We start from the raw sequence: 144,179 nt of genomic DNA, 5'->3' as shown, positions 1-144,179 counted from the left end.
TAAAGTACTAATACTGCATATATATATATATATATATAAACTACAAAAATGAATAAATATGTATTTTTTTTTTAATCTGCCATTAATCGTTAGAGTTTGTTTAATATTACTTTTGTTTTTGTAATAAAAGGACATTTAATTTACACTTATTTTCCATTTCACTATATTGTATACGAATGACTTATTGACTACCAATGCGTGAAATCACAATCACTATATTGAATTACTGAATGCAAAACTTAATTTTTGTTCATACCATAATGAAAATATTATTTGTGTATTCGAGATAACGAAAAACGATTAATTCTATTTCGAGTTATGGGGAGCAAGACGCTATTAAGTGTAATGGTAGTTTCAAGAAGATCTCGATATGATTCGAGATAGCTACGTTCGACATAATAAGAATCTACTATATTCGCCAATAAACGAATAGAGTATTTCGGGGAAACGGGAAAATTTAAATATTGCGTGTCCAACACTGTAAAACCAATAACATAGCGGTGAGTGGAATTATTTTTAACACAACTAACTGCTTCTCAATAATAATGGAGAGGTTTGGTTTACATCGCGAATTTTCTGTGACGAAGTTCTTTCACGATTCTCGTAAAGAACGACTATTACGACGAATACTTAAAATGATTTTTACTCCATCGACTTCAAAACATTATTATGTCTACGCTACTAGGTATATATGATATATTTAAAATATGATTTATGAAAAATAAATACAACAATAATGATTTATGGACGTCAAGAAAAATGAATACGCGCCGGTGAGCGCATTGTTGTAATATCAAACACATCGTTATCGTTTATAAAATAATTTTCAGAGATCAAATATTGTAAAGGATCATGTTATACTTGCGTTGCACAAACATATTTAGTGTGCATTTAGATATGACAGTGACGTATAGTATTGTATGGTATGCGACAAATATTTTGTACACGATTTACAGAAGAACAATGCTTAAGTATCATTTTTCAACAGTTTTGCACGCGGCTGATTTAAATTGGTATTGAATAATAATAATATGAAATGGTAAAACGATCACGCCCACACACACTCCAATATTTTATCTATACGACTGGTACTTATTTCAAAAATAATGTCCGTTTTGAAATCAATCATCATCAGTTTAAATTCGAAAAGTATTATGCAACAGTACTATTGTCGAGTAATAGTAATCACTAGAAATCAATTTAATGTGTTTTTTAGTTAAAACAGCAGACAACAAAGTGCACACAGTAAGTATCATTAAAAATTAAAAGGTTCCACGATTAGATATACGTTTTTACTTTATCTAATTTCTATAATAATGGATATAATCATTATAAGAGTTACCAATAAAGTAGACCCACAGCATTTTTTTTTTTATTTTGCGTGAACTACTGCCGACGTTTTCGCAGATTCTCGATCCTCTGCATCTTAAATTCTCGCTCCGTCTCTTAATCTCCTCTTTAAGTCAACTTTTACTCGGTCCATCCAACGTTGACGTGGATAACTGGTCGTTTTTTATTAAACAAACTTAACCTGTCTAATTAATCCGCACTCTGCACTACTAGCATGGTCAGCTCACTCTTATCTTTTTGATCTCAGAAAATCGCGAATTTGGCGTATTATACAATCTGCAATTTTTTTCTGCTCTTTAACACTATTTTTCTAAGGATTCTTCGTTTGGAGGTCAACAGTTTATACCCATCATATTGTGTCGTCGTGGACCGTGTTTCACACAGCCGTACATGGCAATAGGACGTGAGTAGGCGGTGTATAGTGTTTTCTTAATGTCTCTTGAAAGGAGTTTCGATGTGGAAATAATTTCGCTCATTGCGTGGTATCCTCAGTATGCTGTACGTATTCTGAGATTTATCTCGTTGTGCATATTATTTGTATGGTTTTTATATTAGCACCTATGTATTTAAAAATATTCTCTACTTATTCAAAAGATAAAATAATTTTAAAATAACGTAAAAGTACTATGCATCACTCATTAGCATACTTAGTCATATTTTAATTTATTTTTTTTTAATTTCTATTTTGATTCTACAAGTATTAAAATATCTCCATATACTAATATAGTTTTAACAGTTCTTCTACTTCCTAGTTACCTGTATGTATCTTATGAATCATAAGTTATGACCTTTCAAAAATTAAATTAATCTACAGAATTTATGTACCTAAATAGCTAACTATACAACGTTTTGTGTCCATAAACTAATTATTGAAATGTATTAAAACAAAATATATTTATAAACATTTATTTTTTTGTTAACAATGTCAAATTTTAATATTATAATATAATGTATTTTATAATATATTGCGTTAGTGCAAATTTTTGGCTGCCACTTATTATTATTTTATACTTAAATCGTGTAGATGTATTTAGATGTATGTATAAACATTCCATAATAGATATAGGACGTGCATTCATTCGCTGGTAATTTGCTCAACTCAAATTCATCAACATAACACCCTGCATTGTTGTCATCATGATCACCTGAGTATCTACAAGACGATTGACCAAGTTCTAAAATACAAAAAACTATGTACTATTATTGAAGGTAATCATACTAAATACAAAACTTGCAACAATTTAAGTTTTATTATTTTATAAAAATAAACATTTTGCACATTAGCCATTTCGAAAACGTAGAATATTTTTGTTATTGTCGAATATCATCAAAAAGATCAAAATAAAACAGAAACTACAAAAATGTTTACAAAATATGCAATATATACACTAATATTCCAAATATGTAAAAATATATATTTATACACAAATATGCATAAGTTGATGGAATAAGATGAGCGCATTTCAATTAAATAGATTAAAAGTAGGCCACCTTTTTGTTTTTAAATATTTCGCTACATATTATAATAGGTAACAATAATAATAATTAGATGTATAAATAGGTATAAACTATAAATACATATAAATATCATACATAGTTTTAATGAAATTAAAAATACATCATAAAAATAAAAGTCTAAATTTTCAATGAAATCCGTTCTTTATTCATTATAAACGCAATAATGTATATTGTTGTTTGTATTTTTACTTACAAATAACATCCTATGTAATGGCATTTTCCAATAGGTATAAATGTATTATAAAAATAAATATGTTAACCACTAAACTATTCATTTTATTATTTAAAATTTAAAAAACAATATTATGGAGTATTTAAGCATAATAAACTCGCTCGTTTTATATATTATATTGTTATTTTAATTATTAATTATAAAGGTACTTATTGGTAGGTATTTGAATTATAATTTTGACAATTATTCGCAATTATATACATAAATATATAATAATCATAGGAACATTTATCTAAATAAAATTGTTTGTTAATATTATGTACTATACTTATTAATTCAATAATATTGTTTTTTATTTTTACTGGATTTATGATTTATATTATTTATTTATTCATATTAATTTATATGAGTAGTATACACCAATCAAAAGCTACTTTTTATAATTTTGAAGAGACGATCTTACAAAATATATATTGTACTCCTATTCATCCGTATAATCAAACAACATACATATAACATAATAATATGTTATATTATAAATCAATAAACTGAAATAAAAGATATAAGTAGTACTAAATAGGTAAGTAAATGTATGTATTAATGACTTTATTCGGAATGTAGCAAGTAAGAAAAGTTTGAAAAAAAAAATATATAACGATATCTTTATTATTTCAGACGATATTACAATGAGTAAATCCTCACGGATCAGTCTGTACAGTGTACATAATGCAGCAATAAAAAAAATTTCAATTAATTTTTTTTTTATAATCGTATATTTACATGTATAATGTTTGATTTCATAAATCATTTAAATAGGTTATTTAATTTTATACGGAATAATAGAAACACAATTATTTTTATAATTAAATAATAAATACTACCAGTTAAATAACAATTGAAAATTCTGCATTTTTTAAAAGTATATTAGGCTGCTATAATATAATATATCATGGTATTATTTTAAAAATCCTGTTGTCAATGAATATAATATTATGAAAATAATTATTAATGATTATAATTCATTAATAATAAATACGATTATTATGTTTATTTATAAATATGTGTTTAATATAACTGCAATCAATTATTGTCAAATGTTTTATCCAAATAACAAATGTGTATCTATATCATTAATAACGACGTAAAATAAACATGTACATCTCATTTTTGTTTAATTTATTGCTATTCACCATAATAGTGTATTTTACTTACATATACATTTTTGATTTAGAGTATGGTTTTAATATTGTTTTTGGTTTTTAACTGTTTTAATCGGTATTTAAAATCGGTATTCAATATCGGTTTCAACCCCTGCTTATATTGTTAAAATTATAATTGTATGGCTTATAATATTTTAATTTTATTTTTTTTAAATATAAGTCTTATCAAATGCGAGCAGGAAACCATATATAACTTTAATTCATTTAAAAATGTTTAATATTTTTTGTGAACAAATTAAAAACTACCGGAACAAACCTACAGCCAGCTCACTTCGTATATTTTAATAGTATAAAAGCTATATACTATAAATTATTATTACAATCCAATATCAAATATGTCTACTTCGTATTTATTTATATTAGATGAAACTGATTGTACAAGGATACTATAATTTTATTATAAAATAAAATATATGCATATTTATTAAATTACTAAAATATGTTTAAATGTTAATTTAATGTAACACATATAATCACATATAAACATGATTAACTTGAATATAATTTATTTATTAAACGTTAGTACTAAGCACCACTAACATTTAACCTTAAAAAACATTTAACGTCATTGGTAGGTACTTATATATTATGTTATTCGATTTATATGATGTATAAGAATTAAATTAGTTTTACTAATCATATTGTGACGTTAGACAATTTAATTGAGAAACTAACCTAACATTTTACATATACTTGAACAATATTGTACCTATATATATGCAATTTTTAATTTTCAAGACAATCGTTGCATATTCGAAAAACATTTTTACTCGGACGCAACATACCGCAAGATTCTACAAAATGAAATGTGCCTGTAAACTGCATAACGGTCAGTGTCGTATACATTATACATACATTGTAGTAACATATCTATCATCCGATGGAATAGTTCAAAATTTGCGTATTCGTCGTAGACACATTTTATAAGCAATTATATTATATACGTTTGACATTGTCGATTTCAATTCGGTGAGTTCCTACAAAAACGTGTCTGCGAACGTGTCAGCGATCTCTGTGAGTTCGAGCGAACTCCGATGCGATAGACGCTCGCCAATAACAATGTTTCCGAAACGCGCGACGGCGACGTATGTTTTGGGGTCTTGACAGTCCGTCATGGATGTATGAAATAGAAAAAATAAAATATGATGTATATGTATATAAACCGTCATAAACACCATGAATCGACACACTTCGGAGATATTATTATAAAGACACACACACGCGAGTCATATGTTTATATATATATATATAGAAAGCCGTTTTTAAAGATTGAGACGCGGATAATAGCGTTACGAGGGCACTCCGATGAATCGAAATTGATAAGCTGAGGACCTGCGGGCTGCCTCTCACCCACAACACGGTATGTTTTTTTATTATCATTATTATTATTATTATTAACAATGCGCCAAATTAATACGTTGCTCGTTTGGCCTCCTTACAAATAACACACACACACACACACACACACATACTTAAAACCGGTGCTCGCCGGTTCGGATTAAAAAGGATAAAAAAAAAAAAAAAAAAAATGAGAAATAAAAACGAACTCGGTCACGAAAACATCGCGAGAGACACGCGTGATCGAAAAGCGCTCATAGTTTTTATTTCGTTCTATCCGCAATGGAGAAAACACAACGCGCATAAATAAATAAATATATATATATATTCAAATTATTATATATATATTATTCGAGAATAAAAATCATATGCTTACTTCTGCTTATTTCTAAACTTGAATATTGTTTATAATAACAATATTAAAATATAATTTGATTGAAAAAAATTTAACGTTTTTCGATTTTGTATACCTAGATGTTTTAAGTTTTGAGTAATTCCGAGTAATTTTTTTAATTATTTTTTTCGTAAAATTTTCAACCGTGTTTTCCTGATAATATAATGTATTTATATATACATTAAATGTTATGTAATTAGTAAATTATGATATAACGTATTTGGTACATTATATATTTTAAGTACTTTTAATGTAATATTAAATTATATTCGAAATACGACAATGAAATACAATTCGATGAAAAAAACAACGGTAGTTGTAATTTAGTATTTAATAATTAAACCGGCTGATTATAATACTATGTTGGCTAAAATTAAGTAAACAAATTAAAAAACTGTGCTGGCTATAACGCATATTTCTTATTACTTATTATAACGAAAATATTGCAGTAATAATATGTTTATTTCATTAAGTTTTTTGACTGAGTTATTTTAATTGTGTTAAAGTTTTATAAATTCCATTTTAATTTAATTTTATATAATTTAATCATAATTTTTTTTTAATTTATAATGTTTTTAGAGTTGATTTCTTGTTATTTGCTAGTATTTTATTTTAATTAATAATTTTTGTGTTTGCTTATTCGAGTATTAATGAACCATATTTTAGGGTATAAGAACCTATATCATAGTTGATTAGACAAGATTATTCAGATGCCTTTTCTTTACATCAAGCTATAAGTATATTAAAAAAATACAGATTTACAACGAAACAAAAGTGATATGCATAAAAATGAATTAAATCGTTTAACTAATGTTGTTGATTTATGGTGAAAAAAACATTCGACGGTGATATCGGTGATATTAATATGCTCTATAATTTTAATTAGGTAAATTTATTCTTATAAAAATAATATTAACCGTAATTTGCAACTATTGACTAGAATTAGTGTAGTAATAGTATAATAGTAGCTTCTATAATAATTTATTATGTATACATAATATATATTTATATATGTATATATAGGTAGACATAGAATAATGCCGTGTTAGACTTAATAGACGGATATATGACGGTATTATATTCAAATACATAACGAATTAACGGATTCAATTTTTATTGAATTGAGTTTATCTTATTTTCTTTGGTCTGACGCTATTCCTATATCAAAAACTACCGATCGATATACACGTTTTGAATTCAACACTGGCACAGGGGATAATGGGCGAATTTTGGTCAACGAATAAATCAATATGTATATATTATTAAATATAATTATTCATGATAACTTGAGTTATATTACGTATATTAACTAAAATAAATAATATATGCTCAATACGATAATTCTCCGATGGTCTCCTCACTATATTACCGTTGGCTACCAATTCACTGCCATTATCCTCTATATGTGGATTAGGCCTTCACGGGGACACCACAATAAAAAAAACGCGCCACTTGCAATACCTCATGCGACATTAAACACGACGTAGATTTGGCACGCGATTGTCGTTTAACGAGCTAAGGTGGTGAGGAAACTTGCAATGCTTTATATACTACGCGACGAATTCCAAAAATTACCATAGCTATACGTGAGTATGATAAAACGAATCGTTTTACATGTTTGACTGTTTTTACCCGCCGAAAGTTACGTGACGGGACGCCACTGCGGCGAGTGGTGATTATTGTGGTAATAAAAAACGTAAAAATTCTTCGTAGGTTTTTAATTGCGAGACACAAATCATCATAATCTTCGTACGACTACCGTGCCGTGTATGATAATGATTCGTAATGGATATGACAGTTTAAAGTCGATGACTCAAACTCTACACAACCGTCGCTGGCGGTTTTTACATTGACTTCGACGAGGGGATTAATCGTTAATGCATCGACCGATAAAGATAATTATTCTTCAAACTCGAATTAATTAAAAACTCGCTATCGTACTAAATTTTTAACACTTTATTCTCTGTCTGCCCGCAACCGTTAAACCGCGTCAAGCTTTTAGGGGCCCGTTCGAAATATCATAATATACAAAACGAATGTCGTACGGCCGCGATGGATATTTGGATAAACCGCGAGGCAGCGCGCGACAATGTAACATAATATAATGTATTGTATACCACTCCTCGGATCACGACGAGTCAGAATAAAATAGAGAAAACGTGCCAAGTCCCGAATCCCCGAATCCGGGCCGCCCGTCAGACCGACCACGTGATTATTATTATTATTGTTATTGCAGGACGGCGACGACGTGCCGCGGAAAGTCGCCCGCTGAGAGCCTGTCCGTGGCGCTGGGCCGTCGCCGCGTTATCTGATCGGCCGCGGCGCGTGCGTTTGGGCACGAATTTAATAATTGAACCATCAAACAATAATAATAATAATAATAATAATAACAGTAATGGTAATGGTAATAATATTACGAACGCGTTCAAACTGTCAATACACACACACACACACACACACACACGACAACATTATCCATCAGCCGACGGACACGCGCGCGTCCGCGACGACGATCGATCGGACGAACGATCGAAGGCTGTTATATTATATGAGCGAGCTTTGCCCATTAAAATATTGCGAGTGTCTGCGGCGTGACGAATTGAAGAATCTGCGGAGATCAACGCAAAGTGTGTGGACGTTTAAGTCTCTTGCCGAGTAAACTTTGAGAATTTGAATGTCCATCGAGTACCGAGTCCGAGTGCAGGCCGAGTTTTCTAAATAGTGTAACGTCCCGACTCGGGTCGATTCATACATCACCGTAGGAATGAAGACTTGATGTATAAGTGTTAGTAAAATCTTTATTATATTACTACTATATAACGTATATAACCGACCCGTTCTCGGAGTCAACACCCACTACGTCTTTGTCGTACTCGACAAACGCGATAAAACACTGTAGACGTCACTCCGGTGTAAATAATATACCCACTGAAACGTCTCCCGGAGAAGTGTCGGCTACGGCTGCTGCGGCGGCGTCGGGACGCCGTTTCGTTTCCGGCCCCGGGGCCGCCGACGACCGACAATACAATACGGTACATCGTCGTCGTCGGTGTTAATAATAGGTACACTTGTTATCTCGACCAGGAAAAGATTCTCATTATAGGAAATAATGCGCGTAATTGAAATCGCAGGTACACACAATATTCTATTCTACGTTATGCTGCAACGGCAGCAGACGAGTGTTATGTGCACCGTCACCATCACACCGCAGTGTGTTAGATTGGAAGAGCGACGTGTGTTGTTCACACGTTATCGAAAGCTTCGCGCGTGTATATATATATATATATATACAATAAATAATAATACGCGTATATCCGCAACCTACACACACGCAGCGGATAACAATGTATAGTATAATGTTTGTTCACATTTCAAACAGTATTCGACAACAAAGTAGTGTAACCTATTTGTTCGGGATTTATACACCGTCTTGGACACGAGCTTATAGCAATAATAATAATAATAATAATAATAATAATAATGTAGTGAAGGGCCCCGCAGCCCGCCGCGAGTATATCAATCTACACGTGTATGCATGTATATCGTGCGGGATGGTTTCGTTCGATAAATCAATGTCCCATAATATAAATCGCATTTATCCATAACTCCGGAATTTCTCTGCAACACTGCTCGCTGCTGTATACACTATCAGTCCCCGTAATGGACCGGTTTCAATAATTTTGCCGCCTGCACTATCGCCGCGCAATGACTCTTCGTCACAATATCATTTGTAGAGGTAGTCGGACGTTACATTATTACATACAACTGTTGTAGTTACAAATATCAAATAAATAACGAACACCGTTCCGCAGAAGTATAACAATCCATTCAGCCCGTCGAGATTTTCTTTGGTCGCATCAGCCATAACGCGCGTATATTATGAGGTATACCTCTATACAATATAATGATAATAATGACGACGTCGTGTTGTTGCCTTATTGCGAATAAAGTAAATCCTATGGAGTTGAATAGATTGTTCATTATTACTGAGAAATTGTCAATTATTATAACTTATTATCATTGAGGTTAGTGATAAGATTATATATTTTTTTTTTTTAGTAATACAATTTTGTCGCACATTATTTTCTTTTGTATAACCGTCTGTGCACACTTAACTCGAAATATAGAGAGTATTTCGTGGGCAATCCAATAACGACTAGAATTTTTATGCGAGATATTACACTATGAATGTTTGTCCATACTCCGGTTTGGAAGGTCTGAAAGTTATGTGGACGTACAATAAACCATAATGTAGTATTCGTGATTAAAAGTATAATAACAAATTAATAGTTAGTAAATATACCTAAAGGTATCTCATATTATCATATTATATATTTTATAATTCATTTCCGTAAAATATATTTGTGCAGAAAACTCGGCTAGCCGTACAAAATTGTTATTTAATACAAATGAAAATAAAAAAAGCCCGCAATGAGAAGAAACTCAATTGGTATAATATTATTATAATTGCATTTCGTATTGCTCGATATCCCACATTGCCCGTAACATAGTAATACGATATATACCTATACGATTATTGTTAAACGGTATACAATATATTATCACTCGCGTTTTCTTTTGTACGATATAGGTATACACAAACAGACAATGATGTGTAGTTGTAAGAACAGTTTTTTTACGAATATATGCGTTTTAATTACATTTGGCGAATTAAAAAAAAAAAAAAACAAACTCGCGCTGCATTTTAGAAAGTCACCATGTCATATTACTATAAAGTGCATTGAATTATATTTATATTCGTGACGTACGGCTTACAATATCGCCGTCGTCAAGGACGACGATTTAATATAATACACGTTGACCAAATACAAATCGCAGTCAACGATGCTTAACAAAAGCATTTTGCTACCTACCGCGGTAATAATGGTATGAAATTATCGAAACGTATATAAAAACGTGATCCCTTAATTATTTGCACCATACCTATAATATAAAGTTACCCTTCGCCGTATAACGCTCGAGAGAACTTGATTATATTTTGTGTGCATGTATATACGTTTTAATCCCGTACGTACTTATTATTACTGCTTCTTATACGGACTCGTTAAGTCCATATAATACGATATTATTTATTATACGTATAAAGCACACGGCCGTTCTTCCGCTGCGTGTAAAACGTATCGACCTCTACGGGTCTTAAACAGAAATGCAATACGGTTGAATCATAACACAATATATCTAAGGCTTCGTACAAATATGAAGTGTATAATAATAAACTATTAAACTATATACATATATTTATTATATAATGTGTGACACGAAGTGAAATGTTATAATAATTGACGTGACGTGTCAATACATATTATATTATAATGAACATTATTCGTTCGTACCAATTATGTATTTCTATGCGATATCGTTACAATAAAATGAAAAGAAAAGAAACGTCTCAGGTGTATTCAGATATTCTACAGTTATGTAAGAAAAATGTAAAAAACATTATAACGAACACATCACGAATCGCCAACTGCGGTATACATACGATTAATGAGACGAAGAAAATCAGCAAACGGTCAACACCATACCTTGTGCCAAGTGATAACGCGCTCCACACATCAACAATGGAATCTAATAACACGTTACACCAGCTACCCACCATCGTATTGACGCAGTGCGTAACATTATAGTCACTTGTTAAGCAACGATTCTCTGAGGCTGATACGTCTTTTGTGGAACGAACATCTATTATATTACTTTTTTCGTTTGCGGCAATTTCTCACACTAAGAATATTCTAAAACACCATAACATCAGGTTGTTTTAACGCGTGTTGGCCGTACCTATAATACATGAAATATGCGATAGATTTAAATTAAGATTCTGTGCCAATATATATACATTTAGAAGGATTCATCAAGGAAAGTGTTCATCTCGTTGTTCCACATTGAAATAATTAAAAACGTTGAAAGAGAGTCTCACAGAGTTACTATCGGTCGAGCAGTTTTTTATTTACACAATAATTGGCCCTCAATTTTTTTACGGGCTACCTAGCTATTCAGATTTTAGTACTAAGAACAAGGCGATATTCCTTGCCGCGGATATACAACTCGAGACTGTTTTTGCCTTAGCAGTGTGACAGTAGTATATGTAACAATGAAGCTGCAGGATCGCAGACGACGATGTCTGCAACGTCTGCGACACATCGGTCGCCGTCCACCTCGAGAAACTAATAATATTATAGACTCGTGGCGAGCAATACACCTCGTCATAACAATATAATATAATATCATATATTACCTATTATAACACAATCGTCCGAAACCATTGTTATGATACATAATAATATTTGTGTCGTCCATCATCGTATACGCGTTACGGCTTACGACACCGGGCCTATCCCGTGTACTACAGGTTTGAATGGTTAGTAGGCCTGTAGGTACGTGTGCCGGCCTACTATACTTACAGGGTTTTTTTTTTTTTTTTGGCATGATGAAATTCGCGTGTACGCTTGAATTGTGCACGGTATTTCGAAACACGCGGTCGGCGCTGTTGTTATGTGTTGTAAATTATATTATCTATATGCGTCTCATCGTGTGAAAGCGGACGACTCCCGATGGTCGGTGCAGGAGGAAGTCGCGGTTTTGTTATGGCGGCGGCGGCGGCGGTCACGTCACCGTAGGTAGTTATATTATTATTATTATTATTATATTACATGTCAATTGTGCGGCTAGGCGCGCGCCGCCGACACAATGACCGAAGAGATTCTCTGTGCGGGTCCTAATTCGCGGGCACGCGAGACGGTCACGACGAGGGCGATGGAGATGGCGATGGCGATGACGACGACGGCAGCGGATATATAATGCACGCGCGGTCACGACGACAGATATACCCACGAAGTGAGCAGTGCTCGTGGAACCGCCGTCGACATCCAAAACGTACGGGGCCGACAGAGTTCAAAAATAAATAAGCGAGTGAAAAAATCAAGAGACCATTCATCACGGACAGTCAGCGTGGGCATAATTCGAAAAATCCGGTTTTATAATTTTCCGCACAAACACGACGATGTAAAATATTCACCTACATATTCAGCACGTATACTCAGAGCCATCTCTAGACAAATTTTCTGAGTCTTAAATCGTGTGCGTTTGTGTCCCGCACTTGTAAAAATAATATTCTTGAATGGAAAAATATTGCGCCCCGATGTTAGGTAAATTATAAGGCCGGCGACGCGCGACGGTAACATAATATATATATCGATGATAACGTGTTAAGTTTGTGACACAAACGACATAAATTTTTTGTACTTGGTCAGGTACGCCGCCAAGTCTCACACAAAATTCATATTTTCAATGTTTAACAATAAGTCGTTTGATTTCATATTTTTAAGATAATATTACACTATTCACACTGTTATATTGCTATATACAAAAGTAAAATACTGTTTTGCGTCCGTCATGTTCCTCCGGTAAAATGGAAAGTGTTTTTTTTGCTTATGTTATACATACGACGTAAAATTGTAAAAACGATGTAATAACGACAGTAATGCAAATCATATAAGAAAAAATCCACTCATTGGATTCGCTGGTTTATGTGAAAGAATTAATTGTACAGCAATTATAACAACTAATAAGAATTAATAATGAAATCAGTTTTTAATCTAATATTTGCTCTAATTCTGTCAAAAAATAAGACATATCATTGCACAAAATATATGCAATTGTATGAATAATCGTTTGTTAGAACGGGTGGGTACAACCATGGAAATTTACTATTAATCATGTTTCTAATCGCATTCGTTTGGAAAACTCATATAGTCGTTTCCGTTAAAAAATGTCTAATCTCCCAGCGATGGAATAAGCCTTATCGCGTACGTGATGGCTATGATTGAGATGTCGTATAGCATCGTAGCAGCAGTGTCAGCTAAGCCCGCGGTAAAACACACACTCACACATATAAGGAAGATAATATAATACACGAAATGTGTGTGGTAACAACGCCGACGACGCGCGACGGTGGGGCGACAATCCGCAGGTGTGTAATGGCCAAAGGGTTTATTTTTTATTTATATTATTATGGTATAACGCCGTTGCCCGTTGTAGTTTGTGTCGTGACCGGTGCCGCGGATAATTGCGACCGCTTCGTGATAATAATATTTTTCCCCTCCCTAATGTCTCCCCCGCCACCACATTCGTCGCCCAAGCTGACCTAAACCAGCGCTTCTGCTCTCGGTTTTTCATACTATTCGCGTGTATCCCATGCCTCACGAATTGTCTCCGTCTGTTGGGCCGTAGCTAGATACGTTATACAGTATGATTCAACATGCATGTTTCGCCCCTTTTTCTCTTCAATAATATAGTTATTCAGAATTAAATTTTTGAAATTTTCATATAATATACTTATTTCGTATGCTAAACATAATAGGTAACAATAGTTGTGTCAAATAGTTTGAAAGATACGGAGACTATGGCGATTTAACAATTTCAGTAATTCATATTAATCTATCAACATTTATAATTTGTAAGAATAGTCCAAGTACGAGTATATTAAATATTAAATCTTAGTATTATAATATTACATTTGTTTTATATTTTTGTTTCAGTGACTATTTTTATTTCTCATAGCAAATAACATTTTAATAACTGAAAAACTACTCATTCACATTTTTAATTAGGTACATAAAAATTAAAAAATAAATAAATAAATTGGTACACTGAATAGTTCACATTAAAATATTGAGTTTTTATTTTAAAAAAATCTTATCTATTTAAAAATTCCAAAAATGAAAATTTGAATAAATACTGTATATATATATACGTCGGCCCATATGTGTATGTTTCTCTCTCTTTATATATACACATATTTTTGTACTTATCTATTCATCCTATTCGCTACGTTCGACCTAACCGAAATGTCATAGTACGACGTTGATCACCCGCGGAGACCACCTAACTCTGTTTTCTGTTTCTCCTCAATATTATAGTTTTTTTTTTTAATTTTTTTTTTTTTTTTTTGCACCACTGCCGCGGAAACGTCACGATCGCCCGTGGTCCTCTCTCGGGGGGCCAATTTACTCTTCGCCCGTACACTATTATAATATTGTTATATAAGCATAATTATAACTCACACCGGCCGGAATAGTGTTCGTAGATATAATATATTACACGCGTCTATTATAATACAATATTCTGCCGCATAGCTATTAAAATATATACGGTATGTAGTCGCAATAATATTATTAGGTATTACTGTGGCAGAGCTCTCGCTTATAGCACGCGTCGCCGGTTGGCCGTTACAATATTATCGTGCGTTTTACGTTACATATTATAGAGGGTATCTGCTGCAGAGTTTGCGGTGCCCACGCCAACAACTCTTTTTCTATTCAAATATTATTAAATATTACTTTGGAATATCGTAGAAATACTACTCGCTTTATCAGAGTTCCACGGTTTTAATACAATGTGTAAACATTTTAGATATTTTAATTACCAATCTGTTGTCGAGACAGATTAACTAAAATCTGTATTCAAGGAGTTATATGAATATATTATCACGAACTGTAAGAACTGTAAACAGCAAAGCTCAAATCATAGTCATTTTGTTTTTTGCCTTTCTTCTTCTAATGACCGTTCCGAGACTCTATCAACCTGCAGATGTTCCTTAAAAAAAAAAAAAAAAACTAACCATTTACACACCAAAATTCCAGCTATTATTATTTTAATATGTAAGTGAAGCATGACAACACTTTTAATATTAGTAAAATTATATATTATATACAGACAAAAGTATGAAACATTTTTATTATTTGAATTATTAAATTTTACATCACGCATAATTTAACAGATGTATAAGTACGCTTTAATCGAATTAATATTTTCATCTATAAGATAAGTGCTTTACCTCGGCATAATAAACCAATACATAATTTCAAGGTACATCGAACATTGAACGGGATTTTTAGTAATCAACAATAATAATATAAGAATTTAAACTATACAAAGCTTATAGACGAGACACGGGCCTACAACTTTTGCGAGATGTCTCTTTTACTATTTAATTCCACTCCTGTTCAAAATTTAAAATGTTTAAAAACTATTTGTTCGATTTGTCATGTCTGAACGGAATGTCTAAAATTGATAGTTTCAATGATAAAATTATAATTATATAGTCTGTAATTTAAAAATCATAATTTTATATTATCACGACAATATTTTTTTTCAAAATCACAAACAACAACCGAGAAAATTAGAACTGTCGGTCAAACAGATCATACCTACAATGTACACACATAGGTATATATTTCATAGGTATATTATGCGTGTTTTACCATACGTGCGCTGACTCGAGGTCGCATTAAAATATTATTTACCGCTGCAGTTTGCCTTTCGCGCACGTGTCTCGTTTTTCGCGTAAATCGCCATTCGCCGGTCCGCATTTCGGTGCGTATTATTGTTACTCAAAATAAATGATTTTTTTTTTATTTTTCGCGGTGCGTGTCAAAAATGATTTTATTTCAAAACGCGTTCCGGCTGCCATACACGTTTACGCCTATAGTGCATTGACGATTTCACGGGGGACAAAGCGACGAAGCGATTATAAAAAGCGCGTTTCAGAGGTGTTGTGAGTTTATGTGGTATGCACGCGCGGACAGCGGGTTGCGCAACGGTCGCGGTCTTCGTCGAGTTGTGTCGGACGAAACGAATTTCCCCCGTGACGCGTTGCCCAAGACGCGAAAAGGGCATTATACGCCTGTATTTTAGGTACCTGCCTATAGACGCACGCGATCTTCCGCCTGCTCAGTTTTCACTTTCGTAATGCGATTCTAATGAGACTGCGGCCGCGGTCGGGATTGCGTTGTGGTGCGAGTATGATTCTGCGCAGAGTAGGAGAAGGTCGGGAAAGGAAAATAAAAATAATACGACTAAATAAAATAATCACAATAAACATATAATAATAATATACAGATAGACTCTCGTGGGTTCCCATCGTTCGATCGATATAACAACGGACGATAACGGATTCTTCGTCGTCGTCGTCGTCGCCATCACCGTCGTCATTATATACACGTTCAAAAACTAATTTACCGGCGTGATTCAGCGCGTTTCCAGTCCCGAAATATCATACGAAACGGCATTTGAATCAACCTTGGCACGGTTACGTCGCAGATAGTGCATCGTCCTCACTCTTCATCTACTCTATCCGCGACTATCCTTCGTGTCAGTCTAAATAAATAAATAATATAATATAATGACATAATTATGTTTTCGCGTATTCGATTTTTCCTACACGCCGCCGCGGACTTGTCGGAAACATATCACGGTCGTCGACGATTTTCCGGCTCACGGACAGCCGCACGACCGTCGCCGGTCGTGAAATGACTGGCGATCGAATTCGCCCTACAATATGCATCACGCTATTAGGGCTGCAAATTTATATTAGAATGATGTTTGATTTTTTTCTCGCTCTATAAAACACTTTTGAATAATTATAGTACCTAGGTAATAGGTATGACGCCCGTACATTTGGCCGAATGGCGAATACTAACAAATCAAGTTACTTTACTTTTTTTGACACTATTTTAAAGATCTCCGTCAAGTAAAACGTTTTACAAACATTATATGAGTAATTGTTTAATTTTCATTTAAAAAATATTTTACGTGTTCTGTACGCACATCGCACAATAAATGAAAAATAAATAAAGTTTTGGTGATACATAATTTAATTAACATTGTTTTATTTGTAACAATTAGTTGGTTATTATTAAAACTGCTTGTTTTAATTATTTGCTGGTAAAATTAAAGACGCATATTATATAAGTAGTAATTATTTCGAGGGCCCTGAAATTGTAACTGCCTAAAGGTCCACATTTTGTATAGACTTTTTCTGAAATTTTTGCGTATTTTTATTTTAGTATATTTTCAGGATTTATAGTGCACTTTTAGAGATTTTAAAGTATTTTTAAACGTCCAATCCACAGCCTTACACATTATTATTACGACATTTTTATTAAAAAAACACATAATATCATTAGATACGTCGTTTCATAACATCCCGCCGACAACTTCGTGTGCTATCCGACTGCAAAATTCCTATATAATACGTTACAACAATATCATGTTTACCGGTGGCGGTAGTATGCCGTGGAAATTCCTGGCGCCATAGCAGCGTACGGTGTACACTTGTATAGGTATATAATCGTATCGTCAAATAATTGTTCTCGTGGATCGTGCAACGATATAATAACGCCAATAAAAATTATCGCGTTTTACTTTGCGTTCGCGCACATACCTTCGTTCGCCGCTAGTATAATTATCAAAGTATGAGCATATTATATATTCGTAACCTACACGTCGAAGCCTTGTCGAATCAACGCGAAATTTCGACTTTTCGCATTTAAAACGTCAATAATAAAATCGGTCCCCGTAAAATATATTAATTTCTTTTCAAAGTCACTCTGGCCAACGGTGGTGACTTCGGTTTAGAATTATTCTCACAGTATATAAATGTATTGCCTTGTGGAATGTATCGTTGACTTTCAGCAGTTACACTCTCTGTACCTCGTTTACTATATTGAATATTGATTCGGATATCGTAAAATGTAAGTGCTCGCGGGTACCGCAGCAGAATAAACTGGCTTTTTTGATTTTTTTTCACGTATTACTATAACAAAGCACACCTGTAATTGTATATATATATGCGGTGACTTACATAGGTGATATTCGCGTGGCTTTTATACTTGTCATTTACCACGCCGCCCCTCCGCAGTTAATTCGACACATATGTCGTTTGGACGGCTGTAGATCTCGTTATTTCGTGTGATGTTTTTATCATTCTATCCGTTCTACATATATAGTGCAAATGTCTTGTTACTGTTGTAATAAACGAACGTGGGTTTACTGAAGTTTTTAATTTTACGCTTTACATTACGCTGACTCCGTAAACCAACCTACTTCATTAAGAACCGATTTCGAAAGTCACGGCAACACTTTCAAATTTAACGCCGATGATAACCTTTTCTTATTGGTTCTTATTGGTATTATTATATATATATATATAGGTATAGGTAGGCGCGCACAGCGATATCTCATTGTACTTTTCAGTTTTACGGAGTAAATTTCATTTGCACGTATTGTTGTTGACAAGTCACTCGACTCGGACAGATGTCCATTGTTCGGTATATAATGGATATGTAATTGACAAAATATCGTTAATGAGTTATACGTACCGAATTGAAACGATGTGTGAACGTGAAGGATCTCAAAGACGACAACGTTTAAAATGCAATATGCATATACACAATAGCCAATAGTTACATATAAACACAGTGCATTGTATACATAAACGAATCAGCTACCAGATTATGACTTGCACGCTCAATGTATTACGATTGTTATTGACGATAATATTACAATATCGTAAACCGTTGACCAAAGTTGATTCTAGGTATATATATATATATATATGTATATTATTTTTTTAATCGATCGCAGTAATCGATAAAAATATTTCATACTTTAACTCGCTCACGATCGTTCAAATCGCGCGCACTCCACAAGTAGATATTCACAATAACACAATGGGGTACACTGCGTTATTGGATTGCGCAACACACTGTTAATAATTATATTTTTCATGCCGTAAAACAGTCGTGCGTAATTTGGATTTATCGCGATTGATTTATATATATATATATGTGTGTGTGTATATTATATTATGTGTATGTGTGTGTGTGTGTAAGTTTGTATATTCATTATTTCCCTTCAATCATTTTTTTATTTTATTTTTTTCATTTCGTTTATCCGCCGTCCGTTCCGACCTAGTTTCTCCAGCGGTCCACTGCAGCAGTGCTCAACGGCCACGCGCGGGGTGAAGGATAAGGATAATAAATAACGTTGCATTTTGCCGCGACCATGAACTTTTTTGCACGTGTTCCGTGTTTATTTTAATAACAATATGATATAATTATTGCGAGGAGATAAAATGCAATTTAATTGCTATATACTGTAACTGTTTGTGCGCATTATTATATATTATGGTGGCCCGGGGGTTCCGTTTCATTGACAGAAAAAGGGCGATCGGTTATCTATACGTGCATTACGCATAACATACACATAATAAATAAACACATTATCATACATATTTAAAAACAATTTTCAACTCCGACCCACTCGCCGGATAGGCTAGGTGCTGCAGCTGCCGTCTAAATGTCAAATTGATCTGTGCGCCGCCGAGGCCCGTAAACTCATTAACGCACACACGCTTGCACTTTTATTATAGATGTTGTAGCGTCTGAAGTTTGTTTAATTTTTTCAATGGACCTTCTAAAACGTCAAGATCGAAAGTATAGTTAACTATTGTTCATCGGTAATTCACCGCGATGATGGATGGTTTATGTTTTTACTGTTTTTGTCGGTTTCACTCTCTGTAAGCAATTACAAAATATATAACATGGTCTACAAGAAACTATGATCATATTTAAACCTTATAAAATAGTCCACGAATGAATCAATAGTTATAATCTCGTATTAGCGATATTATTGTGTATGTATACACATTCGTATGATATGGCTGTGGTTTCGACTATATCTCATGTATTGTACATGTTATCGATTTGCTTATTAAAACCGTTTGATAATTGAGAATCTCAAACTGAAAATTGTTATCATCGATTGGATACAAATGAAATGTGACAAAAGATACATAATATAGTGTAAATATTATGTTCAAAAATTAAGAGTTCGAAAGAATAATTCATTATTATAAATTCTTATATAAAATGTAAGTCCAAGAACAACGAGCGTACCTATATTCTATACGTACGACAAATGAACTTTATTTCACTACATATTCGAATTTATTATTTATTATTACATAATATACCAATAAAAATATAATTTTGGATTGTAATAATGAAACTCAAAAATATTATTAAAACAAACAAAAAAATGTTTAGTGAAGCCAGACACGTTGAATTAGAAAATACCCTCTAAACAACAAACAACAATTTATCAGTGCTTGGTATAGTCACCGGTTAATGGCCAATCATTTTTCTACGAGGTAAAATAATATGAGCGAATAAAATCAATATTTTAACTATACGACTCGAGATTAGGTTAGGTTTTGATAGCACCTTATTTTAAGTTTGCAGATATCTATATTTAGGGCTTTAGAATCTTGTCCCGCGTATTTTAAGAAAACAGATTTAAATAATTTGTGTTTCAAAAGATAAAATTATTAACTTTTTGAAAAATGTTTAATTCAAATCATAAAACTTAATCATGTTGAAAATGATTTTTCATTCAACTAAAAATCCATTTTAACGTTATTAGTTATTACTTATTAAAATGTACGATTTATTTTAATTGAATTGTCATTCATTGACTCGTTGTACCATTTGAAATATTTAATTTAATAGAATAGCCGTTTGAACACAATAATGACTGTCAAAGTTGTCATTATTTACTGTTGTCTAACATTTATATTTCGAACAGTTAAGCTTTCAAAAATATTCAGTAATTTTGGAGAAAATACGAATTTACACAATAATGATTAGACTGAAGTGCGCCACAACACAACCGACAAAACATATTAAATATGGAAAAATAATAATAATAATAAGACTTCATTGGTATTTTAGTATTTACCACGCGCTTTGCGTTCTTCTACGTCGTCATCAGTCATCGTCCGAAATAATAATAATAATAATAATAATATTAATAACAAGGATAAGAACAAAACCATACCGGTCGATGATATTACATGCTGACGTGATTTTCGAGTGGTTTCGAAAACGCCAACAACTGACAGTCCGCGACCGCGATATCTTATTCGGACGATCGGTGCCATTTCTGTCTGGTGGCCCATACGGCACCGTGTGCTATAGTATAACATTATTATTGCCTAACAAATCGTGTGTGCAACGCGCGTGTGCCTCGATCAGACCGGATGCCAGACGTCCCGGTGTCTCAATTTGCGTTGTGTTTGACCCGCTGTTGTACCGGCTGTCGATACGATAAATTAGATTATTTCGTTTTCGACGATGACGGTTGGCATTGCGAACGATATTTAAGTATACGCACACAAACACACACACACACACGCATAATATGCGTATCGATGTACCGTACACGCACGCGCATAACATCTGACTCGACGTATCGGTATGGACCATATTATTATGGAGCGTATATATTATGTTTACAGAGCATGTGTCGTAAGACCGAACACAAGTGAAAACAATCGTTCAAGTCTCGTTAATAATAATTCCGTTCGACAAACGATGTTAATAATATATCATGCTATTGCCCGCGATAGAATTGATTCGGCTGTCTGGCATTCGACGGCCATATGACACGAGTATGTATATTTACCATATACATATATGTACTCACGCGCGCCACCCATCCCGTTCGATCTGCACGCGGCCGCGGACTCATGATGGTTGGCATAGGGTGCACGTACGACCGAATTATTATTATATAATATTTTACGTGCGGTACTTAAATCATAAATTATTACACTGTCAATCGACGCGACGATGATGCTTAAAGTTTGATTTCGACAAACTCGTCCAAAGGCTTTTAAAACATTCTGGAAACGATACGACGAATTCTCTATAAGTCCTATAAAATAGATAAAATATAATTGGCCAGAAAAAAATTGTAAACAGCGAATAATAAAAACTGTGGTTAATAGATGATAATAACACACATGAGCTTATATTATTATTTATTACGAAGCATTAGTGTATAATTTCTCAGACTTAAAAAAATACCCAAGCACACACACACACACACACACACATGCAATTGACACCGTAATTTTGCTCAGAATCTAAATAATTGCCGTGAAATATTATTTATAACACAACGTTGATTTAAATGACTCAAATATAAATTAACAGCATACGAGTTAAAACCAATAATTTCAGTAATAGCGCTATAAAATCTATTCAAAACCATTAACCAGTTGGAAACGAGTTTTAAATTTAAGCAATAACTTACAAACGATATACTTATTATGTATTGAACTTATTCGAAATAGCCTTTATATAATTGTATACGATATAATATGTGTATGCGTGCGTGTACGATAATTCGAATTGTCAGCTTGAATGTCAACAGTCCACCGCATTTATATGAAACCAAACCAATAATATAATATATTTTACTGCATACAGCAATTGCTGTACTTTATATTTCAAAACATAATTAAATATTCTAATAACTGTGTACGTCTTAATGTTTTATAAGTATTATTAATCTTCATGTTGACATGGTCTTTTGGCTGAAGGCCTATCTGAAAGGCTTAATCTATAAAAGGTTTTTTTTTTTTATTACATTTGATGATGTCATCAGTTTCTATGGAGACGTTATTCGTCTCAACGACGGACACGTAAATAATAACATATAATTATAAATGTAATCATTTCCTTGTATTTCAAAAGTCTGCGTGTTCGTGTTCCAGACATATTCGTAACTAGAGAGATGTTTTGAGTTTTAACATATTATTATGTTAGAACAATAAGCATTTAAATATAGTGTCAGCCGTTTTTAATACTGACTAAAAAATTTTTTCTGATTTGGATTTTATACACGTGACTTTAAGCTTTTATGATTATTACACTCTGATACAATTTTCTGGTACAAATGTACAATATAATTTACACAATTTGGCTATAAGAAGGTATACTCACATTTATGAGTTGCACATTTCACGAATTAATAAACCACAGTGTACGTAAATAATTATCAAGTGCGTAGACTTACATATTATTTTGTTTTTTTTTTAACATTAACAAACATCTTTTTTTCAACGTAAGTGCTAGTCTCGTAAACTTGTAGGTGTGACACGACGTTTAAGATCAACTAGTGATTATGGTTACACTATTATTGACATCAATATTATCTGCACCATATGCCTTTTTTCCTGATAAAATTTTACACATTTATATAAAAATAAAAATGAGGGGTAAATTTGTTGAATATATGAAAACGTGCCTACTGCCTTAAAATAATTGACATAGCAAAAAAACCTGATTTCAAATACCTATTGCAGGAAAATCGTACAAAATGTTCTAAATACACGAATAGCATAGCTGTAACGCTGCAATTGGTTGTTATAGTTATTTCTAGCAAAACACACCATGAGAAAAACGTTACCTAATAATAATATTATTACCGGTTACCAGCGATCCATTTGGCAATTATAGCATTAAAATTAATAAAGTATAATCAAACGTGTTTGAGTACTTGATTGAGATTACGCGTTTTATGGCTCACGTTGAACTCTGTTCGAGACATCCAATCGCACGTATCGTTCTTCGTTCTATTACAAAAGCTTGAGTTGGATTACATAATACAAATTATTTAGTGTCCAGTTTGGAATTTATGTGTTTGATATAATATATACCTAATATTATACATATTGTATAATCCTAATAAAGGTAGAGTCTGATATATATATATATACGAGCTAACTCGTATTTAATCAAAAATACAACTTTTAATGTTTCTGAAATTTTACAAAAACTCAAAAAATATCGATATTTTCAAATTCAAATAAATTTGTACGATAAACATCGTGAATAATTTTAATGAAAAATCATACTCATTATCTCTTCGACTGTTATTTAACTGTTACAATTAATCACTGAACAAATAATTTTATATAATCAATACATTATCTGGACACTGATAGACCAGTTATATATTTAACAAAAGATTATTATTATATATATATCAAATCAAACATAATATTAATCTAAATAAAATTAAGAAAAGTATTAATGTAGAACAGGTAATATAAAGTATTCAAATATCACATTATTATAAAATACAACAAAAATCATTTATATCAAATACCTATGTTTTTGTTCATCTTCAGTAATTAATTTAGAGAAAATTTCGAGAATGTGGTTGCGCAACAAAGCAACAAAGGAGATGTACATATACGGCTGTATAATTACAATGTTTAATTAAATCTAATAGTTAAGAAAATAGCTATTTTAGCCTTTATTCTTATAAATTGTAAAAAATAAGTATAGGAAGTTTTGAAAAATAAGTCTTCCGAAGAAAAAATTCACAAAACTCACTTATAGATCCTATAAAACTCGCATTCAATGTAATCTGCGTAATAATAATCAATAACTGTTATATCAAAAATAATTATTGTGACCGCAGTATATCAGTATATGCAATAGTCTTTTAGTAGAACTCTTTTTATAGAATTCGGTATCATATGAGTCGATCCATCTTAGCCACAAATATAGCGCACTCAGCAGCCCATTAGTCACTTTTATGTAATCATTTTTTAATATGTAGATCTAATTGTTGTGTTACGATGTGTTCGTTGAATTACCTAATTATCATCGTAAAACACGATATTACATAAAAACGTCCAATAAAAAAAAGCGATTGAAAATACAATAATATATTATTTACTATACATACATTATTATGCATTTTATCAGTCAGACCACGTGCCGCATTCGTATCGCATACTCGGCGGGACGACTATACATAATAATATAACAATCGTACGTGCATCACGCCGTAATACATATAGGAACTATAGCACATGCAGTTTGTGCGGCTATCTGCAACGGTTGTGATGAAATCCGAGCATGTTTGGCATTTCATCCGTTTGAAGTGGATACAATATAATATAATATACCGAGCGACACCTGCGAACACGATCCTATGGTTATAATTACCTACAATATAAGTATACGCGGTTTCGAGTTTTTGCATTAAGTCCGCGTTATTATTTCCGTATTATTATTATACCCACCTCGTCTGTATACGACTGCTGTGAATGATGGAGGGGGGGGGGCAATAAAACCGACTAGACCCGTCTCGAGATGCGGTACTAGGACGGGATAAAAAAAACTTATATGTATCGCATTATCTCGCGAACCTATTATATACATTTATATATATATACAGCAAGATTTCGCTAAGTAATTGACGGCAATTCCGAACTTAATTAACGAGCTCATCCTGTATGGTATATTATATATATATATATATATATATTACACAGAACGGAAAAAATAAGTAAATAGAAAAAAAACCTGTTCAAAGTATATATACTTATATTATATATTATACACTGTACCTGAATAATGCGTATTACCGGAGAAGAAAAAAAATATAGGTATCGTGTGCGCGCGCGTAACTACGTCGGTGGCCCGAGATAAAAATCGTTTTCTAGACGGAAAAGTATAATATCATAGCGATATATATAGGAGGTAGGTACACGGCAATATTCAGTTGTTGTATAACAATAATTTACCCCGGTGCTGGACGAGAGAAAAAAAAATTGACGTTTGCCCATCAGAATTAGACCATTACACACAAAACGTACCAACTGCAATATATACTTTGCAGCAGCGGATTGCATACATCATATCTGGCGCAATTCTTTTCTTTTTACCTCATCTCTCTGCTCGCTCAATCTCTCTCTCACTCTCTCTCACTCACTCATTCGTTCGTCCCTCACGTTCCTCGTCGGTAGCAGAAATCTCATATTATTATTATATCTCTCCCGCTAGGTACTATACGATGGTCGCCGATCGGTTTCTAGAGCGGACTGATTGCCAAGCTCTACTATACGGTTATAATAATTATTACGCTCCGGCATGCATAATATTATATAAAACACTGCAGACTATATAATATATGTGGGTACATGTATATTTATATATATATATATATATATATATAGGTATCTCGCCGATGATATATTATAACGTCGGCCGTAATAATAATAATAATAATAATAATAATAATAATACCTTCGACGACACTTCGCCCCTTATCTCGCTGCGTTTTTTACACGGTGACTATATAAATTGTAATATGTACATACATAATAATGGTACGCTCGGACGCGCTACCTGATTCCCACACGGTCGTCGCTTTTTTATTTCATTTTTTTAAGAGCGACAGATCCTTATCAACGTCGCTTTTTTCCCATCTGTATTAAGTAGATATTGCTGTACAGGTACATCTGCGCACCCGAATTTACTCGTTATTGTCGGTTGTCATAGTGGACGTCGTCGGAGTCGGAGTCGTCGAATATATAGCCGCAGTATTGTATTTTAAATAGTTCTCGCTCGCGCAGCCTAATTCCGTTCATAACGACTATATAGTCGTCTTAGAAACAAACCGAGTGCGACACGAAAAACGTGACCGCCGCCACCGTCGTCGCCGTATACCTAACCTAACGTCCTTTACTCCTTTCCGTATAAAACAATATAATCTCTCGTTTGACACAAATAGATAAGGAGAATTTGTCGTTCGTCGTCCACGCCGCCGGCGAGGAAGAGGAGGACAATATTTTCATTGTGACGCAATATCGTGTTCACATTGTTTTTTTTTTATCTTAACCTGGAATCCTCCAAAATAATAATAATAATGATAATAAACACAAAAATTCGTGGAGTGGATGTTTTTGTGTTGTTGTTGTTGTTGTTGCTGCTTTTTTTAAATATATTATTTGTAACACGGACGTGACTCGGTGGTTGGTGTCCGGACATTATCCCAGCAGCCGTCACGTGACCCCGCGACGCGTTATATTATAATATGTTATTGTTCTGTTATTTTGTTTTACGACACATGAGTATATTTCATATCACGAGGGGAGAATTGAACCAGAGCATATCGTCCGAGTTTTAGAAATCGCATTGTACCAGCAATTCGCGCAATACTAGAAAATAATAATATAATATGCAATTTCTTATTGTCCTTTTTTCAGTTTTGTACATCATTAAAGTAATAACATATAATACCATGTCTTGCGCGTATTGTGCAGCGTTCATTATACACACACTTCAACGACACGATATTGTATTATTTTTTTTTTTTTTTGCATTCAAAAACATATTTCTATAACTATTTCACTATATTGTACGAGATATATGGGTGAGGCGCTTTTTAAACAAACACAATGAATTATCATAACGACGGACTACAAAACAATTATTATTTTTTTCTTCCAATAAAATAAAACCTATCCCCAATTATTTATTGATCAAACATACATAACACGTATATAAACTATTATAGAACAAGAGGCGTCTTCGAATGTGGTCCATAGCATACAAATTATTCGATATTACTTCCAACTTTGACGTTCGTACAACGTTGTATTATAATGGACGCTATTAATATGTAAATAGCCAATGCAAATAACATTATTTTTTTTTTTTTTTTTATGGCATGGGGCTTAGTTTGACTACCTATTTTTAATTGATTTTCTGGTCATAAAACTCTATGGGGTCATCATAATATTATTACGCCCGTAGATCGGACCTACAAACTACCATTATTGTATCTACCGATATCATCTTAGGCCTCCAGTGTGTAGGTAACTATATATTTTATACTATATAGCATATTAAACATATCAAAAATGCTAACCATTTCGTAACTACCGCGTAGGTTCTCAAATTAAATAACAAATTAATAAATAGTTATATATAAATCGTCGGACTATAGATAGATTATTATTGCTGAGGTATGCAATATTGAATGTATAGTACCTTAAAAAAAATAAATAAATAAATCAAACAACATTAATAATTATTATTTTACACCATAAATGATTCGAATCGTTTTGTGTTTATTCAGTCTCGTTTAATAGTTAAATATATAGTTAGATTAATGGGTTATAGTCAATAATCGATGCGTATACTCAATACTAAGTAATAATGATTAACTCGACGTTAATACTAACACTATAATAATATAATTTAATTCTCCACTCATTATATTATAATTTGCGTATAATGACGAATAAAGTGTAATAACACTAATAACTATATATTGCAACCAGTCACTATTAGACTCCTTGACGGTCTGTGTTTAAAGTTTTGTTCAGGAAAATACTTAAAAACTGTTAATTAAATTAAATAAAAAATTAAATTATAAAAATTATCTAAAAATTTAGTAATCCAAGTGCTATTATTATTCTTTATAACATTATATCAAATTTATGATCAGAATAATAATTACAAATCTATTCTATATTTCAAGTATTTAAAATGTATGTAATTTACTAATAATCAATTATCTATCTCAAATAAGTCTCAAACATTTATATCATGAAACATTTATTTCGATTGATTTGATTAAAATATTTATCACTAAAGACGTTTAATTACTTTATATAGGCATACAATATAACTGTATCAAAACAAGTGATATTATTATTTTAATTTATCATTAGTTTTTTCCTTGATGAACAATTTGTATTTTGTGAAACAAGTAATGAATATGTAGCAATGTTTTTTTTATTAATTTGTTATTTAATAACCGATTAATACGTATTATGACGTTGTGCGGTATTGTGATGATTAAGGTCGACAGTACAATCTCCAACACCGCAGCACGTGAAATTATCGATTTCAAATCGATATCATATTATGCGTAATATGTTATTACATTATTATTATCGATTATTATTTTATCAGTTATTTATTTATTTAAAAAACCGACCACGATAATTCACCTGTGCGCGCTCGACAATTATCGCCGTTCAAATGCTAAACGCCCAACTATAACGGTTACGAATACACTATAACTACTCGGAGGCGCAAGGATTATGATATAATATATTATGTTTTTTAAACCTGTTTCGTCAATAAAACGATAATAGTTATTAATGGGTATACGTACAGATATTGTAGTTATAAAATGCATACAATTGCGATTAAAATTATTTACGATACACCCGAAGAACCGGAGAACACATACCTATAGAGAGTTATAGATAGAAACTATAGAACGCCGTTATTGTTCCATGTATTAATAATAATAATGTGTGTCTACCTCATAACATTATGTACAAGACATATTGCAGACACACGCAGATTTTCACTAGGCATTCTATATAGAACGACGTGATCCTTGTAGTGTTGTTTCAATAATTTTTTTTTTTTATATATATATTATTATATTTTATGGGTACCACCGCGATGGACGATTATCATCGAAATTACCATTGAACGGTAAGGTATATATAGTCCTGCGCGTGTATACTGGCTTAAGTATACAGCCTATTATAAATGTAGTACCTATAAAATGGAACATAATATATTTAAATAAATAAACAGTATTCATTTTATTTTCGGTTTTATCGTGGAAATTTGAGAACGAGTAAGAATAATATAAATGGGTATATATCCCATACGACATGGTTTTGAAATACTTTTACGATGTATAAACGTGTAAACATTTACACTGCGTGTACATTTTTGTACAGCCAGACTCGAATAAATAATTTTTAAGTATAATAATATAGATAAAACGTTTTGAACCCAAAAAGTCAAAATGATATTCGATAAAAAAATACATTTCAAATTACGGGACCCCTAATTACACAATTGTAATATTAATTATAGGATGTAGTATGTATCTGTATGTGTGTATAGTTTCATGTAACCCGTCTATCTAAAATATCTTAATTAATTTCAAATGGTTAATAATTAAAACGTCATATTTTATCAAGTGAAAATACTACACAGACAATATATTTCAAGTGTAGTTCATAAGAAAACGTATAGGTAATTGAGTAACTATACAGTAAACAAATAACTTACAAGGATATGAAGATCCAATACTATATGAAAGACGTACTAAGTACATGGAAATGCCTATAAATGGTTCTATATATGTATATATAATATATTTTTCAAAAGTAAATGAAAAATCGACACCGCCTTATTGAAAAGGCTGCTTTTAACCATGATAAATTAGAGACTAGAGTCCAGAATTACAGAATAACAACCTTTATTAAAAACTAGAATAAATTAATAAAGTAACTCATAAACGAAAACAAATCACTTTACCCAACCAACACCGTGAATATCGTGAGTAGTAACAATAGATAGAATTGATTCAATAACTATTTTTTTGTACGCGAATTTTAAATTTAAATTTTTATGTTTATTTACTCGTATAACAAGTTGCTCATCAAAAATTGAAAATGGTATTTTGTACTCATTACAAAAACAATTTTCCTGTCAGAGTTATATATCGAGTAAATTACGACAATATTTGAGTTGAGAGACACAAGCATTATTATACATACCTATCCGACTACCCGGCAGTTGATACCCATCATTCAACCGATTTGAGTATAAAATTGTCCAAACAAATTTCAATTGATATATTTTTGTGCACGGTATTTCTACTTTTAAACGTATACAATGTATACATAATAATATAATATGTATTTGTGGGTTTGCGTTCTGTTTTTCAACACTGTGTCGTATGCACAACTATACCAACACAAGTAGGTAACTATAATAATATTATATAAATATCAATGCATTTGAATTCTCGAAATAACGATCAACTTTTTTTTGTTCAGTGAATTCGACCGTAAACCACCATTATAAAGACCTAATGATGATTAGTTTTAAAACTAGCAAACACGAAATATATAATGCACTCCAATTCAAAGTAGTAACTGTATTGATAAATACGACACTTATGAGTTATAGACAAACACTGTATACGCTAGGCTAAATAGGTTTTCCTCGCTAAGTGCAAGGCATACGAATCTTTTCTGTACACGTCGGTTACCTTTCATTTTATTATACACAACATAACCAATAGCGGTACTGCAGTACATAATACGAAGTGCGTAATTAATTACTAACTATAAGCTATGAAGTGGGCAATAAAAAGTTGAGTTTTAGATTGATTATTTTTTTTCGAAAATGTGTTCCATAATTAAATTGGTACACATACCTATGGGTATTAACCCGTTTGAAACAGTAAATAAGATTTTTATTGCACCTGTCTAAGTACGTATATTAACGTATGTACCCATATATTATATATGTGTATTAAATATATATTATAATTTTATTAGGAACCAATTTACTCCGATGACTTGAATACTAATTTCTTTTTTCTCTTTTTTTTATTGATTAATATGATATTAATTAATTTAACTAATAATATATTATATTCAACAACCAACAACCAACGTCTACGCAATTTGTTAACATGACACTCAAATTAATTTTAGATTCTTATCAAATATTGGAAGCATTGCAATCGCTCCGCCCACATTGTTATTACCTATTACTCATACCTACTGAAGCTGTATGTATAAAAAATGGTCTCTTAAAAAATGTGCTGACAATCTTTTTTTCAACAAACTCTCAACGAAAACTTGTCTATAGACAACTATACGATTGACCTACTAATTTTGATTTGAACACAAAACCCTTATCTTAAACTCGCAATTCGAATTGTGGATAAGTATGAAATGATATATTTGCTTACATTTTTTTTTCATATAAACTGAAATAAAAATTAAATCGGATAAAATATCGTTCATTAGCGCGTTTGCGTAATCGAGGGGGAGGTGGACATTTTTGTAATCAATCCCTCTCGTCTGGATTTGTTTAACCACACGAAAACATAAATATGGTCGTATAATAAACATGTATACATTTTTTGTGTCAATATAATTTCCCTCCCCCATTTTTATTATGCCATTTTTCCATTTTTATATGATATATAACTACTCCAATGAGTCGGTTGGGTGTATATTGTATATCTTATAATATAAATGAATGCGATTTTCTTTTTTTCAATAGTCTTTGCTTATATTACATTTCATAATACACATGCACTCACGTCGCGACCAGCTCGCGAGGCGCTAAACGAACTAATATCATAAATTATACATTGCTGTGGGAGTCGTGATACGCACTGCTGTAGTCATCTCTGCAGCGGTTAACGATAACTGCATCAGCTGCAGTGTAACGATAACGGACGACTCTGTCGACCTGCATCGGTATTATATTACACGTACAACGGCGCAATACGTCGTGTAATACACATATCGTGTGTATTATTATAATATACGATATTATTATAAAACAATATGCGCGATTTAGAGTCGAAACGGCGCGGCGGCGGTCCCTGATGGCGAGCGTCTCAATCGCGGACACGAGACTACGCGTGTACGCATATACATGTACGGTATAATACGATATTGAACACGGGAAGGCTATTAGTGCGAGCGCAGGAAAATAAATAATAACGAGACAAAACAGCCGAGTGAATCAGTTGGAGTCGGCCGCGCGAACGCGAAAAACACACACACCACCGCGCCCTGTGCTGTATTATATACGATATATATATTATTATATACGTAACGTGTACGCGATATACGAGTACATTATAATATATGTATGTGTCGGTGTAGTAGACACGTGAATAATAATAATATGTGTACGTATAACCCCTTTGAACCGAGCCTATTGTCGTCGTCGTAGTCGTCTTCGGAGGTTTTTCTTCTGCCCACGACGACCGGACGACTCGCAGACACCTAAACACCTTTTACCCGACCGCGCGTGTAGTCCGACACCGTTCGTTTCATACACACACACACACACACACACACACACACACACAGATACGATACGACTTTATGTATATCATGTATACTGTATATATATATATGTGTGTGTGTGTGTGTGTGTGTGTGTATATCATTCGAAACGATATAGTGTCTATTCATTCGATTTAACCAGCTTTGTGTTGCCATTATAATAAAATATCATCTATCATATATATATATATATATATATAAATGCTGTTTTATATACGGCGGCGGCGGCGAGCGACGTATAGACGTTTACTTTTTATTTTTCAATCGCCGTCTTAATTTCATCAATATTGTTCGCGGCATCTTTTGTGTGGAATCCGTCGTGTCCGTTTTGTGCGCTTAATTGTTTATTTTTTATTCATTTGCTGCAGCCGCGGAGCACTGTTCTATATTTTCTCTCCACCGCCGCCGCCGACGACGACGACGACGACGACGTTCTCCACTCTATAATATTATAAACGTATCATATATCTATCTATATATATATATATATATATATACATATAAAATAATATATATACTGTATAAGAAGCGCATTGTTGTTCGATCGGGATTCGGTTCGTTTTTTTTTTTCGAGTATAAATCATCAATGTCCGTCCCGACAACGGTTGTATATATTAATCCGTTTACGACAACACTATACAGTGACTATACGACTACGACGAGATGATATGACGATGACGACCCGCAGTAATGAAATAACAGTATATATATGTATATACATAATAGGTACACCGGGCGGCTGGTATATATACGCATTATTGCCGCTGTGTGTTCTTTTTCGTTATTATTATATTTTACAATACCATCTCATTGTGAACTCCGCGACGGAGACTTTAACGCCAGACGGTGGCCGGGCGTCTAATCGTTATTATTTTTAAACCGCTAAAACCGTATGTACGCGTTCGATTTTCCGCCGTACCGCAATCCGGTCAAATCATTATTTTCCGTTTCATTTCTCATATACACCCGATACGTTTTCTTCCGATTATTCGAAATTGATGAGTATTGTACATTGATCTACTTAATGTTAGTTAGGTACTCGCAGGTATTATATAGACGCTTCTCGGGCCTAACCAATTCAGTCGTATATAGGTGTGTACCTATATATACACCTCTTGTACGGTTGCGCGTTATTAGACTTTCTTCGTTTTAGTTTACCACGTCAAATCGTACGCATGAAAGCGTTTTTCGGTAATGACGATAAATCGACAAGAAAAAAATAGTGTTCTTATAATATGTGCTACAACAGTAGTTATTGAATAGGAAGGTATGTACCTACCTATATATACGCGATCGAACCGTTTGATCTATTTTCAAATGATATTTTAGAAGAGCCCTTTTGAAATTTAATTTAATATATAACAAAAACGGTATAGATTGCTTTATTGACCATACTAGCTGGTACATAATCTTTGTCATAAACCTATTATATATATATTTAATCATTAAACATTTGCGAAATAGGAACTAAATTGGAATGTAGTATTGTGACATGTACTATAGCTGTAGAGTGTGATGGTTTGGGTGTGTAATGATTGAGAAAAACGGTGATAAGTTAGTTGGGGACTATTATATTATATCTCTAAATCATTACTTGTTAAACAATAGTTTGGTAATATTACCTCTCTAATCCTTGTAGCGACTTGCTTATTGAAATCGTTGTTCGCGTTCAAGATATAATATGAGGTGATCGATTTATTTCTTAAAATAATTAAGTACACATTTTTTTCTTTGAATCACTATAATAATTTTATTTAATTTTTAATACACGAATTTGAATTAATTACAAACGTTTATAACTGAATTATTATTACGCATTATTGCATGAACGATCTGCGTAGTCTCTTACACTCGCCTTTGACCGTCCGTACAAAAATACAATAATAACGCGTCTGCTATGGAACATAAAACTGGAATCCTTATATAATATAATATTGTCTGTGTGTGTGTGCGTGTACATGTTTTTGTAATATCATATCGTTAATGGCTAACAATTATTATAATTATTTTATTGAATATTTAAAATTTTAAAAAAAATGATGCTTATGCGTACATCATTACAGGTGAATGAAATTCTATAGAAATGTTAAAATAAGCCCCGCAAACAATAATTATTTTGTAATTAACTAACTATATTCGTTCTATGTCATGACATAAAATATATCTGAAAATATTTATATACATAGGTATTGACATTTTAAGAATAGCACTCTGTTTCAGACTGTATAAAATTGAAAGTATACTTTCATGCATATAGAATTTGCTATAGTAAAATGTTCGCCGTTTAAAAATCAAATGTCGATAGTAGTTTCACCAACAATAACAATAACGTATGGGTGAAACATGAAACAAATATGATTGTTGTTTCGTATATTATATTCAATGTTACAACCACCTAAATAATCTTTCTAAAAAAGGTACGTAGTTTCGATAAAACTTTATTATTACTATTGAAATAGTCATCGTGTTTAAAATAAATAAATTTAAAGCAGTGTGAAACATAATTTGAATTACATAAGCTATGGAATTTATAAAAATAAAACATCATTATTATACCTAATATCAGAAATGTATGATATTATAAATAATATAAAAGCACATTGTATAGTTATTTATACTAATATTTATTGTAATACTTAATTCATAATATGTACTTAATATTTGAAAACTATATTTTTGAATAATTTAATATTTAAACTTCTCTAAATATACGTAAATAATAATTATAATGTAACAAGCCTCAATTAAGATATATCTGTTTAACTGTAAAAATAAACAATTAATTATTAAAAATCAAAAAAATCGGCATTACTCGTGTACGCTTTTTAACTATTTATTTTAAATAAGTGTTTATATTTCATCAGACATCTTATTTTTTTAGAGGTTTTGAAATAACTAAATCAACAAATCTTAAAATATAAATAAATGAAAAAAAATCTTTAAATCATTTTAAAAATCGATGTTTAAAACAAATGTAAAAATCCTACATTTTAAAATCATTAAAATTTATCATCAAAAATCAAACAACTGAAAAATAAAAATAAAAATAAATTCATATTCAACACAGAAATCTTATTGAAAAAAGTATAAAACCATAAGTAAATTAAAAACTATAATTAAAGATAAACAAACTATTAAAATTAAATTTTAAAATTATAAATTTAATTAATACTATAACTTTTAGTTAATAATTTTAAATACTAAATGATCAATTAACCATTAGTATTAAAATATCAAAATATCATAATGAATGGAAATTTTTAAACTGTTTTCGTATTTTGTCCTACATTAGGTAAATTGATATTATTGCAACACTTAAAATGAAGAACTTGGCTTACCATTATTTAATATATATTATAAAAATATTAAAAATTAACAGTATTTTTATACCTAGTTTAACTTATGTTGAAATTTTATATTATAAATTGGAATTTATCGAAGAATTAGTATTTTAATAACTATTCGAATATTCCATCAGTTGAGCCAGTTTAGATTTTCACCACATTTTAAATTTAATAATAATATACGCTGTATATACTTGATTTTAATTTCAAAATAAATATATCATACTGAAAAACATTATAAATAGGTACAGTAGATAACTAAATTCATATAGTGTGTCGATCTTCGCTACTCCAATTTTTCATTGTCTCGAACTACATTTAAATCCTTTCGAAACTTTTATTACTTTTAAACGTAACATTTAATAACGTTTTTTTCTCTCAATAACTCAAAATAAAATTAATCGTTTTTCGTTATCTCGAATACACACATAATATTTTATTACGGTAAGAACAAAAAAATGAAGTAGTACATTCACTATAGTGATTTTGATTTTACACGTTTGTAGTCAATATCTGTAGCCTTCATCATATACAATATAATGAAATGGGAAATAAACGTAAATTAAATCTATTTACAATTAATTTTTATATTCTTAAAAAAATAAACTTTAATTACAGATTTTTTTTGTTTTAAATTAATATGTATGTAGTATTAGTACTTAATAAGTATTTAAATTCTGCATTTAAGCATTCAAATTAATTACTATTTTTTTTTAAGAATTTTAATAAAACTCGATATCTTCAAATGTTTGATATCTCAAACTTTTTCCTGTTCCCCTTGAGATTCGACATAACAAGAATCTACTGTATTATAAACTTCACTTATAATTAGTATTTTTTAGTACGGAAAATTAAAACGACCACTAGTAGGGAATGATATTACAAGGATTAAATCGGTACAGATAAAAATAATAACATATATACATAGCATGGATCTATAACAGTGGTTTTCAAACTGGGTGCCGTGGCACACTGGTGTGCCGCGGTTTTTCCATAAATTAGCGATTGCATTGAATTGTGATATAAGAAAATGCGGATACGTGTCAACTATTCGTCCAAGAATTAAAAATATTTGTTAGCCCATCAATCACACATTTCTTATTAAATGTATATATAATTATAATTAATTCAAAACAATTTTGTTCATCTAAAAAAAAGGTCAGTGTGTCGTGAACATTTTTCGAAGTATATGGTGTGTCGTGTATAATAAAAGCTTGAAAACCACTGATCTATAATAATATCACTCTCAAATCCAAAACTAAAATCATCCAAAATTAGATTAAAATCGACTTTGAACCCCGGAAGAATTGCTAAACCCGTATTTTATATTACGATACGCAGTACTATATCGGCTATCGATTATCAGTATATACTGTCTGTGGCAGAATATTACTATTTATAATTATAATGTATTTTGTGCAATAACTCTCAGAGATTTTAACATTAACATCAAGCGCAATTATTTCTGTACAAGATTGCAATCCACATTATCATATATATTCTCCGAAACGTACTTCTTCAATTATAATTACCAGAAACCAATTAGTTTGTTCGTATTCTAATTTTTTTTTTTTTTCATTTAATGACTTGTTCAACGGACCGTCTTCGTGACGAAGAAGGAATCAAACCGGATTTTTTAAATTTCAGTTTACTCGACAAAATATAAACCATAATGAGCACAACCGTGTAATTAGATTAATCAAAAAGATATCTTTTTATTTTTCAGTAATAAAACTAATCGAAAACGAGTTGATTGATAACTGGTTTCCTGATTACGAAAATAATGTAGACACAAACACTTTTAAGTGCTACCAGTAAAGTCTTGTATTCACCAAATTCGTATTACGACAATGTTTTATTGTTAGAAAACATGCAGTGTGTGCGTTTACAATAACTGTTACTTGTTGTTCAATCGTATAAGACCGTATTATATATTTCGGAAACGAGAGCCGTGTACCGCGGGGACTTTGACGTCTGCGCTGCAACGGTTACTTTTCTATTTTATTGCGGTTCGACGATGATTGAGATGGATATAATTATTTTTCATTCCAATAATTCCCGGAACTCCATTACTCTATTGATCTACTTTGTTTCCAGCACATTAATTGTTTAACAATCGTGTAGCGTCGTCGTCACCAACATAACCGTAACTTTTCGCAGTTAAATCCACTAATGTACTTTGATCTCTATAATAGTATAAAATCGATTTATCACAACACACAAACATTTTGACTTTTAACGTAACGACAACTATAAGCCACGCTCCAATACCTGCAGTTGATGTGTAACATATTTATTGTGATTAGCATTCATTTTTCCACGGCTTATCAAAATAGTTTACACACATATATAATATCACATGTACGTGCAACAACGCAACGTTGCATGCGTGTGTATATATATATATATATATATATAGGTCGATACGTCATTGTGTATTAAAAGGCTCAAATCTCTAAACACGTACATAGCTATATATTTAAATCGTCGTTGTGGACGTAATATACTCATGTCATACGCGCACGTTATAAAGTGCTTGCGTGTAAAGGTACGTCTGACAATAAACTTTCGTTTCAAAATCGTATTCTTACGGTTCTGAACTCCGCGTGATTATATTATGGTAACCTTAATGCGATGAATGCATAGCCACACAATATTATATTGTGTTTGATCTCGCTAGACGCTGCTCGTAGGAAACTATGTGCGCATACACTGACTACCGGCTAAATCATCATCAAACCGGATAGTTTCGGCGCTATAGCGTAGTGTTATTGCGATATCACACACGACGAGCCGCGCGCGGGCGTTGTTGCTAAAGACTTTAACGATTTTCACCCTTACGCCCGTGAGAAAACTCTCAATAATAATCATAATAATAATAATAATAATAATAATAATAATGGTTACAATAATCTACATTCTACTTGACCTTTTGCTAGCGGTCGGCGTGGGGTCCGTCGTTTCGAGTGCGCTTTCGGTGCGATTAGACGGTCGTTACCGCAACTATATAGTAGGTATACGGTCCGCGTGCCGCAGAGAGATCATCGGCTGCGACCGCCGTCATATTATATGGTTACCGCGGTGATCCGAAGCTGATGTATATACGATGTATAATATTTAATACCTATCACACACGGCCGTAATGACTGCTAAATGCTACCGCCACGGTAATCATCCGCATCGTACACGTTACCTATATATCATTATATTTCCTCAAATTGATAATTAGGTACCCGTTGATATATGCTGACGGGTGGCTCCTGCTTTAGTAAGGAGTCGCTGTAGTTTGAATTCTACGCGTACCTATACTATTAGCATCAGTATTATTATCGTTGTTATAATGCGCGCCATGGTCGTCCGTTGCGATCAAAACAAGTGCAAGTTTATAAAACAGAAATTGATTTTTAATTCGGTCACAGAAAATTGAACATGATGTCGTCGTGTATCGCGATCTACAGCATAATAAAAAAATAATCAATAATAATCAATAATAAACAACAATTGTATAACCGATGGTGTGGGTGTCGAAATCCTTGCGACCTCGTGTACTGATTTTTTTTTTTTGTTTTAATAATTTTGAATTCGACTTTGTAACAATATATATGCATGTAATGTATAGCGATTTTATTATATAGGTATATTTTATATAAACGAGATGAACGATAAAAAACGGTTTGATTGCAACCTTCTACTGAAACTATTTTTTGCAATATTATTGTGTCATACATGGAAACAAATTATATTTCAAAATATTACGTACGGTTCGATATATTTTTGTAAAATAAACACTGTTACCGTTATAATATAATGTATTATGTATTTGAATATAATGAGATAGATACAACAAACAATACTCTCGATTTCGAACTTCGTACTGTTTAAACTTTTTTTTAAGTATCGAGAAATGAAATAAATACATAACACTGTCAGCCGTCTCTATATATATTAATACATATTTATCTTAATAAGAGCATTAGTACTGCATGGCTTTTCAGTGAAAAGTATATAATGTAACAATATGTGATAAAATTAGTAAGATAAAATAAATGGTGGGCGTAGTGGCCTATAGAGGAGACAAACTCCAAGAATGATGGATAATGCGCGTAGTTCAGCTAAACATTTTTTCATACATATAAATAATGATAAATGAACATAATTCTAACGTCCCACCCGAGGTCCCGAACTCTCGAGCACTAATCACAACAACTTTTATTATTTCGTTCGACGACCTACGACTATGGCAACAATGATGGTTACAAGGGTTTATCAGAAGGCAACTTACATGCACAAGTGCAAACGACACGCACATTTACGAAGATGCACGGCGCGTCGAGTCCATGACATACACTGCAACTACTGGTTTCGATCATACTACACCAACGATGTAATATCGCTATGTATTTTCCACCCGCAAACCGCTTTCTAAAGACGTTTTCTTTTCATCTACGGTTATTATTAATTTTTTTCCTTCTAATCGTCTTCGAAGTTATCTAATGAGCGATTCGTCTGCGAAATATCAACATTCGCCTAAATTTAAAAATAATATTGCGCGTATTATCGTCGGTAGGTATATAATAATGTTTTATATTATCTACTTATCATACCGCAGATGATGCGCGAATCGCGATAGAAAACGTTTTCAAGTCTCACTCTCGCCACAGTGACTGCGCTCACACTCCGCAAGTCAGGTATCTCCGATGACGTGATTATAATGATACATTAATACATTACAATATACAGTCTGTGTTCGTTTATATAATATATTATTATTTCATATTCTCCCTACCTTCAATCACACACACAGACTGAGATTGCTGACCGATGATTATATTATTATCACGATGCCCGCACACCAACTCTGACCTACCTACAAACATCACTTCCATAATAATTGAATTGACTTTGAATAAACAACTAGCCGAACATTCATAAATTATAATATAATAATTGTACACTAACTATTATCAAACTCTCTAGTTAAGGTCTTCGCAGAAACGTCCTGTCATATCATATATTTTATACAAATACGTAGGATGTGTAAAATAATACATGCCGTAGATTCGTAATTAATATGTCGAACGATGAATGTCGTCATCTCGAACCCTAAAATTGAACCAAAAATTACACGAAAACACACTCAATTTGACTAGAAACACGCATACCTATACTATCAATAAAATATACTGTTATATTATGCGTTGCATCGCAGCAATAAATAATAAAATATTTGATACTCAACTTTGAAAGTTCAGGTATTTTCGAGAGGAGTTTTTGGGGACCAACTCTCCTCTCTCGCTACATCAATATATACCATAATATAGTTTTTAATGTTATATTATAAAATTCGATGAACGCGTATCACACCTCGTCCGGGCTTCGATAACCGCATAATTATACGATATGTATTCACTATAGCGTGTCTAAAGTAAAAATTGTGCCCACAGGAGAAAAGCTCGCGTAGTGAATAAACAATAGAAATACAATATTCCGAGTATAATATGACATGTTCGTAACATTATACGACAACGGGTTTTCCTTCGGATCGTCGTCAATACCGCACATTATTATATCCGACACCGCGCATATGCCGCATATACCTACTACCTACATCTGCAAATAGCAAATAACTACTACCCAATTAATAACTGATAATATAGAAAAACAATCTAAAATAATATTACGTAGGTAATATGGGTATACAATGTAATATATATATAGGTAGTGATTTACTCTGAACCCGATACAGTGCGCTTTCTATGCGTTACTGCGGAACAATAGGACATGTAATTGGCGTGCTAATGATCGATCTGATAAACAGAACAAACAAACAAAAAAAAAATAAATAAATTCTAAAACGTTTCTCCGCTGAATGCCTGAATCTCAGTCACCGCAACACACGCTACCACTAACGCCGCGACGTCGATTCGAAATAAGAAAAACCACCGTCAAAAATTTTCTCTCCGACCGACTACTCCACACAATAATTATTCTTAAATTATAATAATATTGTACATTATATTCACAGAATTCAAAACAGGGCTTCAAACCGTTATTTATAACGTTATAACGAAAAAGTAAATAAAAAATAAAAACTATAAACAAAATGTTTAGATGTTTCCAGAAAGATGGGAACTATGAAATTTAACGTTGTAAGTTCGACGAAAACTTTCGGATTAATTTTAAATTGTATGTTCTATATTAGTTCAAATCAAATGGCAACAGTGCTTCAATGTTGCAGATAAAAATCGTATACAATCGTGTTTCACCACTCATTTTTACTTTAAATGATGAGTTTATTCAAATATTCTGGATTTTGAGATTTTTAATAATCATGACGTATAACTTAATTTAAAATTTGAACGTTTAGTTTCTCGGTTTTTAAAATGTTTGCACTAAGTTTTACGAAAATATAAAATCGATGTAACATTGGATATAGTATTAATTATAAATATGGACCGTTTTTACAAAATATAAATGTTGTCAATATAAATTAACATTGAGGCCAATTTAAGGGATTCGAAACCGACTATTACTGTCTTTGTCAAATACATGTGAATATAGAAATCTAGACGTGTTTTTTTCGAAATGTACTGATCAATCTAATAAAGTAGTGATAATAATAAATCTAAAAATTTAAAGTTGTCGATAAGTCAACTTGACATCGATTTTCCCACATTGATTTTATCACCTTAAATCCAAAAAAAGTTATATATTAAAAAATTGTCATATTTTATTTTTTGAAGAAGTTATAATAACTATTAAAATTGATCTCAAGTAGACTTAACAACAAGTTCAAATCTGTCTTCAGATTTAATATCATTAAATCTATCGGTACGCGAATTCCTTTAATAACTAAAATGTTGAATCTGACCACCTGAGTTTTCAGAAAAAATATCCACTAAATAATTAACAGTTAAAAAATAAGTTATCATTTGAAAAACAAAAGTTTGCAGTAACCCCCACGGCCCCACAATAATATGACACTCTTCGAGCAGTACAAAAAGTCTCAATAATTTGAAAACAGGGCCTATAAGCATACATTTAATTAAAAATTCCAAAAATAAGATTTTGAATACTCAACTGCATTGTTGACGTGAAAAAAGGAGCGAGCGCGTTTAGTTTGAATCACTCTATACATAGATAAACGCATAGTAAACGTGTGAACGACGACAACGACGATGGTTTGGAGAAATCAAATCAATTGTTTTCCGTATCATCGCACGTACGCGGATTCGCGTCAAAGTGAAACCGCGTATATTACATTATTGTACTACACGAAGAATCTCGCAACAGGCTTCGAATCGCGAGCACGTAGGCTTTTCTCGTGTATTTCTAGGAATTAGAAAATGACGGACTGCGTTGCGTAAGCCTATGGGCACCTATTATTATAATGCACCGTGTATTATATTATTATAATATGGTGACGCCGCTGACCGCGCTCGGACAGTAAACGCAGTCATCTCGCAGAGAGCTCAAAATGTTTAAATTGACGAAACGATAATGGCGAAAAACGAAAATGGCAGAATATGATAATATAAATAATGATAGTTTATTGTCAAAATAATATTTTACAAAAACATAACAAAACGATAATTAATGACGCCGCCCCAAAAGCATAGCTCGTGGTTGGTGCAGCAAGTTCAATACAATAATAACATAATATTACAATTTATTGTTTATAATACAGGTACCTACATATTATAATATTTATATTATTATTAACGTATTAAATTATATAACAAACATATTTCACATAGATAAATATAATAGGAAGAAAATACAATTACCTACAAGTTTTTGTTTATAATACAATATTATGATACAGATTCAGATGTTTTAAATATATTTTATGATGATGATTTTTTTTATATGATTTCAAATTAATATTAAGCATATTATAGATAAACAAAATACCGACATTAATAACCATTTTTTCTACCAAATTCCTTGTTGGTTACTGGCTATGTGACGGGTAATAATTTTTTAATTCTAAATTAAAAATATAATTAAAGACATTCCATTTATATAAGCCATTGAGGTTTCTTGGATTAATGTATTGTAAAGGTAATCTAAGTGAAAATCATAGTATGATTTCAATAGTATAAATTTCAACAGTAAGTCCAATGCAATAAATAATAATAAGCAGATTTAAGGCAAACTTTAATGCATTTCCCCTAACAACAATACCATAGCTAATAATAGATTGTACAAGTGCTAAGTACTGTACGCAAGGCGTTGATGTTGAGGATTCCTTTTAAAAATTTAAATTTATAAAACAATATTCGTACCGTACTAACTACATGATTAATACGTGAAGTCCACTTAAAATTTCTATCAAAAATCACCCCAAGATATTTAATTGAGTCATCATGTTCAAGCTTATCACATTTACAAGAACCTAAGGACCTATTAAAATTTGAGTAGTGTAACACTAATAAATTAATTGTATATTAAACTTTTATTTTTATAAATTTCGAAAAATATATACTTTGATTTTTTAATATTGATTTCGAGTAATTTATTTTCAAACCAATTATTAATAGTTTTCATGGTTAGTATAGGCAAATTATTTATTATTAAAAAGTCGTACAAACGTTTTTTTTTAAACATTTCTCAAAAATTTTAATTTTTCTACATATCGTACGCCGTGATTGCGGCCTACGCGTCGACACCCAAACAACAGACCACACAAATGCCGAAGATCCGATAAATTTGATGCAATGCAGTTCAATAAAATTGCGCCATCGTCTGCGAATTATCATTTTAACGCAATAAATAAACTCGAAATAAAACACATAAATCATTTACCCGGACTAAACTATTATTAATATTCAATCTCATTGTCCCCATACGAGCGTTTTGATGACTATACGCGTTGCACTTTAATATTATATATTATGTTTAACAGTACCTAATAACAATAATATTATGTCGTACACGTGATAAATCGCCTGTGACAAAACCATTTTAATATATTCTATCGGTGTAGGTATAATTAAAAAAAGGAAAAAGTCATTATAATAATATACGACCATCATATTATTATGCTGCTATAATAACGTTCCGTTATATAAATTACACGACTGTATTGCAATAAATGAAAATTTGTTTTGTTGATAAATTATTATACTTATTTGATTTCTTAACACCAACCGTTTTCATTTCAATTTTAATTACTACATTTTCATTTCTATTCGGTTTTTTTCTTAAATCAATTGTTATTGTAAACTATATAAGGTATAGTACCTACTTATACTCACTTATAGTATGACAACAGTTAAAATAATATATTATCGATAGCAGTAGCTTATTTAAAAAGTTAAGTCATCTTGTAATTTAATATCTTTTTCCCTATTATTTTCTGACGAGTAAAATTATATAAATATTATACAGCTATTAGTTTTATTTGTTTATTTTTTTAAATTTAAATTTAAATTAATTTTATGACTCAGCTGACATTTCATTAAAAACAGTCTCATCGTCATTGACTTTCTATGCAGAAACCAGCTCGCGTTTATATCGCGATATAACAATAATATTATATACCTACGCGCGCGTACACGGCGCAATCGAAAACATTTTATGTGCATATATAATAATTATTGGACGTGTCCGATCGCATTAAAGCCGTTCGTAAACGGCCATTGACCGAACATTTTATGCTATGAATAAATAAATTCTCTATGAGAGGAGTCCGGTCTGTAATATTACTATACATAATATCATAACATTATATTATAATATTGTATTGAACAATTAGCAGTGTTCCGTAATTTGTGTACATGTATAGCAGCAGCCAGCAGCCAGCAGCCAACTGCAGGAAATGTGGGGGAAAAAATGACACATAAATTGAATTTATATTGTGACAATGTGCACGAGCTATAAACACTGTAATTTGCCGAGATTTGCCTGTATATTAGTAAATTATGCACATTAATCGATAAATTATTATGTTTTACGGTTTTATGACCGTTAACAGGTATAGTGAGTATTATCCATACCGGCCCACGCTCCAACGGCTGTAGTGGATATGCCGCGTATAGATAATACAACGATGATCGGTCGTTTATTATTATTACATATTATAAATCTATAAAACTTGAGAATTAGGATGGGGCCAACATGCACAGCGTTGTTCGCAGCGATTATCGATCAGCTGTAGGATGTAGGTATACGGAGAATATTAGCATGCCGGTTCATTCGTTACATTTTCGATAAGATTATCCAAATATTTTACCGAAATATTATTTGTGACACGATTCAATTTGAGTGGAAATCGGTTAGTGTGATTCGTTTCATGGCCGTATTTCGCACGTTCATAACATCTCAATGCTAAAGGTTGTATTTATTGATATTATATAACTAAGACCGTTCCTCAAACACATATTGTTTTGTCAAAATATAATATATTATAATTTTATAAATGTAATATTGTTATGAATTATCGGTCTGAATAGGAACATCAATGACATAATTAAAACAAAATATACAATGTTAATTACACATATATATACTATAGACACATAATATTATATTAATACAGTAGATTTTCGTTACTTCGAATCTCGAGAGGATCAGGAAAAATTTCGAGATATCGAGTTTTATAAAAATTCTTAAAAGATTGAAAAAACTTGGTAAATAATTTTAATACGTAAATGCATCGTTTAAAAACTTGTGAAGAACCTACTTATACTACATACATATCAATAAACTACAATAATGAATGAGTTATATTTTTTTTTTAAATCTGTTAATAAAGTTTGTTTAATATTACTTTTGTTTTTGTAAGAATGTGAAAATTAATTGTAAGGACATTCGATTTGCAATTATTTTCCATTTCACTATAGTGAATACGAATGACTACAAATGTTGACTAGAAACATGTGAAATCACAATCACTATACTGAATGTACTATCCATTTTTTTGTTCTGGCCGTAATACAAATATTATTTATGTAATCGAGATGACAAAAAACAATTAATTTTATTTCAAGTTATCGAGAGCAAAACGCTATTGAATGTAATGGTAGTTTCAAGGAGATTTCAATGTAGTTCGAGATAACAACGACTAAGATTAAGAATATTTCGAATAATAGACAAACATCATTTGATGTTTAAATTTTGACAAAATACGTAAAAATTACAATAATATGCAAGTTATTTCGAGGTAAAAAATGCATGAAACTTACTCAAGGTTATTGAACACAAATTGGTTCAATATTTATTTATAGGCGTTTTGGATTGAAATGTCGTCAAATTTTAAAATACTATAATACTATAATAAATATAGTAGAACGGATAACCTAAACGTAGGATTAGTTACTTATACGAAGAACGACAGCGTGGTATCCCCTACTCAGACGATTTTTGAAAAATAGACACACCCACGAACGAGTCCCTTTGATATACATACCTAGCTAAAGTGTGTCCGCCGATGGGCATATCATTCTATATATGAGGACAACATCAATAATATATATTATATTATAATGTTATAAGGAAAAACCGTTTTGCCACACGTATGTCTTCCCCCACTATTCGCTAGAGTTTAATCCTCAGTGCAACAAATACGCATTAAACAAGTATACGCTCATGATTTATGTTGCCCATCGGGTGAACTAGAATCGTGAAAGCTTATAGTGGTCATCAGACGCAGCATTTTTTATTCGATATATTATTTTGTTATAATAAGTTGAATGTGAAAGCGTATAGAACATTCGAAATGTATTAAAAAATAATACACTTAATACGACATAGTACTACTTAAAAAAAAAAAAAAAAAACGTATTATAAAAGTGAGTTGATGTTTACGCGTCACAAATTAATTAAAAACACAATTCGCCTCCGCTTGAACACAAAAACGATTTTCTTACCATTCATAAATGATAAATATGGTGTAATATTATAATATCAATAATATGCGAACAGTGTGATTTATAATATTATTATGTTAAATGCGTACCAGTCGTGAACTGAATCCATTAGTTTAAAATGAGTATTGATAAAATATGTTTTTCAACTGCGGTTTTTTAAAATAATTTTCAGAAAAAACGATACAATAAGAAGTATATAGTATAGCCTAAATATAAAAATCAGTCTTATAATTTATTTACTTAAAATCATTTACAAGGTATGCTTATAGGGGAGTTGCAAATCTTTTATTATTTTTTATATTTGTTATATTTATATGTTCTGTTTGTAGATTTTCTAAATAAATATTATTATTATTTAGAAAAATAAAATTGATACAGTTATTATATTTTTTCGTTATTAGACACCGCTAATTATGTCAAACAATAAATATATAATTATTAATAACGAGACGATTCAGTAGACAGTTCACTTGCAGTGTACGAGAAAAAAATGATTTATAAATATTACGCCCTCGTACATTACCATTATTACAATCGCTTTAGGTGTTGTGTCACCGTCATCACAAAGTCAACAGGGCGTTCCCCAGCGCTTCAACTGCGGCGGGGCCTTAAAGCGTTGCAGCAGACAAAATTGTTTTAGATAATATTTTAAATTCCAAGTCTAAACCTGCAGATTCATCTGACATTCACCTGTGCCGTGTATACAATTTCAAGTACACGTCAGTTGAGCAATTTGTATTCAATAACGGCCGACGCGACGTACTATCGGATCGATAAAAAAAAAAATTGTACAAATAGGTATATAATTTGTCTGCGCGATATAACATTATTATAATCCGATGGATAATAATTTTATCGACCTTAATTCGTTAAGTGAAAATTGTTCTTCTATACCTTATTGCTGAGACGCATACCTATAACTACACCGTAACAAATATATTATTCAAATATAACATATGTAATTCGCGTATTTGAAAGTATAATGTACAACTAGTAATTTTAATAAAGTAAATAAAATAGTAATTACTTCTGACAACAAACAGTAATTTAATTTAAGGACTTATACACAATACACATTCAGATAGGTACCGTTAAACATGTATGTCCGCTTACGTATAGTTATAACAAATGATAGCTAGGTACCTATACTATACCTATATGGTTGAAAAGTTCAATAAATATACTATTGTCAAGGGTCATAACTGATAAATTTAAAGTGGGCTAAAATCTATATTGAACAGACAGTGTTCAAGTGATAATGAAAAGAAAAATCGAACTGTACGCGTACTACGACTTCGCCCTAGTTGAACAGAAAAAATGGTAATTTTCGCTCACACAGATCAGATACCGTCGGGCGAGGGATTAGAATATATTCTGTTTTCATTCAATGTATACGAACTATTTTGTATTGAAAATTACTTAAATCGCGAGGAACCATATCTTGTAATGATACCAAGTTTTAGTTGGAAATTTAACACATACAAGTCACTATTTGATTTTTTTCTATATAGTGTATTAAAATGTGCCCATCTCTGCCAGCGCGTGATCGAATTTAAAAAAAAAATCGTGTCGACTGTCAATAAATCGTTAATTTCACGTGCAGATCGCACTCTTTACTCGCGTTCTTCGGACCCTAAACATATAGTACAACTACAGCGGTTTTTAACCCGATCGCTATTCCATAATATTTCTGTAAGCTAATAAAACGCCGTTGCGTCCGGACAGCACGTCAATTAATAACGTCCCGCGGAACGCCTATAGGCCACTCGGGCGATGAGTATTGATATAATGCGTGTTATTATAATGCAGCGGCGGCAATTACGGTGGTTCGTCGTGTGATCCGTATGGCGGGGAAAACGCGGAATATTATTCTAAAAGTTTCGTGATTCTCCGGCGGCGAGTGGCGACCATATACGATAGGTGCGTTTTGCACCTCATTACCGCGGTGTATAATAATAATAATAATAATATATAATATCATTATAATGGTATTATTATTATTGCGGCACGCGGGACGTGAAACGCGACGAGTTCGGCGCGAATGGATTTATGACCAGCATTTTCGGCTCCGCGTTTATTCATCTCGCGGAGCCGGAAGGTCCGAAAACTAAAATACTTTTAATATTATGCTGCAATATATATATATATATATATACAAAATATAACGCGCGTTAAATGTTAACGTTTTGCCGCGCGACGACGTGATTTAAGCGGACGATCGCGCGTGCGTGTGATGCACAGTATAATAGTAGTATTATAATATATACGTGTGCTATACATATAGCAGTGTGGTACATCACCGGCGGCGGCCCGCAGCAATGAAAACAGAATTAATCGGCACCGCGATAATATATATTAATAACGAAGGTATATGTATTTGTACGGGTGTATGGAATAATGTGCATATAAGACATGCATATATTACCTATATATATATATATATAAGTACGTATGCGCGCATAGAAAATCGTGCGAGGGTACCGCATGGTTAACGTTTAAAATAAAAAACTCCCGTCCCGGTTTTTGTGTTAAATAGATTGCAAATAAAAATGTGATAAACGATAATTGATAATATACCGGTAGGTATTCGTCGATTCCACAGGAAAAAACATTTTTCACTGTAAAATTCATTGGCATTGGGGTAATAGTTAGGCGCTCTACTGATGTCAGAAAGAATAAAGTCGGGACGGTGGTCCAAGTCGTCGATTTGTCGTGTAAGAAAATGTGGAACTCTGAAAATTTCACAATAACAGATCATAATAATATGATACAAGAAACGCAACACTACGACAGACGAAGTAGCTGTGAATCCGCGTGGCTTAGTGAAATTCAATTTGTGAGTAGGTATTACGTATAATTAACTATATACATAATAATATACTTACCGACATACGTCATATAACAAAAAAACTTCAAACTGCAGTTTTATTATTGCATAGTTTTAAATTAATGTTTATTCACTAGTTCGACTGATTTTTCGAGCTTTTCCTAAGTATAAATATAGCTTCGGTGTGGAGATAATATCAATAATTGTGTAATCCGGAAAAACGTTCGATACTTATACACTTACAGTATATAGTTTTAGAAAAACAATAACACACGTTTGCGTTACTGAGAGTTATTTTTTCGCGGATTGTTTGAATCCGGGATATTTCGATATAACGCACGTACAATTAATGCCGGAAATTATACTTGTACGTTTTGCTGTCGCGAACCGAACGCGGAAGAAAGCCAAAGTGATCCGCATAAATTGCTAACGGTAATTATTATTAAAAAAAAAAAAAAAAAAAATCCATTATAAAAACAAAGTGCATAATAATACAATATATAATAAAACACGCGTGTGAGTAAGTACATAATAGTTTGCATATTATATTATTATATATTACACACAATTTATATTATCCTCTTTGCCCGCCATCCGTCGCGCGTTCTGCGGCTCTTTCTCTTTCCCCTCGGTCCAGTTATTTGTCACGATCCGTGTGCTGCAGTGTGCGGCTGGAGGCCTTTTTTAGAAAACGGAATTTTTTTCTCTTTCCGTCTCCCTCTCTCACACACACACACTCGCTCTCTTTTACACGACCCTGCCGGCTACGTTTTAATACAATCATATTTATCTTGTCCCATTGTTTCGACGATCGCGAACGAGCGCGCGCGCGCGAGCCGAAACCCGCGTATACCGCGGCATACAGCACTGACTCGCGGGGCAGACGCACGCGCGCAACACTGCGACGCTATACACATCATATCATATATACATTGGTGTATAGGTAACCGTGGTATAGATACCGATGTTATGTACACATGTATGCGCGTAGAAAGCGAACGGTTTTCGTACGCTACAGTTCGGGCGGCGGCGGTGAGCGGTTTCTATATGCGATACATTATCTATTACGTCCGATGCATATTATAATCCGTCGATAATTGGCCGGTGTACCTATCCGGCCGACGTCGAATTTTTCTTTTCACGTTTGTCCTTCTCCGCGGTTTCGGCAGAAAACCGCAATGTTACAGTGTCCGATATGCGAGACCGCGGGCACGCACGTTTGTCGCGAACGCGCCGCCGCCGAAGACGGTTTTTTTCCTCCCGTCTTCTTCCTCTATCCGCATTTAATTGAATAATGTCCGTTTTCATCGCATCGCTTTCCCCGTCAGCGCGTGGAAAAAAATCTGCTCAGCAGCACCAACACTAGGCGCGTAAGTGCCCGCCTGCAATCGGTACGGCTACGCGATGTCGGTATATACGTACTATACACGCGTTACGCTCATAATTTATCATATTATTACTACGATTTCGTATATTGTGGAATATCGACGATTAGACCGATGTCATATATTTTGTCAATTTTTCACACGAATCGCTATTGCACGACACGTACAATAATGATATTACACACGAAACGGCGATATTACAATTATGGGAAAACATTTTAAGCAGTTTACATCATGTACGGTCTATTTACTCGTGGTAATATTGAACTTAATTATAACACGTATTACAACATACCCAAATGTAGCGCTCCCTCTGTATACACGAGGAGAGGGACGTAAAGGTACGCGTAATACCTGTACGGATGTGAAAGCGTTGCGTCCGCCGAATTTCGGGTGTTATTTTCTACGTTGGTCTTGGTATATGTTATTGAAACTCGTCAAGTCATTATGAACGCAACATTATAACATTGAAATTTCAAATGATTATTTAATATCGTATTTTTAATTTGATTAACGTTGTACAGTAATTCGTATGAAATTATTCTGTCTATACATAAATCAATACCATTCAACCGATGACCATTGTCCTTGTTCGAAAATATTAAACAGCATTCATCAGTTATATAATATACAAAAATAACAACCATAAAAATATTATAACAACAAGATAATCAGAAAGACACACTATAAGATTAGTTAATTAATTATAAAATGTATAATTTTGTTTTGGCTATATTCAAATTAAATATAGAAATTCAGGAAAATCTGAAAAATTGAAACAATATTGAAATTCCACGGATAATAAAAAATCAAAAATAATTTGATCTCTTTTTACAAATCTTTATAAAACGTACACTCGAATCATGAAAAGATTTTTCAGGAAATATACACCGATGTTTCCGAAAGTGATAAACAGAATTTCCACTAAAAAAATATTTTATAAATAATGTTTAAACGTTTTAAACATGCTCCATGTATACGGCGGAAGCAATAAGTATAAAATCTGCCAACGAAAAATAAGTAAAAATAGTAAGTTTTGAGTATTAAAATTGTTAACCGTGAAATAATTTTAAAATTTCATGATTTTAATGTATTTATTGTCAAATAAAAACTTAAAGCGCTCATAAAAAAAAGTTACTCGTATATTTTTATATTTTAAAATAATTTTAAAATTTATGAAGAACTTAGCTATTAATTTCCAAAGTTTTTATCTAAGAACAAAATTTGAAAAAAAAATTTAAATATTTAACTATTTTTAAGTTTTCATCATGTATAAAAAATGATAATTTTAATAAAAATGAAATGTTTCAAGTTTCTATGGTTGAAAATTATTGAATTACAACAATATAACTAAAACCGTTACCTATAGTTCATAAGTTTGAATATTAATTTTTACATTGTAATACTGGTATACTTATAATTTGACAATGTTTGTATCATTCCCCAAAATCTTAAAAAATTATAAGTATTCAGTGATATAATATAAATTGTCAAGAGTAACAAATACGAGAATATGAGTTTAATATTGCTCATATTTTATTTAATTTTATTCACTAATTTATTCAAGAACCTTCATAAGTTGTCATAATTTGTTTTGGATTATTAGCATTTGAAATTAAATTGTATATAAAATTAGGTATTTAAACACAGGACAACGATTTTAGTTATTTTGTTGTGATTTAAAATTATTATTTCTGCGTACTTGAAACAGTTGAAACTTTTAACATATTGTATTTATTATGTTTTATAACACACAAACATAAAGCAATTACAAACATTTTCCAATTTTTATTTTATATTGGCATATTTTGTTATTACCTATATAAGAAGAATTCATTAAATATAGGTTTTTATAATCTAAAATCAATTAACGTTATTCATTCTCCACGATGATAGATAAGACCAAGTCAAATTCCTGCTTGGACTGAACATGGCTGCCAGCTATGGTTTCGAAGATGCTCTGAAAGTCGGAAAGGAGGGTACGGTTTGATGCCAAACACTGCACTTATGTCTCCTGAATCCGATATCGAAAAACCGTGCACCAAGATGATAGATATGACCGAGTCAAAATTCCAGCCCGGACTGGACATTACTGAAAGTTGTAGTTTGGCAAATCCACTGAAAATAGTTTATAGATCGATGCCAAACGAGACGTTTATGAACGTCGAATCCAGATTAAAGACATCGCGATCCACTATAGCTGACAGAAATCATTGATGAAAGCAACGACGTGATGGACAACCGGAAACGCCGATCTCTGTTGTACTGTATCAAATGATTTATCTGGCGCATGTCTTGTTGCGTCGCGCAGCGTTTAGTTTAAACCACGTTGTGTGCTGCGCGCCCGAGGACAAAGCTTATAAGTTATAATATAGTCTTCAAGAATAATATAAGAATGTAACATTTTTAAATTGTGGTTGAAGACTATTCAATATTCACTGCAGTATAAACTGTGTATTATACTAGGTGATTATTTTATCAAACAACACTCATTATTTCAAAAACATAAAATAGATTTTGAAATAATGAGTCGTTTAATGAAATAATTGCCCCTGTATTTTTATAATTATATACTTACTTTACACATTGTCACTGAAATTTTTGTTAAGTAATTTAATTGGTTTTTATTTGATATACTAATATCAAATTCCAAAATGCGATAGTAAAATTAATTTATAACCTGTGAAAATCGTGACTATGTATTTTTGGTTTTTGCATTTAATGCATCCGACGTCATTTGAGATGGATTGTGGATATATATATATATACACATATCTTTAAATTTTAAATCAACAGATTGCATTAAAAAAACACTTAGGGTGACCGCACACTGGTAAAGCGAAACTGCTTTAAAACAACAAAAATCGCTTTATTGTGGCTAATGAAAAATAATACATTTATATTTTATGAAAAGCACGCTTACTGATACGAATAGTCCAGCTATGCTACAAACATTGTTCAAAACTATTTGACTACTTGCAAAACGATTAACGTTTTTTCTTCCAGTGTTTTTAAAACGACCATTTGGCGGGTATATCGTCATTTGTCAGTGTTATATTATTGTAATTTTTAGATGTACTTAAACCTAACTAATGACCATATATACACGTTCGATGATTATAATATACCTACCTATTTTGTTATCCGGAGAAAAAACACGTTTAGGTCACCACATTAATTCGACATCATCACTTACCCCGATACATCAAACATACATACTGTATTATGTCATTTCATTAACAATTCATAAAATAACATTACGTATAACGTCTGGTATACCATTGGAAATAAATATTTCGTATATTATGTATATGATATTATGCGCGCGTACATCGACGCTCGTGTGGTTATCCTCTCGATCGACCTCCCGCTGCTGCTCGCGACCCGCGGTTTATTCAGCTTGTATATTGTGTTATTCGTCGTAAATCATAAATCGACGGCGGACGACGCGACAATCGTGTGCCTATAGGTATAACAGACGTCTCCGTGACGCTTATCCACGACAAAATGCCAATTCCGCCGGCAACGCGACGGGACTTCCTCGTCGTCGTGCTCATATTATTATAATGCGCCGCGGACGCATCGCGAAATGTGCGTTTCGATTATACATCATATGGTCATGACGCGTTTATGGTATATTGTAATATATTATATATGTTCGGGCAATCATCGTCTTCAGAGCCCACACGTGGACGTGCCCACGGCAACTAACATAATATAATATTATTATCATCATCATCATTATTATTATTATTATTATTATATATCTACGCGCGCTGTCTAATCATCGGCCGTTTATATCAATTGGTCCGTAGGCACATTATTCTGTCGATGCCAATCTCCGGGGCGACGACGCGTCGGTGACGACGAAGAAGACTGCGGCGGCGGCGGTGGCGGAATGTCGACGACCCACTGGATCGTTTAAATATAATAATATAATATTGAATTAAAAAATACTGCACAGGTAGTGGCGCCGAAACTTATATATAATACATGTTATAGCTAGTTAGGACAGATGATCGTGGTGGGTGAGTGGGTGGGTGGGTGGTTGGGCGAGTAGATTATTGTGAATAAATTAACTTAAAATGAAAAATGTATACAATATGCATATATAGATACAATTATATAGAATCAATTCACGAAGAGTGTTGGTTTGGTGAGATGTCTAGTATAAGTGATGAGATTGCACTGACAAAAATGAATTCAATTATTTTTTTTTCACCATAAATAAATTATGTTAGGTGTGCCATTTACAATAGTATTATTATGTTTAGAAAATATAAATATTTTGTAAAAACTACATGTAACTCTTAATGATTACCTATTAATGTTATCGATTTTGTAGTCACAACAACAAAAAAAAACAAAATTAATAACAATCAAAGTTTTTCCAAACTTCTTTTTTGTTTTTTCTGATACCTATGAAAATTACTGGTAAGTTTTTTCAGACCCCTCAAAATATTATACTAATGATCTAATTTTTAGGATCCACCTTCAAGATTGAGTATAATGTAATATTTTATATTCAATACTGATCGTTTTTTTTCTTTCTGCTGTAACAAGTATGTCTTCGAACACAAAAAAATACAATGTTACACCAATACATTCATCGTTTCGCTTAGAATCTAAAATACGAAAATTAAAAACATGATGTATATAGTATAATAAGCTATTATTATAACAGAATTCGAGGACGAGGAGACTTCAACATTTTCCGGGCTTAGATGTCACAAATTTATCGTTATTATAAGTAATCAAATCTTAAAATTATGATGCAAGTTTACAACGGCGGTGTACGGGAAATCGTGTTTTGTCATTAAAATCATACTTGTTTAATAATCTAACGACGACGATGTCGCGAAAAACCAAACGGCCCGTCGCAAAACAAACTCCCGCCCACCATTATATTATAATATTATAATTTACAATCCGTACACTGACGTTTTCGATAATTATTACCGTCGTCGTCGCATGGTGGTGCGCATAATATCATGTCAATGTTGATCGTTCGGCCACAGAACTTTGTGCAACATGCAGTGTCATAATGTTACTGTAATATTATTATTATTATAAAAACGCATCGCATACACAATAACATAGTATGAAGAAAAAGAAGTACGACTAGCACTCGTTATATTTTACCGTGACACTAATTGATAATATGTATATATATTTGTTATTAGCATCGTTTAGCAGTAAGAGATCGGAGATACGTATACCTATAGTAGGTACATACACGATACACGTATATATAATATATATATATATATATATATATATATGTATATAAATAAAGTGAATAAGTTTTACAAGTGCAATATAGTGACTTCGTGAGTATACCTATGTAAACCAAAAAAAAAAAAAAAACGCTTATTTTTTTTTATATTCGTGCGAGACGTTATTTGCATATGATATATATTATAAAATATATATTGTTGTATACATTCATTTATGTGCCTATACCTATATACGGCTGTAGTGGTTTAAAAAATAAAATGCTAATTGATGTTTATAAAAATGTTAAAGACTCATTAGATAATCTGTAAAACGTCGTCCGTGTTCAACATAATATTACATTATATACGTGGTACTTGTATACCTGGTCTGGGAAAATATAAATTTAAAACCAGTGTGCTTTTTAAATATTATGTTAAATATATTATTATTGCGGACAACCCAAACCTTAACATGTACCAGCAGTTTACGTGTTCTTTAACACGTAGCAATATTCGTACGGAGCAGTAAATTCTATCAAATATGCACTATAATAATAAACAGCACTATAAATAATATCCATATCCTTATCAGTGAGTATAGTTACCGTGTATACCGACCGCAGTTGCAGCTTATATGATATTATGCTCATTGAGTTTTCGAAATGTTTATTTTATCTCGACAATATTTAAAACGTGTCCAAACGATCTGTTAAAACATTACAGAAAAGCGTAAATACCTATAACATTATAATATTGTCTGTACAGAACTAAAGAGCTATAATACTCAACGAGTTTAGATGAATATTAACCTTCGCCTCGAAAAGTTCGCTATACCCACCTATACTGACAAATTTAATTCAACGTATCGTCATGTCGAATCGCGTATGATTATTGTTTGTTTATAAACTACGTATGAGCAAGTAGCACGCCGAGATTAAAGGTCAAAGTATAATATTATACAATCAAGTACAAACATCATATTTTAAACGTTAAGTAATACGCCTTTTAAACTGGACGGATAAGTAAATATTAAGAAAAGTATCGAATTTCCCGTATTGTTTTGGTTAACCGGCCATTATCAATTTAACGTATTTTCTCCCGTTAATTAAAAAAATGTCACCGTAATCACTGCTTGCGCCTTCCTAACGATATGTTCAAGTCCCTCAGAACGGTAATCATTGATCTAGTTAGACGTAAACATGTATAATGATCGATGGTTGTATATTATGACACGGTATTTTAGTGAATTTTTAGCAGGCTGTCAAGAAATTGTAGAAAAACCAAAAAGATAATATGCAATTTTTCACTACTCGCGAAGCGCCCTCGACCCGACCTCTATCGTTTTGTTTTTATTTTTTGTGATTTTTAGCGTTAGTTTCCTCATAAACTATTAAAATTATTTACACAGAAAGTTAAAAAATTAATCATAGTTTTTATAATGTATTTTTCTCTCATCCGTGTATGAACGTATACGGATGAAAGAAAAATACGTATATATATATATATATCGTCTGTACTCTGTCCGCGTTCGTCGAACCGTAGGTCGCTTCCGGACGCTACGGTAATACGAATGATTGACGGACACCATCATCTCGTCGCGGTGGCGGCGGCGGTGGCGTTGGAGATGCGGACGTAGGAAGACGGACTCGGCCTCGCAGAACACTCGTCCAAGTCCATCGCGCGCCTGTGTGCGTGCAGTATACATTATATTATTATATTGGTACCAGTCGACTCTCGGCCCGGGGGACCTCACAAGGTGATGATCGTAATAGGAGTGGTGCGGTCTCGAAAATAAGTGGATCATCTCTCCGTATAATAATAATAATATGTAACATAATGTACCACCTGTACGACGTGAAATGTGTAGATTTATACGCAGTTTGTGTGTGTGTGCGCGTGTAGGATTCACCGAGGGCGTGCAACGATCGCGAGCCCATTAATTAACCGGCGTGGTCTTTACACACGTGACCTACGACCTTTCCCGTCGCTTCTCCTCGACCCACCCGCCCCACGTGCACACCTTCCTCTCGCGGTCGCTTGCAGTTCGCCAACCGCCGTTTATGGTAGTATATCGGCGGACAAGACGACGGATAGACCACAATAATACACTATATACGGGGTGATCCGCTTAAAACAGTACACACCACGCTGACGTTTCTTACTGCAACACGGCATCGTGTATAAAACGTCACGAACGCGTTCTCGGGAGTATGAGGTTTAAAGTCTATATTATGGCCGAGGTAACGGAGCGAAACGCTAAAATAAACCCGTGAGGTATGTATGTATGTATTGAATATAGGAAAAAAATAATAATAAACGTCCGGCCGCAAAAACGCATAGTTTCAATTAGGTATGCGAAAATCGACTTAAAAAAAAAAATTTCCAGACATCTGTACGCAGACGGTTAAATGCATCACCCTGTACTGTGACTCCAGTCCATGAGTTAACTGCAGTGTATACAACAACAATATAACCGTCTTCTCCGGCGGGCCCGTCACTGCACTCGCGATAAAACGCCATCCCTTCGTCCACATAATATATACTATACAGTATGTACAGTATGTACACTGCAAGTACATTGCACGAACCGTATTCTACGAGTAACGGTGTAACGCGTATATACTCACCACCCGGTCGTAACTATAATATAATATATGCCTGGCACAGTCGTATAATATGTTGTATTATATTATATACGTTCGTCATTGCGATACACGTGGTTTTTTTTTCGCTGTCGATGAGCGCGCGCGCACACACGGAATATCGTTTTATCCTCGTCACCGTGTATTATATTATAATATATACATACATAATATTATGGACTGTCTGCAGCCTCCAGTACTCGAAGAGATTATAATAAAAACACGAAGACACGTAAATTATATATACGTATTATAATAATATTAAAAGAGATGAGGGGTATCGGTCGTGTTTGTTCTTCTTCTTCTTCTTCTTCTTCTTCTTCTACATCTACTTCTCCTCCTCCGAAAGACAGAGATGGAGCCTGGTGCGCACTCGAGTATATAATACGCCACGCGCGCGCTTTTCTTATATTGTTATTATTACGATTTGAAGTCATCGTGTCATTCATCCTCATCGCGCGTCTACGAAACGTTAATACAATAAAGACACGGCACAATAATGCGTATGATAATACCTGGGTGCTTGATCGCCGATTACGCGCATTCCGTTTCGTAAAATACCCATATGTAAATACTTAGATAGGCGGGACCGTCGTCGGGTTTGACGGGGCGGAATTAAAATCGAGAGATCTCCGAAGTTCTGGTCGGTTTCCAAGAACCGATTGTAACCGCGTATTACAATAATATACGAGATCGTATATAGCAAGAGGCGCTTCGCTTTCAACCATCGTATAGATAAATATAATCCGCGGAGCACAATAACAACCTTGGCCTCGCAAACTGTTAAACGGTTAATTGTTTATTTATCGATGTGTTAAAAGAAAAAAAACCAAATACTCTTCGTGGACGAGACGATCCGACTGATGTATTACAGACCCGTGGGTTGATGGGTTCATTCGTTATAAAAAAGTGTATGGGTATTTGTTATGTTCCGCGCTTTTGTTTGCGCGCTTATAAATATTAATACGAAACTCGTACTTGAAACCAACGTATATATTAATAATAACAAAAAAATAAATAAAACTAAATTATCACAAAGCCAAACTCGATTAATTTGTGTACACATTGAGACAACGAAATTATACTGCAGATTGCCCGCGTACTATAATATCGTACGCGTATACCTCGTGTATAATATAATAGGTATAAGTATTATTAGATATTTTATGGGTACTAAACGAGTTTTTTGATTCGGTTATTCCGATAGCATTTTTCCAAAAATCACCGTTGTTGTTGTTGGGTTGTAGCACTTCAAAGTTCCTTTAAATATTATAAAATAATAATTTATAACCCAATATTTATGTACATCAAACTTTTATGCAAGATGATTGACATTGTACTTAATATAACATACAAGCGAACTTTGAAGATATAAATTTAATATATGTGTACAATTTTGACTGCTTCGAGCTAGACATTTTAAATTTTAAGTAAATCACATTTTGAAACAAAAGATATGCTTCAGCTTTCAACTTTGAAGGTTATGAATTTATGATGGTTTCTGCCATTTCTAGTAGAACATTGGATCAAGCCTGTAATTTTTGTAGAAAATTCTAAGTACTTTTTCGAGAAGAAACAAACGAAAAACGTGAACATTAATGTTAATGTATGTTTAAAGAAATACAATTAACAATAATAATACAATTAAATAATAACAGTACGATTATGTTATCTAACTAAAATTAGTTATTTTTTATTCATGAACTAATTTTCAAAATATTTAAAATGTTTTTTATGGATTTATAAAAATTAAAATAGTGATGGTTTTTTTATGATGTTAATACAATTTTTGTAAAATGATTAATATTTTAAACAAAATTACACTTCAGTTACCTTGAGGTAATTTACAAATATTTAAAACATACGAAATATCACGATTGTTTTTATGTGTTGGCCTTTTTAAGTTCTATTTTAAACGAAATCAAGTATAAAATAACGATTATTTTTTAAAGTGGTTATAACTAATTTATTATAATTTAAACAATTTTATTCGTAGAAAACAGACCTTTATTATTTTTATATATTATTACTATAGCATCATTTCTTAAAATTTTCAAATTAACTATTATTACAAATCTGTAAAATGCATTACACAGTACGTTAGTATTGAATTGTAATTATTAACTATACTAAAATATAGTTTTTCAGCAATTTTTCAAAAGTATTTCCCGTAAAAAAAGTATTATAAATTTTCCAATATTAACCTCACTATTACAAACTATAGATCCAATTTGTTATAAAAAAGCAGAAAACATCATCAAGGCTAAATATCAAAGCAGTTATTATTTTTTCTACTCCAAAACGTGACCAACAATAATCCTTTAATCTATAATTAAAACTGAACGATGTTATGGATCAAGCTTAATAAGTGTTCAAAAGTATTAAAATATATTCTAAAAGACTAAAATATAATTTAAATACATTTTTATGTGTATATATAATTACCTCTTAAAATTACGCGACTTTGTTTCTGTATTTTTCAAAATAAGCCTACATGGCTGAATGTGTGTTAATTTGATAGTGATAATAAATGACATATTAGTATCTAGTATCTACCTGTAAATATATATATTTTGCATTAACCTAATTGCTTGCAACATTGAATATAAATAGAAATATCGGGTGGTCTTACTTTAATTTTACAACAAATTCAAATCTCAATTCTAAATAGTTTAAAAGATATATTATTTATTAACACCGTAATAATCGGATAGTTAGTTAGTTAGTTTTTCTAGCTAGAATTTATATTTTTTACTTTGAATTACTTCTATTGAAAAATACAAAATAAGAATCGATCATGAAAAACATTTACAAAAACATCTTTTATATAAGAATATTGTAAATTATTCTCATATTTTTGAATATATACAAATTATATATATTTCTGTATGCAATTCTAATAAGTAATAGGTACGGTTATATGATTTTCATGCTAAGAAAATCAATTAATCAAAACTGACATTAAATTAAAAATATCCCTAAAAAAAATATTAGTTTTATAATCCACATATTGCTTTTGTAAGTAGACCAAAAATTTAATCAAATCTTAGTTGATATATTGACGGCGTGTAATATATACACCTATATAATATTAACGTTTTACGATTTGTATGACAAAAATAAAAAATCGTAATTTCAAGTATAATAAATAATTCAATCATGATTTTCATACCAGTTTGACCATCTGGTAGTAAGTCCACCTTGTTTCCTTTACCTTCACTATAAAATGTAAATAATTTAATTATTTATAAATGTTTTATATTTCGCCCAAGGTCATCCGCGACACCTAAGTATGTAGATACTTAATATAATTCAAAAGTATAATAAACTATTACTTATGAGCGAAATTGTTGGCATTCTGAATTAAACATTGCGCGCGGCTATCAAATATAATGCTATGAATAAAATGTGTAAATAGCGTGTAACGCAAATAATTAGTGATGATCAAAACATGACCAAGATTCTGACACAGTCTTATTTTATTAACAAAATGCGCGAATCGATTGTAAATACTTATTATATGATAAGAATTGTGTAGGTTTATTTTATGATCTTTAAGATATAACTTTACAAGTCCAAAGTATATATACATTTAATATATTTATAATTCAAACATGAGTAAATACAATAATTTAATTTTTACTTTAATTTATTTAAAAACTACTTTCAATTGTATGTGTATAAGATGTTTTATTAAGATACACTTAATATTTATTATCTAAATTAAATGTATAAAGTTCCCATTATGTTTATAATAAATATTGCCAATATTGATAATAAACTAATAATCATTTAACCATTTTAGTTTATTTAAATCTTATTTGTGTTAAACTAACATTCTTATCCAAATCGGTGTTATATTTGTCACTTATTTTAAGATATAATATAATGTTAATGTAAAGAAACAACATTTTAAGGGACCGCTACACGAACATTTGTTTTCTCTGTCTATCTCCCACTGTACATAGAAACGAAGATACTCCGTATTTTCACGGTTACGTCTCTCTGGTTCAATTTAGGGAAAATGCACCAATTATGTATTTTATAAAGGAGAATATTTCCTGTGCATTGATTAGATAGATTTTTAACATTTACAATTTTGAATACATTATTAATGGTTAAAAATAATCGTAATTATTTTAAACTAAAACATGCTTATATTTATAAAAAATGTAAATATAAAAAAGTCTATCCAGTCAAGAGAAAGTCGTAATCGTGGAAATTCGGAGTATTTTTGTTCCTGTATTATACAGTGGGGAGATAGACAGAAAAATCATCAAATCCTGGTGTAGCGGCCCCTTGACAATTTTTGAATAGTAGAATATTACAATTATAGACATCGACAAAAATGAAATGCAATAAAAATATCGTATAATCAAATGATACCCGTCATAATAACTTGTTGTCGTTATTAATCGAACCAAAATATAGAGTACGCCATTCCCGCGAACATGTAAACTTATTGTTTTTAAATTTTCAAGACACTCGATTTTTGTTTGTAAAATTTCATAAGACTTAAAATACACAGAGCCGGGCGATAATCTGAAACAATAACAATTTTTCAACGTCAAGAGAGCTGTTACTGACAAGAGACATTTGGAGAATGTGTTATTAACAGATCGTATGAAACATAATTTGAAAATAACGGCAAAATCATCAATATGATGATAGAAGCAACATTTTTACTGATCTTAAAGGTGACATGATATGAGATAATTAATGCTATAGGTAACAAATTTATTTTATAAAGAGAGCGATTTCATTCGAGAAATGTCAGCATACAACTGCGGGTCGCATCAAACGAGCAGTGTTCCTCCGAGTGTGAGTTTAGACGCGGCACAGGCACGTTTTAATACGCCAGCAGCAGCTTTGCTTTATAGGCAAACCTATATAATATTATAACGCTGTGTATAATTGGCACGTGGGTGGACACCCGCGAGGAGAGTGCTCTCGAAACGGTCGTAAACTAGAGTGGAAAATTAGACGAGGCCGTTTTTATAATCGCGTTTATTATGATTATTTTCTTCTTTTTTTTTTTTTTTTTTGACGAGAGAGCCCGCGAGACACGCCGGTCCGTCATCGGTCAATATAATATATCTAAGTCGTTGTATACAGGGTGCGTATCTCGAAGATCTGACGATTTTTTTTTTATTCTAGTTACATTTAATACGCTGTACGTCAGATCTTCGCGAAGTATACTAGAGATATATTATGTTTGAACAACGCACGCATTTAATAACATCCGGTCGCGGCTTTCGTCGTAAAGAAAAAAATATAAACTTGCGGGGCAGTAAAATGAAGAAAAAAATCACGAGGCAAACTCTCTATACGGTCGTCGACGACGTACACACATACTTGACGAGCCGTTCTCGCTCTTCGTTGCAAAACTGTAAACACCAAACATGATGATACACAATTACATCACTATTTCTGTACAGGATTTTAATCTCCATAAAATCATTTTTTTTTCTCTTGTATTTAATAATTCTGAAAAATATTTACTTCGTTAACGATTAAAACGTATGATATATGTTACGTTTAACGTTTAACTATGAACTGTATAAAAAATGAAAAATTTTAACTTTTGCGTTTAATATTTAAAGCAATAACCGATTCACAGAATTTATTACTGTAAGTATTTTAAAACTTATTTCGATTGCGTATAACTTATAAGATATATTCAAATACGATTGAGTATGTTTCAACGTTTTGGAAGAATGCAAGTGAATAGATGAGTAGTGAGTACTCCTTAAGAGGACACTTGCACTGCCTGCACACTCGAAAGTGTTTTGTTCCCAACTCGCAAACGCATACATCATAGCAAATTTGTGTTCAGCAATTCCAATTGTATTCAGTGAACTTTAGTATAAGATTGAATAAACCTCTTATTAAAGTTAAAACTTTAAAAGAAAAAATAATTCCTGTGTTTTTCGTGAGTTTTTTACGGTATTTTAATTTTTAAGCGAGTTGTGACTTAATGAGGTTTTTTTAAATGTTAGTGTTTTACATAACTATCATAACTTTCTTAGAAATTAAAATATTGTTAGAGCTCATAAGAAAACATAGATGATCTTCCATGGACTAATAGTAAGCCCATTCACCCTGTTATAATATAATATTATAGCTCATCATTGTTCGAAATCTGACCTTCTAAACACCAACTTGCCGTGTTGTACGTTTGTAAAATGGCTGCGACACAGTTGGCTTTGATTAAAACTACACCACCTCTTAAACGAACCAGATTATATATCATATCTGCACAAAAACACCTACGACTAAAATCATAACTCCAGACATCTTATACCTCTGACAATAATAATAATAATATACATTGCACAATCACAGTGGACGTGTATTAAAAACTATACCTGTACATTTGGATAATATTACAATAGTTATCTTCGTTTATACATTTTATACTATGGAGAAAGTGTTATATTTTTTACACAAGTCTGCATGAATAGACGCAAGTTTATGATATCGGTATACTAGTCGTATATTATAATGGTTAACGCCTGTTGTATGTTCTGCAGTTCGGACATTGTAATATTATCATAATGTATAGTAAAGTAATCAACTATGGCTATACCTGTTACCTGTAGAGTTTAGCCAGTGCAGGTATAGTATTGTGACATTTAATAATTTTCATTTGTCAACAATAATAAACAAACTCCGACTCGGTCCCGTCAATGGCCATCGTCGTGTACCTCGGGTAAGTAGCGAAAGAACGACGCTCGGAAATATTAATACATACTAACATACTTACTATACGTTTTTGTATTATACGAGTATGCGTGTTATATTATTATGAAAGTCACCTAGTCGTCGTCGTCGTCGTCGTCGTCGTTAAACCGCTCGGTCATCCACACGCAGCAATAATATATCGTATTATATTATAGACATCGTAGGCGAAAATCGACTTTTTCATTAGTCTACACACTGCTGCAGCTCCTGTATAATAATAATAATAATAAACGGAAAAATGTGTTCAAATATGTTGAATCGACAAATTCTCTCTAGTTGGCTACGATGAGTGGAGCTGTGGTGCCCCGGCCCAGCTAATAGAAAGTTTGGGTAGAACTAAAATTATAAAACGCTGATTAGGAATTCATAGGATTTGAGTGAATACTTACCAATAATTCGCAAAAAAAAATACTTGCAAATATTTTATTGAAAGTAGTCATCAGGGGAATCTGGAAATTAAATCCACGAAATCAAAGACGATATGATTTTAATTTATACGAACTCAGACTACCTACCACCTACTTAAATGCTTAAAATAATAATATAATATAACCTATTATAATTAATTATTGATAATTTAAATTTTAAACGTCTTAGTCCGACCGTTATTATTTAATTATCATGATATCGAGCGACAATGGTGGCCGTAAAGTACAAAACTCAATAGTTAATGTAATAACTGCACTTTATTTAAGTTGTATACGTTTCATTGTTTCAACAAGTAGTTTTTGAACTGTTTCGTGATCCATAAGACCTAATTTCGAAAGGAAATTGGATCATTTGGCGTATATACTGTATATATATAGCCACGGGGTGTGAATATAGGGTATGCAGCTGTTTGTCCTAATCGCCAAAAAAGGGCTGCATTAATTTAGTTTTCAATTTTCAAAGGTCAACATTGAATTATAGGGCGACTGAACAGTTTTATTAATTAATAGGTTCTAAATTATATAGTAAAATATAATATGAAAAAATTGTTTTGGAATTGATTTGATAAATATCGTACCTAATTAATAACTTGTTTTACTAGTTAACTATTGGTATAACCAAGGTGTATTTACACTTTAAGTAGGTGTATACCGAGAATGGAAAATATTTGATAATAATAATCACAACGATATTACCAGTATAATATTATAATATAAATTAAAAGGAAATCAAAAAACAGCCGGCGGACATTTGATTTAACCGCATATAGTTGACAATGATAATTTTGGCAGCCGTTGTCTGATTTCAAGATAATGATGATAAGTGAATAAGACAGTGATGTTAACGTTACGTCTATTTACTGTTAATTCTATCACGCACTCATTGATGTTTATTGATGACAAGAAGGTTATCGCAAGTATCAGATATAGTAACGTTGACGTTTCCTACTTTTAAAATTAAGTTTAGACATTTCAGGTATGAAATGTCCGCAGAATTTCAAACATCCTCACAGACCGTAGTGACTTAATGTTGTATCGTGTATATTAATATATTATACAGTATATAAATCAATTAAATATAGAATAAATACTAAATTTATTTTATTTATGATAATATTAAACATATTATAACAAATTATTCAAAGTAAATGAATAAATATTGTTATTAATTAAGATATTTTTGAGGAATTAATTCATTTAATATTTATTGTACTCGCTATTATAAAATGTAATGATTTGTTTAGGTATACTTGTTAAACTTTAAAACTGTGCATTTAATAAGCAGTTTTATAATGTATACATAATATATGGGATGCATATAAATGTACGTCCCTAAAAAGGAAAATATACTTCGCAACAATCTAATTGTATCCACGGTTTAGCACAACACGTGGTTTCTCGGGATTATATTATTTTATTCATAAATTATAAACGTATAAATGTTACAATTATTGTTACTAAAAATAAGTAAATTATAGGCTAGGAGCTTAAAGATTTAAAAACAAATATATATACCTGGATAAATAATGACCAAGTATGAACCAAATCAATGAACATGTTATTTTTCTCTTTTGCATAGTCATATCGCTGCCATATCAATATTAGTCAATGTTGTAGATACATCATAAGTCAATAGAGATATTGTCATTAATGGTAACTTCAAACGCTAATAAAAAAAATTACTATGGATTGAAGGTTAATCTTTTTTTTGTCTAGTATTAATAACTTACGAGGAAGTTTATCATTTACAAAAAAAGGCATAATATTTATTAATTTGAATATAATACATTTTTCCTGAGAATATTTCAAATTACTATTTTAGACAATAAAAATTAAAAATATAAAGTTGTATGATTTCTATATTATAATGTGCCTAATATTTTGACGCATTAATGTACCTTTTTCATCTTGAAAAAAGAAGCACAGCACAAGATTTAAATAGTTGATAAATTATAAATAGTTAATTTTATCAATGTTTGTGATTTTTACAAATAATTTTTCTCATCTTCTACCTTATACATAGAATTTTGTATTATAATTAACAGGTAACAGACATAATATAGACATTTCAATTTTTATAAACAGTTTTATTGCAGAATAATTATGAAAATCCCTAAAAACATTCGATAATTTGTAAATATTCTCTAATAAATATAACTTTGAAATATTCAAAATACAATTTTGGATTAAGATTCTTTACATTCCAAATCGGATTATTTGACACTGCTATTTATTAAACTATCCCCCCAAAAAATTAAACAATATTGTATAGGCCATGGAAGTTGGTACCAAGTTACTACTCGTGATCAATCCATAATTACACACGGTCTAGCCCAATGTATGTAACTCGCTGAAAACAAAAAAAATAATCGTATTATTATATACCTCTTTGATATTTTTTATGTGAAAAGCGTGCAACAGATAAATGTTATAGTATATCTTATTTTTATACCGTTAGACGAGTAATAGCCGTTAAAGTCAATCCTCAAAGCTAGTGTTCCTAGACCTTGTATTGCACTACCCTTAAGTTTTATCAAAAAGTCGCAAAGTTCCGTCTGAAAAACAAATAACAACTTTAAATCCTTTTGGACATTTTCTTGTAAATAAATAGTTTTGTTTGAAAACGTCGCCGATAATCTTTCAATCGAATTCTTTTACAAAGGTTTTTTTTTTTATTTTTAAGTTTCCGGGAAGATTAGATACTTTACGAAACCGTCTTATGAGAAGTGAGCGATAAAAGTATTAGATCGATAAGTAAATTAATTACGATAGCTGTGGCAATGTCCTAGTTTCAACTGCACGCTAATTATTTAGATAATATCATACAAATTCTTTTGTCGTTGATTAATCAATTTCAAGCTAAAAAGTACGCGAGATTCCGTTCATAAATAATTACAAGATAAATTTTATATTTTTATTTATAAATATTTTTTTTTAGAAAACCAAGATATATTATTTTATAAAAATTTTAAAATAGAAAACTAGCATGAAGTCCATAATTAAAATTGTATTTATATATAGATTTTTAATATTAATAATGGGCATTTATACGTTATGTATCGTAAATTATACATAGGCCATTGGTGCATATACTTCTTAAATCATAAGGTTTTGTACTTTTATCAGATTTAATCAGCCAGCGGCGAAACATTATATATATATACATATATATATATGAAAAAAATTATTTTTATAATTTATCCAATTTTACACGGAAAAATATTCCCACGTGGTTATACATATTATAATATACATAGATAACGACTAAATAGTAATAGCAATAATTATTTTAAATCACTATGAAATATTGAACTAAAAGAATGGACATTTTTAACGCGTGGCCTACCCGGTGAAACCTGCGTCTTCGTATTGTCTGATATGTCTTTGGATTATCAACATTTTAATTGTGTTTGACTAATTCAATATGGAATAATAAATAGTTATTAGGGTAAATATTTTATACACTTAAAAATGCAATTCCCAAGCGTCATGTTGTCAGTTTGGTTTTCCGCTATATCCGAAACATAATATTTTATTTACATTCACAGATGGTGCGTAATAGAGCTCATGATAAATTATAAAAAATATCGTACATTATTCCCATCGAATTATGTCTATAATTTTTGTTTATAAATATTCTTTATGATTTTATACGAATGTTTTATTTTGTCACCTCAAATTGTTTTTTTATATCTCTGAAATTGTCCATAAATGTATTTATATTTTCTTCGCGGTTTTCGCCGTACTCTCTGGTCTTCGGGTCTTCGGACAACGATTCCGTCGTATCATAACGAAACAACGGAAAATATTAGAAAACCTTTTGACGTGAATTTTCAACGATTCAACATACGCGCCCAAAGACTAAAAACAATAATATTATATACTTATCCACATTAATATTTCAACAAAGTTCATGGAATGTTTCTCATACACAATAGCCTGAAAGACACTTCCAATGACTAAGTTAAGTCGTTATAACCTAAAGTCAGTATAGATCAATATTTTGTTTCAAAGCCAAAGTAGGTATTTTACAGGTTTTAACTTCACAAATATTTCAGATTAAAATAAAAATCGAACATTGCTATCATCAAAGTATCAAACATCTTTAAAAAGTACAGTTCACTGTTATATTGTGTGTAATAAATTCACTTATAAACATATTTTAATTTATTATATTGTTATATTATGTTGTACATAGAACTTATATAGTTATTGGATTAAAGTCGTATATAACATGAGAGCTACCTATAGTAAAGATTTAGCAAATTTAAAAAAAAACTTCACTAAACACGATAGATATGAAGAGTTCCCAACTGAGATTTTAATATCCATAAAAAAAGCACTAAAAATTAATAATGAGAAGTATAGAATAGGTACTTTTAGGGTACTTTTTAGTATGTTTTGGATATTAACCGCAGGTTTTTAAAAAAAAAATCCCCTTGCAACTGTAACGATATAACAATATTACAGGTTATAGAGTTTAAGTTTCAAAAAAAAATTATTTTATAAATTTAAAACAAATACAGAAACAACTATGAATATATGGCTGTATATTAATAAATATATCTGTAACTAATCTACAATAATAACAATAATAATATTAATATATGTACATATTTACTTACATACACATTTATAATTTATATAAATTGTCTATACCTACTATATATACATGCATAATAATAAGTATTAATTTAAATTTCTTAAATAAGTAATAATAAAGCTATAACTTTTAATACAAAAATTGAAAAATGTATTTATCGTAATGCTCGTATAAGAAAAAATATTATGTTCTTGATAAAATTTAAGGTATTCAAAAGAACTTTTTTAAACTATTGTGATATTACTTACCACGGATCCGTCGTCTAAACATTTCCTAATTGATTCTAAGAACGACATATGAGCATCCATAACCATTTTGACACAAGTAGCTCGATGGGTTTCATTTTTGAACTGTTCCCATTCGTCGTTAATCATTTCAAACATGAAGCTTTGAATTTCGTTTACGCAGCTCAACATGTTTGATAGAAATGCGTTTATGTTTCTCAAGACCAATTGCAGTTCTATTTGTCAAAATTCGTGTAAGTATTAAAAACTAAAACTAAACGAGTATGAAAGTTTTTCACGTAAAAGTGTGAGCTCTGGAAAAATATATATATATATATAATCCCAATATATAGTCAATCGTGGATATATAGTGAGTTATGAAGCAGTCATATTCGTTTGTATTTAATTAAAAGTATATTTATGCGGTAATTTATAGTTGTTAAAATATTAGTATAAACGTTACTAGAATTAGAGAATAATATTAAATGTATGTGTATTATTTATATTTAAAAATTTTAAATTAAGTACTAACTCACCAATCCTTTTGTATGATTTTTTTACGAAATTGGCAAGTTCCTGCCATATTTTATGTGTTACCCAATCTACATTTTTTAGTCGCCATAGGAATTGAAAAACTTTCGTATAATAGTTAAGGCAAGGGCCGAATACCTGCAATGTTAACACACTAATTAGTTTAGTGTTATTTTTATAATTACTACTGCAGCTGTGATGAGATTTACTTGATTTAAAGGTTCATCAATTTTGTACTCAAATTTGATACAATCCCAATTCATATTTTTGGTTATATCGATTCTATATTTCAGGTTATTAAACAGCTTCTTACTATCATTTCCAGCAGATGTTAAAACATAAGCGTTTTTTATAATATCTTTCAATTGATAATTATGTAACTCGTTATTTCCAAAATATGGTCTAAAATAAAAAATATATTTAATATTACTTAGTTTTAAAACAATTTCGACAAAAATCTTACTCTAACTCGTGTATTAAATAAGTATAAAAATCTCCACGACCAAGTAACATGTAATTTCGAAATCCTTCGAAGTGTTGATACAAATCATATTCACCAATTAACACTTCCATTAATAAAGCAGACGATTGATCACACGAGTCAAAAATTATTTTTGATGTTTTACTACATTTGTCAGACGACATAATATTGAATCCGTCTAAAAACACATGTAAATTTAATTTAACGTTTTAGTTATTTACATGAAATTGCAAATTACCTTCACTAGAAGCTAGGATTTTGATATTTTCTCTAAGTTTATTAATTTTTGTTTTTATTTTTGGACTAAACATTTTTAACAGTAATCTCATGTTTTTTCCAGTTTGATAAATTTCGGTTATCTGATATTCGTTGAGAAAATCTAATGTGTTAGTGGAACTATAACAATTAATATAAGCTATACACATAGAATATAGATTTTCGAATAATTTTTATGACATTTTTCACTAACCTTAATACGTGGCTGTTATTCCAATAAATTTCAGACGGGTTTTCCACTATAAAAAATTCACCATGTTTATCTTCTAATTCACCGTCTATCATCCAACGGAGAATCATCGCCCGTATGGGTTCGGTGATCTAAAAACAGAAATGTATCATTCAATAAATAAAATCCCTAGAAAGCATTACCTCATTAAACATTTTATTTTCAACTTCACGAATTCTGGAGTGAATCACTGACGATATTAAATTGCAGCCACTCTTGCCTTTAGCATTCTTTACAACTTTCGCTAGACATTTGAACCTTATCATTACATCATGGTCTAAAGGGATGAACATGTGTAAGTAGTCCTTAGAATGTTCTAATACCTCAAGGTTGGTATGTAACTGCAAAATAATAATTATTTATAAGACTGGATTTCTGTCAGTTGAATATTCACAACAAAAATATTACTTACCCAATTATTTACATATACGTAATATGAATTAATTTTCTCTTGTAAACTAAATCTTAAAGCTTTGGCTACACTACCGATGTGTTCGCTGTCGTCGTTTATGTAGTCTTTGATAATTTTATGCAAACGTCCAAGTTCATTGACTTGTTTTAACACAAATTCTAAATTTGGAATTGTTATGCACGCGGTTTCTTTGTCCGATTCAAGCCATTTTATGTCTTGGCCGTATAATAGATTTAAATGTTGAAATTTTATTGCTAAATTAAATAGTGTAAAAAGTAATTATGTCTTAAAGAATTAAAATATATAGTATACTACACTAATTAGATACTATTAAATATTTTAGCTAATTCACCTTGGATTGAAATTAAGTTTCAAAATACAAATTTTAAATTCTTCGGTGGTTAAAAACATGCAATAAATAACTTGGGTGTACATACTTTTTTTTTTTTAAATAAGGCAATTTTATTACAGATTCCGTTTACTTATTTTTTTTTTTAATTCTTTCATATTTTCAAAATTAACAATTAGTTTAAGTTGAAATTTTCAAAAATCTGTTTTTAGTCAAATTTTTACCATGTTTATTTTATAGTTGATAATTAATATAATCCCGACATAGCGAAATTATTATTTTTAGCTACACAAAGAACATGCATTAATAACATTAATGTTTATTAAATAACAAAATACTGTAAACACATTTTTAATGTATTGCTTTTTAAAATTTTCATTGTTATAAATTATTTTGTACCTTATATCTTGCAACTCACAATAAGTATAAATAAGTAAAATTACAAAATATTATAAAAATAAAGTGTTAAAATGTATTGTTGGATTATTTACATATTTCAACTTACTTTAACTTTTTAATTTCGTAATTATATAATTCTAATTATATTATTATATTATAATAAGGAAAAAAATCCTTATGTATAAAAATTGATTAAAAAAAAATCTTTACAGATTAAGATCTATAAAAAAAAGGGGTATACACTACATAGGGGTATGTACTAACTATATAGTACACGTTTCAAAAAATATTTAAATATCCTAAATATCCTATCTTCAAACCTAGAAATGGGGTAGTTAAATTAACTCCTACCTCTGATGTCACATACTAAAATCTTGGTTTAACCGTAAAGAATCCTTTAAACGATTAAAACTTCTAGATGCTATATTTATAAGTAAAACAACTAGGCTATTATAGCCTATATAGAATATTTTAAATTAATATAAATAAATTAAATAATGTAAATGTACTTAAGTTGTACTTAAAAATTACGATTTTATTTAAATATTTTGATTAGAATTAAATGTAAATCTTATTAGATAATATATTGCAATTCAATTAAAACTCTCCAACACAAGCTATGCTTATAGGAGAGATGAATATCTTTTTAATGGTATATATTATGTATACATATATATATATATATATGTATTATACGAATATTTGTGTTCTGCTTGTTGATTTACTAAAAATAAATATTATTATTTAATTAAGTACTCCCTTTCACTTCCTGAAAATTCCTATTTAAATCCAAGTTTATCAGCTGAAATATTTAATAGTACACACTGCATAATAAATTATATTTTTTTTTTGCACCGAAATACAATTATATTTAATAATTTACCTGTTGAAAAATTCATTCTATTTGCTAGCAATGTAAAACGATCATCATTTTTATCTCCAAACAAACCGTATGGCAATTTGGTTTCATTTCGATCTCGTTTGTCAACTTTAAATTGTGTGTGTTGTCCAAAATGTTGAGGACTAAGTCTATTCTGACTTATTATCTGTAAAATATAGAAAATAATAACTGATTATGAGTATTTAACGAGTCAATTTACTTGATCAGTACATACGAATGACGCATTTGATTTGTTTTGTTCTAATAATCTATGACATAGTCGAAGTACATAATTCGTGTCTAAAGGATCCTAAAAAATAATAACAATAGCAATTGTTAATGTTATATAATTGAATAAAAAAATAAAAAATCATGTAAAATTTAAATACATTTTTGGTTTTTAATTCAATAAACAGCGATACAAATTGTTCTTTTTGGGGCGATTCTAATTGTTTCGTAATTTTATCTATATCTATTCCATTTGTTTGTCCCTGATGGCTTTTTAATAGTTTTGCGTAAATAATCTTATATAATTCATTTGTAATAGTATTTCCAAAATATTCTGGATAAATTATACGGAATACATAAACATATACGTAATTTACAAATTAATAAACGATGCAATATTAACTAGACACCTACTTACCATCTGAATTGATCATTTTAATTGTTACAAATTAGTCAATGTTGTTTTACAACTATATTTACAATAATAAAATATGTCTTAATTAATTAACATTAGTTTTATCAAGTGACTGTTTTATTATAGTTTATTAAATAACATGGAAATTATATTATATTAATACATTTCTACTTATAATATCTGTGTAATCTTCGTCTTCTTTTTATAATAATAGTCACGTTCACGATAACCAGAATAGCAGCTGTCGCATAGAAAAAAGGTCTATGTCATAGATGAGTAATAATTATTAATTACTCTATGGTCTATGCGCGGTTGATCATATTGATTATTATTACTTCTACTGACGTGATTTTTCAAATATTTTCCACTTTTCACAGGATTTTAAGACCTTTCCAAAGTTTTTGTATTCGCGTAACGTGCGTCTTTTGAAAGCCGTAATTTACGGTTTTTTCGCCGTTTGCGTTCGTAGCGGTCGCGATCGCGGTATCGAGTACGACCGCCGACGACGATCCTCCGGACGTTTTTCTTCGTTCTTTTTATTTTCTCACCGATCGATGCAAGAGATATTGATTCTATTTTTTTTTACCTACCTAATAAAACACAATATATGTATTAATATTTAAAATGTGTGTTGAAATTATACAGATCATGCATGAGCATTAATATTTAATTCTTTGAATAAATCGGGTACATTCAAATAGTATATATAATATATTAGGTACCTATTCATATTAGGAATAATACACATAAATCGGCAATTGTTGACATATGCATTAAAGTGACAATTAATATTCGAGTTTCATTACACACGAATTATACGAATCATATGCGTGAGACAGTGCTGGACGCAAAATTCGTTGCGGCTCACAAGCGATTTAAGTTCTCGAGATTCGGCACTGTAATTGCATATTGATTCAACTATCAAATATTATAATATGTACGATACGTTATATACTCTAACAGGTGTTTGTATAGAAACTTTATACCATTCGAAGTTCGAGTTTATACAAATTTTGATTTCCCTTGCTATACGCTTACGTCATTCGCGATCCGACATAGTCTGATTGCTTATCTGATGGGAGGTTTAATTCCGTTAAAATAGTTTTTCTCCGATGATATCTGACGACTTAATTTATTTTTTAACACGTAATTCGACTTTAACTTTTTCTCCTACAAAACAGCTTCAGACTTTCGACGTCAAGAGTACAGGTATCGAATTGCATCAATTGAGGGCTGATAGCTAAATCCCCAATCACTACTTTTCATGTTTATATTTTTTTTATTCGTTCAAAAAAAAAAATCGGGTACGCGACGGGACATGGTATTACACCGAATAACTGATAAGTTATAGAAAAACTGTTAAATCACAAATACGGTAATCGACTTTATCAAATTTTTAGTGACCAATTTCTAGACACCCGATCACCATTCCCTACTGATATTCCGGTGAAACGATTTTCACTCAACCACCTCGAAGGCGGCTAAGGGGCTTTACACGCCGGAATCGAGTTTCACCAGTCCCTAGTATTATGATAAAATAAATTAATATTGTATACATATGAATATATGATTAAGAATAAATCAATGTCGTGAATTAAAATTACGAAAAAAAAATAATGCATTTTTTGATATTTTATGGACATTTTCCGGTATTTTTAAGGGCATTTTTATCAGAAGCCCGCCTGTATATACTTATAATATTGTACGATTAGTCGTGCGTAAGTCGCGGGTTGATATAATAGCATCCGGTCGTCTGCATTCCGCAAAATATATAGAAAATGCTCACCACCCGGCAAAGACGATATCGCGTAAAACGATAAAAAATAAAAACAATAATAACGGTAGTGGTAATGAAATCGACCGGCTATACGAATTATACATACTGCGGCACTATTCGAGGGCCTCCCAGCGACCGACTGTTACGACTGAACGAGTGTTATTCGTGCGAGCGACCGCGTTAGATCGATAGAGATCATAACACGGACGCCCGTTTTTTAAATTTTTTTTTTCTGTCGTCGCGCGATAATATTATAAAAAAAATAATATGATATAACGATATTATCGTTCGGCCGGCGGACGGACACTATTGCTGTGGCAATATTATAGGTACAGAGCAAATACGGTTAGAGCGAATTCCGCACAAACCGCGCGCGTGACGGTTGCGATATACATACACATATTGTACGTGCACAACACCGCACTTTACTTAAATGTTATATATATAAAACACCTATATTTCCTACACGTTTTCAAATGTCGTGTGCGCGAGCCAAACGCTGTACACGCGCATAACACACACGTCAAATATTATTATTATTATTATTATTATTATTATTATTATCGTATGACGCTATAATATGTGTAACGATATCTCGTAACCTGACCTATCTCTAGACCAGGTTAAGTCTAGGCCCTCGCGGTATTTTGCACGCGGAGCGGATCCGAAACAGGAATGGCTCGCGGGCCGAGTGTAATCCGTTCGGACGGCGCGCAGAGTCCGTCCATAAACCACCTGGACGCCGACGAAGCGGAATAATAAAACACGACGATAGCGACGCATATGTAAAGCTAATAATAATACTTAGACACATCGTATTATTATAATATATTATGCGTGTACCGGGTGATCCGGTTAACGTGAGACACTCCCATTATTTGAATAACTATTGACGCTTTTGAAAATAATCGTCTAACGCCGTTTAAAGAAGTCGTTAAATACAACATTTTTCTAAAAAAAATTATTGATTTTTTATCGTTGTAATTTGTCTTTCTTTTTTATGACGACATGCAGTTTCTATTTCCCGTTCACAGACACAATGTTTTTATGATTAGGTACTTCAGCGTATAAAAATCAGAATTTGGACTAGCAGCTTACGAGTCATAAGTATTTAAAGTCTATTATGTGAGCTGAGCGAGATTGCAAGCGGGACCCGGTACCCCGTATAATTTCGGTACACTACTCCGCTCAACTAAATTTCAAACACTTAAAATTAATAAAACACTAGTCCGATATTTGTTTTTAAAAGAAACGTAAAATTAAATAACCGTTGGCGTTCTTTAAAACAACGAATGTCTTATGTGTCACGCATATCGATCACGCATAGTACATTATTTAATGTTATTATAATATGTATAGTATGCATAATACACCTGCACGTATATGCTTATCACACTGCGGGCGCTAAAATAACCATTTAAAATATGGCGGACATAGCCGATAAAGGTGCGTGTATGGGATACAGTATATACGATCTACCGCGCATCTCGCTGTGTATATTGCGTTTATTATAATACGTGTAATGAGTATAAACATAGCACAACAGTATACACGTCGTAATAATGAATGGCAGGTTAATTTTTAACGAAAAATTGTATAGCACTCCAAACTCCGAAATCGGACAGGTGGGTACTCTACGGTGAATCGAATCCGGGATCGAAATAAATCCGTCAAGGACCAGTCCTGACAGCCTCGTTTGTCCTACTACCGGTGGATATTGTCACGTATAGTCGTGTAGGCACACAGTGGAATACATAATATTATAATGCACGCATATTATATGCGTGTAATATGTGCATGAAATCACTGTTCCGGAAGCTCCCGTGCAATAAGAATGTCTCTGCAATTTCAACCGTATATGATCGACGTCAAATTATCTATAAAATCAGCGGTACTTCGTGCACGGAAACCACAAGTATATAATAAGATCGCCGTTGTATCCACTAGAATTTGTATAAACAATGAGTTGAATCTGTGTATTGGCACACACCACTATAACACACCTGAATCTTTGCATAGTCTTTTGAATAGGTGATTTCCAAATTAATAAATTTTATATTTTATAATGTAATATTATACTTAGTCGATATAGAAACATCCAGGTAATACATATACATAAATGTAAGACTTTGCTACAAAAAACATGAAATAGAACGTCAACGAGAACATATAATAATTACTAAACAATTTATACGATGCAGAATTTCTAAAAATATTAAGAAGTATCGAAAACGACACGAAGAAAAAATTATTGCATTGTTTTAAGGTATAAAAATATAGCGATTAAAACAACATACAAGACCTAACCCTAGAGTTTTTAAAATACATAGCATATACCAAGGGTGGCCAACCAGTCGATCTCGAGATGAATTCGAATCGATCGCGACACCTTTTCTTAAATGTTTGAAGGTTTTTCAGCAAACAATTAAAATATTTTTTTTTTTTTTGTAAATTTGTACCTATATACATATTTGTATATCCCACGAATATAAAAATTATATTAAGAAAAAAGCAATAAATAGCTATTAAAAACGAGATTAAACACAGCTATATTGACAACCTTTTTTCTTTTTTTTTTTCTGATCGATCGCGACAACCTAAAAATCTTAGAGATCGATCACAAGTCGATTAAATTTGCCCCCCCCCTGGCATATACTACCTCGTCTTATAAGTTATAGGTACGACATTTAATTACAAAACGAATATAAATCATATGATGTTGGACGAATTTTTCATAATAATACTGTCGGAAGATGCGATTCGAATAAAAAATTTGCTTCTTGACAAATGTCAATATATGAATACGTTTTAAAGTTGTACAATTTTACATAGCTATAACTCACTTTAAAATAATAATATCAATAAAAGCATATGTAATTGTCTAGTTAATAGTCTTACCTTTAAATTTGACAATAGGTAAATTTACTCTAATAGTAAAGCTAACATCACAAAATGTATTCTGCCGAACGAAAATTTGTTATGATGTACGTTAGTAAGACAGAGACAACACACGCGGGTATGGCGTCCTCTTATTTGTAAAACTGAACAAGAGTAAGTTGTTATGTCACTACAGTATAAAATACCATTATAAAACAAAAAACATAAAATATTTTCGAATGTTACATAAGAATTTTATTATGTTACTGTCTGTTTCATTCTATGTTAATTTAATATTAGGTTTAATTTGTATGTATTTTGTATTCTATTATGTAATGTAACTCTCTACCCCCGTCACAAGCATTGCGCTTAAAGAGGGTAGATACTTTATTGTAGACATTTTAATAATATGTAAATCATCTTATTTATATTTTACGATAAAAAAACGTTTTTAAATTAATTGGGTAATTGATAACAAGAAACAGGACACATTCTTAAAATTGTTAAAGGATTTGTTAGAAAAGATAATAATTAGGGCTGTGAATTTGTAGAAAAATGGATTTTGTTCTACTATAGTAGGTTTCTAAGGATAACGCGACTTCTCTCTGTCGAGTTTCGCGTACATCAGATAATATTTTATTAGTTCGTTTATGTCTTTACTTTGGAGTATCATAAACAGTCGATTCGGTCTAATATCAAATAATCCAAAGAATGAGGTATAAACGTGAACTGCTGAACGCAGATTGGTTATGTGCTCCGCGCCAGTAACAAGACGGAGACAAAAAAATGCGTGCGTACCGACATCTCGATTTACAGCAAAACGATACGTTCTATACCACGTCATGGTACTGTATCACCACACCAATTGTCTGCACTAATCGTATACGATAATAGTATGTTAGTAATAATAGTATATTTGTAAATCGTTTACTCGGTTGACGAGATGAATGGACTGTTTTCGACCGAAAATCGACCGATCTCCGTACACCGCACATACTTGACCATAATACGATGTACTATAACACACAGCAGCCGCGCAGTTGGTACACGCGCCCGTCATAATAAATTCTGCGCACGGCCGGCGGTCTCCGTTTGCTGTGCCCAAAGTACCGTGATAATAACGTTGCGGGCGCGCGGCCGTTCGAAAAAACAATATTATTCTTATTGCTATAATAATATACAAATCGCTTTCGGCCCTAATTACACACGCCGCTAATACGTTCGTTTAAATTATTCCACCTCTGTATCGATCTGCGGCCGGTAAATTATACGGCCGATGCGTCATATCGTATATCGACACGGATCGCGGTAACGTCCATCCGCATACGCACATTATGTACGCATCTCATTATGTAATGATAATTATAATTCTATAGAAACCAGCACATTACGTATTCAAAAACAGACGTATTTTGAGAACCGATTATGCAGTTACAGCCCCGTCGCTCTCGTCTCCGGCGTATTATCGTCCTACATCCCGACCCACAGATCGATTATTCCGAACGCCCGATCCACGCGAAACAGCAGAATTATTTTCATCGCGGGAATCGACCGCCCGCAACTGTTGTCTTCACACAGTTTCACCGTTTTGTTTCCGAAAGAAAATATCGAGCCATCGTCGTTGTTTTTCTGAAATGTCCAATATCCGCCGACTTTCCGTATGCGCGTGCATCGTACACACCACAATAACGTTGTACACCGTTCGACCGTCAAATCGTATCTAAACTTTAAAATATATTTCAAAATGATTTACATAATCTGTACACACAATAATAAATAATAATGACTAAAAGCCACCGAACACCGGCTTAGTTATAAAAGAAACACACACACACACTCCTTTTACTAATTCAATTTCTTTTCAATAGCGCACACTTACCTTACGTAATCTTATCAATGTTTACCCGGCGTGCGCCGATTACGCCGCACGGTTGCGCGTATAAATACAATTTCAATGAACAAACAACAACTATATAATAATAACTTAAACGCTGTTTAAACAAGACGGTTACGATTTATGAACAATTCAAAGTATCTTAGCCGTGTTTATATTACAATGTTTACGGAAATCTACTTGTGTATGTATAACCATTAACCCGTGTACAACGTACATACATTCGCTTTTTTTACAATTTATGTAATTATTATACTTCATAGTTTATAAATCATAAATAACAAACAGTAAGTCATAATTATTTGATTTGTGCACGTTTGTGAGTATGGCTTTATTCTTTTCAAAAATTACTTTCTACTTGAGTATTAAATTTGAAATCATTAGTTATTTATACTGTTGCAAATTTGTATGTTAAAGTTAATATAATAAATTTACTCGCCTGCACAGAGGTGGTTTTTGAAAAGTTTCTGGGGAGAGGTTTTCTGATACTATCTTATCGTGTATTAAAACAAAAAAATGCTTAACCCATTAATAATTCATTACTCAGAATGAAGTACTTACATAAACGAAAAGAACATGACATAATAATTTATGAAATTTTAAAAATGTTTAAAATTCCACTTATCGTTATTTATTTTATTAATTTGTTCATAACTTCGCCAGCTGTTAATTTCGAATCTTTGCGGATATACATCATATTATAGCTATATCATTAACGCATAAGCATAAGTTATGTGAAAGGAAACCATTGTATAACTATTAACATAAATTTAATATTTAAATTTCAAAGAATATGTTGAAATTTTAATATAATTAAAATTAAGAAAAATTACATTCACGATACAAAATCATTTACTTAGATTAAATTATAGAGTTGTTAGTATCATTAATTATATACTAGTTGGGTACCGTTATCGCCAAATTTAATAATACCTATAGATAATATAAATTGTATTTACTATTTTATTTACAATTTAATATAATACGTATACACATTGCACATTTATATAGATATAATATTTATACTATATAGTGTTGTTTCCATGCCTGACAGTCAAAAAATCAGAAAATAAATAACAATGAATTGTGTGCATTAATGTGGTTCGCGAGTGATGGTAAGAAAGTAACATAATATACACAAAGAGGTACAGTGACTGCAAGTAACCAAATAATTGCCTAAACGCAACTCCTTAAAAATGACACGTTTGTAGGGGCCTTAATATAAGTAATTTTCGAAGGCCTGCGTATGATGTAAATGTGTGCATAGTGATTAATTTGCGATAACTATTAGTATTTTGAAGTCAATAGGACGATAGTTGGCAGGATGAGGGGATCAATTAAAGTAGGATTAATGTACATTGTGTAGTGATAAATCATTAGTGTTTGCGATTGAAATGTAAAAGAAATTGTGCACACACCCGTTTCAAAAACGCATTACATAAATATTAATTACTTTTTTATTTTTTGTTTAAAATTAGTATCAATATTTTACCTATCGAAATAAGTAATAACTAACCCATTTACTTGATAACATTTCTAAAACCTTGGTCGTGACTCGTGAGATTTACTTAAAAACGACTTAATTGCATTTTTTAATTAATATTTTTTCTTCAATCTAATCAATATTTTTGAATTCTTAATTTTTGAGAACTTAAGAATTCAATTTAAAAACATAAAAGTCATTTTCAAATAAACTATGACGAATTCAAATATGCTTATAGGTTTTTTTATAACCTAAGCGATTATATTGGGAATATGATAGTCATTAGTCGGTACACTTGGCATAGGTTATGTCTATTTTTGTAAAAATCATAGTCAAAATAGAATTCTCTATTTCTATATTATACGCGAATGTCCATGATATTATTATTATTATTATTTAATAGTCATTTAAATTTGATGTATATACCTACCAATAAATCACCAAATTCAAATTAATATAGCAATTTGTCTATATCAGTTTGCAACAGACTTTCTGATCTTTCTAAATACAATGTCTTTAAAAATAAATTAAATTATATTTAAAATACATTCAGACGGATACAATTGACTATTGATTGTTAAACTTTATACATATTTACAAGTAATAAATTACATTATTTTTTTATAAAGTATTAATATAAAATCATACTTAAAAATTTTCTAAAAACTTAAATTTAAAAATAAAATTGTTATTAATTGATTAATTAATAATGAAATTATGAGACTGAGTACATCATTATAATTATTATCACCCACATTTTTGAACACATTTACATAAAAAAAGAGGGGACGTTCTTATCACTCGATAAGTCAAGTCGATAGTGTCTGTAATAGATAAAAATAAAATTGTATTAATCACGACCATTATACAAACAATAGGTGTGTATAATATAATTAATATTTATTTGTTTACTTAATTAATGTTAAAATTTTATTTTATTTATTTTAAAATCATAAATAAAGTAAAAACAATAATAAAAAAAAAAAAAAAAATTAAAACAACAATTATATTAATATTATATAAAAAGAATCAAAAAAATTGTTTAGAAACAAAATCCAACAATTTTACAGGAACTTAAGACATCGTATAAATAATTGACGACTGTTAAATAATATGATTACTAATTTACACAAAAGATAGTTTAACAGACGGGTGCCTATAGTTATCTCCACGGAACTTGTTCAAAAATCCATTTCTGACTAGCATGATCAACACAGCTTTTGAGCACGACACTGGATTCGCCGGTTGGCAAGTCCAAACACAAGTCGGTGTGTATGTGAACCAAGTTCATAGTCTGAAATTGTACAACAATTATATAAATAGCTAAGATCGAGGATTTGGATACCTGATCTAGAAGTGTATTTATGCAAGACTGTGAAATCCTATGCTATATAATAAATAACTGCTATAACTGCAGCTGAATATTATACAATTCAGTCCCATCCTAATTTTATGGTAACATTGAATCTAGTGTTTTGTATATTATTCACAAATCACAATAACTATTAGTTTTTTCATAAGTTAGTTATATTATTTTGTAAGCTTAAATAAAAATGAAAGACTACCGAAAACGGTAATAAAAATTCAATACGATATAAATTTGTAAAAAAAAATTATTTTTAATGTTTATCAATAGAGTTGAATAACAAAGAAAAAATTACTATTAATTTTATTTACAAATACTACCAAACACTTTTGTAACTTTAACGATATAGAAACATTTATAATATATATAAATATATACATTTTATAAATAGTATTTAATTGACAATTACTATACTATTGAAAGGAGAAACATAGGTACTAGTTTTTGGGAATTCAATTTATAAATGTATTTTTCACGTCTTGACGTCCTAATTATTATTGATGTTCAAACCATTATTATTATTAATATTGTATTATTTAATTGTATGACTTCCCCCCTTCTGAAAACATCTAGGCTATTAATACAGATTATACAATTATTTGATTTATTGAGTTGCTCTAAATCATTTTGTTATGTAAGTGAAAAATGATCTGTCTACCCTGGGAATAAGCTCACCTCGGCATCATATTTCCATCGCTGTCTTTTTTGACCTGTACAAGCGACAATCCGGACTTTCAGTGCAATTTCATTGAGTACCTCCAGCTCGGGCGTGTCTAAACACACAGACTCGTCGGTCATCAGAGACCCCGACCACACGCTGGAGTCCAGCCCTTCGTCTGGGGCCATAACGAACATGAGTGACAGGGACGCACGACCCTGAACGTTGCATCCCCTTATTCCAACCGGACCCATGGGCTGATTCAGCGAACCACGTCCAGACGGTTTTTCCAAACAACGATTTGACAACATGTGTTTGATCTAAAACGAAAACATCATGTATCATACCTATATTTGTTACATTTTATCAATCGGTTCCATATAATATCACACGCCGGTTTTAGATCTATTTTAAGTACTGAGAATAATAGTCATAGTTCGAACCTATTTTTTTTATATTTGTTGTTTAAAAACCTAAACATAATAAATCCACCTTTGTCCCTTCACTAAATTCAAATCCTAGTATCACGATTTCTAATAATATTTAAATAAATTAGTTTCTATTAATCTTTATGCGTGTACATTTAAAATACGATAAAAACAACAATTAATAAATAAAAGTAAAATTTAAAAAAATACATACATTATGCATCTGTAGTTACTAAACAGACCTGAATAAGAACGCTATGATAAACAATAAACTTAAAAAAAAAGAATAAAAGAAATTATGAAATCTATTTTAGTGTTTGGGTATGAGAATAGTCTGAATTAAAGTTGCAATTATAACATTTCCACATAAAATATGTTTAGGTTGAATTAAAACGAGTTCATAACAGAAAGTAAATGTAAGAAATTAATTCAATTCTTTAATAGAAGAATTGAATTAATTAATTTAATTTAAAGAATTTTTTTATAGATAAGTAGATATACACTATTTAAAATGTTAATTGAAGACATACAATTTTTTATAGTTATTACTTTTTGAACAAAAATTATAAATTTAACAAACTAGAAATCATCAAAAAAATATATATACATATATATATGCTTAAAATTAAAAAACTATAAACAGAATAATTATAATAAATAATTTAAAAAAGAAAAATCTTTAATTATTGTTATTAATTAACTTGGAAATTAAACGAGTCATTAAATATTTATTATTTATTTTGAACTTTATTTACCGTACATTAACAAAACAATACTTAATAGTGATAACACCGATAATGTTACAGATACACATTATGTAAGTTAAACCTGACCTTGCAGAGAAGAGAATTTAAAAAATTAAAATACAACAAAACCAAAAATATTACCTTGCCAAAAAACCTTTTATCAGTTGGCATAAAGTGTTCAGGCCACACGTTGTCTAGGTACCATTTAAACCCTTTGCACTTCAAACGGTCTCTAAGCTCTAACCTTGTCCTTATTTGCTGTTCATCGCGATACTTTTCCGCCTCTAAAAACACAAAAAACAAACCGTGGTTAGAACCACCGATTACACTACAATTTGCCAACTTACCAGGGTTGAATTTGAAGTAAAACTCCTGCCATTCGTCCATCCAAACCAACGCAACGCGAGCCAAATTTGTGTACAGCACATGAGACACGCCTCCGGGGAATGTATAGGGAGATGATTTCCGAAATACGTGCCCGACATGAGAACACGGTGCTATTTCGATGCTGCCGCCGCATTGCCAAACCTGCTCACCAATGACGATACAATTTTATAATGATTTTAATATTATTATACGTTTTATCAACCAATATCCAATACACTTCAGGAAGTTTTGTATTAAAAAGAATAAATCGCGGGTTTTATAACAAAATATTTATAAAACTAGATCAGTCAATTCAAAAAACCCGGAATTAAAACGAAGTACCCAAACGTTATTATTTAATATTTTACGAAATACTACATGATCAATTAAATGATATATTATGTAGTGTGTAGCACAATAAAAAAATTAAAATTAAAATCACAAAAATCAGGTCAATATTACAAAGTATTACAAAATTAATTTATAATTTTAAAAAATACTCTAAGACAAGACTCAATGACTAGTGCACACAAAATATTTAATTATCATATAACATTTATCAAAAAAACATATAATAAAAATAAATAAATGTGCGTAATAATCATAAGAAAACTCAGCAGATGTTTTTTTATAAATGTTTAATAGTTTTAATTCATTAATTTATTGTTTATACAAAAAATTTAAAAAAATATCTAAAAATTGTTTAAGCATCTCTAATAAATATTTATAATACTTAAATTTTATGAGCCCTGAGGAGGTGCAACAATTATAGATACTGTCTTATAGAAATCCCGTCATACCTACCCTGAATGAGAGCTCTAAATTTTCTCCACCCCAAATCTCCATCTTTTCGTCATAGCCGCCTAACTCGAAAAAATATGACTTATCCATGGCAAACAACCCTCCAGCCATCGCCGGCGTCCTGAACGCCTGAGTGATATCCCGCTGCCCCTTCATTATGTCGGGTGTAGTCCGCGTGTACCACCGGAAGTGCAAGTCCCAGTTGAAAGCTCCCCAGTGCAGTTCGAAACTTCTAACGTAGGCAAACGTTTCGTCACTTATGATGTCAATCACAGGGCATACTACGCGTTTTCGGTCCTCGGCCACTCGACTCACGAGGGCTTCTAGCCATCCTGAAAAAAATTAATAAACGCGTATACAAACTATGGCAAAAAAAACATTAATTGTATAATAAACGGTTTACCCAAAGTGCACTCGCAGTGTGCATCCAAGAACACCAATATTTTTCCCTTCGCTTGCCGGGCTCCCATTAGACGCGCTTTTATCAAACCGACCCTTTTCGGCGAACGTATTATCCGTGTTAAGACAGGTAATTTAGAAACGTAATCGTCCAATTCTTTTTCCAAAAATTCTAGAACAAAATAATAATTTTAATAGTAGTATATATTATTATAATACACCAATGACTAAAATATTTTGACGACTGTAATTGTTAAAAAAAACTTATCCCTTTATAGTTTTAGTAACGTATCCGATTGAAAAACCATCGATATAAACCTTGTTCGCTTACTGTATATTATATGAATTTTCAGAACGACTTGGTTTTTCCACCCATTTTCATTAATTTAATAAATAATAATTTACTAATTGCATAACATAAAAAAAAATGTGTAAAAAATCCTATTATTTCCATTTTACATTATTGTAGATAGTTATTACTTATTATTATCAATATAATACGTCTATCGAGAAAAATTTAAAACAATATTTAATAGGTCCAAAATTTTTTTTTTAACTATTATATATTTTATAACCGAGCCCAACAAACATTTTGATTCTGGACATACCTCTGGTAAAACGTAAATACACATAAAAATAGCATAAATTAAAGACATAAATCCGATCCATTCTACCATTTCGAAGTGAACCGTTGCCCAAATAAACATAGAGTTTAAAATAATAAATATACATCACATAGGACGCACAAAGTATAAAACTATAATCAAAAAAGAAAATATACGAAACACGATTATTTGGTTTAAAAGATAAACAAGACAATATACCTATGTAATTTTAACATAATTCTACAGACGATATTAAAAATGTACGTTAATAGTATAGTGGTTGCAATATTATTATTGTAGTAAAATATGTAGTGATAGAATACACCCTAAGGCGCCAAGAAGGTACATCGTTTAATTCCACACTTATACTTATCAAAGAATAGTTTTAAATGAGAGAATTTTTTTAGTAAATCTGTCACGACAATTATGTTTGTTCCGTTGGATGGCACATTGAATTGGTTTATATTATACTTGACGAGAGCCAATTTAATCAATTGTCATACTGTTACATCTTTCTTCCCTGAGGTTAATGTACCTATACTCAATAGCTGATTTACATAATACGAATCGTATTAAACCTAAACACTACTGCAGGCCATATCGTGAACTCCTTGTCGAGACTCGAGTGCTGTTATAATCATTTCGATTACGAGTAGGAAGGTTTTTATTTTATAATTTTGGCAATCATTCACTAGTAGTTCGAGCTTTTTGCTTAATGACAGTCATAAAAATACGATTGTATATCACGTATATATGTATACATAATGTACAATACGATATCCACAAAATAATAATATAGGTACCCAATTTCGATCGAAATCAATACATTGTTCGTCTATTTTCAATTATTTCTTATGAAACCTAAAGCATTTATGGTAATATCTAATTATTTTCAGCAAAGTGAATATACATTTGATACACTACTACTACGTGACTTTAATACGATGTATATTATTATTATATGTTTAAATGAGTATTTGAAGAATATGCCCATAGAAAAAATCCAATCTACCCGATTGTGTATTTAATACTAAATCATAATAAATTATAGATAGGTACTGCTCGTCTACTCATTTAAGTTACTAATAAACCTTAGACGTAAGCGTGTTTGTAATAAATAAATAAACTTTAACATAACAACTTAAATACTGAAATCAAAATAATAAATGCATGGTTTTATTTATCAAAATGTTGACTTAGTACCCATGCCATATAATATTATTTTCAATAGATTGCCCTTCAAAAATATCCGATGTGTTGAATTATATAGGTAGGTATGTCGTAAAGGTGTAGAACATACTTCGAGTACTGGCGTCGTCGACTAGAATGATCTCGTTCAGCAAATATTTTGGTGATCGATCAATAACGCTCTGGACCGTTCTCATTAACGTCGACCAAGCCTCGTTGTGGAAAACAATTATTACGGTACTAGATGGAAGCTTATCGATATCAATTTTTTTCAGCCTACATCTGTAAAGTATTATACATATAGTACCTATCGGCTATTAAATTTTACGTTGGATGACCACGAACGCTAGAGAAGATAATTACGATTTTTTTCTGACGTCCGGCAACGACCTGTTCAACGGTATACGATCACTGGCCATCAGGTTGAACCTGTTAATTCTGTATAGTTTCTGCATCTGTAAGGACATATGAGGCGGTATAATGACCGGATTCCCATCGCGTCCTTCCTTTGGTTTTGGGTCGAACATGTTTCGATTGAGTAACTCTATGGAAAAAATAAATTGATCACGTATAAAATAAATATAAGAGAAAATAGTAAAATGAAAAAAACCACGCGATAATATTAAAAAACACATTTTCCAAAAAATATTCACAACACATTAGCCTTTTTATTTTTAAGGATTAAAATCATACAAGAAAAAAAATGTCACGGCCAACGGTTCATTTCACAGTAAAATTACAGAACCATTACGAACTTAAATAGGATATGGCTAGTTAATATAGTTGTGTATTATGTACTCGTATTTTAACATTATTCGTTATAAAAGTGTAAAGGAAATAATATACCTATTATTATAGTTATTATTTATTTACCATCGGTAAGATTCGCACTTGCCCCCGCGTTGTTAACGTCTCCCAAATAATGGCCAACGACTACATGCAATCCTTTGTGATCAATAAATTCTTGTTGGTCTCTTTTTAATCTGTAACATACATCACAAAAATGTATTAATGTTTTATAGTTGGTGCGAATTTCAATAATTTGTTATTCAGATAAATATAGTCTAATAATATTCAATATTTTGTATTTCACATTATGAGTAGAGTATAAAAATAACCATTCACGTTATTATTTGATAAATACAAGTACCTACTTAAATAGAAGCAAAAAAAATAATTATACAAGAATAGGGATGAACTTTGATGTTAAACGCAATACAAACGTTTTTTTATTAAGTAAGACAAGTATTTTTTTAGTATCTTAAATTATACTATATTTGGTTAGGTACTATAAGATTTAAAAATATTAACTTAAGTTTTTTTTAGCAATATTACTCAACAAAATATTACAGCTCAAAATTTATTAGAGATAATATGTGAAATTACAAGGGTTATATTTACTATATAATATATTTTAATTTTCATAAATTAGTTAGAATGTAAATATTAAGATACATTATACAACCTGAATAAATGTCAATTAAAGTTCTATGAACAATAAATTAAATAATTATAAGTTTTTAATAGAAAAATATTTAAGTAATTTGTATAACTTTTATACAATTATTTCAAATATCTTCTTCGTTATTATTCATTAAAAGTGCAATAATTATAGTCTATACCTAGCTCATTACAGAAACTTAATAAAATAAAACATTAATTGATATCATACACCTGATTTAATAACTTAATAATTTTTATTCATTTTCCGATGTTGAATCAGACACAAGTGTGTTCCCGCATGTTCATAAAATCTAATTAATCAAATATTAACATTTTATGTTGCATATTTGAGATTTTAGGAACAATAAGTTTATACTTATTTATATTTTCATGCAGTTTTCTGTGCATGTTTAAGTCATTTTTTACGTTAAAAAACAAAATGACTATTATTTATTCAAATCGCGATCGTAAAAACTCAAACTATAGTTAAACGTAGCCCATAGGTACATACCTGTAGGCCATATACAGTTTTCTTTCAAAAACAAATTTTAACTACATTTAAAAACATTAATAATTTTAAGTTAGTTTTCGTCTGCCAGACCAATCGGAGATCACATAAATTATTAACAAGTATAAAACGAACAGAATAAATGTGTTTTCTGTAATAAAACATACACAATTCGCTTTTGTATTTTTTAAATTATCAATCGTGGTTCGATAGTTTTGCTGACAGTAAACCCGTACAAATTACAATCAACAACAATGGGTTGGAAAAACACGATGAAAAAAGTGGAAATCATTTTTAAAATCGCCATTAAATGTATTTATCTCAAAAACACTCCAAGCGACCAGTACGTGTGTACCTATAGATACACGACTTCTACGCCGTTTTGCTCGAATAACTTTCAAACTGTACACAGTGCTAACACATAAATACATAACTACTCACATTTGTTCTATACACTGCACTGCGCCGACACAAAAAACAACGAGGCATCGTTGACCGCTCATGTGGTACGCGATTGTTTTGGTCATAATTTTTTAGGTCCCACGTCCAAACATAATATTACACATATATATTATTTATTATATAAAATTATATAAAGAGTAATTACATTATACGACGTCTTCTTCGCTTTCGTCGTTATGGTTGGCGACGACTGCAGTTGTACCTGTATCACTTGTATACTATGACGTGCTACGATATTATACCCAAGTCACTCGGGTGGCAAGTCTGTACAGAGTGTTCCGTTTAAAAATACCATACTCATTTTCTAAGTCAATTTTTATATTTGTTTCTAAAATATTAGATTAAATAATTTAATTTGAAGTATTTATAGCATTGGGTTTTGTGGTGAAACTCTAATCCTTAAAGATCTTATGAATTTTCTCATAATATTTTTAATGATTACCATACTAAGTTTTCTAATCAAAAGCAGAATACAAGTTAAACATGTTGATGTATCAGATATTTATTTTATCATAAAATAAACCATGACCCAAAAACACAATAATCACTTACAATACTTACATAATATTGAAAATATTCGATAAATAAATAATAATTTTCTACAAAACGGATGTAAGTACGCAGAATTCCATCATGTTAATGACATAAGAATTAATAATAAACCTATGAAATAGGTCCTTGGTATTAAATAAATGATTCTCTGTTCACACACTTATTATACATTTAAAGATAATATAAACAAAGTATCAGAAAATAACTTTTGAGGGCCATTGCTTGTCTAAATTTTAAACATTTACTAATAAAAAAAATAAAAGTTAATAAATAAGCATTTTTATTTTTTAGAAGTGTTATGAAATTTAAAATATAGATTATCTTAACTAAAAAATAAAAAACTACTGACAATTAAACATTTAAAAAAAAGTAGATTTTTTCGTAAAAAGTTAGTGTTATCATCTATAAAAACAACAACTAACAAGGTATATAAAAAATTTATTTTGACACGTAAAATGTATTAAGAATTAAAATTTAGCCATATAATCAGATCAGCCCACATATTCAGGCTACAGTTAATATAGTAGTTATAACCTACATTAAACGGTCTGCAGCAATGCGATGACCGCAAGGCCGTGAATAACGTACTACGCGTCATTAGGAAATGAGGATAAAAAATAACAAAGTAACATCATAATAATAATAATATGCAATAACTTGTGCGAATTCGGGTCGAATCAGTTACAATAGTCGCGACTATGACGACATGACGTCCAGTCATAATAAGTATACTATACCTACATGAGCTGTGCTCCACTGGCCATATTATAATACACCTAAACGACACAATTTTATTTAATACTTTGTTATCGCCAATAATTTTTCATCTACTATTTCCGTTTCGAACCGCGAACAAAGTGAGTATAATAACGATATACGATGTTTCGCGGTGGAGCCTATTTCCGTTTTTCCTGTACATTGTATTTACGCGACTGCCGAAAGAAACCCGATACAAAATATTGCGGGATATCTGCCATTCTGCCCGCACGGCAGACCGACGACGCGGTTTCCACACGAAAACCCCGTTTCGGGAAGACCGGAATCACTGCACCGGTGCAAAAGCAATATATTATTATAATGATATGTATAGCGGCGCTGCGGTGTGCCTATATACTCATCGAACAATGAACGTTGCGGTATCGTGTCTCGTACAACTACTGTCGTGACGTTGGTTCCTATACCGCCGCCGCCGCCGCCCCCGCCGTCGATCTTTTGTCTCCGATTGATTATATTATATTACAGTGTAATGTATAAGTATATATACCTACCAACAACAATGATAACTACAACCGTGGTCGATCAATGTATATTATCCCTTTCATCCGTACATTTATAGCGGTACCTATATTATATATATATATATGCTATATGCGTTACGGCAGGCCATCGGCTAGATCAACGACGACGTAGACGACAGCTAGGTAACCACGAGGTCATACTGCGCGTAACAGGTATACGGTTAGGTTACGCAGTGCACGGTTTTCTTGGATATTTCACACGAACGCGTATGGGTTTCAAACACGAAGTCACCGCCGTAGAACTCGTTTGTCATACAAAACCAAAAAGAAAAAAAAAGAAAACCCCATATGAAATAGTGATTCTGTATATACCTACATGCGTACAGCATCGATAATATTATTGAATACGACGCATCCGTTTCGGTGTGTCTACGTATATTATTATCCGCGCCAACGACCGCTTTACGAGCCATTATACATTACGCTGTGCTACGTCTGCAAATGAATGTGTGCGAGTAGAACGTACGTAATAGCAATATTATTATAAAAGTATAAAGTGTACGACGGCTGAAAACATCGTCGCACTTATTGCTTCCCTGACGATATAATATCATAGGATAACAATAACAATATAAAATATTATAATAATAATAATACATAATGTTCCACTCTCGAGACACAATATCTACGATTCGGATGCACGCGCTCTGCGCAACGCGTGCTAAATTGAACTTAGACACGAATAAGACACAATACGAGTATTATTGTATTAGCTCGTGTACACTACGATTATAATCCAGTCATCCTACAGACGTTCTAATATATTCGGTACACATCACGCCGACAAACGACAGTTCAATACGAACACGTGTACCGAAACGGATTAGTGAACCAATACCCGTTCGACTTATATAGTACTACATTAAATGATAATATCAATTCAGAGTATACGCGGTAATCACATATAATATGATAATATAATATCATCAATAGATTTATCATTCACATGCGGCCTACGGATGTACTGTGATATACTGTTCTGTATCGTACGTCTAAGTGAAATACGACATTTTGCAGGTTTCTCATACAATAAGGGGTAAGCCACGGCCACGCTCACTTAAGCTGAGTTGCCAAATTTTCAACACGCGATTAAAATATCAACCTATTAGTTAATAAAAACCACGATACTAATCAATCCAAACCAATTGTTGACCGCAAGTCCGCAACACCAGCCACCCCTTTCCATTACTGATTACATCTCCTGCTCGTGGTTGACGATAGTCCTGTGCTATCAATTTGTTCGGTACTGTCATGTACAGTTATTTTATTACCACTAATTATTAATTTTACGAAATCCCGTGAAAGTCAATTTTATTGAATTGTTCGAACAATTTTGTAAAACTTGCATAGCAGATTGATACATATTGTATCAAACATAATATTTTTAATCTTTTCTTCCCCCTCCTCTGTTAACTAAAGCCAAGATTGCATCTGTCAAATTTAAGTGACCAACAAGGTTTTAAAAAAAAGTTCGTTTTACAACCAAAACTTAAAATGCATATTATATATGCGAACAACATCATCATTACACTTAATAAACACAATATAATGTAATTTGTTAGTTCACAATAAAATAATATTGGCACGCAATTTATCAACTAGGCACAAGGTTAAGGCGAGTATGAAACATAATAATTCATTATAGGCGTTCGCCAATTCGTAGAGGCTATTATAATGTATGTATAATCATGGCGAGTTTTACATCCAAAATTAAACCCATTGTCACAGCATGAGTGTAAAACACTTGACAAAATAAGAGAAGGTATAACGGCACTAATTATTTAACGCCACGATTACGAATGCTATGTCTAAGAAATGATACCCATCCAACATCCTACGCGTCTTCTACGATCTCCATAAATCATGTTAATCTACACACCATATTCGGCACAGTGTGATTTTCTATAAGAGTGTTATAATTGAATTTTCGATTAAAATTTCCTACTTCAACTAAACCACACGATACGATTCTTCGCCGGCAGTGATATGATGTGACGTTAAATGTCAAAACAAAAATGTTACTGTGGCTAAAAATAAAAGCAACTTTAACCTAAGAATGAAAAACCATGAATCCAAAAATGATAATATATTATAAGTGTTATGGTTTCTCTCCTAGGGCTTTCTGACACTTAATTACCGTGCACAACTATGGTTTACTGTAGTCACGAGTCTTCCGACTGCCAGAACCCTATAGGTATATATTATTTAGTCACGATTTTCCGTGTTAATTAATTGTCGGTTGCACTGGTTAAGTACTACGTACAATTTAAAAGTTATAGTTGCCATAGATCAGTTGCATAATAATCATTTGTCTTGTATAATAATCAGATACTCGGCGCAGATATAGATACAAACTGTATACAGCAATCATACATCATTCGCTATTATTCGGATTAATAAATTATGTATTATGTATAGCGTTTTTATTTTAATAAGAATATGAAGCGTTTTCGTGTAAAACACTATGAGTAAAATAATAATTAGCTTATACCACCGTGTCCATTGACTCGGATATTTTTATTATTTGATGCATATTATAATTTATTTCAAAACGCTTACACGTTTCTAGATTTTATCTTCATAACTATATGGATATATATAGTATATATTATATATACATTTTACTTTACTAATAAATAAGAATTGGTTTTTGTCCAGTAACCACCACATATTATAACTATAATATAAAAATATTGTGTAATGAGATTTTTCCATTTATCAGATTGAATTATGTGAATTTTAAAACAAGTCTATGAATCACAATTAGCTATCTTTTAGACTAACCTAAACCAACCATGACCATACTTAAAGTCTATCTCCATTACGTACACGTAGGCAGTAGAGGTATACAAAAGTAAATTAGAATTTAAATTTTATTATGTACATACCATTAATAGTTATTATTAATAATATTAATTATTATTATTATGGATTGGCTACTTTAAAAGATAGTAACATGATAAATAGAGATTATTGAAATTTGAAAAATACAATGACATTAAATATTAAGTTTCAAATAAAAAAAAAAAAGATAAACCAAAAGAGTTACTAATTGTGTTGATTTAACTTACTCTCGATTAAATATAAAGTATACTATTAAATTAAAATAATATGAACCTGTAAATTTTAGAAGGTACCGATTTCGTTGCTACATAATATGTTTTTGAATATTTTTTTTCTACAAGATTATAGTAAGTCTCAATTACTCGTATATTGGTATAGGATGAACGAACATAATGTGTTTACAAAATGTACATGAAACTATTACAGAATAGCAGAAATACGATGAATATATATACTTTGAAGATTATACTATACTGAGTCGATACTACAATGTCAATGCCCATCCAAATTGGTTATTGCGGTCTAAACATTGAACCACGTGCGGTCTGGTCGGACGACATCTCCCGTGCACATTATATCCTGTTTACCGTTATAAAATACGCGTATGATCGATGAGAACATATGATTTGCATTTGGCCATTGAAATCGTGTTCAAGTTCGATGATAACACGGTATAGATGACCTAGAATATAGTGAACGGAGCTTAACAAACTAAACAATGTGTATCACGAATCACGACCGAAAGATCAAATAAACAAAAATGTAAACTTAAAGCATTTTACTGAGAATCAAAAATATCTGTTAGGATAATTTTATCAGCCATTGAAGTTACTTTGGTTATTCGGTTGTATGTTGATGAATCATCTCATAAAATATAGTAATGAAAACAAATCATAAAATCTAAAGCATTGATCAACATATTAGACATATTTAAATCCAACGAGATACCTTCGATTGTCCATACAAAATAAAAAACCATTCCACTAAAAGCGTTAAAAACACATAGTTATCTAATTGAATTATTTTTAATCAGAAACATAATACGCGTAGGTATGTTTAAGTGTCCATTGTTTATTTGGTGTACGTATTTTGTACATTATACTAGAAGAAATAAGATTTCATAAAAATATTTGTTCTATGTATGTTTGACTATACTACAGTTGATAATTTATTATTATGAACCTTTAAAATATTCTGAATACGAAAATTACATATTAAAAAGTAATAAAATAAAATTTCATACCTCCAGAAATTTCTGAAAGTACGTTTAATTATTTAATGACATTGTAGATAGAATATATTATAGTGGTCATTATATATTATTATACATGATAAAAAAATTGATACACCAATTACTGCTATAATGACTTAACAAATTAAGACGTGGTAGAATCTAACTCTAAATATTTATGTTTTAAGTAAACCTTTAATTTATTATGATGAGCACGTGGCATTTTTTTTCCAATATTATACCATATTGGTGTAGTATCATTAGATATAGTTAACATTAGCGACAATATTTATTAATTAATTTTTCAAATTATCATACTTCAAAACCGTTTTAATAATTCCCACTTAATACATATAGTATGTCAATATATATTATATACAGAATTTTACTATATTTACAGCTAATGAATACTATACTTTAAAAAAAATATCATATATATTATATGAGTACTGCGTTCACTGAATGATTAGTATATTATATATATATTGAGAGTGAAAAGAATGTTCAGAGAATTCGAGCGAACTGTTCAGTCATTACATCAAATATAATAATGAAATTCTAAAAAAAAATCGAACGCTCAGTTCTACAAAAGTAAGTTGTTAGAAAACTGCACCGTTCATATAGATAATTGTATAATTTTGTATGAATAACCTCGGCAGGCCATTGTCCAAAACAAAGTGATTACGCTCGTGAGGATAATCACATTTCCAGTCATGATATAATGGATCATCTTAGTGACGAATGACCATACAACAAAAACTCAGCTATAACTAAAAATAATTTTTGATTGCATCAAATGTCATCAAAATATTTCAAACCATGATTTTTGAAATGTTTTATATGTTATGACGTTGCTAAAGTTTTTAGAAAAGCTAAACACTTATTACATTTTTTTATATAACTATGGTTTAGAGCTTAAATAATATTTTGGTAAAAATATCTTTAATCCTGCAAAATCACATTTATAAAATAATAATATATTAAAAATACCTATGAGTATTTTAATATTTAGTTATTAAAATAAAATTAATTAAAGTTGTCCTTTAATTCTCCAAACTACAGGTACATGTACAATTATTTTCTTTCGTCGCTTTCAATAACCACCAAAATAAATATATTTAAGCAAATCCGTGCAACTTATATCCTGCCTATAATAAATTACATAATATTAATATTATACAGACGACAAACGAACGGATGCTGTATACCTCGACTTGTGATTTAATTTTGTTTAAGCACATATTATATTGTATGTTTAAGCGAAATAAATAGCCGAGCGCAGGTGCGTAATATACACCATAAAACGTATAGAGTGGGCACTTCCAGTGAAAGGGAACAACTGATTGTAAACATAATATAAATAATATATACGTAAACGTACCTACGCTCGTATATGGTCTCTATCGTTTTTAGGATGACGTAAGACATAGCCAATATGTAAGACGTATAGTTAGTGTATTTATATTTACCGATCTCGCATGCAGAAGTAAACAATAACCGTCACAACTATGAACTAGGTGATTATTTTAACAGTAAACACCCATTATCTCAAAAAGTATTAACTTTTTTGAAAATATGTTTATACAGCGACAATATTACTAATGAATTATAAAATTCAATTTATAATAACTTAAATTAGTTATAAATAAGAATTTAAAGTTTGTTTAAGCGTAGTAGTAATCCAATTTTTTTCGAAGTATTTATAGAGATACAGGGCACCTCTACCCCACTCATTTAACTTTAAATAGTACTAATCGTTCGGAAATATTGATTTTTATACAACATAATTCTCGGACAAATATTTCACATAGGAATACGGATTAAAAATGTATGTTTATACATAATATTTTCAAAAACATTAATACTTTTCAAGATAACGATGATGAATTTTTACCGTTAAAAGAATCATCCTGTATATATAATAACTACACATAATTTTACAGTATCAATACTTTGCTGAATATGTTGTTTCCGGCTGTTCAACACCGCAAAGAATAAAATGGAAAATAATAAAATCTTATTATCCTATTTGTTTATACACGCGTGCATATTGCATAAGAATTACAATCCAACGCCTTTGTTGTCGCTCATATAGAACCACACTATCCTCTGACATGTATTTTATACGTACGATTATAATAATATTACACAAAGTGATAGGGGCAATCCTTTTTCCTAAGTAAACGGTGTCTTCCTTATTTTATTTTATCGATTCTAGCACTGAATATTCGACATGCCAACATGTACATTCGTTCATTCGTTTCACAAGAAGATATAAAAATATAATATCGAATCGCTTCCGATGTTACCGAAACAATAGTAGTATAACAAATCATCACCGAATCCGATCCGAGAATCTCGGCGAGTGTACGTCCTATATTATATACGCGACTAACAAAAAAAAGCATCATACATTTTGCGTTTACTTGCCATACCTTTGTAATATTTAATATTTAGATTTTTGGAGATATAAAAAACAAAATTCCTATCGATTCGGCTTGCGCGTCGAATCGGTAGATTTAAATGTCCGCGAGCGGCACGCGCTCGCACGCAAACAACAAAAAATTAAACGGTGGCAAAAAAAACCCCATGATGAGATCACGTACGTGCATTATAATATATATATATATATATATATATAATAAATTATAACATATAACATATAAAATACCGTATATTATTATGACTGTTAAAATTGAAATATTTGCACCCGCGCCCTCCCCGCCTCGGAAGCTATGGTCGTGTTCCGGGAGTTTTTCTTTATACACCTTTATACAGACATTATAATAGACCGAACGGGAAGCGAATAAAATTTAACCGATTTTTCAAGGACTGTCGTCTAGGAAGAATAGCAGGATGATGAGGAGGGGGAGGAGGATGCGAACGACCTGCGGGCGATGCGCTACGATTGGTAATTGAAACCCGGATCGGCATTACTCGTATTGTTATTTATTGCCTATACCCCGCGAGCACGCTGCATATAATCGTTTTCGCGGTCTATATGCCTTACACGCACTATTTTTCGTTTTCTTTTTTTCGACGCATGCAATTTGGACGCACCGATTATAACGACTGCGCACTTGTCGACGGTTTCCCGCGCGGAGTAGGTGTACGAACGGTACGTACATCATCTACCTATTCGGCTTGCAATAATAACAGACGTGCGACAACGTGATAATCGGCGGGGGCTGCAGATTTTTTCGAATTGCTCTGGCCATAATATTTTTGTTATTAGATATTATTTATCTTGCCACCGCATCCTCGCGTATAATGTACGTGTGCGATGCTACAGTGTAGCGCGTCGTACATACGCGCACGTCCAAAATCCAATAAGCAATAACTGCGTTCACGCGCAAAATTACGTCGGATCGCGGAACGACGTTTTCACAACTCCCACAATATTATTATTAATAATAATAATAATAATAATATAACGAACTATGACGTCGAATCGAATATACATGTACAGTGTAGGACTGACTATATATAATAAACTGCAGATTCCACGCGGTTATATTACCACCACACCCATTATTGAGGTTTCGGTGAATAATTTATTTTATTTTTATGGTTTCTGAATAAACATATATATATATATACAAAATTGTATTACTAAAGATTTACGTGCGAGACAAATACTCCGCACAACTCGACAGAAATATTAAACCCAGACTGTTTAAATTACCGAAATTCAAAAAATATAGCTACCGAGTACCAACACCAATCTTCATCAGTTGTTCGTATACGTATACTATTATGTGTGATAATAATAACATAAAATTATGTTAATCCGAAATCCTGCACTTTGACACGTACGCCGCAAAAATGTATTACCGTCTGGCAGAAATACAATATGACAATAACTTTGTTCATGTACAAAAATCTACAACTTGACTGGAACATGAATCATTGTCAGAAGTAAAAACATCAAACGGAAACATTAAATAAAAAAAATTAAGCGAATTATTAACAGTTAATTTTTTTTTATAATTAAATGTTTTATTTTTCAGTATTCGCATTGTTTTTGAATTTATATTGTTCAGGGTTCTCGCGAAACGTGACATCAAAACTGTTACATTTAATTACAATTAAAACCAAACAATGTATTTTATTTAATCAAACAGTTACTCTGCTATAAACAAGAACCAATTAGTAGATTATTGTACAATCAGGATATTTTTTAAACTTTTTTCACTATACGTATATCTTTAAATATCTTTGGGTTTTTGTTTTAAAAACACTACGAATACGAAGTCGTTTTGGGAAATTTAATTTTGAATTTATACATTTTATTTTAATGGCTGCATACTAGTTGCGGTCGCTGCAATTGTAGGTAATGTCTAAGTTGCGGTCACAGCAAAGACTGAGCTTTTACACTGATAATAAAATGAGTTAAAAATTTATAATTGAAATTATATATTAGTAGTATGATATTATAATGAGTACTTAAAAAATTTAATTTAAAATTTGAGCTGAATAAGTAATCCAATTTGAAAATTTTGTCGATATGTACAAGTTCCATGCTTTCATATTAGAGTTAACTTTAGAGCTATTAAATACCATTTGATGTAAGTTTATACTATATAGTAATCTTAAATGATTATTAACCGTCACCATAATTTTTTAACTGAAGTCGATCACTATTGTTTTTGAAATATAATAATACTATACATTTAAGAAATATTTATATATTTTTGTGCTTTTATCTCACTATTGAGTTATTAAAGTGCAAACAGTGACCGCAATTGATAGATAACCTTTTAATTGGTTGACCGCAACTAGTACGTAATTTTTGATTTTGACCGCAACTAGTAAACACAGATTTTAATTATCAAAATCTAAAACTATCAAAAAATGTATAAAATAAGTACAGTTATTTTGAACAAATTCAAAACTTTATAAAACCGTCTAATCACTTTACTCGTCGTCCTTTTAAATAAACTTACAGTACACTTTCCATAATAGTCACTATTTTCAATATCAAATCTTGTATTCACAAATCTCATTAAAAATATCATTATCTATAATGCTATATTTAATTGCATTGCAATACTGTGTATTTAAGAACTGTGATCTATTTTTATTGCTCTTTTAATATTATTATATTAGTTTTATGCTATATTATGTTATATGTTATTAAACTTGTAAGAGCATTAATTTGCTGAAACATTTTTAAAAATAAATAAGCGCATAAAAATTAAATGATTTTTGCATTTAAAATTATTTGAACCGTGAACCGGATAACTGGAATACATTTTTCCCCTATCTTAGTGACTACTATTAAAACTTGAGTTGCATTGTCTTTTTTTGCTACACAATATTATTATTATTATTATTCCAGCGGCATCGATCTCCTCTTTTCCCATCGGGACAACGACCGGATGAAATCATTCAACGTGAAGGCTTGACTGAATTTTACCGCGTGCTCGCATAGACACAACGTGCATAGAGTATAATAATATAGTCAATATTGTGATACACACAATTATTTTTGTCATGACTATGGGTTTAAACTTGAAAATTTTTAATTATATACAATAATCTCTTCGAGCACATTTTGTTGTAATTTGAATACTAATGATACTTTCTTTTTAAACAACAACACTATGATAATTGATAGGTATACTTTACATACCGAAAAAATTAACACAAATATCTGTTGTCAGATAAAATATATTACAAAGTATCTATGCAATAGTTATTCCGATCCCATTTAGTATGATCTTGAATTTCACAAAATACACAAAACAAATTATCTTGTATAATTGTATGTTTTGTAATCATATTTTTTTCTATTCTGTCAAACACATGTGATTTTCCACAGATTATTTACACAATGTATAATAAATATTATACACTTAAGAATATTCGATGAGATTATTACAGAAAATTCTTATGAGACCTATACTATACAGAAAATTAACTGTGCTAAGCGCAATCCCCAATTATATAAACCATTATTGAGAAAGGTATTAAAATTATTAGATGTACACCCGCATTAATTTCGTACGTTTTTCGTAAACAAAATAAACGCGTCTACTTCAATAAAAACATAATTCGGAAATTTTTAAAAAAAAATTATCAGATACACAAATATTGAAAATCAAAAATAATAAGAAACAAGCACCAAATTACATGAAGTAATAGTTTTTTTTTGATTTTTTTGTCACAAAATATTTTGAAGAAAAAACAACTATTGCTTTATAGTAAACTAATTATTTTTCATTTTTTCTATTTATCGATGGGTAAGATTACTTAATATGTAGCTGCCTTGTGTACCTAACATAAAATATTATTTTGACAAAGCTGCTTTCACATCAAAAAACGTTAAAGGAATATTGTTATGGGTAGTAACCATTAGTTACAATTTTATTGATAAAGGTTTATAAGTTTATAACTAATTATTTGTGTCCATGGCTACCATTATTGATTATAGCTAACTACATGGGTAATAATTGAATAAAAATTTCCCATGAACAACATGCACGACAATATTGTCGGAATAACTGCAGAAACGTAAAAATACAACCTATACCTATAGGTGTTTACTTTATCATAATCTAATATTTTGACTAGTTTATATTATCTATTATAGTATATTTAGTTTTTCAAATAAATCATAGGTGTAGTTTAAGTGTAGGTAAAAAATATTGTCTCAAAACGTTGGTATAATCAGTATTTTTATTTCTTGCAATAGGTAACTAGTTATTATTATAAAAAAAAACCGTAACAAAATGTTGATAATGTGATACGAAGAAATCATTGTTTTTTACATGATTAATTCGTATAAATACTACCACCACAAAAGATTGACATTATTATATTACATCTTACCATAATATAATACTACGCAACAATGTCACATTTTCAAATTAGGTATTTATTTAAATTGCTAAGCGGATACCCAACCGGGACCGTATACGGCCAATCTTAAACTAATTCATCAATAACTATTTAATTCATAATAAAGTAAAATCTTAAACAACTATAAAATCCAAAGTATGGATAAATATATCACTAAAGAATACAGGTGTCTTCACTGACAACTACTACTACTTGTATTTATACAATTTATGTATTAAAAATATATACCTTTTACAATAGAACGTACCTTAGAGACACCCAGTCGTCTTCGAGGGCGGCCTGGTCGATAACCGACTCCGCGGGATCGTCGTTTTTCGACCACAGCAACAGACATGACGTGACTAGGATAGCGATCGCCCACGGTAGTCCACGGCGAATCCTTCTGCGGCAGCTCACGACCACCATAATGACGGAGACGAAGACAAATACGATGAAGCTAACTCGGGGCGCATCCCACGCGAACCACCGGACGACTGTGGACGGTGGCGTTAACGTTCAGCTAGATCATTTCAGTGGTTATAATAACATTATTATCGACGAAGGTCTAAGGAGAAAAGTTCGGATCCATCAAAAAATCGAAGTGCAATATTATTACAGAATATCAGACGATGTGCCGCGACAGTACGTACGACAGCGACCGTCGGCGGTCGTGAGGTGAATGAGTAAGAGTAGAAACCTTAACAACCGTCACCGTCGCACATGTTATAACATCTCGATACATGTTATATTTTTATTATTACTATATTCTTTTACCGGTTGCTGTGGTGGCGGCGATGTTGGTGATGGAAGTGGTAACTGGTATATATGGTAGCCTTGACGTAGTCGCGGACGGTGTCTCCGGGCATCCTCCGTCGATACGCGAGAGCGCCATCTGCACAGGTGCGCGTCCACCAGCCCAGGAATCTTTTCGAACCGTCTCGTCGTCGCATTTCAATATGACTGCAACGTGTCTGTATCAATCGCCGAACTCGCGTAATGTCCACTGACTGAATAAAGTGACGATAACAATAATACACACTGATACATAGTATTATTAAAAATTATAATACGCAGATAATTAAAACACCTGTTGCTACTGTCGTGGTCCGTGCCATATCATTACCATTACACATAACGTATAGTGTTTATTGCGTACCTATATGCACACGCGACGGACCAGGTTATCGGATTTTCATTATACATTATGTTGTAATATCGTAGCTATCAGCATCGCTTGAGGATTGGGACTTTTTTGTATAGTTTTCGATTTTGGTGTTGGTTTCTCAAGTTACAGAAAAAAAAATAATTCTGGTTCTACATAGTTAAAGAGAATATAGGTATGCTACTGATTATTTCACCAGAGTTTATTAAAAGGTTAATGTGGACAGTTTTAATGAAATTTCAAGAAAATTACAACTTTTATTGACTACTAAATATTTTGCGACTTAATAAAATACTGTAAACCGTATACATTTATAATTTGTAAAAATGCATATTCGTTAATCCATTTGAAAATATTTAAGCAATTTCAGAATTTAAAATAGCAATGTTTGTTAGTTGATTCCATAAAGTTGCTTAATCGTATTACACACATAATATTGTTTATAAGCTCAGATATGAAGTGTTAATGTGATTTGATATGATTTGTGTTAACGAACACTAAGATACATTAAAAAGAGAAAGAGTAGGCGCCTAACACATCGATATTTTAAACATATCAACACAAATAATTATTTTAATACCTGCATAATATAATAGTTATTCATAGTCGATTAAATTGAATACGTACTGTATAGATATACGGATCAACAACATGGTTGTAGTCTGTAGGTAAGTGTAGGTTACACTGAATACATAATAGTAGGGTATTATAGTAGATAGGTACTACTATTAATACGGTTGAATTGCATTTAAACAAGTACACCTAAGAAAAATATAATTTTAAGTGCCAATTCTTACACTAATATCTTATTTACTACGATTTTAAAATAATTTAAAATCTCTATCAATTACATACATTTTAAGTATAATATTTATATTAAATTGCATAAAAATAATAAAATTATAACTATAATAATAACAAATTATCGTTGTATTATTATTATAGAATGTTTTAATTTAATAATTATATGAATATACGATATTATTAAATTATCATTATTTATAAAATGTGATTTAAAAAAACTACTAAAAGCCTAGGAATATAACATTATAAATATTTCTTAAAAGTTCGAGCTGCTATCGCTAAATAATAAGATAGGAAATCATAAAACACTAATATCTAGGGCTCAGATTTGTCTGAATTTGCAATATTTTCATGTTTTTACTGATTAACACAAGATGTAACATTTCGCGAAAGTGTGATTAAGAATATAAATTCTTTTAGAGCATATTTTAGCATATTTCAACATTTTACTGTTTTAAAAACATGTTTTATAATAAATTCATTTAAGGGTGTTTTTAATATTTTTAAAATATTTCATAACCTTATAAATCGTACGTACAATATCGAAAAAATAATAATAGAAAAGAAGCAATTATTATCAGATTGGACATACATGTGAAAGCAAAATCGGACACATTGACACACACGCAATCACTTGGTAAATTGCCTATATCGAACCCCTTAAAAGAATGTCGTATCCACACGCTCGCGTTTGAATATTGAAACAATGGAACAAATTTGGTATTTACATAACATTATAGAAGAATTCTAAGACCTGAAAGAAGAATAATATTGTTATTAACTGTGCACAAGCGGAGAGTTTTTTGTCGTATTAAACTTATTTTTAAACGAGTTCTATGAATTTTAAATTATTCATGCGCCCGCTTATAAAAATCATTGTAAAATAAAAATAAACATAAAAAAAAACAACTCTTCGCTGGTTCATATTCTCTTCGACGAATTCCGATAACGCGTAAATCGGATAAAGTAGAAAAACTGTAAGTAGTAAGTAATAACCATTAAAAAACCGGAACGCGGATTTGTCGTGTTGTTACGCGCATATAAAAATCTTTTGCTGTGATTGGTTGGTATCCGCGGTAAACTTTTAGTATACCACAGTGGTTATACACCACGATAAAAGAAGGTGACGCGGCGGCGTGTGGGCGCCGGGCAAAGACGACGATGTCTTTCGAAGTTTGGCCGGTACTCGAAGACGGTACCACAGATCGTATCCAACTGGCGTTTGGCACGCGCTCCGCTCAGACGACCGACGAAACTACCAGTGTCCCATGAGACGGACGGTCTCAAATCTCGGGCGTCCGTCGGCCGAGAAAACTGCGGGGGCGGCGGCGAGTTACTTCGTTCGCCGGTCGCGGTGCGCCTATTTCCTGTGATGTCGATAATTGCATATTAATTTTACATAACCGCGGCAATTGTTACGGTTCCGACGGCTAAATAACAATTGTTATTGACACCAATTACAATATTTATCGGCCGGAAGTGATCGAATATTACAATATTCACGGGACAAGCCGCGTTCTGGGGACCAGGGACGTATGCGGCGGACCGTTCGGCGTGCGGGCGTCCGTCACCGCGTCGAACGGAAGACCGAGCAGTCCGTCGAAATTTCCACATAACGAGTCCACCGTATACCAGGGGCTCATGCAATGCGAGAGTTACAAATGACGACGGATTCGCCAGTTCACGACTACACGCAGACGCCAACGGCGGTGTCGAACGAAATTTTATTCAACACGAACCGTGAATATTATTATTTAGTATTATTATCATAACAGCTATCAGCTATTACCTAGTCAATACACGTTCAATAATAGGAACTATTACTACAATAACAGACACCAGTCTTCGTGTAGCATACTACCATTCTACACATGAAAAAAAATCACCCATGAATTAATCCAGCTCTATGATTAATCTATTATACATTTGGAACGAAAATTTGAATTATTACAGACTCATTATATTATTTATATTAACTTAATATAGTATTAGTACTCGTAATAAGATAACATATACATGATTGATATGTTATTACATTTCATCAAGGGCGCACCCAAGGGGATGGCTGACGGACTTTAGCCCCCCCCCAAATGGCTAGCCCCAAACATTTTGATAATTTGATAAGGTATATTTACTTTAAATTATTATATAAAAAAATTATCAACTAACGAAATTGAAACATTAGGTATAACATAGTATTATATATTTATACCTGTCATTCCGCGGGCCCCGGGAGAGACCTCTGTTTATATTATTATAAATACCATTAATATTTAAAAATGATTTGAATTTTACCCCCCCCCCTCAAAAAAAAAAAAACATCTTGGGTGCGCCCCTGCATTTCATAGTAATATAAAAATTTAAACTTATAATTCAAATTAGCGTGCGTTACATATAATAAAAATAAAAATGAGTACCATTATTTTATATTATATACATTATCAACTACTTCAAGATTTGTATGAAAAGTAATACTATACCAAATTACCAAGTAATGGCTTGAATGGTTATTATTTATATTATTATTAAATAATTTAATACAAAATACGTATACTATAGAATGTTTCAAGAAATAGCTGAAACATTGTATACAACTGTTAATACAACACCGACGGATACAACAAGGATAGGTATATAAACTAAACTAAGCATAAACATTGTGAATATATGTTGTGTGGAACATGAATGTCATTAGTCAGATTTTACACAATGTATATGTGATTAATAAAACAGATTCAAAATTGTATTTTACGTAGCTATACATTGAAAAATAAATATTTTTTGAAGGCATTTCGGGGGAGGTTTGACACCTGTAAAATATTAATATTGTATAATATTGATATCATATTTTCTAAAATTGTCATAATTTATATTGCCTATATTCTAATCTGAACAAATTGTATGTACCTGTACTTGGGAATCGAGAAGTGGAAGGTGTTTGGCAAATATTTTTTTTATTATTAGATTAAATTATACATTACATATTATATACCTGACATATTAACATGCAGCTTAATTAAATTAACCCAGAAAGCAAAGCAAAATTTTGTTTTAAGTAGAAAACTGTAAATTTTATATCAATCCAAAAAAAGACCAAAAATCTTAAAATAGTTAAAATCTATTGAGAATACAATTATTTATAATATGTATTATAGTTAGATTACTATTAAATTATAAATATTACAAAATATTAGTAAAATAAGGCTTTAGTGAGGATCAATCCCTCTCATCTCGCTCTTAATTACACCCCTGTTATAAACTGTAATATCAAAGTATATGTTATCATATTACGATCACTTATACCATACTAAGTTTATAATAACTACAGTTGTAGTTGGTGTCTGGTGAGCGACATCGGCGGCAACCGTCGATCAGATACTGCGACATATTACCGACGGAACGATAATTTGTTATTATACAGTGTCCGTTTCGGTATGTCTACTCCAAACATTTTATTAAAGACAATAGTAATAATATTATAATGTTATATATTATATAACATTATCATAACAAATAATTAATTATATATTAAATTGGAAACACGTGATATACACACAAACAAAAATAACGTATACAGTTTCTTCCGGACTCCGATCATGTATGTGGTATGGTGTGCCGTTAATAAAAAAATAATAATTAATAATTAATATTTCAATTAATACAATATACTATGTATGGTACATTTAATTATTACACTTGTTCATATCTGTCCGATTACCTATATGATAAAATTGTATCACCATCGGACATGTCTGTGTCCGGTCGCCGCCGCTGACTTGCATCACCACAGTCCACAGATGTCGTCTTCATAGGCGCCGACTCCACGGGGGCAAAAGTATTATTTCGCCCCCGTTGTACAACAATAATTATTTGGTTAAAATACCAGATTATGACATGAAAATATTCATCAGAACGACAGAACATCGAAGACTGTATATTTGTATATTATCTAAATAATATGATCGTCGATAATGATTATAAACACTATAGATCGCTCACTATTATTTGGTTTTATATTTTATTTGGTTTAAAAATACATCTGTTATTTCAATTTTTCCCGAAATATAGAGACGGAATTGATTTTATTATATAAAATTAAAATAACATACATGCATAATATTTTATTTTACACCCTAGAGAAGAATTAAAAGAGGGTTACCGGACAATCCGATAATTACTCCTCTTGATCAGCAAATTGCAGTATACTACAGAATTTTTTTTCGCTTAATAGAGGAAGAGGAGGTTGTCCCCGCTCTAATATCTAAAAGTCAGCGCCTATGGTCGTCTTTATTCCGATGAACAGACCCGTACCCAATGCCGGATTAACCTACAAGCAAATTAAGCACTACTTAAGGCCCTTGAAAAAATTCGGCCCGTAATTTTTTTATTTGAAAAATTTAAAATCTGTAAATTTGCACACTAAGTCGATGATCAGACTAGAACCGGCATCAGCTCAATAGTTTACCAAATTATTAAGCCGTTTATTGGAGACAAAATTCGGCCGACGTAAATGGTCAGACTACACCAGGATTTTCATTGAATTTCCCAAAATCATACAGTGTATACACACATTTATTTCTATATATATATATAGAATTAACGCTTATTATACTTAAGTGAGAAATAATTTTAAGTTATAATCATAAAATTCAATGGACACGGAAATCAAAGAAATATAAGAAGGAATAAACAATTTGTTAAAAAGATTTATCGGACGATTTTATAAATGAGTTCAAACAGTTTTTAAATTTTTCATCAGAGTCTATAATTAATTACTACGAACGAAAATAAGAATAAAAATATTTTGCTTAATATGTACAAGATGATAGCTGATTTAAATGTGACTGAGAGTTTTCCAAATGTTGAAAGATTATTACGTTTATATCTTTCTCTTATGTGTAGTAACTGTACTGGTGAAGGTAAAAGATCTTTTTCCCGATTAAAATTGTTAAAAACCGTACTACGATCTTCACTATCACAAAACAGTCTGCAGAATTTTGGAATTTTGAGCATCGAGAGTGAATTTGTAAAATGTCTAGACTTGTATGATGTCATTTGAACTTTTTGAAAAAAAATTCCAGAAAAAAATAATTATGTATAGAGTATAGATGGAGAGGAGAACCAAGTGAACAGTTACAACGATGACAGTGACTAATTTTATAATAAATAAACATATATTTTAGTATTCAACTATAATTTAAAAATGTGTTTGATACAATTATTATTTATATTCATAAATTAAATTGAAAAAAATTAAATTTTTTTTTAATTTGTAGTTAGCAGTGTTAGCACCTTTTTTCTCTCCATATGACCAATTAGGCCAGTCTATTAATTTGCTTAAGACCCATGAAACACTTAATCCGGCACTGCCCGTACCGTCACCACCACGCCGTCGTCGCGACACCTACCTACCGTACCTGTTGGTCCTACGGCTGTCATCCGTAGGGCCACGTTAACGCTATCCTCCGCCGTACCGCGGTGATTCGTATTACGCCATCAAATATGCGACGAGCCTCAAGCATGTGTCACGTGCATATTTGGCATAATAATATGACACTGCCACACCGGTACTGACATAATTTTCTCATTATTATTTCATTACCGCGGCGGTATAACAATATTATTATCGAAAAACGACAGACCTATTGTATTTTTTATACGAATACTTATATTTTTTCAAGATAATTATTTTACTATGTTATAATATATTATTATTTATTATTAATAATTTAATATCAAAAAATATTTTCAAAAACGTTTACTGTTTTTGAAATAATAAGTGTTGTTTGTTAAAAGAATCGCCCTGTTCAGTTTTTTAAGTCCGAACTTATAACTGCGCGCAACTTGAAATAATCGCAGTGTATTATATTTTAAACTATTGGCTATATTACGCACAACAAAACATTCAACGGACGAATTTCTTTGTACGTTTCCCCCACGATTCACGAACGGTGTCCACGTTCAACTGTGGTTACCACCTTGGATTCTGTTCCATCACTGCAGGGCTGGTTGTTGAATCTGAACAAGTGTACACACAGGCTATGTCTATTGATTCGTTTTCAACCTCAGACAAAACTTGCATTGAAATGCACTCAAATTTCACTCGAACAAAAAAACCAAAGCTCAGAGTATTAATTGTATATAGGTAGTAACTAGTACATTATACATTCTTCTATAAGATTAAAAAATATATAATTTTAAATAACTAATATTTTTTCAACGAGAGAGGAGGAAATTTCAAAAATATTTTAGCCTACCATTACAAGAATTTCTAGTTTCATCAATGATAGTGTTTGTAATCAATGCTGCAATCTACCAATTAACTTATCGATTTCTAACCATTCAAAAACTGACAATTTGAAGGAAAAAATGTAGTCTAGAAATACCTTTTTTAAATATTTGAATACCTTGACGCGGTAACTAGTTACTTCTATGATTACAGTTGAATATTTAACTATTAAAACTTTCATAGATTTCCATAATAATAAAACAGAACAAAGTTTATCAGTTAATTCAGTTACTTGTCTAGCTTAAAGTACTTGGATAGGTACTAACAGACAACAGTGGAAACTGGAAAGTTTTAGTCTTGCATAAGTTACATTAGGTAATTGATATTAATATTATTGATATTTTCTTAGAAATCTCACAATTTCAACATGGCATATTATTTATTTTTTATTATTCTGGCAAACTACTTTTTCTGAAAATAACTAAACATCACTTATGAAATATTGGATAATTCAATATCCAATATATGTGAATACTTTAAAACCAATGAAAAATGTATAAAACACACCAGTTTTAAAATATTATATAACTTTATAATTTTACTAACCAAATTTGAAAATTCTAACAATTGTAATGTTATTTTTAATTTCAAACGGCCTTCAATTAATTGCATTTAGCTTGAAAATGTTACCTATAAGGCTAAAAATTCAGAGATCATTTGAAAACAGAAAACAACATGACTAAATTGATAAATTTATGCAAGTTTGTTGACAGAATTAAAAATATTATTATTGAATTATTATATGTTTGTAGAAAATTCTTTAAAAGCACATGATAAACATTTAAGTTTATTTTTCATATATGAATTTATAAAATAAAAAAAATGTTGTGAATATGAAACTATCAAAGTATAACAAAATGCATATTTTATTTGCATAACATGATTTATAAATAATATAATACAATGCTATATTTCTAAATCATCATCCGGATCTTCTTCATCCCAGTCATCTGCTTCATCTGGAACGTAATGAATCATTCCACCAGTATTGGATGTATTTTGCACACTAAACAAATTATAGATATGAGATAATTAAAATATAATTTTAATTCTACAAAAACATTTAACATACAGAGTATATGGTAAAATTAATTCTTCCTTGGCTTTCTTCTCATTGTCTTGTAAATCTAATTTAAAACTAGCTAAATTTGTTGGTATGCTTTTATCCTCTTCGATTTTTTGTGGCGCTAAATCATTTATTAGTTTAAATGAACAATCTGATTTTAATTCACCACTTAATTTCTAGATAAAATTAAAGAGGATAATTATATAAATGAAAAATATAACTATAAATTGTTTAATTACCTGAACTACACATTTACCGTTTGACCTTTTATGTTCTAATCTTAGTTTTAAAAATAACGGATTGTTAGTACTTTGTACTTGTACATGAGTCTTACAAATGTTTTTCAAGTGTTCAATTTGATTAACTTCTGTTACATCATTGTGTATCACTGCTACACATTGTACAATGTTAGGAACTAAAATCATATTATAGTAAAAATATTATTTATAGACAAGTTACTAAGATATATCATAAAATTAATAAGTAATAATAATTATAAAAATAAATTGATTTACATTGATCTGATGATGTGATATCCAATAATTCTTTATACACTTTACTGAAGTCAGTTCTAAGTAAATACATAGACAATGAATCAATAAAAATGACTATATTTCTGGTTGATTTTTCAATTATATTTGAAACAGTTTCATACATACTTAAATTTAAAGATAAAATGTTAGTCATACAATCATGATACTGAATATTAGACAAGGAGGGAAATAAAGTTTGGTATTTGGACACTAAATGTTCATAACAAAGTACATGGATGTCGTAAGATTTACGATTTGTCGATATCAGATGTAATAGAAACTGTCCTTTGGCTAAAAATGAATCTGAAAAAAAACAAATTAAAAATAATTAATAACATTTTAATCAGTAGCGTCATTTCAGTTTTTGTTTGACTAGGGCAACTACTAACTGATTTGCCGACTCAACATTTTTTCCACGCAGTTCCCATAGAATAGTGTCATAGTTGTTGAGAGGGGAGGGAATAATTTTCAGGTATATGAACGTCACACAAAGGATTTTGAAGTTTTAAATACTAACAATTTTGTCAAATATTTATATTTAATATGTATTAATATTTATTATATAGAATAATTGAGTAATGTGTAAATAAATAATAAATAGGTAATAGGTACCTTCATAGGCGCCGTCAGGAATTTTATCAGGGGGGTGCATCGTGTAAGTAGGTATACGCTAATTTCTAAATAACGCTTATATACATAATAATAGTTAAATATGTAATATAATATAATATAATGTAAATAATTATGAAAAATAAGATAGTTTCAATACCATTCAATTTCTTAAATTTAATTTAATTTTTTGTAAAGCCTGCAGGGGGGTGCAAGTGTATCCCCTTGCACCCCCTCGCAGCGCCCAAGGGTATCTTTTAATACTATAGATTTACATTCACATAATGTAAATACTAACAAAAAAATTAACAATAAATCTTTACTTATAAAATATTAATATTCAATATTATGATTTATAACAACGGCCTTTAGTAGTTAAAAATAAGACTTCTTATAATTTTTAAATGTGCCGATTTAAGGTTGCTATAAATGTCAAACTAGGGCAAATTCCCAAGTGGCCACCCCCCAAATGATACCACTGATTTTGATTTAGTTAGAATTATTATATCTATTATATTATATTATATTATATTATATTAAAGAGCACAAGAGTAGGGACTAAAAAATATTTTTGGCATCATGGTTTATCAGGCGACTGACTTATAGATATCAGTATTTAATGTATATAATGTAAATTAGCCTCTAAAACATAAATACATAATCATATTTAATTATATGGTACTCGTATCATACACTAGAAATGTCCAACAATTAAAACACAATGTTTTACATAGTTAAATAGTAGCTGCATACCATTAAATCATATTATCTTAAGATTTTAGTAACCTACTGATTACTGGTATGACAAAAATGTACTCGATTTGTAAAATAAATTATAGAAGATAAGTAATGAATAATGATAGTTATAAATAATAATAATAATTTTTTGGAACTTGGTTGTGTTTTATAATTTTAATTTCCAAACTATATAACTGATATATAAATTAAAAGTTACTAACTTGTGGTACAATTTGGACCGAGCAAGGTATACATTGACACATTTAAAATTCAATATTATTGTAACTTTGTCAACTTCTTAAATTATTTGACAAGAAAAAATAAATAAATTCTAGATCAGCAGTTTCCAAAATGTGTACCATGAGTTCATTTCAAAAGTACCACGGTTTAAACAAGAATGAAAAAAATTATTTTTATATTAGAAATATGCTTATTAAGAACATTGAATCAACACCATTATGACTATATTTATATAAATATAAATATTCAAATTTATTGTAATTTGACTGCTGATCACAAAAATAGTAAGTACCTAAATAGAAATTATCATTGATTATCAAAAAAAAAATTATCAGCAAATATACTGTAAATACATAAAGTATTAGTCGTAGATATTAGTGCTCACAATAAATATACTGTGATATACTCAATTTCACATACCAATTTAAATTCATGTAGTAACTCAAGTATACAAATATACATGAATTTGAATAGTTAAATTGTACTAATTGTTGTTGTTGTCTCACCTTCAACAAGTATTAACCGACTAGCTTGTGTTCCTCTTACAACACTATCATAGACGTTCATCTTGTATGATTCAAACAAATAATAATTGATTAACTTGAATAATATAGTAACGAGTATATTGAAGTTTTTAAATACTGTTTTACACCAATTATCAAATCAAAATCAAGATGTAGGCACAATGACGTCAGGCAACTGGCACCGCATAACTTTAATTATATTTTTTAATTTTATATAATAATTTTGTCACGTCTTAGCAAATGAAAACATTCAAAACTCAAAATATTGTAATTCGTTGATACTTGTTTATGTTATGTTATCACTTATCAACTCGGTTTCGGTTAACCTACAAATTATGTATAAGCACAAAAAGAGACGAGGGGTAACGTCGAATAACAGCAGGCTGTCGCGTACCATTAAAACTATTTAAAACATAATAGTATATTATATTGTTTTGTTATTGACGTAATACAAGTATAATTTGAACATGATATATTATAAAAATATTCATAATGTTCATTATTGTCTATGACCGCAGAACTATTTTTATTAAGCAGAATTTTTTAAAAGTGGGCACATTATTTATATTTTCAGGAAATTAACTATAAATTATATAATATTAAATTAATATAAAATACATGCATAAAGTTTCAACACAGAAAATCGATATAAATAAAAATTGTTCAGTAGTTAATTGACAAGTGGTGTCCGTTCCGCCTTCCCAAACCTGTCTAGAAGTAATATAGAACTATAGAAGTCTAGTGTGGCTCGAAGGCTGAAATATCTAGAACTTATTTGAATCATTCTTAGTATATAGTTTTTTTATTTTATAAAAAAAGATGAACAATAAATATTTTAATGTCCTAAACATTCCATACACAATTCGAATACAATAAATATTTAATTTAATATTATTTTTAATGAAGGAGAAACTATTTTTTTTTTTATAGGGATTTTGACTTATACAAAGCATGTTAAAACTAGGTTCAATAATCATTTGAATTTACGTTCGACGACACACCTGGATTCATTTGAATGGCTATAAAACATATTAATTACAGGTAATAACAACTTTAAAATTTCAAACTTTTCGATTAATACAATTAATAAGCTGCGGACAATTTCTTAGCTTCTTAGCACTTCTTTAGCTTTCATCGTGGTAATATTGGTTTTTAGTACACATTTTATAAGATGCAATCCGAAGTAATAAAACCAAAGTGAAACAAATAAAGTATAAAGACGCCTTCACAGTAGATTAATATTTTTATATTTTTTTATTTAATCGTGGTTCAAATGTTCAATCCTGTTCGAACCTTTAGAAATAAAAAATAGGGATTACTGAATTTTACTGAAGAATCGGAGAAAGCTCGGGGGACGTTCGACCGTGATATATCATCTTGTTTTTTTTCTCGCGCCTTAAATGTTTTAAATAAACTCAATATTTTCCAAAGATTATTAAAAAAAGTAAAGGTACAGCGGTTACTGCTACAATTATTGCTCAATTTTTTGTGACTATACACAGTGATACCCATAGAGAGATAATAGCATAAGCATTTGGACAACGGTTTAAGATAAAGCATTAAACCAATTATAAAGAAGGACGATCAAATGACGGCGAACGCGTACGGACCTAACCTATAAAACCTGCGTTTTGTACACACAACAATAATAATAATAATAGTAATAATATTTCAAAACCAGTGATAGTGGTTTTTGGTGATGTGTTCTCGTCTGCGTTACTACTATATTACACTAATAGTTATTAGTGTTATTACCCTCATTACAGTGAAACGTCAAACGAATGACGACGTCGGCGATCGTTCGATACGAATATCGTACTGCGATGCCATTCTGAACCGCCGGTGACTGCGACTTATTACTTACCGATCGCATCTATAGACGTCCGTCGCGCGTATACGCACATACATGACATTGGCGGTACTCTGCCGTCGCTTTCAACCGTCACCTCCGGACACTGGCCAAGACGATTCAGAGCTGTTATGATAGTGCTGTTTGTGCGCAGGTAGACCAGGAAAGTTTTTTGCTCTCTTTCTTTTCCGAGTCGTTCCGCCATAATGTTTCGCAGCAAGTTCCGTCTGCATACTTGCAAGATAATCATTGCCACGTCGCTGCTGTGGATCTTCATTGACATTATGGTGCTCATGTACTACACCGATTGCATTGGTCCAAACTGCAAGACGAAGAGCAACTCTGTCGGAAATTCCGACGGCAGTGTTGATGATCTGTTTGACGCCACCCCAGCACCACGAATGGGATGGGGACCTGTGCAGGACAACATGCTTAATCGTTTCAAGCACAGTGGCGATCATAGCGATGACACCACATATCCTAGTCACCTGTTGAAGCGTTGGAAGCCAATGCCTCCAGTACGTGAAAAGCGCGGTAAACACGGCGAAGGAGGACGAGGCGTCACTATGAAACCTGAGCAAGAAGCCATCATGAAACAAAAATTCAAAGAGAATCAATTTAACATAATAGCTAGCGATATGATCTCACTAAATCGATCTTTACAAGACATAAGACAAGGAGAATGCAAAACTAAACAATATCCCACGTTAATGCCCACTACTTCAATAGTAATTGTGTTTCATAATGAAGCATGGTCCACTCTTTTGAGGACTGTATGGAGTGTCATCAACCGATCACCTCGATCCCTCTTAAAAGAAATTTTGTTGGTAGATGATGCTAGTGAAAGAGGTGACTTTAGTTGTAAAGATGTGTAAGACAACGATTTCTATCTATTTTATTTTTCCTTTTCAGATTTTCTGGGGAAAAAATTGGAAGACTATGTTGCCACTCTTCCCGTAGAAACTAAAGTACTAAGAACAGAAAAACGTTCTGGTCTGATAAGAGCTCGATTACTGGGGGCCAAACATGTTACAGGCCAAGTGATAACATTTTTGGATGCGCATTGTGAATGTGCTGATGGTTGGCTTGAACCACTTCTAGCTAGAATTGTACTAAACAGGTATGTTTTACTATTTTTTATAATTTTGTGTATATTATACAACAAAAATGGTCTACATAAATATGTTGCAAGCCACATAGATAAATACAATGATACCAAGAGCCAAAATGCTTATAAATACATTATATATAATTTGATAGATTTTTATAAATGTATATCAAAAAATTTAATTCATAATAATGATAAGTAAATTTTGATTTTATAAACAAGACGTGAGCCGTAACTAACTGACGAGAGCCACAAATTGGTCATTTGTTTCATATAAAATTTAAATAATTTTTTTTTCTAGAAAAACTGTTGTGTGTCCAGTAATTGATGTTATATCAGACGATACATTTGAATATGTTACCTGCATCTGATATGACCTGGGGTGGATTCAATTGGAAACTAAATTTTAGATGGTATATTAATTATACGTATATTAATAAATTTGAGTGGTTTATTTAATTTAATATTTTTAATATTTATTTTAGGTACCGAGTTCCTCAAAGAGAAATGACACGACGTAATCAAGATCGTACAGCACCATTAAGAACTCCTACAATGGCTGGTGGATTATTTTCTATTGATAAAGATTATTTTTATGAATTAGGCTCATACGATGAAGGAATGGATATATGGGGTGGTGAGAATCTTGAAATGTCATTCAGAGTAAGTATTATATACCATAATTCTTAATGAAATAAATCATATAATTTAATTTAATTTCAACCTGGTTAATCAATAAAATGTCAATTATATTATAAATGATTTCCATACAGATATTTAAATTGAAACTTGGGTTTAATGTAGAAATTAAATGTTCTTTTAAAGAAATATAGTTTTGGGGGAAAAGTAGTTGATATGGATATTTCTAGGTGTGGCAATGTGGCGGCACACTGGAAATAATACCATGTTCACACGTAGGTCACGTATTTCGTGACAAGTCGCCATACTCATTTCCGGGAGGCGTATCGAAAATCGTGTTACACAATGCAGCACGTGTAGCTGAGGTTTGGATGGACGAATGGAGAAATTTCTATTATGCAATGAATCCAGGTATAGGATAATATATGTGGCCTGTGAAAATTCGTTCCGCTTTTCTAAAATTTACTAACATGAAACAACTGTCTAACCTAATTAATGTTGCTTGCTAGTTTAAATATTATTGTTCCCATGTTATAATATTTAAGGTTTAAAATATTATACTGATTAATACTACAAAATATAAAATTGATAAGGTATACACAGTCCTCCATGCATTCTGTATGAATTCATACAGTCCTCACTTGTACTTGTTTATTGTTGTGTGTTACAATTGATAGAAAGGGGTAGGAAATGGATATAATGTGCGTGTGTTTGTGTGTCTAAATACATACATCTTTATTCATATACAACATGAACCAAGAGTTTTCTTTCAATATCATCTTTATTGAAATGATCACTCATAGATTTGGATGTGTGGCGGCATTTTGGAAATTTCGCCGTGCTCACACGTTGGTCATGTTTTTCGCAAATCCACACCTTACACTTTCCCCGGTGGCACGTCACATATAGTCAACCACAACAATGCTCGCCTCGCCGAGGTTTGGATGGATGAGTGGAAACATTTTTACTACGCCATAAACCCAGGTACCCCTTCTACTCCTATGTGATTGAAAACATTTCAAGCACACAAACACCCTACACGTATTATTGTGATAATGTGATGTAATTCTCTACACCCTTAGCACACTACACCACGTAGTTATGAATGTTTATCTTATTTATTTTTCATAACTTAAACACAAAATATTGTTATTGAATATTATTTAATCACTGTTTTTTTTATTTTGCTCTTCATTGAATGTTTATTTAAATAATAAAAATTCCACCAATAGTTTGATAATGTATTTAAAAATCATTATGCATGTATAATTATTTTGAAATGATTTTATCCTTTTAGCTATATCTATAGTTGACTTATTAAATTTCATATATTTTATTCATATGGTAAATTAGGTAAACGGACAATTGGTCCACGCAAAAGTAAAATATTATGTATGCGTACAATTGACCCTTAGTCATAATTTTATTTCTGGACAATTAATAATCTAAATTCTACTGTGGTGGATTCTACTCTGTCTATTCTTCATACCTTATTATCCTAATCATATTTATCTTCATAAATATATGTTTTTTATTGCCAATTATTTAACCTGTTAGTTAATTTTTACTATGATATATTATAAATACTGAATAGCTTATACGTATTAGTAATAGAAATATATTTTAATACCAACCTCACAATAAATAAAATTGGAATACCAAAATTAAACTAATAAAAAAAATACTCAATATGTCACAGAAAAAAATTATACGAGGAACCAATATAAAATTTGTATAAAATTATAACAGAAGTTAATTGTATGCATACAATGTTTTATTTCGAGGATCAGTTGTCCTAAATCTGTTAAATTAAGTTATACTAGTTAAAATTAGCTCTTAATGCATGTTGTATACTTTATAAACTAATGGCCTTGTGGATCATAGTTTAATTTTTTTGCATGATATCTACTGATCACATTATTTATTGAGTATAGTGTTATAATCAAATAATTATAGTTATCTGCATATTTTGTATATTATTTTTAATTATTTATTTCTAATAATAAATTAAAAGTGTATAATATGTATATTGTATTAATATTTTTTGCATAATTAGGTGCATCTAATGTTGAAGTTGGAGATGTTTCTGAACGTTTGGCTTTAAGAGAAAAGTTAAAGTGCAAGTCTTTCCGTTGGTACTTGGAAAACATTTATCCTGAATCACAAATGCCACTTGATTACTATTATCTAGGAGAGGTCAGTAAAAAAAAAAGATTAACCTTAGATCACTGTTTAATGATGCCATTAATTTGTTTAGATAAAAAATGTTGACTCCCAACAATGTCTTGATACAATGTCACGAAAAAGCGGTGAAAAAGTTGGCATGAGTTATTGTCATGGTCTTGGTGGCAATCAAGTAAACCGATAAATTTATTTTATGTTTTAAATCTTGTGTATTAATCTTTAAACATGTTAACAGGTTTTTGCATATACTAAACGGTCACAAATTATGTCTGATGATAATTGTTTAGATGCTTCCAACATTGTCGGACCAGTTAGTCTAATCAGATGCCATGGTCTTGAGGGCAACCAAGCCTGGGTTTATGATTCAAAGGTAAATTCTCTAAATACTCTTGATTCTATAGATATGTTATAAGATATTTAGTAGTTATAGTTATTTTGCTAATCATTAATAAATTTTTTTAGGAAATGACAATAAAACATAAAACTACAGATCAATGTTTGGAGCATTCAATGTCTGCTGATCAGTATGCTGCCATATTAAATGAATGTGATGGTTCACGTAGCCAACAATGGACAATGAAGAGTAATTTTCACTGGCAAGCTAGCTCAAGATAACGTAATCTAATTTTTTATTCTTTATTTTAATAATGTGTTATTTGTTTATGTATTCATATATACATTTTGGGGATCAAAATATTTACTTATAAGTTCTTATGAACAAAAAAATCTACTTAAATAAAAATAAAAAAACCTTATTTACCACCGAACAAATCAGAATCATAAGTAATAAAATCCATGACAATTTGAAAATACTTATAAAAGAATCGTAAGAATTTCTATTTTGTGACATTTAATCCTTGCCCAAAACATTACACTTTTTATAATAAGCACTAATATAATAACACGATGAAAGGATTCAGTGAAAACACTTGTGATATTTACATATTATAATATAAGTTATACTTAATATTATATTTTGTATGATAATAAATTTATAAAATAATTTTCCTTCCTTATAAAAATAATAATATAACCTATGATTTAAAATTGAAATACATAATATATTATGTATCTGTTACATATATCTGCTTTTCTTTTTTTATACAAACAAATTCAATATAGTCATTAAACGCTCAAAATTATATCCCATATGGAGTTGTGAATGTAATATATTAAGTTTGGTACACTTATATGATGCTATTAATATTGTATGGTTAATTATGAATATTAACATATGATAAGATGGATACTAACAGTATATAAAAAAAAAAATTGTCATTAGTCTATACTATTTATAGTCAATAAAACAATTTTCATTTGTTGTATTCATACTTTTAATTCAAATGGTTCACTTCTTAAGAGAGGTGTATATATACAATATAATATATAAATACCTGCTTATAGGATATAATGAGCTTCATTTTAAATTTAAAACTGATGACTGATCTAGTTATTTTATTATGTGTCTAATGAAATAAGGAAAAACTTTTTTTTTTTATATGAAATATTAATTTCTTAGTTGTGTTTTAGATAATAATATATATTTTTTTAGACTAATAAAATTCCATTTTTAGTTATTAAACAAATATATGGGGGTTAGAATATCGGTTATACTTAAATAATTTGCATAATTTCAACAATCTTTTTTATTTTAATTTTAACAAAAATCCTTTCTAAGAAAGTTTCTTTTATTTTTTTTAAATATATATCTTTGATCTTTAATCCTAATTTATTTAATAAGCATTTATTTTTATACTGATTCAATTTGTGTCACTGAATTACCATATCGAATGATCAATTTTAAATGTTTGTAAAATGTTTTGCAATCATTTATAAAATTAATAATTCAACTCTAAATCACTTGTTCATTTCCAGTGCACTGTTAAATTTCGGTTTAAATATGTTTAAAAAAAAAGACTAATCAAAAATATAAACAAAGAAAGTAAAAAAATGTATTGAAAAAATTTACTTAGACCTCTATTTTACAAGAACTTTGATAAATGAAATAAATATTTCTTAGAAATGATTGAAAATTTATCATGAAATAACGTCAAATATTATTTACGGTTTATTATAACCTTGTTTTAAGATTTTGATAGATTTATTATGTATATTATGCAATTAGTTAATCTTCCAAGTCATATTATGTTTTATTTTTATGTTCAATGTTTTTTTTTTTATATATATATATAAATGTTTGGCATCCCTTGGTGATTGTAAATATGTATTGTGTATATTTTATAATTGAATGTTACTTGTTTAAATCAGTAATTAATATTAACTATTGTTATTGATACAATAAAAAACATTGTCATGTAATTAATATCACAAACATACCAAGAGATGTCGACCAAAACAATATGTTTATTTTTTGATTATTATTTTATTTTTACCATTTGCGTATTTGTTTTCATAATACGTTTCCACATTCATAAAATGTGATAATATTATTTTATTTTACCAACCATTAACATTATGTGCAATCAGATATTATACAGACAAAGTCAAAGTATGTTGTGTATTATGTTTTTTTATATGCCTTTTATTTTCATTTATGGATATTTTAATATTATTTTTATGTGTTGTTTATTATTTATATTAGCTTATATTTTGTACACAAGAAAACAAATCAAATCGCATCAGAGCCTTTGGTGCAACTTTATATTATTATCAATAATTAGTTGTTTTAAGTAGGTAGTTAAATCATCAGTATTTTAATTTTTTTTTTTGTTAAATGTGATAAAATTTTGTTTATCTAAAATTAAATTTTGTATTTAAAAGATTATAGTATACTATTTCTTTTATAGTTGGATATTTCCTTTTCCTTATAACAAGTGATAATAAGTATACAAAATCAAAAAAATCTTTTGATTTCAAATATTGAACATAAAATGTACTAACATTGTTCTGCAAGAGATAAGAAAAATCCTGAATTTTCCGCTTCTTATGAACACATAGTATTATTGAAATATTAAAAATTTTTACCCACCCTACTCCACGAAATTTTAAGAAAATTGCATAAGGTTGATTGGTAGATACCTAAAAACTGCCCTTTCCATTGCCTGCATAATATAATAATTTGCGACTCCATTTGCACGTCATGACATATCATGAACATAGCCACTGGGGGCACATGCCCTCCTGGTTAGGTTAATGGACAAAGAAGTCATAAAGTGATATGAGAATTATGTGGATGCTCTAACATTGCAAAAACCAAAAAAAAAAAATTATATGCCCACACTCATCAACCAAAAAAAAAGAAATCTGTCTAAGACACTGCGTAACAGAGTTGAGCATCATCCGAATAAAATTTTTTTTCAGATGACTTATTCAAATGATTATTTCACAATTATTCAAATAAAAAATAATTCGACTAATTTTCAGTAATTTTTCTTGTTTAATATATGGTTGGTATTTTAGTAATTAAACATTTACGAATAAAAAAATAACAGTTAGTATTGTATTTTGATTTCACGATTGTAAATCTTCTTTTATTTGAAATAAATAAAAAAATACTATACATGGAACAAATATAGAACTATCTAAAGAAGAAATTAGAAAGTAAAGAATTTGAATATATTTGTATTTTATATTAGCAGTATATTTGAAAATTATTAGAATACATTTTTATTTTAATAATATTGTTTTCGAATTATTCGAATAATTATCTAGATACTATTTTGCCCAAACTCTGCTGCGTAGTATAAATAATATTTAATAAATATTTATTATCAACTCGTTAATAAATAATCAACTGGTCGACTGGTATTTTTATACAATATGTAAATATATAATATAATAATAGTGTAATGTTGGGTATGTTTACCGTGTTCATTTTTATCAGTGTCCGGGCCCTGTTAATACCATGATCTTAAATTGTCTACTCGACGCGCCGTGTTATAAGCTTACATATTTTGATAAGTGTCTAATATTTTACGAGATCTCGAAGGGTGTGAAACTATTATAAACCCCCTTCCACCTACAAAAAATGTTATTCATTCAATTAATAATTTTATCGTACACAAATAAAAAATATATTTAGATATTCATATTAATTATCAAATAGACATTCGCATTAAAGTTTTATAAAAAAAAATTAAGAATTCAGAATACATAATTCAATCATTTACCTGATTGTTGAGAAACCATTCGCTTTTTTCTACTAAATACACCCACATTTTTGATACGACTATTATCACTATACAGCATAATAATACTTAATACAATGTACAAGTATTGCATTTTCGTAACATCATATAGGAAACTTAAATATATTAAATGTAATACAATATAGTCTGATGTAGTTGTCGCATGACGTCATTGGCAGGATGGATCATTCCTGTACACCTGCAGTACACCCACTGGTAGAACCAATATGACGAGTACTTTGGGCGTTAATGCAGCGTTATTTATACATTAATATAGGGAATACAACTTCTTGTGTTTACAGGATATTTTATTTTTGTATAAATAAAAAATGATGTCAAATATTAAATAATTAATAATATACCTACTAAATGTGATATATTTTTTTTAACTTATGTACGAATAGCATGTCTATAAAAACATTTGGAAATTGTGCATTTTGTTTAAATATTTTGATGTTTTAAATTGTAAACTGATCAACAGTATTGAAGAAGTAGTGCATTTGTGCTTCACACGAAAAGTGTCAACTAAACAGTTGAACAAAATCGACCTATGATTTCCCGCATAATCTTAAGTTATAATTAATATAAAACTTAATATTAATATTTTTAGGAAATATCATATTTAGCCCAAAGCTTTATCATATAATTAAAATGTATTTATTTACATATTATCGTTTACTATATTATAGGTACGCATAAAGCTTATCTAAACTGTAAATATGAAAATAAAAATACATGTAATAATTCAAAAAAGTAAAACTCAATAAACCACAATAAAAAAAATATTAGTTATTTCGAGAACTTTTAATACATTTTGATATAAAAGTGAACTGTTAAAAATATCACTTTATATTTCCAAAAATGTAGGTTCGCGTAATACCTGTAAGTATATTATATATAGAGTAAATCTCCAAGCAACAACCAGGTTAGGTTAGGTTATAATATGGTTCTTCAATATTTCAGTTATTCAAAATTAGATGAATAGAATTTTTAAATATATCTATTTTCAGACTATATTTTCTAATTCTTGAAATTTGTGTACCATTTAAAGAGTATATTGTAGAGATGCACACTTTTGCTTTTCAAATAAGAACTTTCCTTTTCTACGTACCTACTGTAAATTATTTAATAGATAAATTTTCTAAAAATTGTAACGTATCAACACCGAGTAGTTTTTTAATTATTTAATTTTGTGTACTAAGAATTTATAAGACCATTAAAATGGGTTTGGAATGTATGAATATATGCATAAGGGATATAGCAATTTGAATATTTGAATTATTTATATTATTATATTACTTTATCAACATTTATAATTTATAAAAATTTGTAGAAAATTATTAAATCCAATGTTACATAATATGTCTTATATTTATGTAAAACCATTTCAAAGAAATATTTAGTATAGTTTAGTAATTGTAAACAATTTAAGGACTAAAAACCTACTCGATCGAATTTTAAATTAATTTTAAATTTTTAAAAATGTTTAAAAAAATATATATACTAAATGATTTACAATAAAAAGAGAAAATTCTCATTTGAAAAACCATAGTTTGTATCAATACATATTCACTACTCAAATAGTATTAGAAATCTAAAGAATTTGAAAATATACATTTTAAGTATGTTAAAATATTCCAAAAATCAGAATTTGAATAAAGCAATTGTTAATAGCAAAAATAGTGGCGAGCATGTCCGACAAATCACCCTATATATAATAATAATGAAAACGGGCGTAGTCGAGGCTCTGGCAGAGTGGATTGAACTGGTGGGTGTCGGAAAAGCTCTGACGACCCGACGCACTCAACATTTAATATAGACAAATAAATAGTGTATAATATTTTATTATTATTACTATATATAGGTATACATTTTCTACTTAGTATATTAGTGTTTGATATATACATAGTTTTTCGTCATTAGAGATCGAGACAGCTGATAAGTTTAATGCGTTTGACACACAGCGTCTATATTCCTATATATTTATTTATAAAATACATTATATGTCATATTTTTTTAACGATAAGAATATAATATTATATTGTACTTGTTTTGTCCAGCTAATACCTGCAGCCATAACCTAGTTGATTATTTTTTTTTTAATTTTCCAAGACAATTCCTAATATTTAAAAAATCAAATAAATTTAAATTCAAAATGTCACAACACAAAACCTGTTTTGAATATGACGGACAATCATCGCAATGTATTAAAAATGACAACACATTTCTATTATCGGTGACATCGCAGAATGGTAATAGCGTCAGACACCTAAAAAAAAAATGTGTTTACTTAATAACGAACTTTTCACATTTATTATTATTAAGTATTATTTTGCTTGTAGAAAATTAAAATTTGATTATACTTTTTGCAATTAATATAAGATACGCTGCTGTGACAAAACTATAGGTATATCATAAAGACTCGACTTGAAAGTTGAAACATTTTTGCTTACTTTTCATTATCAGTTCTTAAATATTTATCATTAATACCTACGCACAACTTTCACATTTAATTTTAAAGTTAAAATAAAAATCACATAATAATATAATACAACATCCACAAACAATTTAAAATAAATATTGTTCAAACTTTAAATATTTGTATAAAAGAAGAAAGGTTGACTAATAAATTTTGCAACAATTATTATTGTTATTACATACCTGATTTGTGGTTTCGTTAGAATGAATTGAAAAAAATGTTTGTGAATATTAATTGTCACAAATAATGTATATCCTTCACATCTTCTCTCAGGTTTTAATATTAAGATTTTATCCTGCAACATTTACTGAGCATCGCCCTTTACGTTCAATTTTTCTTTTAACATTATAATATTTTACTCTTGTACTACGTATCGACGTGTGTAGGTAAACATCTTGGCTATTTAATCATTATAATTCACGTTGAATTAAAATATTACAATTATATAGTATTTCAATAATCAAGTGAAAATTATTTAAAAATCATATTATATAATAATTATTCATACAGTAGTTAGGACTATAGGAGAAATATATACTTGGAGTCCACGACTGTCGGCCAATGATCCTGTGTGTTACTAAAGTGGGGATGGAAATGTGTATTTTCTGTGTACAATATGTACATATATACGTTGCACAACAAAAGTAGATGTCTGCACTTCTTCGCCTAAAATTATAAATTATCACTTCAACAGTTCAACCATAAACACTCTTTGTCGCAACATACCTACGTGTATAAATGTATAATATATTAGATATGGCTATATGAATATTTATAATTGGTAATAAATTAGTTCTATAGAATACATTGATTAATGTATACGTGTTGTATATTATAAAGGTATATTCTGATATTGTACTTGTATAACGTCAATTAAATAGATAGGTATGTATAGGTACCTACCTATACATAAAAAACTGTGATTAGGTACTCTTCTAACTTAGCTTTCTTAGTCGCAGGATAGTGGTGTAATTCTGATTATAAATTTTGACATACAAATATTACGAACTCGATTAGAAAATAAATCTGTATATCTCCATATGATAATGGTATGACTAAATCATATTGTACTTAGATATGGCTATAGGTACCTACATAACCTATCAGTTGTTATAAATATATTATTATATCATTTTTGATTTATTTTAAAACCAAGTAATAAAAGGCCTGTTTGAAATAAATGATAGCAAACACTTCGTTTTTATAATTAATATTACGATTTGAATTTTAAAAAAATTGCCATGAAACAATTAGCATTAAAAAAATTCTCTACAGGTTTCACTGTATATACGTATTCCATTATTTGATCAGCTCTGTGAACAGGTCTAATATATTATACTTAGGTAGTTCACACTCTACAAGTATACTTAATGATTATTCTATTGATCATATTCTTCATAGTGCATATGAAAATATTATAGAACTTTGGACATACACTATTATAATATTAATAATCGTGTATAACAAATATCGATTAAGTATAGATAATATGTAGGCACCAACTAACTTGGGTAACCGAAGACATTGATTAAAATATTTAATGTGATCGACAAAATACTAATGACTATGAATAAAAAAATTGTACCAATTATAATAATAATAATAATACCTTACAATAATAGGTGGCAGGTGTTATACGCAATGTTTATTTCAGGGGGTAGCCCGTGGAGGGTAGAGATCAAGTAGATTTATACGATATTTTTGCTCATTTTTATTATTTACTTTTATAGCATACCTCCTGAAAATGTACGATACTCTTTCACCCTCGCCAGGATAGAAGGTTTATTTGAGATCATTGGTTATATAGGTACTATTATACTTGATAACATATATATACTTTAAAAAATCATAAAGTAGATATAAATGATGTAATAGTTATGACTATGAGTAATCAAAAAAAAATTTGGAACTTATACTTATCATTTATCAATCATATATACATATCTGATTGTTAATTTTGAAAAATTAATTTTTTCTTTTTTATGTTATCTACTATTTTACTTACTTATTCTATAAGAGCTAGTCTTATTGTATTGAACAGATTGATAATTATTCATTAAATAAAGCTTATATTAATATTATAAGTAATTATTATTATACCATTAGTATTGCACACTTTAATACTAAAACTAAAAAGTCGCTAAAATTAAATTAAAATAATAATATAGCCCATTTATATAATTTTATTCTTAACGTTCTTTTGCACCAATACGCCTTGTTTGTTAATACATTTACAAAACATTTAAAAATAATTTTTATGTTATCATTTTTTATATTACGAAGTATATATTTTATACATTGCAATAAATAAATGATTGTTTTCTAACTTTTTTACTCGATTAAATATGTATATTATATTTTAAGAAGTCGTTTTCTTATTATTAAAATTATGTCCTTAATTTTTAATAAACTAATTTTATTATTCATTTGATATAATATAGTTCTTTTAAATGCATAGAATGCAACGTTTTAAAATTATAAAAATAAAGATATACAAAATACAAATAACAAATTACAAGTATATACTTCAATAAGTACAACAATCAATTATTTATAGTTATTTTTATAATATGTAAAACAATATTTTAAACATAAAATGAAAAAGTATAAAATAAGTCGTTCACTGTGGAGGGGTTGCGAGAGGCAATCGAAAAACTGAGCATGACTGTTTTAAGAAAAACTTGTCGGCACGTGAAACTCGTGTGACGCGCAGTTGGAGTAGTGTAGTAGACCTGTTGACAACATATTTTGTTCATTAAATTATTGAACAATAAGAACAAATATAACGCAATCGTTCTAGTTTTAATTGTCATGATTTCCATTCGCAATTTGCATATGCTTATTTGGATTACAGCTGCGTACGGTACGTGAACATACAATTAAATATTAAGCAATTATTATCAATAAAAAAAAAATCTCACTTGCAATAATACAATTTTGATATTTATTTTATATAATATTCAATTATCATTTATCATACATCATTATATATATGATTTAATAATCTTAACCATTTTTAACCCAATAATAATAACATATTCTAAATATATATTTTATAAGACATTTATATTCCAATCATTTTTTATTATCATTATAAGAATAATTACATAGACAAATAAAAAAAAATATATTAACTTACCTTTAACATACTTCATGAGTAAGTGTTTTTCAATAAGGATAATCATTAAAGAATATTAAATAATAATGCCAAGTAAAAAATTTTAATTTTTAATTAAAGTTAAATAAACATACTTTAACAAGGAAGAAATATGTGTTATTTATTTAAATTTACTATTTATGTATTAAATGTTTTATTTTATTTACACGTTTTTATGCTGAGCTTATTTTTTTTTTAATTTAAACTTATCATATATTTTGGTAATAGATAATATGCTAATAAATTACTCATTTTTATAATATCAACAATAATTGTTCGAATGATAGTTAAATAGGAGATTATATTAGTCCAAATATATATTTGCACCCAATTCAAACTTGTGTTATCTTTTATTGTTTATTGACTTTTGCAGTTTAAGACCAACGAACAAAAAAATATACGAAACGCGCATATTACATAAGAATAATATTCAGTAGGTAATTTCACTTGTTTTATTCAATTTATTAGCTTTGTGGACTTATGATTATTCATTTATTAAACATGCCGATGTTATTATAATACAATATAAGTTCGTTTAAAGTGAAAAACATTCCATTTTAAATTAATACATTATTATTTTTAACAATTTTAAAACAAAATTTCGGAAAATTGAGCACTGTTAGCAACTAGGTATGTAACATTAAAGTTATATTGATTTTGTCTTCGCAAAGCACAGCAATGAGTAATAAACTTGTGATGGTGTTGTTGGACATCTTAATTATATTTATTACATTTTTATGATCCGCCATTTTTTTTTTTACCTGAAAAGATTCTTTTTTCCTCCATATAATATTATTTCACTTTATCATTACATTAAACTTCAACAATTAAATATTAATTAATTACTTACACATGATTAAAACTGAAAATAATTATCTAAAATTAAAAACATTTTGAGGTATGAAAATTTAAAAATATATTTTAAATAATGTGAATAATTCATTGTCAACATCCGGTATTATTAAATATCTATATAAAATTATTTCAATAAGACAACATTTTTAAATGTATTCATAATAATAATAAAAATATACCCAATATACAATTTTATTTTATTTTACATACGACTACGTTGATAAATGTATAACTCTGTAGTAATTGTTCATTTATTGCGAATTTTTATGAGTAAACACCTTGGTTGCATTAAGAAAATGAAAACTAAATATTAGTCTCGTGCAAAGAAAATGCTACTAAACACGTCGAATATAATATTAATTGCTACATTAACTTTTAATTTGATTTATCACTGAAAATCTTCTCAAGGTTATGTAGGTAGGTATGAGTGAAAAATTCCATCAATATAAATCTAAATAAATCTTGTAAAAAGCTCTTCTGGGTAAAGCTTAAACGTGACCTTACTTGTTTATAAACTGATGTAAACCATTTCAGCACGTTTATAATTACTATTAATATTATATACATTTTTATGCGTTTTTGACGTGACCAGGCGTAATAACTCACAGTATTCACCAAAAAAGGACCGATACCTCCGATTCTATATCATTACAGGTCAGTATATATTATTATATAGGTACTTATTAAAAAATTAAGATTATTACAATTTTAATTGAAATTCTAATACTAAAATAATTTTTATACTCAGCCATATAGGTTTAACTATATATTAATGTATTATTAGAATAAATACGTACCTATAATAAAATAATTTCAAATTGCAGATACTTATATAACGTTTATAATTATATGGAATACTTCTGTTAATTTTTATGTGGTTTCGTAAAAACGATAATCTTTAGATCTGTCATGATTTTTTTTTATAATAACATTACAGACTAAATATTTATTTATTGAGATCATTTCAAAATAACTAAAAAGGTTAAACAGTTATTTATTTTTCAAGTTTTGCAGAGTCATTTCAATTACACTTGAAAGCTAAATAGTAAGTAATCTTTATAAGTAGGTCATAAAGGGGTATTTAGCGCACACATATATTACACAGAGCAGTCACGAATGAGTTTCTCAGAAATCTGATGCTTTATCAAACTGATAGCTAATGATAAACAAAAGTTTAATTTCACTAACGAGACATTATTGCGGGTGCTACGTAGCCACGTAGGTAGACCATAATTTTATGTAATAAAGCTTTAAGTGTAATGAACTAAACATATTTGACCTACAAAATATAAAATAATATATGATATATTTTGTTAGTAAAACGTTCTTTACCTTTTATTTTAGTGACTCAATTAAATTAAATTAACTATTATATATAGGTATTAGGTATGTAGGTACCTATTATATTTATATTTATATTTATTAAAATTCATATTATGAAATTTTATTTAAAACAATAAAAATAAAACTTAATGTAACTAAAAATTATTCAGCAATATACCTATTTTTTAAAACTTTTGTTAAGCTTTTATTTATAAAATCATTACAGAAAATATAAAATTAATTATTAAATACTAATAAAAATATTTGATAATTATACAAAGTAAATTAATTTAAAATATATTAAACTGTAATGCAAAGTAAATAAATCTAGAAGTGTATAAGTAGTATTATTAATTGAAGTTAAAATTTTAAAAAGATAATATGATAAAAAATAAAATAAACGCTGATTGGTATAATTTAATTTATATATACTTATTATTAAGTAATGATTAATTTTATTATTTATTTTAATTTATATACATAATTTAATTTTGTAAAATTTTTTTGGTGATTTTTGATTATATAGTATATATTATTCCTAACACCTTAAGAACATTAAATATTATGTCAATTTAATCTAAAATGTAATTAATTTTTATTATAGATTTATCCAAATTTCACATATAAGGTGAATAAAGGTTCTAGTAATTATGCCCGTGTTACCGAACCATTATCCAGTGTAAAGTTACAGAAATTAAACTTTTATCTTGAAGACCAAGATGCTAAAGTATTTGGTGTTACAAAAAAGGGTGGGATAATATTTATCAAGGATGCAAAACTTTTACAAACATTTAATAATTCACAATTCACGTAAGTTTAGGAAATTTTCAAAATAATTATTTATAATATTAATTTACTAGTTTATCATTTAAATCATTATATAATTAAATCGAGTCCATAAAAAATTGTACAGAGTGTACAGAATAAACTGTTATTAATTATTAATAAATATTCTTATGAAAATTAAGTATCTTTTTTAGGCTAAAAATATTTTATGGAAAAGATAAAAAAACGGAAATAATTTTAAAACTTGAAAATTTACTCGAAGAACAATGCAAGAAAACGTCACACTGTTCTAATATTCATTTAGACACAAAATCTGAATGTACATCGTCATGTGGGATTGGGTGTGTAAAGTATAAATTTTGATATTTATATTTATAATACAGACGTTTTTTATGATCAATCAAAATATCACTGAATAGTTAAAACTATAAACAAAATGTTCAGGCTCTGCCAAGGTATCCTATATATATTAGATAATAATTTGATACTGTTTTAAGAATAATTATTAATTATACATTCAACGTTGTTATTAATCTATACTGTTTTTCTAATGTCACGATTAAATTATAATTTATGAAGTTTTTACAACGAACTATAACCATCACATTGATAATTATAGTCGTTTAATTTCTATTTTAAATCAACCTTTTTTTAAAATAGGTAAACGCTATTAATAACAATAATTTATATACGAAATTATATCGTAACCCGTAGGTACATTGAATATTATTATTAATATTTTAATGAATATAAGTAGTAGCTATAGGTACAACTTAATATTTATTCAAATCTTTGCAGGGCTTTTTCAAAATGCCAATGGCGAGAATCACCAAAACCAGATATTTTTACTGCAAATTATTCGACTTGTTCCCCAGATATTAACACTTGTCCGGATGGAAATTGTGACAGCCTGGAAAAATTGAACCATTTAATTTGCCCACAAGACTGCACCAGTAATTATAATTATAATTTTTTTACTATTATACATATTTTTTACCAATATAATTGTGATAAAGATGAAGTGTTTGGAACTGGAAAAGAAGGTCAACCTGGGATTTCAGGAGCTAAAGGCATTTGTACGTGTGACGAAATTGGAAAATGTACATGTGAAACAAAACTCAACGTTGGACCATTGAAAATTCAAAAAATTCAAAATGATTCCGTTGTACCCATACATACACCATGTATGGTATAATCTATTACACATAAATGTAACATCTAAATTAATTATGTTATTAAAATTTTCTCTCTTGAACTCATGTTTTATTCAGTAAATAATATTGAACAAGATACGTGCGGAAATTGGTGCGACAGCAAAATAAATACGAGTATAATAATAGTAGTAGCGTTTGTGACAACTGGGGCGGTGATGTATTGTTGCAGAAATAGGTAAATTTTAGCTATCTACGATATAATTTTATAATAATAGTTTTATTAAAACTATAATTTTCAGAATCGTGTGGATTTTGGGTAGTAATAAAACGAATAGGAACGTCAGGACACTTGAGGAACTGTTACCAAACTTCAATCAAGATGAATATCAACAAAACCCAGTACCTAACAGAGATACTTTTACCATTAATACAGTAAATAATACAGTGCCTATTTTCATTACACGATTATTATCATACTTTTTTCAACAGGACTTTGACCCTAAATGGGAGTTTCCAAGAAGTAGACTTATTCTGGAACAGGTGATTGGCGAAGGAGAATTTGGTAAAGTGCTGAAAGCTCAAGCTATAGATATTCCTGGTACTAAAGGTATAATTATCTAACTTATTAATATATCCTATCTATGAATAATGTGCATACATAATAAATATACATATAACTATCTATACCTATTGACGATTTCGCCAATACTTTACATGTTTGTATATAATCACGAACTGTCAAAAAAATTTTTTATAATAATAATGTATTAAAAATACTAATTCAATTCATTATTATACTCAGTCAACAGTCACGTCTCGATTTTGGTATGGGACTCATGACTTTAACGGCTTTATGCGTTTTAGCTATAATAGTATAATATATGAACACATTCATTATTAATAATAAAAATGCTACGACGGCGTCTCAACGCCGTCCTGCAGCTATTATATGCATACTCGAGTTGTCTTCACCCCTTCGATAGAGTGTCATTGAAGGGGTCACATTCCAACATTATTTTATGACTTTGTGTGTTTATTAATAATATATATGCGTAAATTCTACATACTATATAGGCATGTCAACGGTCGCAGTAAAAACAATAAAAAACGATGCAGGAAAAACCGAAAAGGATGATTTGTTTTCAGAGTACAACTTGTTAAAAGATGTAAATCATCCAAATGTAGTTAAACTACTCGGAGCTTGTACAACTCAAGAAGGACCATTTTACCTTATTATTGAATATGCCAAGTACGGCTCACTTAGGTAAGTTGGCTTATAAATAAATTGACATCGACTTAAAAAAAAACATTTTCTAGATCTTACCTGCGAAAGAGTAGAATCCTAGACAACAATACAAATGGCCTTGTTTCCAATACTGCAGGAAATTTCCAGCAAAACGAAAGCCAGATTTCTATGGCATTTCCACTTTACCCGATCAGTCCAAGAGATATTTTGAAATTCGCCTGGCAAATATCCAAGGGAATGGCTTATCTGGCAGACCTAAAAGTAAAATATTTCGTTTATATTACATTTTAATTGATACTAAATAATACAGCAAGTATTATAAAAATTAAAATACTTTTTACTTGCATTTTGAATACTTTTTTAAAACGAAAAATTTTGTTTTTGTTCCGACACCTAAAACATAACTTTTTCTAACATTTCTATAGAATTTTAATTATAATGTCAAAAACACAAAATTCAATAGGACATTGACACGATATAGTTTCAATTTTAATTTTAAATAATTATATACAAAATTACTATCACTGAAATTAAATAAATCATTCCAAAATAACAAATAAAAATCACTGGTATAGGTGTTCATAACTCCAAAATTTAAATAATTATTAATCTTAATTAGCAAATTTTAAGTGTTTAAAAAATAAGACATTAATAAAATCAAGACTAGAAGTAGGACTTTTAAATATAAATACAAAAAAACAATGGTTATATATGTATATTATCAATAGTTAGTGCATAGAGATCTGGCTGCAAGAAACGTTCTAGTTACTGAGGATAAAGTATGTAAAATATCTGACTTCGGTTTGACAAGAGATGTTTATGAGGATAATACTTATTTAAAAAAAACAAAAGGAAGAGGTCTGTATATTTTTTTCTTTAGCTAATATATCTGAAAAATGTACTAAATTAATGAACATAAATTGTGTCTTAGTTCCAGTGAAATGGATGGCACCAGAATCATTAGCAGATCATATATACACAAGTAGATCAGATGTTTGGAGTTTTGGAATCTTACTTTGGGAATTAGTCACTTTAGGAGCAGTTCCATATCCTGGAATAATCGTACAAGATCTATTTAAACTATTGAAAGAAGGATACCGAATGGATAAACCAAAAAACTGTTCAGTTGAGTTGTAAGTATGAGGACTATCTATAGATATACATATGGCAAAATGATTGCAAAAAAGTTTTAGCATCTGACTTTTAAATTAAATTGATCAAATTAGTATTAATAATATTATTTTGATAATAATATCATTAAGCACTCAACATTTTCAGAAATTAGGTATTAAAAATAGAAATATTTTAAAATTATAATTTTAATAATATATACTATTAATTAGACCTCAAAATAAAATTTAAAAAAATTAAAACAAAATATTTAAATAGTAAAAGCATGTTTTGTATACACTGATTTTAATTCACAAATTTTCATATTTCTGTTGGAATTAATAAGAAATTAAAAACAAAAAAGCGATAAGTAGGTCAGACAGGTCAGTGTAATGAAGAAGTGTTAAATTTAAATTAAGTAATAAATTATAGCATAATACAAAAAACGACTGGATTTTTCGTATGGTGTATTGGCGTGTCTGCTTCTATGTCAGAATATTTTCAATTATTATTTATTTATATTAGCAATTAGCAATACAATAGATTGAAACATAAATTTTGTTCAAAAATATCATATATATTAATAATAATATTGTGTATCATATATGATATTATTATTATTAAAATTAACTTATAAGTCATCAATACTAACGTAGTAACGTACTACAAAAAAAAAAAGTTAGTGTTATAATTAATCTAAATGGATCAACATTTTCATTGTGTATTTGTGATATAATTAAACAATTTTAGTAATAGTGGAATGTTTCTACGATTATTATTTTTTTAATTATAGCAAATTAACAAAAATAGTTTGAGGAAGAATTTTGAAGGCAAACCTTCGAATAATTTGTCAGCTTGTACTTAAAACATTCAAAAACAAATCAATGGTGTTTTACGTTAAACTTTCTCTTAATTCTAGTAAAAAACTCATATGAAAAATCATTTTCAAACCTCGGGTGTCAAAATTAAAAAATTTATGTCTTTTAAACTACAAAATAATTTACGATATTTCATAAATTTTAACAATTGTGTCAACGTTTTAACTTTTAATTGCTTATAAAAAAAAACTGTGATTAAATATTTTTAATATTTTTAAATTGTAAAACTAAAGACAATTTTATACCACAAACTTGGAAATTGAAGCATTTTTAATACTCCTAATGATGACGTCACTTATAATATTTTAATACAATACATCGATTTATAATATTATAATTAATATTTAATTAGTTTTTCACGTAAAAAACATAATTTAACAGGGTAAAACTACAAATTCTAGTATAAATATTTTTTTTCAATAATTATTAAACACTCATATTTGAATTCAAACTTTAAAAAGATTAAACATACTAATAAAAATAATCGTAGATACAATAATTATATTTATCATAAGTACTTGTCACTAAACGACTGCAGTACTTCAAAATCAGCTACACATAATATGGTTTATGTTAAATTTATACATTTATCAAGATCAAAAAATTAAAATAATATGATAGGATAGGTACCTACAATTATATAATTATATCTTCAATGCTTTACCAATAAGTATTATTTTAACAATTTATAACTTTATAAGTAGGTTGTGTACGGTGCACCTAGCGGCTATAGTTTGCATTTGGGCTACATAATTGTTCAACATATATATACTTTGTACAATAAATGTAAAATGACAAAAGAAAATAAATTAATATTCGATATAAAAAAAAACCAATTAATATTATTTGATCTTTGTATCAATTTACCTATGTAAGGTTTTCAGCTGTTGTTATTCGTTTCTTCGTTAGTACTTACGAAATACGCGTATCTGGTTTAAAAAGTTTGGCTTTTGCCTTTTGTATTCTATGATCGTTATTATAAGTGCATATTTAATAATAGCTTTATATATATACAATATATAATCACAATATACTATAGATTTCAATTCTATAATATACATTAATGAATTTATGATATTTAAATAATACAGTTGTGTTTTGAACAAATCGTTGTATGTTGATTTTCTGACTTATGTTTACTATAGGTACGATATAATGAACAACTGTTGGGCAGAAGACCAATACAGAAGGCCTAGTTTTAAATCGTTAACAACGTCGCTGGAAGAAATGTTAGAAAAAGGAAACGATTATTTAAAATTGGATTTTAAACAAATTGTGAATAACATGTGTTACTTTATGGATGGTAATTTTTTATTTACAGTCGCATAATAAATTATGTTGTAATAAAATGTTTTTTTTTTTACATATAGATGAAGAACTAGCAAATCAAAATCAAACTACAACTGAAACTACACAAGAAGAAATGAAATACGAAATTCCTAAACCTGTTGGTGAAATTGGAATAGCATATGTAACAATGAAAGATTTTAAATTTGATTCAGAACAGCAACAAGCCGAAGTTGTATGAAGTTGTTTAAGAATATGATTTTGTGCCAAATGAGAGTTACCGAAATACTAGTCAAATTTTATATAATTTAATATTATTATTATAAGTAGTAGTTAATTATCAATACATTTTACATACAAATGTATTATTATTTAATCTAATAAATTTAAATTAGATATTATGCTTCCAATTGTAAATGTATTAAAACATTTAAAACATACTTTACTGTAAAAAATTGTTAATTGTAAGTTATATAAAAACATTATTTATATAGGTATAATTTTTATTAGATGCTACATTTTAAATTTACTTATTTATTTATTTAAGTTCCTATCAATAATATATAATTATATAACACGAATGCAAACATAATAATATATAATTACCTCCTAATATAATTAATCTCTTCAGTTTTTTTAAAACATACTATACCTCACCATTTGAATTTTTGTATTTCTAACAAATTTATGAATTAAAAATTATATATATCAATGGCTAATTATCAATATAATATTTCCTATGATTGCATCACAGAACGGCTGCAGTATGTATGTTTAACACACTTGCGAAAAAGGTAGATAATATACAACTCAACATAGTAATTTGTATAATAGTATATAGTAATACATAAAAATCCACCTCATACTAATTTGGCTGACCATACTCGTATAATATAAAAGGCGGGAATAATCTGATCGAAAATATAGTGACCGAAAGTCTAGTGAAAAATAGTCTAGTCGAAATATTATTTTATGGAACATATTTTCGATTGAAAAATGAAAATTCAAGTTTCAAGTGATATAAATATAATATTATGATCAAAAAATATATAAAAATATATTAAATATAAAAAATGTTAAGTTTAGTGTTGAGAAAACAATAAATACATAGCTATTATTATTATGTAATTAAAAAAAAATTTTAATGTTGAGCTATTCTTTTCAAGTACTTTTAGCAACAAATCATAACCTTTGTGTATCACCTTTATTGCATTTATTTTAAACGCATATTATGGAATTGTACTTGAGTTTTAATGTTTTTTTATTTCTACGTCCACACAACAACATTTTAAATTCTGTTTCGGGATCATGCTTAAAAAATTTTCATGATCATTATATATATTACCAGAACTATATTATATGTAATTTGTAATAAGGTACGTTTGTCA

General features: G+C 30.2%; 5 protein-coding genes across 6 annotated transcripts; 2 read left to right on the top strand and 3 right to left on the bottom strand.

The window, feature by feature from the left end:
• Nucleotides 1–72,915: 72,915 nt before the first annotated feature.
• Nucleotides 72,916–82,312, bottom strand: LOC113548246 (gamma-tubulin complex component 3 homolog). Its single transcript, XM_026949032.1, has 11 exons — nt 82,307–82,312; nt 76,432–76,521; nt 76,215–76,377; nt 74,602–74,798; nt 74,315–74,512; nt 74,136–74,263; nt 73,905–74,062; nt 73,649–73,844; nt 73,395–73,587; nt 73,191–73,323; nt 72,916–72,968 (listed from the first exon to the last, which is right to left on the bottom strand). Exons 1-11 carry the CDS (start codon nt 82,310–82,312, stop codon nt 72,916–72,918), a joined length of 1,515 nt encoding a protein of 504 aa, XP_026804833.1.
• A 3,614-nt stretch (nt 82,313–85,926) lies between these two features.
• Nucleotides 85,927–107,341, bottom strand: LOC113556728 (polypeptide N-acetylgalactosaminyltransferase 13-like). The gene is made up of 10 exons (XM_026961854.1): nt 106,892–107,341; nt 92,316–92,425; nt 91,806–91,986; nt 91,555–91,724; nt 89,654–89,821; nt 89,254–89,582; nt 88,431–88,611; nt 88,225–88,367; nt 86,927–87,229; nt 85,927–86,179 (listed from the first exon to the last, which is right to left on the bottom strand). The coding sequence occupies exons 1-10, from the start codon at nt 107,047–107,049 to the stop codon at nt 86,048–86,050; spliced, it is 1,875 nt and encodes a 624-aa protein (XP_026817655.1). The 5' UTR covers nt 107,050–107,341; the 3' UTR covers nt 85,927–86,047.
• An 8,384-nt stretch (nt 107,342–115,725) lies between these two features.
• On the bottom strand, nt 115,726–118,882 carry LOC113557818 (elongator complex protein 5). The gene is made up of 5 exons (XM_026963367.1): nt 118,571–118,882; nt 116,460–116,780; nt 116,184–116,359; nt 115,951–116,120; nt 115,726–115,884 (listed from the first exon to the last, which is right to left on the bottom strand). The coding sequence occupies exons 1-5, from the start codon at nt 118,629–118,631 to the stop codon at nt 115,785–115,787; spliced, it is 828 nt and encodes a 275-aa protein (XP_026819168.1). The 5' UTR covers nt 118,632–118,882; the 3' UTR covers nt 115,726–115,784.
• Nucleotides 118,883–120,274: 1,392 nt separating this feature from the next.
• LOC113557809 (polypeptide N-acetylgalactosaminyltransferase 5-like) lies at nt 120,275–125,693 on the top strand. The gene is given in 10 exon segments (XM_026963360.1): nt 120,275–121,286; nt 121,350–121,557; nt 121,847–121,907; nt 121,909–121,958; nt 122,031–122,208; nt 122,415–122,595; nt 124,241–124,380; nt 124,442–124,540; nt 124,604–124,738; nt 124,831–125,693. Coding segments are annotated over 10 exon segments (1,848 nt in total). The 5' UTR covers nt 120,275–120,643; the 3' UTR covers nt 124,984–125,693.
• Nucleotides 125,694–133,688: 7,995 nt separating this feature from the next.
• Nucleotides 133,689–143,189, top strand: LOC113547799 (proto-oncogene tyrosine-protein kinase receptor Ret-like). Of its 2 annotated transcripts, none has more exons than XM_026948304.1 (15): nt 133,689–133,858; nt 135,600–135,661; nt 136,935–137,140; nt 137,311–137,457; nt 137,915–138,069; nt 138,133–138,300; nt 138,388–138,505; nt 138,570–138,702; nt 138,760–138,877; nt 139,345–139,519; nt 139,588–139,777; nt 140,245–140,374; nt 140,448–140,649; nt 142,650–142,807; nt 142,875–143,189. In XM_026948304.1, exons 1-15 carry the CDS (start codon nt 133,807–133,809, stop codon nt 143,030–143,032), a joined length of 2,172 nt encoding a protein of 723 aa, XP_026804105.1. In that variant the 5' UTR covers nt 133,689–133,806; the 3' UTR covers nt 143,033–143,189. The 2 variants fall into 2 exon arrangements, with proteins under 2 accessions (XP_026804105.1, XP_026804104.1); XM_026948303.1 differs by having other exon boundaries at nt 133,692–133,858; nt 139,345–139,534.
• The last annotated feature ends 990 nt before the right edge of the window (nt 143,190–144,179 follow it).

Source organism: Rhopalosiphum maidis, chromosome 4, assembly GCF_003676215.2.
Source record: "Rhopalosiphum maidis isolate BTI-1 chromosome 4, ASM367621v3, whole genome shotgun sequence".
Classification (NCBI taxonomy): Eukaryota; Metazoa; Arthropoda; class Insecta; order Hemiptera; family Aphididae; genus Rhopalosiphum; species Rhopalosiphum maidis.
Note: the sequence above shows the minus strand (reverse complement) of the source record. Positions and strands in the feature narration are given on the sequence as shown.

What these genes read in the sequence shown, in the direction of transcription:
- LOC113548246 (XM_026949032.1), bottom strand. An exon ending in AGAAAATTAATTCATATTAC is followed by an intron (nt 74,513 to 74,601) that starts GTATATGTAAAT and finishes ATTATTTTGCAG; the next exon opens with TTACATACCAACCTTGAGGT. An exon ending in AAAATCATACAAAAGGATTG is followed by an intron (nt 72,969 to 73,190) that starts GTGAGTTAGTAC and finishes ATATTTTTCCAG; the next exon opens with AGCTCACACTTTTACGTGAA.
- LOC113557818 (XM_026963367.1), bottom strand. Translation starts at nt 118,631, where the DNA reads ATGAACGTCTATGATAGTGTTGTAAGAGGAACACAAGCTAGTCGGTTA. An exon ending in TATCACATCATCAGATCAAT is followed by an intron (nt 116,360 to 116,459) that starts GTAAATCAATTT and finishes ATATGATTTTAG; the next exon opens with TTCCTAACATTGTACAATGT. An exon ending in ACGGTAAATGTGTAGTTCAG is followed by an intron (nt 116,121 to 116,183) that starts GTAATTAAACAA and finishes AATTTTATCTAG; the next exon opens with AAATTAAGTGGTGAATTAAA.
- LOC113547799 (XM_026948303.1), top strand. Translation starts at nt 133,807, where the DNA reads ATGATTTCCATTCGCAATTTGCATATGCTTATTTGGATTACAGCTGCG. An exon ending in CCGATTCTATATCATTACAG is followed by an intron (nt 135,662 to 136,934) that starts GTCAGTATATAT and finishes TTTTTATTATAG; the next exon opens with ATTTATCCAAATTTCACATA. An exon ending in CTTATCTGGCAGACCTAAAA is followed by an intron (nt 139,778 to 140,244) that starts GTAAAATATTTC and finishes TATTATCAATAG; the next exon opens with TTAGTGCATAGAGATCTGGC.
- LOC113556728 (XM_026961854.1), bottom strand. Translation starts at nt 107,049, where the DNA reads ATGGTGGTCGTGAGCTGCCGCAGAAGGATTCGCCGTGGACTACCGTGG. An exon ending in GACGACTGGGTGTCTCTAAG is followed by an intron (nt 92,426 to 106,891) that starts GTACGTTCTATT and finishes TGTATGTTACAG; the next exon opens with ATTAAAAAGAGACCAACAAG. An exon ending in ATAAAAGGTTTTTTGGCAAG is followed by an intron (nt 87,230 to 88,224) that starts GTAATATTTTTG and finishes TTTTCGTTTTAG; the next exon opens with ATCAAACACATGTTGTCAAA.